Source organism: Astyanax mexicanus, unplaced genomic scaffold (assembly GCF_023375975.1).
Source record: "Astyanax mexicanus isolate ESR-SI-001 unplaced genomic scaffold, AstMex3_surface scaffold_41, whole genome shotgun sequence".
In the NCBI taxonomy this organism is placed as follows: domain Eukaryota; kingdom Metazoa; phylum Chordata; class Actinopteri; order Characiformes; family Acestrorhamphidae; genus Astyanax; species Astyanax mexicanus.
In genome coordinates, this window is record NW_026040051.1 from 927,181 (window position 1) to 1,049,076 (window position 121,896).

Consider the following 121,896-nt stretch of genomic DNA (forward strand, 5'->3'; position numbering starts at 1 on the left):
CATTTTTAGAGACATGATTGGCAAATATGTCACCCTTTTTATAGATGACATATTGATCTATTCATCAGATCTAGATTCCCACGTGCAGCATGTGCGCTCGGTTCTCCAGAGACTTTTGGAGAACAACCTCTATGCTAAAGCCGAGAAATGCGAGTTCCATCTTCAGAGAGTCGCATTTCTCGGCTATGTCATCAGCTCCCAGGGAGTTTTCATGGATGACTCTAAAGTAGATGCCGTTACTAGCAGGCCCGTTCCTCAGTCCATCAAAGACGTTAAACGTTTCTTAGGATTTGCGAATTTTTATAGACGTTTTATACGTAACTTCAGCAGTATAGCTGTCCCTCTCACTGCGCTCACTAAGAATGCCACCAAGGTTCTTAAGTGGTCTACTGAAGCTGACCAAGCGTTTCACAAGTTAAAAGCCGCTTTCGCCTTGGGCTCCCATTCTCATGCACCCTAAACCTGAACTACCGTTCGTAGTCGAGGTCGACACATCTGATACTGGCGTAGGAGCTGTTCTCTCCCAACGCAGCGGTTCACCACCGAAACTACATCCCATAGCCTTTTTCTCACGAAAAATGTCACCAGCAGAGCGTAACTATGGGATAGGTGATAGAGAGCTGTTGGCTGTAAAACTTGCTTTAGAGGAGTGGCGTCACTGGCTGGAGGGGGCTGCACACCCATTCACCGTACTTACTGATCACAAAAACTTGGAATATCTCTGTACTGCTAAACGTGTAAAACCCCGTCAAGCTCGTTGGTCCTTGTTTTTCTCACGTTTCAATTTCTCTATCTCATTTCGTCCAGGTAACCAGAATACTAAGGCTGATGCTTTATCCCGGGTTTTCAGTTCCCCAGACGACACATGCCGCGCTTCTGAACCCGAATACATTCTGCCACCCACAGTTCATGTAGCTGCCATTAGATGGGAGCTTGATGATCTCATTCAGCAAAGTTTAGTTCACACACCACCTCCGGAGGGCTGTCCTCCTCAAAAGATTTATGTACCCGAACAGTTTCACGACCGACTCATTGGCTGGGCACATGCTTCCCTTACTTCTGGTCATCCAGGTGTTACACGTACGCTACAGCTGATCTCAGCTCGTTATTGGTGGGAAACCATGCGAGCTGACATACAAGCTTTCGTAGTTTCATGTTCCGTCTGTGCACAATGCAAAACACCCAAAACCCTTCCAGCTGGTAAACTATGTCCTCTGCCTGTTCCTGAACGACCATGGTCACACATTGCTGTAGATTTTTTACAGATTTACCCGAATCTGAAGGTTACACTACAATTCTCACAGTCGTAGACAGATTTTCTAGGGGAGTTAAATATATCCCTTTTCCTGCACTACCTAATGCTCTTCAGACAGCTCAGGCTATTCATATACACATTTTCAGATATTTTGGTTTCCCTGAGGACATTCTTTCTGATAGAGGCCCACAATTTACCTCCAGAGTTTGGAAATCCTTCTTTGAACACTTAGGTGTCCACGTCAGGCTCACTTCTGGGTTTCATCCCACCAGTAATGGGCAATGTGAAAGGGTCAATCAGGAACTAGGCAAATTTCTGAGGTTGTATTGTTTTAAACATCCTACTGATTGGTCTCAGTGCCTCATTTGGGCTGAGATAGCTCAGAACTCTCTCATCAACTCCACATCTGGTCACCGTTTCAGTGCATTCTGGGTTATCAGCCTCCGTTGGCTCCGTGGACAGCGTCGTCCACTGAGATACCCGCTGTTGACGACTGGATGAAGCGGAGTAAGCAGGTGTGGGAGGAGACACATCAGCAGATTTCGGAGGTTTTGCGCAAGTATAAGGAGCAGTCCGACAGACACCGAGGTACCACCACCCAATACCAACCCGGAGACAGGGTGTGGTTGTCGACCCGGGACTTGAGGTTTGAGGGGTCCTGTAAGAAACTACTGCCCAGAAATATTGGCCCATTTAAAGCTTTGTCTCAAGTTAACGAGTTAACTTATAAAATTGAGTTGCCAGCTCAGTACAGAGTGCATAACTCATTCCATGTTTCTCTGCTTAAGCCTCTTGTCCCAGGTCCGCTTGCTGAGGGTGTTCCTGATGACGTTCCGCCATACATAGGTTCTCCTCATTACAAAGCGTTTCTATATCTCTTGTCTCAGTTTATCTTGTGTATGACCTTGCCTTTGTTTTCTCGACGCCGATTATTGCCTTTGCCTCTGATACTGGATTGCTTGTGTATTACCTGGACTGTGTATCTCTACTGCCTCTTGGATTACCTCTGATATTGGATCTCTCGTGTATGAACTCTGGACTGGCTCTCGTTTATGGTATGGTTTTTTCTACGTTGCTCCTGTTTATGGTGATTACCTGTTTTTCTGTATCGACCATGATTTACCTCTGTTTATTTTATAATAAACATTATTTTATCAGTATCTGTACGTGTCTGCATTCTGTACAAATCATGACAGTAGCTATCTGATGATAATCACGAAGCCCTGTAACAGATCAAGAGCAGAAAATGTTCCTTGCCCCCAGAGCTTCTTGTCTTAGTGTGCATAGAAATAGTGCGCTGAAATTAAAGAAAATGTTCAGTCAAATAAAAAAAAGTTTGCTCACATTGCAAATCGTTCGCTCAAATTTTTTGTTAGCTGGATTTTTTTTTTTTTCCCATCCACAGCCCCTCTCTTAGATTACAAACAGCTTTATTTTTAGTATTTAGCTTTAAGACTGTTTAGGAAAACCAATATTTTGTTTCTGTAAAGTTTTGTGACTTAACAATTAACAGCAACGTAACATTTCTGATTTATATCAAGAAATATTACCTTTTAATCACAGTGTTGGTTTCTGTGTTTTTATGATTGAACCGCCGACCATAATCAGCCCACATGGTGCCGATGTTATTGCAGTTTTTCAAGGAAATACTGGCACACAGATGGGTATTTCTTAAAAGTCTTGCAGAACTTAGCAGATGCCCTTTTGAAGTGCTTAACCTTCAGAAATAATTCGATATATGTTAACATATGAATTTACATTTGTTTCCCTCATCTCCATTTTCTTATCAAATTGCAATTGCAATTTTTAAACATTTATTTTAAATTTTTAGTTTGGAAAATACAGTATATACTTTATTCTTCCCCTTCTTCAGTCCACACTGTGTGTACGGGGGTCACAGATATAAATGATATGGTCATTGCATGACTGGCTAAAATACTGTTCACTGTTTAGTACGCATACAAATAAACACTATAGTCAGATATAATAGATATCAAATATTATTGAGGGCATGTCCATTTATTATAAAATAAGTTAATAATATAATTAGTGCGACAGGCCTGCATGGAACGCATTATTGCAGGTAACCTTTAGGAACCACTACAGCTCCATACTGACATGGTGTGTTAAACACTAACTCTGTGTGTGCAGCTTAATGAAATACTGGATTTTAGTCTAAATGTTGAATAATGTAAGGTTCCTGGTAATGTTTATCTTCCTTCTGAATATTATTGCTATCACACACTTCATTCTGGGTGCAATTCAGAATAAAAAATGGCTTTAAAGCACTTTTAGTTTAAAATGCGACTAAAACATAAAGCCAGAAGTGTGACCTTACTATACAAATCAGACAAAATCAGCATATTAATGTTAGTTAAAAAACGTGCACGATGCTCCTGGCTCAACAATAAAGCTTCATTTACACTAAATGGAAAACAATAAGCACAGTTGCTAATACTGTATGTAAAAAGACATAAAATAGATATAACATGTTTCATGCTAACCTTCAATAATTTCTTTTTTTTTTTAAATGTAACCTAAAGTGTAATTAAAGCCTTTTCAAAATAGAGCAATAGATATAATGTTATACAAAATAAAATTGTAAAGCATTCTACCTGGCTAACTAAATAACTAACAATGTAAGTAGCAAACTAAAAGTATGTATGTAATTAAATAAGTAGCTAGCTAACAAACAAATTAGCAATCTAATAAAGGAAGTAGTTAACTAAGTACATAGATAACTAACCTTACTAACAAAGTAGCTAGCTTACTAATAAATTAAGCAGTTAACTAAGTAAGTAGATTGCTAACTAACTAACCTTAATAACCTAATTAGCAAACAAAGTAGCTAGTTAAGTAAGTAAGTAGCAAACTAAGTAGGCAGCTAATTAACATTAATTAGCTAATTAACAGCTAACTAAGTAACTAGCTAAACAAATTACATAACTAACTAACAGAGTAGCTAGCTAACTAATAAAGTAATTATTAAGCACATAGCTAACTACCTAACCTAATGAAGTAAATAATTAACTAAGTAGATAGCTAACTACTTAACCTAACTACCTAACCTAACTAACTAACAAAGTAACTAACTTACTTAAGCAAGCTGCGTTGTAGATCTTCATGTAATTAAAACAAGTGTTTGATACTAAGCTCCATTAAATTCACCAGTCTTTAAAATGTAAAATAGTTAGCTAAGTATGTTAGCATGTAAGCTAACCTAGTTAATCTAACTAGTAAAGAGTAACGGTTTATTTTACCTTGAGTGTATTGACAAATATCTTTCAATAATGATTACTTATCTTAGTATCTATAATTACATAATTATTGTGTGAAACCTTGTATTTTATAGGCATTAACCAATACTCACATTATATTTGATCATTTTTACTCACAGTGTATTTTACACGCATTTATATAAAAGATTAACCAATAATCACAATATATTCTTTACACATATAGTAAAACATTGTTTGATATGGCATGTGACTAACACAGACTTTATTATATGACAGATTAACCCACATTAACATATAACATATGAGATGTAGCTCAGGCTTGAAGTATTTTGTTTTACTGCATGACCCTAACTAACGGTCATCAATTCGACTGGTACGGGGCTAAATTGCTACAAAAAGGCTATTAGATCAAAGCAGCCTTTTGGTGAGTGAGTGCCTCCCTAAAAACCTCGGCTTCAAAGCGGGGGGTGACGCACACACACAGATAGTGCCAGGATGTTTCATTCTGGAAGAACACAGTCAAGGTCAAACACTAGTGGTCCAGTCAGACACGTGCATGCTAACATGAGATGATTTTAACAACGCCTCATCAACAGGCTTACGTCATTTTGGGTATAAAACATGGAGTCAGATCAGAGGGGGTCAGAACTCTTACTGAGACGGCTGTAACACTGTCTTATATGTATTGGTTCTCCTGAATATTCAGTACTTTGTAATAAATACTTGGTTTGCTTTCAACTTCACTCCACCTGTCTGACTCTCTCTATCAAACGAACACGCAGGGGAGTTGTACCCCGGACGAGAGGTGGGAGTAGCCCACCTTTCATTTTCTTTTCTACAACAATTTGGTGACCCGACGACGAGTCTGACGAAGGACAGCATCCGGCACTGATCCACTCACGGCCGAACTTAACAAACCAGGTAAGCAGAGCCTGTTTAATCAAATTCTGCATATTGGCTATTTCAAATTTGAGTGGAGCGGCGCTCTGGCTGCTGTCCGGAGGAGAGCAGGAAGCATACCAAGCTATTTATAAAAAGAGTAGATGCTGTTCCTACTCAAGGGTTTATAAAAAGAGTAGATGCTGTTCCTACTCAAGGGTTTATAAAAAGAGTAGATGCTGTTCCTACTCAAGGGTTTATAAAAAAGAGTAGATGCTGTTCCTACTCAAGGGTTAAGGATTGGACGCTGGCGTGTCCCCCCGGCTTCTGACGAGATGTTCGGATAACGGCCAGGTGTAGGCTCACCTCGAGATTGATCCGCTCGTAAACAAGCGCAGATGCTGTACCTGCAAGAGTAGACGCTGTACCTACTAACCTCTATTTTTATTCGGTTAAAAAGAGCAGAAGTTGTGCCTGCTCGGGTAGACGTTGTCCCTACCTCTCTATTTTTAATTCAGAAGAGTAGACGCTGTACCTACTCTTATCTATTTTAATTCGGTTAAAAAGAGCAGAAGCTGTACCTGCTCGGGTCGACGCCGTACCGACCTCTCTATTTTTAATTCAGAAGAGTAGACGCTGTACCTACTCTTATCTATTTGTATTCGGTTAAAAAGAGCAGAAGCTGTACCTGCTCGGGTCGACGCCGTACCGACCTCTCTATTTTTAATTCGGAAGAGTAGACGCTGTTCCTACTCTTATCTATTTTAATTCGGTTAGAAAGAGCAGAAGCTGTACCTGCTCGGGTCGACGCCGTACCGACCTCTCTATTTTTAATTCGGAAGAGTAGACGCTGTTCCTACTCAAAGTCTCTTATGTTTGTGTTAAAAATAAGCAGATGTTGTTCCTGCTCAAGACATTTCGTAAATAATTAGTAGACGCTGTACCTACTACGAACTTTTACAAGTTATTAAATTAATAGTTATTGCATGATACTGTGGAGGTGCACCTGTGAGCGTGAAAGTGTGCGGCAGCGAATCAAAGAGTGTGTGCGAGAGAGTGAGCGCTGCTGAAATGTGTGTGCGTATGTGTTAGACTTGTGTGTGGAACTGTGAGACTGAAAAAAGTGTGTGCGTATGCGTTACAGTGTGTGCGAGACAGACTGAATGCAACATAAGTGTGTGCGTATGCGTTAGAGTGTGTGTAAGACAGAAGTGTGTGCGTATGTGTTAGAGTGTGTGTGAAACAGAGTGAGTGCTACTGAAATGTGTGTGCGCAGGGCTCCTGTGAGCGGTGTGATTGGTTGAGTGTACGAACTCTTGTGTGTAAACGAAATAGGAATGGATGAGTCCCACTGCAGGGGAGGAGTCCAAGGTGAAGTAGGTGGAGTTGGTCCAGCCTATTGGCTTTAGACTGAGAGGTTGGCTATTTGTGAATTAGCACTTGTGAGATGGGGGACAGAGGTGAACAGGGGGAAAAGGTTTTTGTATGGATAGAAATAGATATATATATATATATAAGAAAATATAAGGATATACAAAACCTAACTATACAAGGTAAAGATCTATTTGTAAACGGAGCAGTGCAGTAGATATTACTAATGGTCATAAATAATTAAATAATTAACAGAGTAAAGTGCAATGACATCTATTATGACAGTGACTAATGTGAAATAGAAATATAATATAATATACATATGCATACGTTATAAGACAGTTCCAAAAATAAATATGAAACTGTGAATACCCAATCATGAGTAAAGTGTACTTTAATGTAAGCAAGGTTGGGGAAGTGTTAATATAAATAATTAAGTTGTTGAATAATGTCAGAGAGGTGTGTGACTGGATAGATAATTAGAGAATTTAGAGAATTTAATAAAGGGATTATGGAGACAGAATTGAGGAAAATAATTAGCTTAATTTTGGGTAGTGGACTATATCTTGGGGGCCCTAACCTAACAGGGACATATGTCTAACTCTATATTCTATAAGCAAAGCTAATAATGAAAAAATGACTGTGTGTGGCTGTTTCGGAATCGTCTCCTATTGCAGAAATACTAAGCAGTTTGGATAGGCCATTTTTACAATGCTTTGTCGAAACTCAGCAGTATATTTTTCCCCATATAGTTTCACTATTAATTACATTATATTATAATAATATTGTACAGAAGATGTACGCTAGAAATTCCAAAATATACTATGCCATGCAGTACTGCTGTGTAAGATGTCCTCAGAGCAGGACAAATAAACATGGCTTCTTGTTTGATTGTTAAATAATCAGTTCAATAAATAGAAAAAAGCTACATAGTGAATAGTGAATAGTGAATGAGTGAGCCATTCCAAACACAGCTTTTTCTATCAGGTGATTTAGTTAATTATCTTAATATTCGTTTCTTATTCAGACTGATCTCAGTTCAGTCCTAGCATCACCTATCAGACAGATGTAATATCTAATTTCTCTATGATCTCATGTATATCCGTCTATGCTAATATTTTGATTATCTTAAGAGCGATAGTAGATTTCAGAAACCAGTGAGGAAAGACCTTATTTTTATTATTATTATTATTATTTTTTAAGGAAACGCAGTGTTGCATCTATTTCAAGCTACAGGGAATTTGGTATTTTTCTGATAAGGAGACATAATCACATGTATTGAAAAAATGAGCTTTATATTTTGCTTTCAATACGCTTTACTTTCTTTCTGTATAGTATTAAATTAGACTAAAACGAGATCTGGAAAACAGCATAAATTTAGTTTTCATGCTTATACAATGCCACCTATAAAACAAATGCATAATTTTCTGGCTGTAGCATGAACAATATCGGCTAAGCAATATAAAATTGTTTCATCTGCATAATGGTAAAGTTTGCAATCTGAGAAGCAGAGCCAGCACTATAATTTATGTATATATTAAATAAACCTGGACCAAAATTTAACCTTGTGGTACACCTTTAAGGTACAGATGCCAAATCTGAATAATTATTCATTGACATGCACTCTTTTGGGTCTATTCCAGAGCAGTGGCATAAAAGCAAATAATTTAAGCTAAATTAAGTGGGAGAGAAAAGGTGATAATGATGGTAATAAATAAAATATGTATACAATAATAACAAATGATAAACCATGGGTACTTGGGGCCTTGCACGGGCTTTTACGGTCGACATCAGAGTGTGAGTTTCTGACAATATGACATACCTGGGTTTGTGCTCCCTAGCTGTACCCTGCAGGAACACTACAGCACTGAATGTTGATAAAACAGTGCTGCTACGCTGTGTGGTTCAGTGGGCTAGGCTGGTTAGCCAAAGACGGGTAAGATCCCAACGTACTACAACGGGACAACCTAAGGCAGGCACAGTCTCGATCTGACCACCACATGCATTTTAACAGACCACGGAGAAAACATCGTGGAAGGGAAGCGCGGCCCAGGGGGAGAGTGAGTGGATGAATGGAGTGATGGGGTGTGTGTCCGTGGAGGCCTGTGCAGGGTAGACCAGCCCAGTGGACAGGGGAAAGACAACAGAGGGTGGAGCAATTTTGTGTTAAGTTCTCTGAAACAGAAATTCTGTTTCAGAAAAAGGGGGAGAGGTAAATAGATCACCATTATTACCACCATTATTCGCCCAGCCATTATTTTTTACCTTTTTTCTTGACTTTTTAAACCTATTACCTTTTTCATCCCTCACCACTATTACTAAAATTTTTTGACCAATCATTATTTTATAGACGTAGAGCATTTTTTTAAAACTTTTAGCTTGTTTATCTTTTTAAAGTATGGTTTTAAAACAACCACTATGCGGATGAGCAATTACTTTCAGCAATATTGTAAAAGTTTTAGCTTTTAAGACAAACTCAATCCTAACTTTAAAATATGAAATGTAGACACAAAATTAACTTTCACTATTCAACATGTAAGCCATTTTTTGAACAAGAAAAACAATGTGTGAGGTTTGATAAATTGTTTAAGGAAATAGAGGTATTGTTGATAATTGTGAAAAGCAATCTGCTGTGCATTGTATATGCATAAATACATATTTAACATATTGAAAAGTAAATGTAAAGCATTGTTCGGATTTACTTGCTAAAATAACGTGGACAAAGCAAAGCATAACATCTGTGTTTATTAATATTGATAATATTATTGTTTGTAATGGAACGATTGATACAGAGAAAAATAATCACATTCCACTTCTCCCAATTCTTAAAGCACTAAATAAAATCAACTAAATATAGAAATCAAGTCTTTATAAAATCTTGGGAATTGAAAAAGTCAGAAACATAATTTCTTAATAAATAGCACACCGCAGAAAATTAAAGTGGCAGGTAAAATAATATAGCCACAAGCGGTGAGGCTAAAGTCCAAGCAAAAGTAACCCAAGAAAGCCCAGTACATCAATATGGAACCATTCCTGAGACAGAAGCCACATTATGTGTAGTTTGTGCTGAGTTTAAAACTTTGGGCCCTGATATTCTATCAGTCAGTGTGGATATGGAGGGGAAAATAGAGCAGCTGATCATTACGATCTATGTAAAAAACATGATTTAGATGTATTTCCAGGTGTTTGTTTCTTATCTATTATCTATATAGTATTACCAATACAATATGAGAAGATCTACAGGAAGCTTTAAGTGGGAGGTTTAACAGCAGGTGCGTTTAAAGCAGCAGTTTTGGGCTGTGAAGCAGTAAAATATGGTCTGTACAATGATGCTGCAGAGTTGAGGTGTGTGATCTTTAGCTTGGTTAGTGTTTGTGAGAGTGGAAGTGTTTGAGTTTGTGAGTGTGTGCATGCATGAGAAATAGTGTGTGTCTAGTGGTAAACTGGGTGGTGAACATTAGAAGTGTTTGTAAGAGCTAATTTGGATATAAGAGATTGGTTGGTGTGACAGGGAAGCAGTTACACTAAAAGGGAAAGGGATGTGAACAAAAGGAAGGTAAAAGCCAGTAATTAATGGTGATGATAATTAAAGGTTGCAATTTAAAATTGAACATTCCTAAAAGTTAGGGATTTAAAGCACTTTTTACATTAAAGATCATGAGTGAATATAACTGAAAGACAACTGAAGAAGGTAAGAAAACAAAAATTGGGCTGAAATCTGTGCACAGACAAAATTTAAATATGAAATAATTAACTTCCAAGGGGAAATTAGAGCTCAAGTTAAGTGTGATAAATGTATTTTAACCATGTATTTTAACTTGCAGGAAGGAGACACGGAGGACGCCTTAAAAACTTCCAAAATGAATAGAGAACCTTAAACATGATTATAACGAATACAAAAGTTTCGTTTCAGATCTGTTTACACAGGGGGAGAAGGAGAACGTGGTGCAAAGGTGGACCAGTCCAGACACAGAGTGAGGGCTACTCCGCCATTGCGCACGAAAGGGGAACGAGTCTGGCTGGATTGGGCCTTTCCAGGTGACTGAGAGAACAACGTATGCAGATCAACTGATAGGCGAGGGTTCTACAGCTGTGCAACAACAGAGATCGCTTAGAGAGCCAGAGGGAGAGGTGAGCACAGCAGCTGAATCGTCTGACCCAGATGGAGGCCCGCAGCAGGAAGGAGGGGTAGCACACTCACCCCGCAGCAGCAGCAGCAGGAAGGAGGGGCAGCAGAGCCCCCGCAGCACGGGCCTGGCCTGGCCACAGCAGAGAAAAGATTTCTCAGAGCACAGCAGCAGACAGCACACAGCCTGGCTGTGACCGAGGAGCAGAAGTGAGGGAGTGACTCATTCAGCAACGTTTCGATTGCGTCAAAGTACACTACATACAGAAACTCTAAAACACATCTCATTAAAAAACACACATAGTCTTATCACACACCAACTCATACTTTTCATTCACTGATATTGCAGACATCAAGGTAGTATACCTTCAGAACCCTGAAACAAGAAGAAAGAAGAAACGAACAACACGAATTGCAACTTTAACATTTACACATATAGGGTTATAAACTGTGATTTGCTAAAGTAGGGGGGGAACACATTATTTTTTCTTTACAGGTTGTACTGAACATTGCTTTCCTTTACAGGTGGCCGAAAGACTCTTGAAAAAACGAAATTGTAAAAAAAAATATATACACTCTGTAACCTTAACACTTACACATATAGAGCTATAGATAATAAGTTTACTAAATAGTGGGAAACTTAGAGGGAAAACACATTTATGGTTTAATAATGGCTTGCTTGGTACGGAAAAAGGGAGTGGGACAGGTCAAAGTACGGACACTATAACGAACCAGCATTTCCTCTGGCTATTCCAATATGGCTCCAGATAATAATAACAGTTGCCCTAATGGGTATAATGATAATAACACTGACCATTGTCTCAAAACAAGAACAACTAACAACGGTAGAGGGAACAATTGTAAACACATCAGCAACCGTACACCCGACAAACACAACAGCTAAAGACCAGCCCACACAGCTTAATAGAACCAAACGATCAACCATCAATCAGCCTAACTCAAAATGCATCAGGCGCTGGGGAGGTATAGAATTAGACTAATATTGGGGTGAGATGACCATATGGACAGTGGACTTATGCGACGTGGTTACTTGTGGTAAGCAGGGGTCCAAGGGGGAAGCGGTGTACTTGTGTTGGTCCCGTGATGATAATCTTAAGTGTAACCATAAGGGGGATTCTGACGAAGACTTTCACATTAACATAAAAAGGTTTTTCACCTCATTGCAGCATTTTTTTCAAGTTGAGAAGCTAAAATAGAATGTGTATTTTACTATATTGTTTATTTTTTCATATATTTTTTAAAATAGAATTTTATTATCATTTGAATCTTATATGATCCAGAATAATTCTCATTACCGTTACAGTAAATGACGAAGCTAGATCAACGGTTCAAAACATTTTTTGATGATTAATTTTTGATTAATAGTTCCACAACAAAATCCCATCAACTTAACAGCACAGTCCTTGACACTTACTTTGATCTTTTTATTTATTTATTTATAGTTAAGCAACTCTCATTACCGATACAACATTTGTAAAATATCTTTTAATTTTTTAATTAATGAAAATTATTTTAGAATATGTTTGATCAAAAACTCATGGGGACAACAGGTGAGGGATATACTATAGTAAAATGAAGAAAAGTTATGATAAGATGTGAAACTTTTAAAAAATTAACATTTTAGATCCATAACGGTAATGAGAACACAATTAAATGGTAATGAGATGCTCTTAGCTAATTTCACATATAACTTAAAATGCTAATATGCTAACAACCTATAACTTTGCCAGCTGTCAAAGCCTTATATTGTGATAATATTCATGAAATAATTTATTTTTATATTTTTAAAAGTAATGAGTATTAAACCATAACGGTAATGATAATACACAGTGTAACTGAGGACAGTTTTAGCAATATTAACACAGATTTCTCAAAGGGAGAGAATAGTGACCAACTGACCTTATCTCCATTTTGAAGCTTGTCTCTGAAGTGATGCATCATGGGATAGCTGATCAATTTGAAGGCACAGTGTAATTTTTTAGGGGGGTAAAATCATGAAACGGTAATGAGAAAAATTGTTCGGACACAGTTATTTTGTTTAAAATCAAGTACATTTTTTGTTCAACACCAAAAATATTTATATTATGTATAAATGTTGATATTTTAAATGACTTTAATCTATTTTATTGATTCGATATGCTTAGTACTTTTAATATGGTTTAACTTAAAATTAGAAAGAAGGGGTACGGACACATAACGGTAATGTGAATTTCCATATATTTTTTATTTAATTTATATAAAAATAATTTTATATGAACAATTGATCCATACAGTACTACCTATTTGCTTTACACACAATATCAGAGTTTTTGTGAATTAAGTACTGATTTAAAAAAAAATTGTCATGGACATGTTCCCTGCAGCTTCATGAGAATCACCCATAACACCGACCAAACAGCTTACAAGGCCAGACCTTGTAACAAGTGGGAAACCGTAATTAGGTCAACGCATGTTAATTGGGATCCAAGCGAACGCTGGGCGACTCGTGAGCGGGAGAAATGGAACAAACTTAACATACAAAGGGATAATGGTGCGATGAATAATCTGATATCCATTGCATTACAGTGGCAATCCAATCCTAAGGGGGAAAAATCTTCGGCATTTTGTATAGGGGTCGGGGTAGATGTAAATGGTAACGACCCTGTCGGATGGATCAAAGTTAGAGTTACAGATAAACCGACCATCGACACCGACGAGGCCACAAACAAACACAATAGACCATAATGGGGGGGATCGGCCTATACTGGAGTGTGAGGAAGAGCAAGAGGAAATGCTGGAAACCAACCAGTCTTGGGGATGACTTTATTGCAATGTTGTCACTTCCTCCTTTGATAGAGTTCGAATTTTTGGTCGCCTGGTGGCAGAGGGACCGTGGGAGAATTTTTCCTGTCATAAATTGGTTGGAAGGCTGCCGGAACAGGTTTTCGCTCCCACCATTAGCTAAATGTTCACACATATGTTTATCAAGTGTTGAACATATGTAAATACATATTTGGAGGAATTACGATGTGTTGACGTATCTGGTTGATACGTCAAAAGGGAGAATTAAAGAGTAACGGTTTATTTTACCTTGAGTGTATTGACAAATATCTTTCAATAATGATTACTTATCTTAGTATCTATAATTACATAATTATTGTGTGAAACCTTGTATTTTATAGGCATTAACCAATACTCACATTATATTTGATCATTTTTACTCACAGTGTATTTTACACGCATTTATATAGAAGATTAACCAATAATCACAATATATTCTTTACATATATAGTAAAACATTGTTTGATATGGCATGTGACTAACACAGACTTTATTATATGACAGATTAACCCACATTAACATATAACATATGAGATGTAGCTCAGGCTTGAAGTATTTTGTTTTACTGCATGACCCTAACTAACGGTCATCAATTCGACTGGTACGGGGCTAATTTGCTACAAAAAGGCTATTAGATCAAAGCAGCCTTTTGGTGAGTGAGTGCCTCCCTAAAAACCTCTGCTTCAAAGCGGGGGGTGACGCACACACACAGATAGTGCCAGGATGTTTCATTCTGGAAGAACACAGTCAAGGTCAAACACTAGTGGTCCAGTCAGACACGTGCATGCTAACATGAGATGATTTTAACAACGCCTCATCAACAGGCTTACGTCATTTTGGGTATAAAACATGGAGTCAGATCAGAGGGGGTCAGAACTCTTACTGAGACGGCTGTAACACTGTCTTATATGTATTGGTTCTCCTGAATATTCAGTACTTTGTAATAAATACTTGGTTGCTTTCAGCTTCACTCCACCTGTCTGACTCTCTCTATCAAACGAACACGCAGGGGAGTTGTACCCCGGACGAGAGGTGGGAGTAGCCCACCTTTCATTTTCTTTTCTACAACACTAGCTAATGCTTAAAACATTTTCCCAGAAAGGGAACTTTCAAATATGAATCCATGCAACAGTGTAGAGCCTAAGAGCCAGACTTTAGTTCAATTAAAACAGTATTAACACTGATTATAGGAGATACGGGAGCTTTCTTACCTTCCTCCACACCGCACAGCTTGAATGCACAAGGGAGCACAGCAGTTACTGGTGTTTAGAGCTTAGATTCTCTGCCCGAACCCGACCTGACCCGAGGTTGGGCCGAGATTTCCCATCACATTCCTCGGGCCGGGTCGGGCTCCAGAAAATAGTCTGAGATGTAGGCATCTGTTTTTTAATTATATTTTTATTTTACATAAAGCTCTGGTGTGATAATCACAATGTTGCTAAGTAACCAATTATTATTGTTAACGAAAGCGAACCTAATAAGGAAAACTGAAAGTGAAAAAAATAATTTATGTATAAGCGCTGTTTTCACTCCCGCAGTTGTACAGCGGGGGGTGTTGTGCCGATTCTGGAGTCGGATTCAGCAGGGAGTCGGATTCGGCACAACAACTCGCGCTAGCCGCAAAATACGACAGAAAACACTGAGGGAGCTGCAGAATTATGTATGGGACTAGAATATGAGCGCGAGGAGATAAAAGAAAAACAGGAGATACAGTGTGTGAGAACCTTTACCTGTGAGTAGCTCATACACCAGAACACACAAATCTCTCTCTCTCCCTGTGTCTCTCTCTCTCTCTCGCACGTGAACTCCTCCGCGTTTGACTTGCAGAACTGTGTTTAGCTGTTCTTAAAAATCGTTTTAATTAAATAGAGTTCTATGCTTCTATGTTACAGTGTTAATAAACATAATTCTGATTATATTTCGCTCATTCAATCAGCCCGAAAACAGACAGTTTATGGGGCGGGGCGGGGCCGGTCGGGCAGAACATTCACGGGTTTGGGCTGGGTCGGATTTTTTGGGCCCGATCTAACCTCTACTGGCGTTTAAATCTCCCCGTGGCCTTTTTGGACAGTCGCGCTTGTAATGACGTCACTGAGCGATGCTAAATCTGATTGGATGTGAGTGTTGTCGGTCCTGGATCCACTTTATTCACGTTGTTCCAGAAACAACAGCAACCCGAGGAAATCAGGGGTAGTCAACGTAAACAGGGTCAGTACCAGTGAGAAAAGAGAAACCATACCATAAACGGGAGACAGTCCAGAGTTCATACACAGGCAGGCAGTATCACAGAGCAGGCAAAAGTCCAAAATGGGAAACAGTCCAGGTCATACACAGAAATCCAACAAAAGGGAACAGGCAGAAATAGAAGTCAGTAGAAAACAAAAACAAGATCATACATGGAAATAGACAAGGGCAAGAGAAACGCTGTGTATTGTAGGATTTACCAAACAGATACTCGGCGAGGTGTGAGCGTGAGCATGGTCCTTATATACTGAGGGAAATCAGTACTCGGGACTTCCTGGTGGTGTCATGTGATGTGTCATGTGATCGGGAGTGGGTGTGGTGCGTTCTGGGTAATGTAGTTGGAAGCGTGAGAATCGCAGATAGAGCTGGATGTGGGAGACTTGGGAATGCTTTCAGCACCAGACATGACACTTCCCTCTTGGGTTTATTATTATTAGTTATAATGATAGTATTATCTCGTGTTTGTTTTATTTTATTTCCTTGTTCCTCGTTTCTTTGGTATTTGTTATTTATTTAATAAATGATCTTTTACCTGCGTTTATGTCCGCCTCCACGTCTTCCTGCCTGGCATTCCTGACATCATCCAACATTTTTTTAACTGATGTGGAACATTTTAAAGCTGAGAAATTATTTACTGGTTAACAGTAACTTTTTCTACTTCACTTTTTAATAAATGTATCCTACAGCCACTTAAGAAAACAAGCTTAAGTTCTCCACCAGGGGCCACTTCTGCATGTGGTGTGGGTCATTAAAGTACCATGCTGGTTTAAAATGAACAAAAATCAAGAACATCAGCATTAGCAGCCTTATTTATAGTGCTCACTAATTTTATTCTTTTTAAACTGAAATGTAATGCACGTAATCCGCTTATTTCTAAATAGTAACTGTAATCCAATTACTATATATTGTACTGTAACAAATTAGTCACTGAATTAAGTATCCTAATTAAGTAACACTGTTGCTGTAATGATCAGATATACTCAGACAAGCGCAGATGCAGTATAAAGAGATATTTATTAAATAGAGCAGATATAAATACAATAGCAGGGTAGTCAGACTGAAGAATAAGGTCAGCGGGAGCAAACAACAACCAGAGAGGAAAAGCACAAACCAGATAGAGGGACAGTCCAGAGTTCACGGGGAGGCAAAAAACAGAAACGGTAACAATCCAAGTAATACACAGAGTTCCAACAATAGGGGGAAGGCAAAAATCAGAATCGAGGAAGAACAGTCCAGAGAGTCAAAACCAGAGATCAAAATAGAAATATCAAGAATACGCTTTGTAATGAGGGCTAACCAATGAATCACTCGACACAGAGTGATAGTGAAGGGGGTTTATATAGTGTGTGTAATTGTAACGGGTTTTATTTTGTTTATTTATTTTTCACACAAAATCTTCATATTTTACATGCTAGCATTTTTCTATATTTTATTTACAAAAGATTGGTTAAAAATATATTTATTTTCCAGGACTTTTATTATTTTATTTTATTGTATGTTATTTTTCTCCATTCCTCTGGGGGGCGCAGCGTCTTTTAGTGTTTAGCTAGTCTCTCCTCAGTTGGCTGAGAGCTCTGCTGGAGAGAGTGATTTGTGCAGGCAGACACGAGGCTGGATGCTATTTCTCACAGCTTTCTATCTTGTACATCCAGATAATAAAAGATTCCCGGATTGGTACCAACAACAGAGGTCTCGGGTATTTCTTCCTAACTCACAACACAACGCAGAGAAACGGTGGCGGGGCTCCTGACCGTTTGGACCCGCTACATAATCAATATTCATGGCAGGTGATCAGGTGAGTGCGTGATGTCAGAGTGTGGTGTGTTCTGGGAAATGTAGTTGGGAGACTGGAGATCGTCTGCAGCGCTGAATGTGGGAGTGACAGGAGTGCTTTCAGCACCAGACCTGACAGTTGCATGTAATCTGTTACCACCCAACCCTGTTCATTATCATAAAATATGCATCATGTATGTAAAAGTATGTAGATTATTGTATAATGTTTCAGTAAGATTATGGAATAGGTTACTGTACTGTTCATCAATGTGAAACAATTGGTTAATGGCCTTAAATTTCCTGTGATGCATTACTGGTATTTCATACCTTTCTGAGCACTGCATTCATTTGGGATAAGGTTATTAAACTCTGAGCAACACCATCCTTAAAGAAATCAGTTTGTCTGAGATGAAGACATAAGTATTATAGTTTTTTATGTCATATATTATGTGTTGTATGCTGTGTTACTGTATGTAGTTGTTTAGTCTAGAATGTTGATTGTCAGTGGGACCTGTAAATGTACTCCATCCACTTGCTCGGCGGTACCTTAGAGTTGCAGAAGAGAGATCCGTGATGAACTTTGCGGTGGGTTTTCCTTCGACACATCCTTAAAACAGAATGTTTTGATTAGGGAACATTAATACAAGCTTTGTAACATTGCAGCATTAGTTAATGAGTTCTACTATGGAAACACGTTTTTGTGTCCCTTGTCTTTACAGATTAGGGTTTCTCCCTATAGTGTTGTGTGAAGGATGAGTGTCTTTTTAGGTAAATATGTTTTTCTTCTATTTTAACTGCAATAATCTACACATGACTATGCAATATATGACTTACATTACATAAAAAATCAAAGCCAAATATTTTTATAACAAATATAAGAAAATATCTCATTTGAATTTAAAACTACAATGATGTTGTTACAAACGTATATTTTCTGAATATCTTTGCCGTAAAGTTAGTTATATAGAGCATTTTAGTAAAATGCATTTTTCATGAAAAAAGTGACTGGTGTTTCTTTGGTTCCCACAGTATTTAAATAAATGCATAAAATGGTAAAAATAATTAAGCTGTACTGTATAGGGTTTCATATAAAAATTTAACATTTTTAATATATATATATATATATATATATATATATATATATTAAATCTATAAATATATATAATTAAAAAAACAGTATTTTATGTAGAATGCTGTAATGTGTAATTGTAATAGTGTATTAATGATCTTACCATATAAACTCATCCGAGCCGCCATGTGATGAAAGCCTCATCTTCCTCCCGCAGCGGCGGCAGGCCGGATCTTTGCACAGCAGCCCTTTTTTACACAGCCATTTAATTAATTTCCTGTTTCCTTTACCGTTTTTACAGCGGTGAATTAAACTGAGCAGTTTATGCGGTCATTTATAATATCTCTGCATTATCAGCGCTAACTCTGTTTTCTGTTTTGTTTTTCCCGCGTGAATTAGTGGAGGACTTGGATTTTGAATTTCACAGTATTTTCCACTTCACTGATTGGTGAGCATGGACAGATTTGATTGGTTGTTGAAGACGTGCGATATTATCTGGTTTTGCACGCAGAGTGGCGCGTGCCCAGTGTGAGGGCTGTTGGTGGAGAAGTCACGGTATGTCTTTGAGTGAGTCTGGAGCCTGTTTGATTACATTAAGCCCTAGTTTAGCCCACTCTTTTTTTCCTGCACTGTTCCTTCATTTTTAGATTATTTTACTGCTGTTAATGCGCCATGCCCCCTCGAAAAAGATCAGCACGAAAAAAGAAGCCTGCCAGAGCAGCTGAGGAAAAAGATAAGTGTCACATCCCGGCCTTGTCTCATGTCTCTGTGTGTTTTCCCCACGTGACCTGTGCTCCTCTGTGTCCCCTGTCTCAGTAGTTTTCCACCACGTGTCTCATTTGTAGCTCCGCCCCTTCCCCAGGTGTTTCCACTTGTAGTGTGTTTCCTGTTTGTTTAAATAGGTCCCCTGTGCCACTTGTCCCTCGTCGGTCTTTGCACTAACCCCTGTTGTTTGTCTCTCTGTGTCTCTTTGTGATTACAGCCCTAGCCCCTTGTTTATATCTTCTTGTTTATTTCTAGTTCCCGGTTATTTTCCTTTGTTTTCTCCTTGCCCTGTTTAGTTTATTCATTCTTTTCTAGACCTCAGTGAAGCTGGCCCCTCATATCATTAGAAATGAAATAAAAATATTTCCATTGGTTAGTGCTACGTTTCTGTTGGTTTGTGCAGCAAAAATTAACGTTTGTGCTGTTATCGTTTTTGAGATATTTAACTATTTAATTTCTTACCAGTTATGTAACACAGCCCCTCATCTAAAGCCAGATTTCATCAAAGTGGTGTTGTGTTTCTACTGCTGTGTTTGTGCTGGTTTGTGCTATTAGAATAAATATTTGTGCAATTTAGTTATTAGAGTTATTGGATACAAAAATATTTAATGGGTGGCATTACCCAGCCCCCCAATAAAGCCCATAATTTAAGTGTTGTTAAGAATTAACAAAATTTTGGGATATGAACCACGCCTCAATTTCCTGAACTCCTCCCCCTGGTCCTATATATATATACCTTCCAGGTGCTCACCTACGTGATTTCGACCTCGCACCCTCCTCCACCCCATCACCACCCTCATCTTCACCCTCATCTTCATCACTCATCTTCATTACTCCTAGCCGCGGGGGGGACCTGGCTTGAGAACAGTCTCAAGCTGATCTGAACTGTACCCCAAGCAACATCATCACAGTTCCCCTCCCCGCATCGCGTAGGCGGGGTTCATTATAGCAAACTACTATCTTAATAAGGCAAATTCTGGAAAGAGTAACGTGAACATTAACCAAAAATAAGAACTTTTACATTTTACACTGTAAATTAAACATTGTTTTTGCCTGGTGACAGTCTGTTGTTGGGGTAATGTCAACAGTTATTTTTGCATTTTTATTAAATAAACCATTCTAAAGGGAATGTATATTATATGGTAGTAGGTCAAGTGGGTGAGGTCAGTATAATAGGTAAAGTGCACAGGCTTTATTGTGCATATATTTATTTATTGTGTGTGTGTAAAATATTTTAAAAATATTTTTATATATTTTTGCTGCACAAACGTAGCACTAACCAATGGAAATATTTCTGATTATATGAGGGGCCAGCTTCACACCTATTCAATATTTTTTTTCCTAATAAGTCAATAACAATAACAGCACAAACCAGCACAAACGTAGCACTAACCAATGAGACCACTTTGGTGCGATTTGGCCACAAATGAGGGGCTGGGTTACATAACAGGTGAGAAAATTAAATGTTTAATATCTCAAAAACGATAACAGCACAAACGTTAATTTTTGCTGCACAAACGTAGCACTAACCAATGGAAATATTTTTATTCCATTTCTAATGATATGAGGGGCCAGTTTCACTGAGGTCTTGTACCAGTTTAGGTTTTCCCTGTCTAGTTTAGATTCTTGTTGTTTTCCCGTGTATATATTCCTGCCCAGTTTAGTTTTATTCAGTCCCTCGTTTGTTCTTTGTTTATTTACTCCCTGTTTGTTTATATCATTAGTACTTCTTGTTTGTTTAGGTTTATGTTCTCTGGTTTTACTGGTTTGTTTTGGTTATTGGTTATTCGTTTATCTTTGTTACGTGTTTACTTGTTTCTTGTTTCTTTGTTTACTTGTTATTTATTTATTAAATTATCTCCCTACCTGCACTTGCGCCCGTCTCCTCGTCTCCCTGCCTGGGTCATTCCGTGACAATAAGTTAATCAGCTCACACACAAAGCTAGAAAATTAAAACACTGGATTAACATAGTTGGCTGGTGTAACTTTACCCCAATGGGTGTAAATGTATAATGTTTACATAAAACACCATATAATATCATATGTAACATAATATGTAATATGTCAGAATTAATCCAACAAATGAAGGATAAACCCCACGAATGAGTAGGTGTCCCAATACTTTTGCCTTATAGTGCTACATCATGTCACGATATTTTATTATATAAACAAAAATGTTCAGAAGTGGCCCATTAAAAAAAAGTACAAAAACTTCGGGTATCAATCATTCAGAGTTTCACAATACTAACTGATACATATAATAATTGGACGTATGATGCTATAAGCGGTAACACTTTACATTCAGTGTTGAATAAATAACATGAATTAATGCTGCATTAGCAGACATCCCAAATAGAAAACAAACGAAGAAAAATTTTCACACACACCAAAGGATAACAAAAGTTTACTTTTATATTAATTAATTTTACTTTTTTTTAATTAGATTAAGAGTATTCAGAGGTGAAATGAGTTTTATCTTTTTTCTTTTTGGAAGGCCCTGCCTCTGCTTTTTTTTGGGGGGGGGAGCCTTTATTTGACAAAAAATGACAGTTACAATATCACAAAAATGGCACAACATCAAAAACATTTCATATCATATTACAATAATTATTAATATTGCCTCCGCCATGATCTGCTCTCTCTCACTCACTGAACAAATCCCGTCCGGGAGGGGAAAACACTGCCCGCCCACACTAAAAACTGATTGGCTGTCTCACAGACTCTTTGCAGAGAACAGGCCAATCAGAACCCTCTCTGTTTTCTCTCTCTCCTTCCCACACGTGATTAGAGAATAAAAGTCTGTGGCCTGTGTGCGGGTTTGGGGCGCTCGTTCTGAATTCCGGGAGATTATATGTGACTCGCGGGCATCAGGGAGCCGCTACCCAAATGCAGGAGACTCCCGCAGCTTCAGGGAGACTTGATTTGTCTGCATTAGTTACCATGAATAAAACATGAGGTAATACATTAATAAAGCTTAGGTAATTAAACATAGAACTACAGCATTAATTAATGTTACATATACACAATAAATAAAATACTTTATTATCATATACTTTACTAATGTTAGGTAAACAAGTAACAACTGCATTAGTTCATCTTCTTGTTATTTGCTTGTGTACTGCAGTTATGCATACGGTAATCGTTAAAAATGTATTAAGAAAATATTTATTTGGATGGTGCTTATGCTTCATTTCATCATATATATATATATATATATTTGTTTGTATATTTGTTTGAGTGTTTGTAGGAATTCAACTTATATGTAGAAATTGTAAAAATAAACCATGATTAACCAATAATGCCTTTTAAAGCATTATTATCTGTTATCTGTTAAACATTACTAAGCACTTATACAGACAGCTCTGTTCAGTAAAATAAATATACCTGATGTAAAGTGAAATTAAATTTTTAATCCATGTAGAGATGTGCTGTATTTCCAATAGAAGTAAAAATGTAAAATATATAATATTATATTAGTTAACTGACATTAGTACATAAAAAGTAACTGGCTACCACTGAATAAGTGTTATCACAGCCAATTATATTTACTAATTAATAAATATTTATCAATGACTCTATACAGAGCTGCAGCATGTAAGCAAATGAAAAGAGCAGTTTTTACTTGTTTTCTGAACATTAGTTAACATTATTAATTAAGTGTTTTATGATTTATTGTTCATTTTAACAAATGCTTTACTTCTAACATTAGATACTGTGAAAATAACATTAATTAATGCTGTTCTAATGTGTTTAATTGACATTACATAAGCATTGTTAATGTATTACCTCATGTTATGGTAACTAATGCATTAATTCATGTTAGTTATTCAACACTTAATTTAAAGTGTTACCCAATAATGCAATGAATAACAGACAAAGCTTAAAGCTGAAGGCCTTATTAAAGCATTACTGAATGAAAATAATTAGAATTTTAATCTCGGGTTACACAAGGTACAATGCCAATGACATTAAACTGAATTATTAACATTTTTATTCAAATCAAGCTGAACCCTGAATATTCTGTATGCTGAATAATTTTTCAATGTAACACACGACCTCACAATATTAGCAGGTCACTTAAAATAACAGTGAACTCAACGCCTATCAATCACAAGCAAAAATGTTATGACATTAAAAAACATTGCCTCCAACACACACAAACACACATTCATTTAGGGTTGGTGGGGATAGTTGTTGTACTGTCATTCCTAACAACACTGAACCAGACGGGTCGGTCTCTAGAGCTTCGAGAGTCTGAGAACCCAATCAAATGAGATGCATGAAGCCTAGGAAATAGATTATCTATTAGACGATGGATGCTGAACATTTCTGGCCAATGGAAAAAGTCAGGGAGTCAGTCAGGGGTATAACATTGAATTGCTTTAATAAAATGTGTGCTCAATGTTTTCTAATAACTATCAGAGATATGCTGTGACTTAAAGTAGCAGTAGCAGAGGTTTTATAATGTTTCAGTAAAAAATTTAAAAAATACATTTATAGCAAGAGCTCTGACTGAGCCATCTGTGTCTTTGATCATATGCACACTTGTGTTTTTGAACTCATTTATGTTTTATAGCGTATACATATATGATCAGAAAAGAGAATCTGCAAGTGCCTGTGTTATGTTCAGAGTTTAAAAAGTTGAAATAATGTAAATGTTACTTTAATCTAAAGTAAAATATTAAAATATGTCTGTTCTTAATAATAAAAAGTTAGTTTCACTGTAAAATGGTGTAAAAGTATTATTAGTAGTATTTATTTTAATTAAGTATATTATTAGTGTGGCACATTGTCTTAAAGCTCCTTTGGGAGCCCAGAAGCAGGAAAAAAGCTTTTTCTATAGTGGAGCTTTTAAAATGACAATATTATCGTTTATCGCAATAATTTCTGGGACAATGTATCCTCCTGAAAATGTTATTGTGACAGACCTATCAGCTGGCAGTGCAGAATTCTCCATCTGCAGGGTCATGAAAATGTACAGAATTAAGCCCCGTTACCTCTACCCCGACTGAGGGCAGGCCCTCGGCCCCGTTCTCGCCCCCTCGGCCTAGCGAGGACACACCCCCTGGTCCTGCTTCCTTAAAGACATCAGCGGCAACCAAGAGTGGAAGGGAGCAGGACCACACAACAGTGGACAAAAAGGTGAGGAAGGGACACACACCCCTATGGTGGCACCCAGGGGGCTTCTCCAGGTAAGTTGCAGATAGTGGACGAGGACACTTCCAATTCGGAGGGGGAGGAGTCCTCCGGAGGTGCATAAGAGGACAGGAGAGGAGCTACTTTTAAGAAGTAGATATACGCTGCTGTAAAACCCTCACACGCTCTCAGTACCAGCAACAGCAGGAGGTCAGCCGGGGGGAGCAGCAGCGAGATCTGAAACGCTGCCACCTCGAGATCCAGCAGCAGCACAACCACAAGAATTGCTTCTTACGCCCTTAAAGATAACGACCCCGAAGTCCAACAACAAACAAAGCCTCCAAGGTGTTGATCCTTAAACCCGCCAAGGAGAGCATCTGGAACCTGGAGACAGAAGAGCAGAGACTCGCTCACAAGAGGACAAACTGAGACAGAGGCAGGAGCCGCTCTGGAGACTCTGAGGAGCTGCAGGACTTTCCTGACTGGATTAATCTTCAGCTCTGACTGAGGAGTTCGGTTTCAGACTGACCCGGCGACTGTCATGCTGCACGTTAACAATGCACCACTACAACTGACTTGATCACGAAAGAGAAGTGGACTACAGACCCACACAAATGATCTTATTCTGTTGGGCTGGATCCAAAGCTAATATCCGGGGATGAAGCTCTGATTCTCTGATGGAAAATAACATGTTGCCACTTGTTTACTGTTTGATTTAAACTGGAAAGACCCTGTTGGTTGAAAATGGATGTGTGCATAGCTAATCATGTTGAGTTTTGGAGTGTCTTCATAGAAAAGGAGTGTTCATGCTTAAAATTCACTTTTTCTTACTGCTAACGTTTTGTTATTGTGTTTGTTTGTATGTTTACTTTCTTTTTTATCTACCTCTGCCAAGAAGCCTGGGAAACATTATTGCCTTCATAATGGCAACCTGTATAGAATCTCTTCCTCTTTATTTCTGTGAATGTCAGTTTCTTAATTATATATTATAAATTATTGAGCTGTTTTTTCTTGGTTTTAAATAAAGCGATAAGGAGCACCTTGTGGGGACACTTTCTTTTTGAGCTTCCCACTGGAACTGATATTTTGCGATTAATGAAGCTTCTTAAGCCTACAATTATCTGAAATACACGAAGTGAAGTGCTTATGCCAAATTTGATATTTTGAGAGAAACACAACAGTGTAAGACACACAGAAAGAGCCTGGAAAATGTCGGAGACACGTGCTGACTCCAAAGCTAACCTAGATGCTAATGCTACACCTGATATATGTCTGATCAAAAACTCATGTGGACAACAGGTGAGGGATATACTATAGTAAAATGAACAAAAGTTATGATAAGATGTGAAACATTTAAAAAAAGTTAACATTTTAGATCCATAACGGTAATGAGAACACAATGTAACGGTAATGAAACTTAGTTAAGGCAATTGTGTAACAAAACATGAAACCAGAAAAACAAGCACATTTCAAGAAACTGTAGCCTTGGCTGCTGCCTTCTTGCGTTCAATCTCTGTCAGTGTTCAAAAAATGAATATAACCATTAGACTAATCAAAAGAGTAAAAACATCAATGACAGTGTTATAAATATATGTATATATATATATATGTTTCATATGTTTTAGAGAGTAGGATGCTCTCATGTACGCTCCGTTGGAAGACTACTACAGGTGGATTTTAAGCGGCTTCTTTCGTCTCCTACGGTTTTCGAACAGGCGGCAAGACGGCGTCACAAAATCAGTTTCCGGGTCACGGAGGAGAGGAGGAGGATCGGTAGGAAAAAGGAGACACTTTTGGGGTTTCTGGACGCAGCCCCTGTGTTTTGTTCCCTTTTTCTTTCGCGCTCTCTCTCTGCCCTTTCTACAGGAGATTAATCCGGGAGCCGAAGCTACACCAGGTTGCCTAAGAAGCCACAAGCCTCTACTGAAGCCCAGCTCCGAGGCTACAAACCCTGCACCTTGCTCCCTTTCTCTCCCTCAGCTACTTCTCTCCTTTGTTTTCTTTTATTATTTGTTATTATTATTTTTTTTTTCTCTCTCTCTTTTTGTTTTCCTTTGAGCCATTAAACTCCTACTTTTATTGGTCTAGCGCCCCCTACCTGCCACAATGTATAATATATATATATAATTTATTTGATCATTTATGGTAAATTATATAAATTATATAATATATGCTAACATGCTAACAACCTATAACTTTGCCAGATGTCAAAGCCGTATATTGTGATAATATTCATGAAATAATTTATTTTTATATAGTAATGAGTATTAACGGTAACGGTAATGATAATACACAGTGTCACTGAGGACAGTTTTAGCAATATTAACACAGATTTCTCAAAGGGAGAGAATAGTGACCAACTGACCTTATCTCCATTTTGAAGCTTGTCTCTGAAGTGATGCATCATGGGATAGCTGATCAATTTAAAGGCACAGTGTAATTTTATAGGGGGGTGAAATCATGAAACGGTAATGAGAAAAAAAATTGTTCGGACACAGTTATTTTGTTTAAAATCAAGTAAATTTTTTTGTTCAACACAAAAAATATTTATATAATGTGTAAATATAGATATTTACACATTAAATATAAATGACTTTACCCTATTTTATTTATTTTATATGCTTAGTAATTTTTATAGAGTTTAACTTAAAATTAGAAAGAAGGGATACGGACACATAACGGTAATGAGAATTTACATATACTTTTTATTTAATTTATATAAAAATCATTTTATATGATGATTAAAACAATTGATCCATACAGTACTCCCTATTCGCTTTACACACAATATCAGAGTTCTTATGATTTAAGTATTGATTTAAAAAAGAATCCTGGACATGTTCCCTGCAGCTTCATGAGAATCACCCATATATATACACACACACACACACACACACACACACACTGCAATTATATTCACAAATTAAAACATTAAAGGACTAAACCCCCCAGTTAAAAGGAACAAGGTGTTCTCAGTTTGTTAAAACTACAAACTGACAGATCATTTCTGACCCAAACTAACTTGCTTAATATAGACCACTTTCAACTTAAAACAGGGAGAGAGAGAGAGAGAGAGAGAGAGAGAGAGAGAGAGAGAGAGGGAGAGAGAGACTGAGAGAGAGAGAGAGAGAGAGAGAGAGGGTTTATTTCTGATAAAGATGGTCGTTATTATTGTCCGAGGACGTCTTTTTAATTTGCCGCTGGTACTTGCGTGTGTCTACGGTCCGAGTAGGAATAATGTAACATTTTTAAATCACCCTTTTTCCTTTTTTTTCCTAATTTGAATACTCATCAACTGATTCTTGGAGATCATAAATTTAATTTCTTCAGGCATATGGAGTGGTGGATGAATAGAGATATATAAAATTCCAAAATCTAAACAATAGTCATACCAGTCATACTCTAGAATAGACTAGAAAACTAGCCCTGAGGACATCACGATCTCTGATCATAGCCCTTAAAAAACAGCTGATGCATTTCCGCGTGTTCCCGGTTCCCTGAACTAAGAGCTAACTAGCTGCCTTTTATTTGTAATGATGTGATCGTGTCCAGCTCTGTGGTAATGCGGTGTTTATTGAGGTTATCATAATAAGAGCTATATTTTGTATTGTTGAGTTCATTGTAGAAACCGATACTAAAAGCTGAGTCCCGGCTCATTAAGGCTTTTGTTATCTCCGTTTGGTGAGGAGATAATGGTTTAATTTTGTTTACTTATATTTTCTCCTGGTTTATTATATTTAGGGAGTTAGGTTAGACTTTGTATTTGTTTTTCTTTTTGTTATTGGTAAGTTTTCTTTAAAACCTTAGTTAGGAGATACTCATACGTCTATTTGATGACTACAAAGAGATAATTACAAGGAAAGGGAATACTGCTTGTATTAACGAAGCCAGAGAAGCTGCTTGGCAGAACATTGCAGACCGATTAAATGCGTGAGCATATTATATAATTCATTCATTGGCATTCCAAAATGCTATAGTAAATTAAGAATATTGATAATTATATCCTGATTTAGAAGCAACATGGGGGGAGTAAAAAGAACATGGCAGCAGGTGAAGGTTAAATATAAAAATATACTCCAGAATGGTAAGTGCAATTCCAATTGGTCAGTCTAATGTGCAGGAAAAGTTTAAACTACATATTTTAGTGTGTATTATGATTCAAATGAACTGCATGAAATATTTCAGCAACCAGAAAGAAAACAGCTATTGCTGCTACTGGTGTTGGGCCTCCTCTAGCAGCCCTCACTCCTGCAGAAGACCTAGCTCTAGAACAGAACCTCAGATGTCCCATCATTGCAGGAATTGACCCCCTCTTTCCCCATGCAACAGAGCCTTGTGTTCAGGGTAGGTTTTTTCTCAGATATTACATTTTAATATTATAGAATTCATTAGTATCTTTATTATATATTTGATGGTTTCATATTTCACAGTGGTGGGGGATGTCTTGACACTTTTGGACTCTCCCGACAATGATGTGAATACCATAAACCAGCCAATTTCTTATGATCGTACCCAAAGAACCTTTAACATTTAGGTGTCTAATACACTGTTTGCAGGGGGAGATTGCAGGACCATCCAGGATGGTACATGAGAATGAGGACACTGTGTCTGCCTGTTCTGAAAGGCCAGCTGTAAGGAGTGTGTCCGTCTTAGTTTGTATGTTTGATGTGCTGTGATTTGTGATTTGTGCTGTTTTTAAAGGACATGGAAGAATCCATAGAAGGCCCTCAGGCCTCCACATCCAGAGCTCACACCTCTGCAAGGGAACAAGTGAGTAGTTATGCAGTTCACCATGAATGAAAACTTTGCAGTATTTACCATAACTCTGTCTTGCAGGAATCTGAGATCTGTGAGATATATAAAAGGTACTTGCTCCAAGAAATCGAATGTAAAAAAACAGATCTACAGTACAAAAAACTAAAACTAAGAAAGCTGGAAATAAAGAAAATGGAGAAAGGTGTGAGTAGTGGGGGGAAAATAGTCTTAATTTAATGCTTGTTTTAGTAAGTTTTGTAAGTCCAAGTTTTTTCTTTTTACAGGCACAGCAAGACCAACAATAAACTTTTCTTACAAAAAAGGTCTCTTGTCCTGTGTTGACAATATAACGTGGTGTAATGAACAATAGAGGGGAAAAAAGAAAAATTAACCAAAGTAAGTATTTGCATTCATGTCCCTCAGTGCTCTACCATCCATGTGGTCTTCAATTAAAATGTTGTCTTCCCATTGTTTCAACCGTAGTATTGCCACAATGTGTAAAACTGCACAGGCTAGCACAATGTCACAGGCTCTTTCAGGGGCGCAAGCAGTTGAACCGGCTTTTCAACTGTGCAAATGCCATTTCAATGCAAGCCCTTGTTTTTGCATGTCTAGATTGAATCTCCTCTCTGCATCAGTTGTAGGATCTGCATAAGGTGTTAGGAGAAAGGGTTGGCATGGGTAACCTCTATCCCCAAGCAGTAAGCCAGTAAATGCGCCTACAATTATAAAGAGTAGAGTCAAACGCTGAGGACAAATATGCACTACTTTGTGTGGTTGGAGCATTCTTACCTTGGGTGAACCTCTGTGCCAGTGAGGAGGCCCGAAATGTTCTCGAGTCATGTACTGAACCTGGCCATTTTGCCTCAATGTTAGAAAACAGATAATCTGCAGTGCAGATCATCTAGAACAATAGCAAAAGTGACAAAGGTTAAAAGGTTGGACTGACATTTACATGCTCATAACTTGAAATGTATCTGTTGGGTAGGCAATACTTATGTACCAGTACATTGATGCTGTGAAATGATTTTCGATTGACAATCTGCGTCAGAGGGTCCAGATGGAGCCTTTATACGGATGTGCGTGGATCATCTTCAAATGGGCATGCCATAGCAGGGCTATGGCGTCATACGGCTCATCCAATAGAAGCGCTGCAGCTAAGCTAGGCGTTAACTGTAGCCTGGTACAGAGCAGGTTTGGACAAACGTATATGTTGCTATAGTAACAGGACGAAGCTTAAGTCTAGCCTCTTTCGTGGAACTGAAATTTGAGCCTGACTCATTTTGCTCAATTTATGTTATGACCTGGGGGCTGTTCCATGCCCCCAGGTCATAACATAAATTGAGGGCTCGTTCCTTTTTTTTCTCTCCGCATATGCTCTTTATTGGCGGTTTTCTTTCATGTGGAGGGGTGCAGTTATGGCTTTTGAGCTTGATAAGTTTGTTTTGGCTCCTTCTACGCACGTTTTTGAGCAATGTCGTAAGGATGAGTTACTTCAGTTGGCAGGGTTTTATAATCCTAATGTATTCCGAGTGTGATAAGGGAAGCGGTATATCAGAAGCTGGTTGATGAGGGGCTTTTACCTGCTATACCAGAGTCAGTTGAACCAGGTGTTGCAGTTGTGGAAGAGGTGGGGGATTTAGTGGAGGTGATGGCAACATCTCCAGTTTCTCCTCCCACCTCCAGCATAGATCCTGGTGACGCTGCTCAGCTGGATTTGTCTGCGTCTGCTGTTGCTACTCCTGCTCCCGACTCTTGTCCTAAATCTGGCCGAAAGGCTTCGGCTTAATATTCGTCTGGAGGAGCTGAAGGAGACCGAGTTGCTGCGTTTACATGCTGCTGAACCGCGTGGTGTAGCCCCTGCGACGCATGAACGTGCTGGCAGTGAGACGCCTGTTTCTGGACCTGCCTCCCTGGTGCGAGGTACACCGGCTCCCGCCCCTGCTGCCGCACCTGGGCTCGATGTAAGTAAATACATTGGCCTTGTTCCTCCCTTTAGAGAAACTGAAGTCGACTCATTTTTCGCAGCTTTTGAACGCACAGCTACAGCTCTTAAGTGGCCGCAAGAGGTCTGGGCTGTACTTTTACAATGCAATGAAAATTAGTTGGTAAAGCTCAAGAAGTTTGCGCTGCCTTGCCTATTGACGACAGTTTAGATTTTAATAAAGTAAAAGTTGCAGTGTTGCGCGCATATGAATTAGTCCCTGAAGCACAGACAAGCGCCAATCAAACCTTTGTGGAGTTTGCACAAGAAAAGTCTTCTCTGTTTGATAAATGGTGTGTAGCAAGTAAAACGGAGAAACTGAAAGAGTTGATTCTTTTAGAAGAATTTAAGGTTGGTTTGCCTGAACGACTTGTGGTGTATTTAAATGAACAAAAGGTGTCTTCCCTTTCACAAGCAGCAGCACTTGCTGATGAGTTTGTGCTGATGCACAAAAATGTTTTTTCATCGCCCCCTCGTCAACATTTTAGCCCACCATGGGTATTTCGTTCTAGAGGTCATCAGAATTTTAATAAAAATTCAAACTCGACTCGTACTATGTCTAGCAGTCCTCAGTTAGAGTCTTTTGGAAAAGCACCTAAATCTGTGGGTTTTATCCGTGCTACAAATACAAATGTGGTGTTAGACGAGAGCGTACCTGATTCGGTGTATGGACCTTATATTTTTGATGGTTTAGTTTCACTTTCTGATGATGAAAATGACCCGGTTCCAGTTAAAACATTGCGAGACTGCGCAGTCTTTTATCCTGGAATCTGTTTTGCCATTTTCTGCTGTAACTTCATGTGGGTCTGATGTGCTTATCCAAGGCATTGAGTTGGGTACATGTAGAGTTCCGTTACACAAAATCCACCTCCAGTCTCATTTGGTGTCGGGCATTGTGAGGGTTGGAATTCACTTTATCTTAGGGAATGATTTAGCTGGTGGAAAAGTTAACCCCCCACCTGAAGTTGTAGATGAGCCTGACTGCACTCCTGTATTGAGGAGGCTAATGTTTTTCCTGTGTGCGCCGGGACCTGGAGCACAGTCACGTACATTTGCAGATCAAATTGACTTGTCTGAGACGTTTATAGATCTTTTTAATTCTGTCTGTGAAATGCCGACTGTATGTGAGATTTCAGTAAGGTTGCTTTCATTAAAGAGCGAAATAATGATTAAACCGTAGAGACACTGCTGTCACTGAATCTGACATTTCTAAGCATGAAGTGACTTATTTTTATCAGGATGCTGTCCTAATGAGTGTTACATATCAACTTGTCCTTCCCAGCAGCTATAGGGAACAGGGTCTTAGCCTAGCTCATGATCACGCACTTTCGGGTCATCTCGGGGTGAGGAAGACCTATAGCAGGATTGTGCGCTACTTTTTTTGGCCAGGTTTAAAAGCTGATGAGGTTAAAGACTGTCGTTCCTGTAATGTTTGTCAGATCTCTGGAAAGCTAAATCAGGTTATTTCATCTGCCCCACTACACCCAATTCCTGTGTTAGGAGCTCCGTTTGAACGTTTAATTATTGATTGTGTAGGGCCTTTACCCAAGACTAAATCTGGAAACACGTACCTGCTAACTTTAATGTGTTCAGCTACACGGTATCCTGAAGCCATCCCGTTGCGTAACATAAAAGCTAAAGGCATCGTGAAAGCATTGATTAAGTTCTTCTCAACTTCTGGATTACCCAAACACATTCAGACAGACCAGGGGTCAAAGTTTACTTCACAATAGCTATCATCCAGAGTCTCAGGGTGCTTTAGAGAGATTCCACCAAACGTTTAAAACAGTGCTCCGTACCTACTGCCAGGATTCTGGAAAGGAATGTGACGAGGGAATTCTGTTTCTGTTATTTGCTATCCGAGAGACAGTGCAGGAATCTCTTGGATTCAGTCCGTCACAGTTAGTTTTTGGTCACACGGTGCGTGATCCGTTAAAGCTGCTGAGAGAGGAATTGGTTTCAGATAACTGAGAGTACAAATTTGCTCCGACAAACTTTGCCATCTTTTAAGCTCTGGGCAAATAAGAGCTTGACGCAGATAAGGGACCTTTTTAAAGATGGTCTGTTTGTGTTTTGAGCAACGTACGCTAATGTTGGTATGTTAACTAGCTCTCCACTAATCTAGTAGTAATAGTAATAGTTCTCTTTCCGGTAATGTTAACCTAGCTAATTTCTTGCAAAAGTTGCTTTCCCACCGGCATTAAATGCACATTCTGAAAATTTAAGACTGTACCCTACTGGGAAAAACAGCTCATACAGCTGGTCAGAACATCTAATTTAATACAATGTTAAGAATAAAGAAATGGTAAAATTCAAAATATAAAATGTGGTTTATGTAAATATGAAACTTGCAAATCATTGTATGTGTGTGTAAGTACACAATGCTGCGAAAAAGTATTTTCCCCCTTACATTTTTCAGATTATCAAACACACTTTAATATCTGTTACGCAAGTGAAGAGGGATGGACGAAAGTGCAGAATAATAATTTTATCAAATAAACAAACTAAAACAAACTAACAAACAAAATAAACCAAAGTTACACTGAGTATTAGGGATGGGCGGTTTGACACCGAGGCTTCGAAGCTTGTGTCACTTTTCCGACACGTGCTGATTCGGCACAGTGTACCGGAGCTTGTATTGAAGTCGCTACAATCACGTGACTATGGCATTTGAAGCTTCGAACGCGTCAATGAACCACCGGAAATGGGCGGGACTGGTTCAAAGGTGTGGCGCTATCCCATGTCTCACTGACTAATTAAGAAGCAGTGAAGGTCGAGATGGCCCCTTTGTGTTGTACAGTGTCATTACTGATCTTGCAAACAGTATGGAATCTTCCACCACCTCTACCTCAACCAAGCGTTCCACTGCTTGGGAACATTTTGAGAAAATAGCAAGAAACAGGGTAAGCACTAAATATATAGAAAAATATTATGTTTATTTACATTCACCATATACTGTGTTATTCTAATGAAATTATTTATATTTTAAAGGTGCGGTGCCAGCTCTGTTCCCAGGAGTTGGCATATAATAATAACACCTCCTCAATGCTGAGACAGCACCTCGGCACCGCATTCCTCCAGTGACAATCTTGAGACTCCACCATTTGGTATTCTTCATATTTTATAATTGTTAAAATTTTCATGTTTTATTAACATAAATTCAATGTAAACACACTTGCAACATTTTAATAAACATTTGTGAATCATTGAATAAATATGTTACCTTTATGAATTATTTTTTTTTTTATAAAATATTTGCCTAATGTACATCTGCATGACAGTCAATTGTTTTAGAATTTTTAATCTACATTCAAAGGTTTTTTTATGAACATTATGTCCAAATGTATGTGTTATGTGTAAATCATTCACTTCTAATATACCCATTGCTAAAAGAAAGTGCAAATATGCTTACACAGCCCATAGTCTTTGTTGAGAATTATTTCCAATAAAATAAGACTCTAAATGAACATAAAGCTGCTAGCACCAGCTCTGATCTGTGAAGCAGTGGAATTGTGTCATCCAGAATGATAGAGCTACTTCCAATACTTTTGGTTAAGAAAAGTTGGGGATGAGTTTGGATGATGAATTTCCTGCATCATGACCACAATAACACTCTTATTACGAAATTTCTTATTACAAAAAAATGTTGGATATTTTAAATCAAGCACAACAGCCAAAGAAAAACTGTCTGAGGTTCAGGAGCAAATGGGCAAACCTAAGCATAAGCTTCTACAGGAGGTGGACACTCGCTGGAACAGTACATTTAATACAAAGACTTTATGAACAACGGGAACCACTGGCAGCATCTCTCACCAGCCTGAACACTGATCTTGTGGTGTTCTCATCGGAGGAATTTGAAACAATTAATCAGTGTGTTCAAGTACTGTGGCCAATCCAGCAAGCAACGGTGGAGTTGTCTGAGGAGAAAAGAGTATCAGGCTCTAAAGTCATTCCAATGGTCAAGATGTTAAAACACCACAGTGCCAGACAACGTGCTCTGAACACACATCACCTCGGTGCAAAACTGGCCAACAACATTAACACCAATTTAAAGGAGAAGTTCGCTGTGATAGATGACTGCACTTTCACTATCAACGTTGCTTGACCCAAGATACAAACAACTGGGATTCTGTAATTTAAGCAATGCCCAGGCAGCTGTGGACCAGTTAACCAGAGAATGTGCCGGCTTCATTGTGCCTGCAGTGCCCCAGGAATCTGTCCCATCAGTGGCACCACCAGAAGTGCAGGACAGGAATCTCTGGGGCCTTCTGGACAGCCATGTGGAGGCAGAGCAGCAGGCACCCAATGCAACCGCCAGTGCTATAGCCGAGGTGCAGGGGTAAAGTATATTTATTACTGATTATCTGTGGAAGGCTGGATGAATGGATGAAATACTATATTGTATTTATTATATTTTCCTTCTAATTTAGGTACCTAAGAGATGCACACCTGTCAAGAGTGGAGGACCCCCTAAAGTACTGGACTGAACACAAAGCTGTGTATCCTCACCTTTTTCAGGTTGCTGTTCGGTACCTCTGCACACCAGCCTCATCTGTGCCATGTGAGAGTTTTTTCAAAGGCAGGAGAAATTGTAAACGAAAGAAGAAACAGACTTAAACCCAACACCGTGGAGAAACTTTTATTCCTAAATAAACATTTATCTTCGTAACACTGTTTATCTGGCCTGTTTAAATACAATCTAAATCTCTCCTTTACATGGCTGTGTTCGTGTTTCACCACACACACTCGTTTAAATGGTCACTATACACTGGCAAAATATTTAAAAAAAGAACCATTATATTAATTTTGATTTTCAATAATGACAACAACCAAGTATTTATTGCATTACTTTAATAATTAAAGATGGTTATCAGCAGATCAGAACAGATATTGATTGAGCAGCAAATCTCACAGGGTTCATTTGTTTCGTTGTAAAGTGCAGGCTGTAATAATTTATTTCAGCCAACAGATGTCACTCTTCTCTGAGGCTTCAAAGCCTCAAATCTTTTTCGGCACAATCAGGAAGAAGCTTCAAAAGCTTCAGTGAAGCTTCATCCGCCCATCACTACTGAGTATAAAACTAAAGAAGACTAAACTTGAAAACAGGAATCTAACAAACAACATGAGACATACCTGACCACAGACAGCAAACAAACCAACAAAACACTAGACCAAGAAGGCTTAAAACAAATGGGCTTATATACAGGAGGAGGGAACAGGAAACACCTGAGGATCAATCAAGAGGGGGCGGGGTTACAAATCACTGATGATAGGGTGGGGCTAGGGTGGAGACAAGACCAAAACACAACAGGAGCACATGGCTGGGAAACATGACAGGTAAACAGAGGGGAGGAGTACAAGAGACCAAAAGAGGGAGAAACACAAGACAGACATGGGCTAAGCTTTGACAATATCAGACAATGATAACCTGAGTAAATAGAAAAAGCTTTTTCTTAATTAATTAAATCATTTAAATTATTAAAGGAAAAAATACCTACAATGGTGTTTTAGGGCCAATCTTAAAAAAATACAATTGACTTAGAGAAAAAAAGTCTTAATATTATGAGATTAAAACATTTTCTGCTCATGATCTGTTACAGACCTGCTGTGATTACCATCAGTTATCTACATTTCTAACCCGCTGCTTATTAATGCTCTAGTGTTACAGTGTGCAGATTTTGTGGAAAATGCTCCTTTCCTTCCAAGCGCCGTTCCTATACTGCAGCCCAAGTAGTTAGAACTACATTTACTTAATGTTACGACTTTATTCTCAAAGTCAATTACGTACGTTTTATGTAAGTATCATAAAAAAGCAAAAACAAAAAAATAAGGGACAAATACTGGAAACACTGTATATTCATTAAAGGCATACAGCAGTATATTTCAGTTCTTTCCTTTCTGAGTTTCTGTCGCTCTCCAGAGCTTTTCTCTCCAACAGCTTTGGAACGTGAATCCTTTTTCCTGTAGCCAGTACCTCTTCTATTTCTTCAGAGGTGTCTATGAACACAATCAAAACACTTAGTTAAAGAATTTAAGAATTTAAGTACAGTTTGAACTCTTGTAACATTTACAACACAAATCTACAATTAAATAAATAATAATCAACTACAATTCATAGTATTTATTGAATTAAAAGTGGGGCTGGACCAGGGTTAAGAATTATAACATTGTGGATTATATGTTATATATATATATGTGTGTGTGTGTGTGTGTGTGTGTATGACAAGACATTTCTTCTGTGTCTAGAACTGATAAAACAGAGTAGCACTGTTAGCCCTCACCACCAAACAAGCACAGCATAAAATAATATTAAAACAAAACACAGTATCAGTAAAATCAGCTTTTACAAGCCCTAGACTCAAATTCTCCGGTACAGCACAGACGGACAGCACAAAAGAACGAATCTTTTTAGTGAACGGATTCTAATGATTCAGTTGATCTAAAAGAGCTGCTGTGCCCATCACTACAAGTTAGCTTCTGTAAAGAATGAACCAACTCCATATAACTACATACAGGTCGGAAAGCAGTTCTCAAACGAGACCTGAAAACTGCCTGATATTTCTAGTGACCGCTCTACTCCACTGTTGCTTGGCAACAAGGAGACGTGTCCAGAAACAATTTAGGTTAGTAAACTAGCCAAAGTGAAAAAATGCTGTCTAAATAAAAATAACCACTACGTACACAAACATTTTCTTAACAGCAAGAATAAATGTAGCGAGCGTTAACTAACCTCCGACCCTCACCCGAGTCTCACCCGAGTCTCACCCGAGTCTCACCCGCTGCTGCTGTAACAGAAACGGAACACCAACACGGTTTGATATAAGCGCGAGGCTCGCGGAGCTGCACAGCTGCTGCAGCACAGCTACAGGAGACAGCCAAAAGTGTTATTGTTTGAATAATAATTATTTATGTTAATAGTACTATTAGTGATAATAACAGTTCCTTAAAAAGCCCTAATATATATTTTTTTCTGATTTTACTATTTATAGCTAAATGTATACATGTTTGAGTAAAATAAACATTGTTATTTTATTCTATAAACTACTGACAACATTTATCCCAAATTCCAAATAAAAATATTCTCATTTAGAGCATTTATTTACAGAACAATGTTGTTTAAAAATGCATGAAAACTGTTAGTAAATATCAGGTTTATTCCACCAAATACTGATTTCTTAACTTGTTGAGTTAAAACTTTAGTGTTGTTGTTTCTAAATAAATATGAATCTGATTCTTCTGATCTGAAAGCTCTGCATGTTTTTTGGTATTTTGGTAATTTCTCTCTTTTTTTTTTATAAATGCTGTACATGACAATATTTTTATTTGTAATTTGGGAGAAATGTTATCAGTAGTTTATAGAATAAAATAGCAATGTTCATTTTACTCAAACATATTCAAACATATAGCTATAAATAGTAAAATCAGAAAAACTGGTAATTTTGACGTAGCCTCTATTTCTAGAGCTGTATATATATATTAGGGTTAGTAATTATAACTGTTTCTTAAAAAACCCTAATACATATGTGTATAAGGGTTTTTAAGGAACAGTTATTATTACGTATAGTATTAAAATAAATAATTATTTTTATGAGTAAGTATATGTAGGTTTTTGTGTGTCACTCACAGAAAAACATTAGAGATATTAAACATCTTCCATCCACTGACCAGCTGCTCTAACTGGTGATGGACAACCAGCTAAACCATCTACATACCAGCATGACCATCTTAGAATCCAAGCTGGTTTTTTCCAGCAGGATAATTACCTGGATTTTAATTTAAGACCTTTTAAGACTTTTTAGGGACTCTTGGGAACCCTGGCTGGGACGTTTTAGAGATTGTTTATGAAAATTCTTTAAAAATAAATTAGAAGAATTTTGTTGGTCACAGTCCTAATGAGTGCTTTCATCAGTGCTGTATGTAAAGTTTTGTAGACTACTCTTATTTTATTTCATATATTTAGTCTGTAATTAGAAGACTATATTTGAAATCGCCATCATAGTTTTTTCTGTGTTTGCTGGATAATATAGAGTATCTGGTGTAATAATACAGATATTGACCAAAGTGCATTTATAAAATTGTGCTGTACACTGCATTACAAAAAACATAACATGATCATGACTTTCTCACTTTTAATACTGTGACCGGCCCCTGGGGTTACCTTTATTTACCTTTATACCTTTATTTGGCTTTAAACACCCTCCACCACACCCAAAATAAACTTAAAGAAACATAACGCGGCCCAATGGGGCTCTAGTCGCGTTCTTTGGTGTCTTTTCAGGTCTGTGCTCAACGCCACCAAAGTAAACGAGGTTTTGGAGCTTGTCCTCTTTCTCTGGGAAGACGCAGCACAAGTCTGGGCCGGTGTGAGGGCAGTCTGCCTCCCGGTGTCTGGGTTGAGGGCACCACTCACACCAGCCGAGTTCTGGATGGGGCGTCCACTGCTGCTGCAGCCGCCTCTCGCTGTCGTCCTCCCAGAGCCGCTGGGGTTCAGGCTCTAGGAGTAAGGAGGTGAAGGGGTAGTCCAGAGGGTCCCAGCCGGAGAGATGAGGTGAGTCGCTGAGAGCGAAATTCCTTTTGTTTTTCCCACATTGTGGGCGTTTAATAAAAACAATGGCAAAAGAAAACTAAGAGGTGACTTCGGCCACAGTGCTCCCCCGAGTGAGGGCTGAGGCTGAGTTTTCATACCTGTCCCAGCTGACAGTTTAATCAGTCCAGATGCAGACCAGCTGGGACAGATAGAGCTGTGTGTTCCGGCGTGGAGCGGACCCACGGTTCAAATACATATACCTCCTCACACCACAAATACATATTAATCTTTCTCAGTCCGGAGACTGACTGCGTTAACTAAGGTTTTGTGTTGTAGCTCGTACACTGCTCCACAGTTTAATATTGGGGGCAGGTCACTGGCAGGAGCAGGACGTAAAAGCGGGTAAGAAACTATATTTATTAAATAACAAATAAACAACTAAACAAACAAGGAACAAATTAGAAAATAAGCAAACAAACAAACAGGGAGAAAACGAGAAACTAAACTAGACAGAAAATAATCTAAACATAAGTTTAAACAGAACGCAATAAACTGGGGCTATAAACAAGATAAACGTGGAAAGACAAAACAACGGAGGAAGGTGCAAAGACCAATGAATAAACACAGATATAAGGGGACTATTTATATACACAGGAAGCACACACCGGGGGAAACAGGTAACGAGGGGCGGAGCTACAAATTACACATACCTGTCGGAAAATTACTGGGGGAAACACTGGGAAACGGGAAACAGAGCAAGGGCGTGACAGATTTCGGTTCATTAATAAATAACTTATGGTTTTAGAAGTAATACATGATAAACTCTGTATAACATCATCAAATCCACTTATTATTAATTTTCTTTGCATCAATTAACATGTAAATAGATATATAGATGACTGCAGAGGTGCGTGTGCTGCTGAGATCCCGAGACAAGGCCTTTAAGTTGACTTGGACTGGGAGGGGTACGGTCCGGAGGAGCGGTCCTGGGTGCCCGCTAGACACATCCTGGACCCGGAACTGGTTAGGGCTTTTCGGCGAGACCGTGCGGCGGGTTTAGGGCCGTCGGGTGCCGCCCCTGGGGGGGGGGGGGGGGGGGGGTTTGGGGGGGTCCTGTAAGGGCTGGTGGCCGGCTGGGGCGTCCTCCAGGGCATCGGAGGGCGCGCCAGGCCAGCGCCGAGGGTTAGTTGGCTAATTATCAACACCTGCTTTCAACACCTTATAAGCAACGCCAACCAGCCACTCGGCGCTGGATCTTTAAAGCTCGTGAGAGCGAATCTATGCCCGTTTTTCGAGCGAGCCTCGGCTCTTTTTCTCTTTTCTTCCCAGCTATCCCTTTGGAGAGAGTATTGTTCAGCACACGCTGGCATACTCCTCCCGCATAAGTATCTTCCTCTATCCCTTTCCTCTCCCTCTCGAGTCTGGTGGAGCTGTGTGCTCTGTCCTGTGTGTGTGTGTGTGTGTGTGTGTAGCAGCCGCGAGGCGCGGATTGCTCACCTCTCTTTTCCCCCCGCTGTTCCTCCCCTCTCTGGTGGAACAACATATAATCCACAAACTCCTTAGTTAAGTTTCGTTTCTTTTGGAAGCTCTTTTGTTCTTCACCTCGTCTTATAAGAGGTAGCCGTTAGCTTCCGCGGCGAGTCTTGTTTACATTCTCCCCCTCTCTCTCTTTCACTCACGCTAGGCGTGAGGTTTTGTTTTCCACCCGTTTTCACTCTCCGCCCTTTAAAAGGCGATTAAAGCGGCCGCATCCCAATCCGCTCGCTGGTCCAGCGGTTAGAGCACTGGGCTGTGACCGCGACAGCCTGAGTTCGATCCCCGCGTGGAGCGGGGTTTAATAATAATAATAATTGTGTGTATGTATATATATATATATATATAAAAAATATTATTATATAATATTAATATATATATTTACGATTATATATTAATTCTTCTTCTTATTATTATTATTATTATTATTACTTTCCTTTTTCTTGGGTTTACCTGCTTTGAGATCCACTGCTCAGCACTTGGGTTCTAAAACCTTCTGGGCTGGAGAGCTACTGCTCCCAACCCATTACAGAAAGATCCAGCCTTAACATGGACCCAGCAGAGCAGCAAGATCTCAAGCAGGTAAAGCTCACCCTAGGGAACCAGGGGGTTTCCATCGGGAGACATGAGCAGACCCTGCAGCAGATCTTGGCCCAGCTACAGGGTCTGACGGCCAGGCTGGCCCAGAACCCACCCCCAACCATTCAACCAGTTCCCCAGGGGCCGGACCCTCTTCCGGCAGAGCAGCCTGTGGCAGCTGCACCCCCCTCTGCACATTTGGTTGAGCCACCGTTACCGGCTCCCATGCGCTACGGGGGTGAGCCAGGGGGCTGTAGGGGTTTCCTTTTACAGTGCTCGCTGGCTTTCGAGCTACAACCCTCCCGCTTTCGGTCGGAGCGGGCCAAGGTGGCATACATCGTCTCCCTCCTCACCGGAAAAGCATTAGCGTGGGCAACCCCAGTATGGGTACACCAGCCGGGCGTTTGCACCACAGCTACGCTGTTCGCGAACATTTGACCTTCCGGTTCGAGGAGAGGAGGCGGGGGCCCGCCTCCTGAACCTGCGTCAGGGTAGGAGGTCGGTGTCTGAGTATGCCATCGAGTTCCGAACGCTCGCGGCTGAAAGCGGGTGGAACGCTAGTGCGCTCGCTAGCGCATTCCATCACGGGCTCAATGAGGATCTCAAGGATGAGCTCGCCCATCGCGACTCGCCAACCACACTTGATGACCTCATTGAGCTCACCCAGAGGCTGGATAACCGCCTGAGAGAGCGGTGTAGGGCATGCACTGGGGATGGACCCCCCAGACCTCCAGGTAATGGGGGGCGGCCCATGCAGTTGAGGCACATGCGCCTCTCGCAAGAGGAGCGAGACACCCGTATGCGGGAAGGCAAGTGCCTCTATTGCGGAACATCAGGGCACCCACGCACCGCCTGTCCAGAGTTGGCGTTGAAACGCCAGCATCCGTTAGGGGGTGAAGGACCCCTAACGGACCGACCCGGGTTCCCTCGGACTACAGGGGTTTTCCTCAATGCCACACTGGCATGTGGGGGCTCTGAGGTCCGCCTGCCCGCCTTCCTGGATTCAGGAGCGGCGGGTAACTTCCTGGACGCAGCCACAGCCAGGAAGCTAGCCTTGCCGCTGGTCCGTCTGAGGGAACCCCTGCCTATAGAGGCGATCGACGGGCGGTCCCTGGAGCCAGGGGTGGTGTCACATCAAACACGTCCCCTCACGCTGCGAGTCGGGTCGCACTCTGAACAGATCACGCTGTTCATCATCAGCGCCCCCGACTTGCAGCTGGTTCTGGGATTCCCCTGGCTCCAGAGGCATAACCCCCATGTTGACTGGCTGTCCCGGTCAGTGTTGGCATGGGGGCCCGCCTGTCGGTCCTCCTGCCTCCAGCCTTTTCGAGCACCCAGAGGCACAAACCTCGATCCCGGGGCTGCTGACCTTTCCCGAGTGCCCACCGACTACCATGACCTCGGGGAGGTGTTCAGCAAAAGGAAGTCCCAGATACTGCCCGCCCACCGCCCCTGTGACATGGCCATCTACCTTCTCCCTGGAACACCATCTTCACTAAGTTGGACCTGCGCAGTGCCTATAATCTAGTCAGGATTAAGGCGGGCGACGAATGGAAGACGGCGTTCATCACCCCCTCTGGGCACTATGAATACCTGGTAATGCCCTTCGGGTTGATGAATGCCCCCGCTGTCTTCCAGGGGTATATTAATGAGGTACTCCGGGAGGCGTTGGACAGGCACGTGTTCGTTTACCTGGACGACATACTCGTGTACAGTCGTTCGGTGAACGAACACGTCACCCATGTCCGACGTGTACTCCAGCTACTGCTAGAGAACCACCTCTACGTCAAACTGGAGAAGTCCGAGTTCCATGTGCAGACAGTGTCCTTCTTGGGATTCGTGGTGTCCCATAACACCCTGCACATGGACCCCACCAAGGTCAAGGCAGTCGAGAGCTGGCCCCAACCCACCTCGGTACGCCTGGTCCAGCGCTTCCTGGGCTTTGCTAATTTTTTCCGGCGGTTTGTCCGGAACTTTAGCACTGTGGCCGCTCCACTGACTGCCCTGACCAGGAAGACCTCAGGGCGGTTCACCTGGACCACAGAAGCCCAGGAGGTGTTTGATGCTATAAAGAACCTGCTGACCAGGCCGCCTGTTCTCCGACTGCCTGACCCCGGACTCCCATTTGTCGTGGAGGTGGACGCCTCGGAAGTAGGCGTGGGTGCGGTCTTGTCCCAGCGGGCGGGGCTGGATGGCAGACTACACCCATGTGCCTACTATTCCCACCGTCTGACCCCTGCCGAGCAGAGGTATGACGTGGGAGATAAGGAGCTCCTGGCGGTGAAGCTTGCCCTAGAAGAGTGGAGGCACTGGCTTGAGGGGGCCGAACACCCCTTTCTGGTCTGACCACAAAAACCTGGCCTACATCCAACAGGCCAGGCGCCTAAATCCACGCCAGGCCAGATGGGGGTTGTTTTTCACCCGGTTTGATTTCGTCTTGTCATACCGCCCTGGGTCCAAGAACATCAAACCAGACGCCCTCTCTCGCCAGTGGGAACCCCTCCCTCTCCTAAGCGAGCCCTCCACCATTTTACCTCTGGCCAGGATCTTGGCGCCCCTTCGGTGGGGACTCTTGGACGCCGTCAGACGGGCCCAAGAGACAGATCCCGGTCCGGGGAACGGCCCACCAGGCCGGGAGTATGTACCCCATTCCCTCAGGAAAAGGGTGCTCACCTGGGGACACTCCTCACCTCAGGTCGCACATCCAGGGGTCACACGCACGCTCGAGTTCCTGCGGCGCCAGTTTTGGTGGCCCCGCATGGAGAAAGGGTCCTGTAAGGGCTGGTGGCCGGCTGGGGCGTCCTCCAGGGCATCGGAGGGCGCGCCAGGCCAGCGCCGAGGGTTAGTTGGCTAATTATCAACACCTGCTTTCAACACCTTATAAGCAACGCCAACCAGCCACTCGGCGCTGGATCTTTAAAGCTCGTGAGAGCGAATCTATGCCCGTTTTTCGAGCGAGCCTCGGCTCTTTTTCTCTTTTCTTCCCAGCTATCCCTTTGGAGAGAGTATTGTTCAGCACACGCTGGCATACTCCTCCCGCATAAGTATCTTCCTCTATCCCTTTCCTCTCCCTCTCGAGTCTGGTGGAGCTGTGTGCTCTGTCCTGTGTGTGTGTGTGTGTGTGTGTGTAGCAGCCGCGAGGCGCGGATTGCTCACCTCTCTTTTCCCCCCGCTGTTCCTCCCCTCTCTGGTGGAACAACATATAATCCACAAACTCCTTAGTTAAGTTTCGTTTCTTTTGGAAGCTCTTTTGTTCTTCACCTCGTCTTATAAGAGGTAGCCGTTAGCTTCCGCGGCGAGTCTTGTTTACATTCTCCCCCTCTCTCTCTTTCACTCACGCTAGGCGTGAGGTTTTGTTTTCCACCCGTTTTCACTCTCCGCCCTTTAAAAGGCGATTAAAGCGGCCGCATCCCAATCCGCTCGCTGGTCCAGCGGTTAGAGCACTGGGCTGTGACCGCGACAGCCTGAGTTCGATCCCCGCGTGGAGCGGGGTTTAATAATAATAATAATTGTGTGTATGTATATATATATATATATATAAAAAATATTATTATATAATATTAATATATATATTTACGATTATATATTAATTCTTCTTCTTATTATTATTATTATTATTATTACTTTCCTTTTTCTTGGGTTTACCTGCTTTGAGATCCACTGCTCAGCACTTGGGTTCTAAAACCTTCTGGGCTGGAGAGCTACTGCTCCCAACCCATTACAGAAAGATCCAGCCTTAACATGGACCCAGCAGAGCAGCAAGATCTCAAGCAGGTAAAGCTCACCCTAGGGAACCAGGGGGTTTCCATCGGGAGACATGAGCAGACCCTGCAGCAGATCTTGGCCCAGCTACAGGGTCTGACGGCCAGGCTGGCCCAGAACCCACCCCCAACCATTCAACCAGTTCCCCAGGGGCCGGACCCTCTTCCGGCAGAGCAGCCTGTGGCAGCTGCACCCCCCTCTGCACATTTGGTTGAGCCACCGTTACCGGCTCCCATGCGCTACGGGGGTGAGCCAGGGGGCTGTAGGGGTTTCCTTTTACAGTGCTCGCTGGCTTTCGAGCTACAACCCTCCCGCTTTCGGTCGGAGCGGGCCAAGGTGGCATACATCGTCTCCCTCCTCACCGGAAAAGCATTAGCGTGGGCAACCCCAGTATGGGTACACCAGCCGGGCGTTTGCACCACAGCTACGCTGTTCGCGAACATTTGACCTTCCGGTTCGAGGAGAGGAGGCGGGGGCCCGCCTCCTGAACCTGCGTCAGGGTAGGAGGTCGGTGTCTGAGTATGCCATCGAGTTCCGAACGCTCGCGGCTGAAAGCGGGTGGAACGCTAGTGCGCTCGCTAGCGCATTCCATCACGGGCTCAATGAGGATCTCAAGGATGAGCTCGCCCATCGCGACTCGCCAACCACACTTGATGACCTCATTGAGCTCACCCAGAGGCTGGATAACCGCCTGAGAGAGCGGTGTAGGGCATGCACTGGGGATGGACCCCCCAGACCTCCAGGTAATGGGGGGCGGCCCATGCAGTTGAGGCACATGCGCCTCTCGCAAGAGGAGCGAGACACCCGTATGCGGGAAGGCAAGTGCCTCTATTGCGGAACATCAGGGCACCCACGCACCGCCTGTCCAGAGTTGGCGTTGAAACGCCAGCATCCGTTAGGGGGTGAAGGACCCCTAACGGACCGACCCGGGTTCCCTCGGACTACAGGGGTTTTCCTCAATGCCACACTGGCATGTGGGGGCTCTGAGGTCCGCCTGCCCGCCTTCCTGGATTCAGGAGCGGCGGGTAACTTCCTGGACGCAGCCACAGCCAGGAAGCTAGCCTTGCCGCTGGTCCGTCTGAGGGAACCCCTGCCTATAGAGGCGATCGACGGGCGGTCCCTGGAGCCAGGGGTGGTGTCACATCAAACACGTCCCCTCACGCTGCGAGTCGGGTCGCACTCTGAACAGATCACGCTGTTCATCATCAGCGCCCCCGACTTGCAGCTGGTTCTGGGATTCCCCTGGCTCCAGAGGCATAACCCCCATGTTGACTGGCTGTCCCGGTCAGTGTTGGCATGGGGGCCCGCCTGTCGGTCCTCCTGCCTCCAGCCTTTTCGAGCACCCAGAGGCACAAACCTCGATCCCGGGGCTGCTGACCTTTCCCGAGTGCCCACCGACTACCATGACCTCGGGGAGGTGTTCAGCAAAAGGAAGTCCCAGATACTGCCCCCCCACCGCCCCTGTGACATGGCCATCGACCTTCTCCCTGGAACACCATCTTCACTAAGTTGGACCTGCGCAGTGCCTATAATCTAGTCAGGATTAAGGCGGGCGACGAATGGAAGACGGCGTTCATCACCCCCTCTGGGCACTATGAATACCTGGTAATGCCCTTCGGGTTGATGAATGCCCCCGCTGTCTTCCAGGGGTATATTAATGAGGTACTCCGGGAGGCGTTGGACAGGCACGTGTTCGTTTACCTGGACGACATACTCGTGTACAGTCGTTCGGTGAACGAACACGTCACCCATGTCCGACGTGTACTCCAGCTACTGCTAGAGAACCACCTCTACGTCAAACTGGAGAAGTCCGAGTTCCATGTGCAGACAGTGTCCTTCTTGGGATTCGTGGTGTCCCATAACACCCTGCACATGGACCCCACCAAGGTCAAGGCAGTCGAGAGCTGGCCCCAACCCACCTCGGTACGCCTGGTCCAGCGCTTCCTGGGCTTTGCTAATTTTTTCCGGCGGTTTGTCCGGAACTTTAGCACTGTGGCCGCTCCACTGACTGCCCTGACCAGGAAGACCTCAGGGCGGTTCACCTGGACCACAGAAGCCCAGGAGGTGTTTGATGCTATAAAGAACCTGCTGACCAGGCCGCCTGTTCTCCGACTGCCTGACCCCGGACTCCCATTTGTCGTGGAGGTGGACGCCTCGGAAGTAGGCGTGGGTGCGGTCTTGTCCCAGCGGGCGGGGCTGGATGGCAGACTACACCCATGTGCCTACTATTCCCACCGTCTGACCCCTGCCGAGCAGAGGTATGACGTGGGAGATAAGGAGCTCCTGGCGGTGAAGCTTGCCCTAGAAGAGTGGAGGCACTGGCTTGAGGGGGCCGAACACCCCTTTCTGGTCTGACCACAAAAACCTGGCCTACATCCAACAGGCCAGGCGCCTAAATCCACGCCAGGCCAGATGGGGGTTGTTTTTCACCCGGTTTGATTTCGTCTTGTCATACCGCCCTGGGTCCAAGAACATCAAACCAGACGCCCTCTCTCGCCAGTGGGAACCCCTCCCTCTCCTAAGCGAGCCCTCCACCATTTTACCTCTGGCCAGGATCTTGGCGCCCCTTCGGTGGGGACTCTTGGACGCCGTCAGACGGGCCCAAGAGACAGATCCCGGTCCGGGGAACGGCCCACCAGGCCGGGAGTATGTACCCCATTCCCTCAGGAAAAGGGTGCTCACCTGGGGACACTCCTCACCTCAGGTCGCACATCCAGGGGTCACACGCACGCTCGAGTTCCTGCGGCGCCAGTTTTGGTGGCCCCGCATGGAGAAAGACGTGCGTGCCCACGTGGCCGCCTGTGTAGTCTGCGCGCAGGGTAAGGACCCCAGAACCAGGCCCACGGGTCTGCTGCACCCTCTAGCGGTCCCCTCGCGTCCCTGGTCACACCTGTCCTTGGACTTTATCACGGGGTTGCCCCCGTCTCGTCTTCCTCTGCCCCGTCTACCTGGTCCGACCAACTGAAGTGGGCGGAGTATGCCCACAACACCCTCTGGCACTCATCGTTGGGAATGTCGCCTTTTGAGTGCCAGTTTGGGTATGCTCCGCCTGCTTTCCCCGGACAGGAGACCACTACGGGGGTGTCTTCGGCCGACCAGACGGTCAGACGTTGCCACAGAGCCTGGAGGAAGGCGCGGGCTGCACTCTTGTCTGCCAGGGCGACCCAGAAACGCCATGCAGACAGGAGGCGGCGGCCCGCCCCCTCATATAGGGTTGGTCAACGGGTCTGGCTCTCGGCCAAGGACCTCCCGTTGCGGGGTACCCCACCTAAACTGGCCCCACGGTACGTGGGGCCATTCAAAGTCCTTCGCCGGATCAATCCGGTATCATACCGGCTCGCCCTGCCACCCGCCCTTAGAAGAGTCCACCCGACCTTCCACGTGTCCCGCCTTAGGCCCTACCTCTGTTCTTTGGGTCCGGCTGCTCCCCCGGGTCCCCGCACCATAGGTGGTGTCCCCGCCTACACCGTCCGTCAGCTCCTGGACTCCCGAAGGGTACGCGGGGGCCTCCAGTACCTGGTGGACTGGGAGGGGTACGGTCCGGAGGAGCGGTCCTGGGTGCCCGCTAGACACATCCTGGACCCGGAACTGGTTAGGGCTTTTCGGCGAGACCGTGCGGCGGGTGCCGCCCCTCGGGGGGGGGGGTCCTGTAAGGGCTGGTGGCCGGCTGGGGCGTCCTCCAGGGCATCGGAGGGCGCGCCAGGCCAGCGCCGAGGGTTAGTTGGCTAATTATCAACACCTGCTTTCAACACCTTATAAGCAACGCCAACCAGCCACTCGGCGCTGGATCTTTGAAGCTCGTGAGAGCGAATCTATGCCCGTTTTTCGAGCGAGCCTCGGCTCTTTTTCTCTTTTCTTCCCTGCTATCCCTTTGGAGAGAGTATTGTTCAGCACACGCTGGCATACTCCTCCCGCATAAATATCTTCCTCTATCCCTTTCCTCTCCCTCTCGAGTCTGGTGGAGCTGTGTGCTCTGTCCTGTGTGTGTGTGTGTGTGTGTGTAGCAGCCGCGAGGCGCGGATTGCTCACCTCTCTTTTCCCCCCGCTGTTCCTCCCCTCTCTGGTGGAACAACATATAATCCACAAACTCCTTAGTTAAGTTTCGTTTCTTTTGGAAGCTCTTTTGTTCTTCACCTCGTCTTATAAGAGGTAGCCGTTAGCTTTCGCGGCGAGTCTTGTTTACATTCTCCCCCTCTCTCTCTTTCACTCACGCTAGGCGTGAGGTTTTGTTTTCCACCCGTTTTCGTGGCTCCGCCCCTTTCGGCGGAGGCTCTTTAAAAGGCGATTAAAGCGGCCGCATCCCAATCCGCTCGCTGGTCCAGCGGTTAGAGCACTGGGCTGTGACCGCGACAGCCTGAGTTCGATCCCCGCGTGGAGCGGGGTTTAATAATAATAATTGTGTGTATATATATATATATATATATACACACAATTATTATATTATATGTATATATATATATATATATAAAATATTATTATATAATATTAATATATATATTTACAATTATATATTAATTCTTCTTCTTATTATTATTATTATTATTATTATTACTTTCCTTTTTCTTGGGTTTACCTGCTTTGAGATCCACTGCTCAGCACTTGGGTTCTAAAACCTTCTGGGCTGGAGAGCTACTGCTCCCAACCCATTACAGTTCTTTGGTGGCCCAAAGTCTTTCAGGCAAAGTCCTTTCCAAGACTGTTCCTGAATACGGCGGATAATGTCTGGACTCTTGATGTGGTCCTTTACGGGGACCCAAGACTTGACCACATCCATGGCGCTTGGACAGTTGGCCGACCAGTTCTCAGCATGGAGCAGATGGTATACCCTGGCCTCTGAGGGGCGGTTCCTGAACTTGCACTTATCTGTGAAAAAGAGGAGGACATTTTATTTGGTTAGAACGTGAGCATGTGACAGAAATACAGTTATGGATTATTTTATTACTTGTGTAACAGAGTAGTAATAATTGAGTTTATTTGTTATCACTTTTTATTTGTTTTAATTAGCTTGGAGTCCCAGTTCCTCTGCCCAGAGGGTGGGTGTGTGGCCATTGTTGACAGCCTTCAGCGTCATTATGGCCAGCACCAATATATATTTTATTGTTATTTAAATGTGTTATGTACATATATTTATGTAAAACAAATGGTTCTAAATTTATACTATTTTTTTCTTCTTCTTCTTCTTGCATCTGATATGTAGATAAGACTTGTTGCCCAGAGACTGCGTGTTGATAAAAGAGAGAGGAAGTCATTACCCAAGATATATTGGATGCGCTGTTCCCGCTGGACTGTCCTCCATTTGTTGTGAAAGTAACGGAGGGATTCCCGATCAAACCCACCGCCGACAATTTCCTCAGATGTGGGTGTCGTGGCATGAACAGTCACCGGAAACAGGTCAAGAAAACTAAGCCAGGTGGACTTAGCCCTCCGCTTCCTTTCAATCGCAGAGCTGAAATAGACATTCACACATTATAAGAACACATATTGACAGCACTGTCTGAAACAACAAGCTTTCAATCATGCTCATATAAACATGCCCTTTATTCATTTATGAAATGACACAAAGCTTACCGACTACCACTAGGCTCTTCTGTGTCTTCATCCGATGAAGAGGATGAAGGGGAGTGGTCCCTCTTCGGAGCCTGTGGCTGTCCAGTTGCCTGTCCCACAGCATGTGAGCAGGAAGGCTGCTCATCATCCCCCTCTTCAGAACCTGCAGCAGAGCTAAAAGATGGGGCGAGTGTTATAAAGATCAATCCATAAGTAAAAACAACAACAGTGAAAAAACAACAGCGTTTGTTATATAAGATGCCTTGCTTAAAATTACCTCGGCTGGCAACTGCTGGCAGGGGCAACTGCTGGCAGGTCGGTCCCTGAAGCCTGTGGATACCTGTGTTAAAAAAAGACACACAATGTTATTATAAAGCTAAATGTTGAGCAGTGCTTTTGAATGAGCCTTTAATCTGATGGACTTACAGTTCCCATAGCCGCTTCATATCATTAGGTAGATTCACCACAGGAACTCCTTTCTGGCTGAGAAAGAAGATGCCTCCATCATGAACATCGGGACTGGACTTTTTCACACTCCATGACCTGATGTGAGCGAAGTACATCTCCAGCCACTGTATTGAAACAAAAAATAAAAAAGGAACATTGTTTGTCTTTGACAAACTACCTTCAAAACTGAATTTAAAATTGTACATCTATTTTATATATATATATATTATACATTTTGTACCTCTTCCTGTTGGGGAGTGTGGGGCCCTAATTAAGATATTAGGGATCAATATATGTTATAATACCCATATATTAGTACATTTGGCCATATATGAGCGAGTTCATTGAGTTCAGTTAAAACTCTGTCTGCTCTTCCTCAGTAAGGCCCAGTCTGTACCAGGCTGCTGTGAACTGAGGGGGAGACAGATAAGAAATATGCTTATCATACCAGGTGTCTCAAGAGGCCCAAGCTCCCACGGGAAAAGCTGGGCAGGAGAAGGAAAGGTGGAACCAAAAGCCCCCACCTTTGTTCACCCAAATACTGTATAAAAGTGTGTGCATTCCTCTGTATTATCAGAAGACTGAATCCTTCTGACTGAACCTGGCTGATTTCAAGACAATAAAAGATTAACTTAGAACTTCGAAGAACTCCGTCTTCTCCTTTCTTTAACTCAAGGCACTCGTCTGTTTTTATCTTCTTTCTTTTAAATTTAAAGCTTTGTAGTGATGCATGACTAGATAATCTTTAAGAGTCCATTTTAAGCTAGCCCAAGGCTTCCCTTTAAGGGAGGCCAAGAGTCGTCAAATTACGAACGACATTTTGACGCCCATAACGTGGGGCACGAAAAAGAACCCATACGCAGTAACGCTTAGAGACAAACAGCTGTGACATCCTGTGGCGGAAGAACAGACAATCCACTTCATTGCTGAAGGAAAGGTGAGCATAAAAACCTTTTTCAATTTAACTATTGAAAGAGAAATTTTGTGTTTTCTTGGTCACAAAGATGTCATTGCCTTAGAGGGTAAAAAGAAAATTAAAACTTTCATAAAAGACAATATAACCACTAAGTGTATTTGTAATTTAATTGTATTTGTAATTGTAATTGTAATTGTAATTGTAAAACAAGCAGACGAGCGCTATGATTTAAAGAAAGATATATACATGTTTAGAAATATGTATGTAACATTTCGAATTGAAACCAATTGATCAAATTTAATAAAATAATTGATGAGCATTTTTAGCGTCTAGACGCCTAAATTCAAGTAAATTAGCCTAAATTCAAGTAAATTACAATAAAATAATTGTATGTTAAAGTCTGTCTAGTATATGTTGTGTGTTTCATCTCCCGGGCGTTAAAGACGGGACACGTCATAAGGTGCGATCTTGAAAGCACGACGTTAGACTTTATAACAGAATATGAGAAACAGAGAAATATAATAAGAGCGACGCCAGAGAGTGAAGCGTGCGCCAAAGAGATATAAATAAGAGCGACGCCAGAGAGAGAGCGTGCGCCAAAAAAAGGCCTAAGAAAAGAGTAATAAGAGATAAAGGGGAAAAGATTTGGACACCTGTCTGTCCGTCTCTTTGTTCCATGAGCGTAAGTTGAGACACTCTATCCTTGACTGTTTTTACAGCGGAGATTGATTCTCACTCGTAGAAAAACGCTTAGTGCAGAACGCCACTGTAACTGACGGAGAGACGAGGGAACTATCCTAAAAACAGGACTAGTGGGGTATATGTTTTGTGTTGTCTGTTTACAGTCTGTCTTTAATAATGTCTGAGATCTCCATATTTGTTAAAATATTAAAATGACGGCTGTGCAACATAGAAGTACCTATGATCATTTTGTGTAAATTATTATTGTCACATGTATGAGTGTGTCAGTGTTGACAGGGTTTGTGATGATTGATTCCCAGGAGAAAGGTGATTGCATGTATGTAAATGTTATTAGAAATGGTTGAATTTGATATATGTACATTATTGCTGTGCAATATTGCTGCATAGAATGAACTACACTAATTAGCACAGACGTGTGCTGAGAAGATCGCTGGCTAATAAGGTGGATGAGCTAACAGCGTTAGCCATGAGTCAGAGGGAGTACCGGGAGTGTAGTTTAATGTGCTTTTCGGAGACTTGGCTACACCAGGACATTCCCGATGACAATGTTTCCATCACTGGTTTTCAGACGGTTCGAGGAGACCGGGACTGCAGCGAGAGCGGTAAGCGTAAAGGGGGAGGGCTAGCTGTGTTAGTTAACACCCGCTGGTGCTTCCCTGGTCACATTACTATTAAGGAACGTTTTTGTTGTCCGGACATTGAGCTGTTGGCTGTCGGGCTCAGACCATATTACTTGCCGCGGGAGTTCTCCCATGTTATTATTGTGGCTGTTTACATTCCCCCCTCTGCGAACCCGACGTCGGTATCCGACGTCATTCACTCCGTCATAGCACGTCTCCAAACCCAGCATCCGACTGCTTTCATTGCCATATCAGGTGACTTTAATCATGTCACTTTGGCCAGGACATTACCAAATTTTACACAGTATGTGGACTGTCCCACTAGGGAGGAGAAAACATTGGACCTGCTGTATGCCAATGTTAAGGATGCATACAGCTGCTCCCCCCTCCCCCCTCTTGGTGGATCTGATCATAACTTGGTCAACATCAGCTCCAAATATGTGCCTCAAGTGAAGAGTCAGCCTGTGACCACAAGGTTAGTGAGGAAATGGTCAGAGGAGACTTCTGATGTGTTGCAGGACTGCTTTGAGACTACGGACTGGCAGGCACTCTGTGAGCCTCATGGAGAGGACATTGATGGGCTCACAGAGTGTATTACTGATTACATTAATTTTTGTGTGGACTCCACTGTCCCAACAAGGACGGTTAGATGTTACCCTAATAACAAGCCATGGGTAACAACGGATATTAAAACCCTCCTTAATAATAAGAAGAAGGCTTTCAGAGCGGGAGGTGAGGGTGATCCAGAGGGAACTAAAGAGAACCATCAGGGAGGCAAAAAACAAATATAGGAGGAAACTAGAGAGGAGATTCCAACAGAGCAACATGAGGGAGGTCTGGAGTGGTATGAGGACCATCACTGGCTATAGGTCCAGCAACAACAGGGGAGTATATGGAAGTGTGGAAAAGGCCAACGAGTTAAATATGTTTTTTAACAGATTTGACACTGCGAACTCTGACCTCCCCCTGTCTGGCTCCTCTGCTGCTGGGCCTCAACAGCCTACTCCACCCCCCCTCCCTCCCCTTCCTGATAGCCTTTCCTCATTCTGTGATAGTCAACTTCACATATTCTCCACCCCCGCCCCCCACCATTTACCTTTACCTCTACAGTGAGTCTCACTGCTGACCAGGTGAGAAGACAACTGATGAGACTCCACACGAACAAGGCTGCAGGCCCGGACGGGGTTCTTCCCAAGGTGCTTAAAGCCTGTGCCTCTCAACTTTGTGGATTATGTCTTTAACATGAGCCTGAGTCTTCAAAGGGTCCCAGTCATGTGGAAAACGTCCTGCATTGTTCCTGTGCCGAAGGTGCCGCGGCCCAGTGACATCAAGGACTACAGGCCTGTAGCACTGACATCCCACATCATGAAGACTATGGAGAGACTGGATCAGCTTCGGCCCATGGTCCAGCCACTTCTTGACCCACTCCAGTTCGCCTATCAACCTCGTCTAGGAGCGGAGGATGCCATCATCTACCTGCTTAACCGAGTCTATGCTCACCTGGATAAGCCAGCTAGCACTGTGAGGGTCATGTTTTTTGACTTCTCAAGTGCATTTAATACCATCCAGCCTGCTCTTCTGGGTGACAAGTTGAAAATGATGCAGGTAGATGCCCCCCTCGTGTCCTGGATTGTTGACTACCTGACTGGCAGACCTCAGTATGTACGCCTGCATCACTGTGTGTCAGACAGAGTGGTCAGCAATACTGGAGCTCCGCAGGGACCCGTCCTCTCTCCCTTCCTCTTCACCCTCTACACCACGGACTTCAACTATTGCACTGATACTTGTCACCTTCAGAAGTTTTCTGACGACTGAGGGGTGATGAGGAGGAGTATAGGGCAACAGTGGATGACTTTGTTAAGTGGTGTGAGCTAAACCATCTGCAGCTCAATGTTATGAAGACAAAGGAACTGGTGGTGGACCTGAGGAGAGACAAAGCCCAGTTGGTCCCGGTTTCCATCAGGGGGGTCAACGTGGACACTGTAGAGGACTATAAATACCTGGGTGTGCACATTGATAAAAAATTGGACTGGGCTAAGAATACTGACACCCTCTACAAAAAAGGCCAAAGTCGTCTCTATTTTCTGAGGCGTCTGAGGTCCTTCAACATCTGCAGGACTATGCTGAAGATTTTCTATGAGTCGGTGGTGGCAAGTGCTATCCTTTATGCTGCTGTATGCTGGGGCAGCAGGCTGAGGGTGGCAGACGCCAACAGAATCAATAAACTGATCCGTAAAGCCAGTGATGTTGTGGGTGTAGACCTGGACTCTCTGATGGCAGTGTCTGAGAGAAGGATACTATCTAAGCTGCAGGCCATCATGGATAATGGCTCCCATCCACTTAATGCCACTGTGATGAGACACAGAAGCACATTCAGTGCAAGACTTATTCATCCTAAATGCACGACAGAACGCCACAGGAGGTCATTCCTACCAGTGGCCATCAAACTCTATAACTCCTCTCTCACGGTTATCACTAAGCGATAGTAATTAACAAGACTTAATACAATATTAATGTCTGGAATAAATAGGTTGTGCAATCATTTTAATTATTATTATTATTGTTTATTTTATTTTATCATTATTTCATTATTAGTATTTTTTTTTTTTTTGCTAAATCACAGTATGTGTTCTTGTACTTATTTTTATATGTGTACATATTGTAATTTTCGAGTGATTGAGTGATTATTATTCAACATAAAGGGTTGTTACTGTAATAACTGTAATTTCCCCCTGGGATCAATAAAGTATTTCTAATCTAATTTCTAATTCTAATCTAATGTACATTATTGCTGTGCAATATTGCTGCATAGAATGAACTACACTAATTAGCACAGACGTGTGCTGAGAAGAGTTGTTAGAATAGTATCTGTTAACGTAAAGCTTAACAGGAAGTTTTGATAGAGTGTTGAGTGTTGACAGAGAGAGAGAGAGAGATAAATAAATGACAGAGATCTCTAGAGACCTGGGAAAGGTAAATGTTATGTGTTTGTTTGTCACTGTCTTTGTTTAAAAGCATATGCTGTGGTTACCATCTTGAATGTTTTTAGTATATACAGAGCTCTTAATATATGTAAATTTATAAGCACAAAGCAAGGAAATACACAATAATTAAATAGATATATGACACAAGAGAAAAAGCGCTATAAACATAAATGTTTGTTTGTTTGTTTGTCTGTAAACTATATGTTTGTTTATAAACCATTATGAGCTTCTTTGAGCCCGAGCAGTGCAGCTAATATAACGGGACAAAGACAGTTATTATAAGTATAAAATATTATTGATTCCATAGACCCCAATACACTGTATTTAATGGTAATATAACTTTTATGAGCTCCTGAGCCGAGTCATAACGGTTGAGGAGACATAGACTGAGATATTCCCGATAATGAGCCTTTTGGAGAGACAGAGATGTTTGCGGTTAAACGCTGATCAACGAAGAGTGTTGAAAATTAAGCTCTGATCTACCTCTAAAGGGACAGAACAGTGAGTGTCACTGATAATTATACTAGTGAAGTGTTCAGTATTACTTATCAATAAAAATGTGTTAAAAATGGATGCTAATAATTATGGAAACATGCTTATGAGCTTCAAATTTATATTGTTAGGGTGATTATATAAGAATTATGACTATACTGAGATTGAATATGATTTAATGTTTCGGCCCTTGCTCAATATGTTTTACAAGTGAAAGTGTTATTTTCCTTGAAAAGTCGTTGGGAACTTAAGTACGCTACAATTAATAGTACGTAAATTAATAATGAATGTTTATATTAGTCTATGTTTGCAAACAGAGCCATTACTGCCTAATAATATGTGCGTCTCTTAGTCTATTCATTTTTACAGGCATTCAGTTAACCTGAGTTTGCAGAGGGAAGGAGAGACCGGGGGCGAGAGAGGGGCAGACAGGCCCTCACCCACACACACACACTCTCACATACTCTCTTGCAAACACACACTGAAAACCACTCTTACACACTGCGCACCTACACGCAGGCGGACAATACCTTTAACAATCACACCTATAGTTATATACGTTAGTAAACACCTATAACATGAAAGAGACCATGGAAGAATTTTAAATGATAAATGATAAATTACAAAATCCTTATTTTTTCATTCTGAAACTCACACCATAAGACCTGGTGTCACACCATCTGTCAGATCACATCACACAACAATCTGAATGCAGAAATCTGTATTGTCTGCATTCAGCTAACAAATGAACTTGGTTTGGCAAATGACTGAAACCATTTTCGGTTACAGCTGACTCACAAAATTGTTGAATAACATGTGAATCATGCTCAACATGGAATACATTAGCTACTCCACTTACTGTATTCATTATACTTTAGATACAGGAATTCTATTTTTTTTTTTTTCCTTTCTAGTAAATCATTGCATTTTTTTGTTGAATGAATATTATTGACATGAAAACAAGCCAAACGATGGTGGATCTGAAAGCTGTTGATGTATAATTATAAACAGTGGGCTAGTAAATATTGTGACACATTTTGGTTTCTACTTAAAACACAAACTGAAGACTCATGTGTTTATGATATATGACTCTACTATTGGACTATTTTGTGCTGAAACTGAATGTTCCGGTGTACTATAGTGAACTGTAACTGTGTTAGATGAGCGAATGCTATACAAGTATTACATTTGTGAATAATATGCTATGAACATGAGTTAAAAGGACAACTGCTGATTTAAAAATAATAACAATTATAATAATTAATTAATTAATACAAATGTGATTTGGCATGGCACCATATAACGCTAGTTACGTATGTAACTGTGGTTATGTGAATAGTGGATGACCGCCAGGGCGGTGCTTAATGTGAATGTATTCCCTGCCGTGCCCACGGCGAACCGAGAGTTGTATACCAACGAAGTCACTACACGTGACACAGCGTGTGACGCAAGCGGGGTATAAATGCCCCCTGGCACTCGCTGCTCCTCCTCAAAACTTGGTTCTTCTCGCAATCCGAGTGACCAAGAACCCTGGCGGTCATCCACTATTCACATAACCACAGTTACATACGTAACTAGCGTTATGTTTCATAGTTACTGACCGCCAGGGCGGTGCTTAATGTGGATGATGCATACCAGCGATGTCACGAGGAGATTCCAGACAGAACCGCCGTAGATAAGCCCTCGGCGGCTGCCACGTTCACACTGTAGTAACGAGAGAAGGTGCATGGTGACGACCATGTGGCCGCTGCACAAATCTCTAGTAGAGACACTCCTTGAAGCGCAGCCAAAGATGTGGCGATGCCTCTGACAGAATGTCCTGTAGTCGGGGCAGGCAAAGGGCGATCTGCAGCCCTGTAGGCCCCCTGAATAACCTCCACAAGCCAGTGGGATAGCCGTTGCTTCGAAAGTGGTTTCCCCAACTTCGCAGCAGAAAAACATACAAACAGCTGGTCCGTTTGACGAACAGCCGTCGTAGCAGAAACATATGCCCGTAGAGCTCTTACAGGGCATAACTTTAGCCTCCTGGTATCAGAATCGTCCTTATAGGCTGGAAGATCAATGGTTTGGTTCACAAAAGCAGGATTCAACACCTTAGGCAGAAACGCAGCGTTCGGCCTCAGTTTCACACTGCAATCATCCAAGCCCCACTGTAAACACAGGGGGCTGATAGACAGCGCATGCAGCTCACAGCTCCGCTTTGCTGTGCAAACAGCCAACAGGAAAGTAGCCTTTAGAGAGATCCATTTCAGCTCTGCTCGCTCTAGCGGTTCAAAAGGAGCCTTGCAGAGAGCGTTCAAGACTAGCGGAAGATCCCAGGGGGGATACCGCGGCTTACGAGGGGGAGCCAGTCTCTTAGCTCCCTTCAAAAAAGCAGTCACAAGCTTATGAGAGCCCAAGGAAGTACCGTCCGCCGGCATCACGTGACAGGCTAAGGCCGCCACGTATACCCTGAGCGTCGAAGCGGCCCTGCCTTCCTCCAGTAGCGTCTGGAGAAAGGACAAGACAGTCTGTAGTGTGCAGAGGTGTGGTACCACACCTTGGTTAATACACCAAGCTTCAAAAGCCTTCCACCTGCCCTCGTATAGAGCCCGCGTAGAAGGAGCTCTAGCATTATAGATCGTGCGTCTGACCTGGGCCGTGCACGAGTCTAATGTGCTGGTGGGCCTAAGGGCCACAGCCATAGCCGGAGTTGCTCCGGACGTGGGTGCCACACCTGTCCATTCAGCTGTGAAAGCAGGTCTGCTCGACACGGAAGTTCCCATGGAACCCCATGGAGCAAAGACAGCAGCGTTGGAAACCATGTTTGATACGGCCACTTCGGGGCCACCAAGAGGACCCGATGCTGTTCCAGGCGTACTCTGTCCAATACAGCCGGAATCAGAGGCAAAGGGGGAAAGGCATAGAGCAGAGTTCTCGGCCAGCTGTGAGCCAGGGCATCCTGGCCCAATGGGCTGTATAGTGCCATCTCCGAAAACCAGAGAGGGCAGTGTGTCGTGTCTGGAGAGGCAAAGAGGTCTACTCGAGCCTCCCCGAACCGTTCCCACACCAGCTGTACCACACGCGGGTGTAGCTTCCATCGTCCTGGGTGAAGAGAACGGCGAGAGAGCGCATCCGCCGTGACATTGGTGGCGCCTGTCACATGAGATGCTCTCAGAGATAACACTCTGGGGTGAGCCCACGTCCAGAGTTCTTGTGCCAGCATTAATAGCCTGCGGGACCGTGTTCCGCCGAAGTGGTTTACATGATAGACTGCTGACACATTGTCCGATCTCACCAAGACATGTCTGCCGCGGAGCACCGGGAGAAAATGTCTCAGGGCGAGCACTATGGCACGTAACTCCAGGATGTTGATGTGGTCTCGCGCCTGCCGCATGGACCAAACACCCTGCACTGCGCTGTGGTTCCAGACAGCCCCCCAACCTGTGGCTGACGCGTCTGTAGTGATCACTTCTCTGCGAGAAGGAATCTGTCCCATCGTTACCCCTGACAGCAGGAAGGGTGCAGAGTTCCAGACATCGAGGGCAGCCAAGCACTCGCTGGTAATGAGAACGCGTGTGTGCCTGTGCCGTGCCGCATCCAGTTTCAGACTGATGAGCCACATCTGAAATGGTCGGATGTGGAGCTTCCCCAGTGCCACCACCTGCGCAGCGGCGGTGAGAAGACCTTGTAGTCGCAAAAGCCTCACATACTGCACCTCGGCGCCCCACCTGAGGCTGTGAATGGCCGATAGTATAGCCGCAGCGCGAGCTGAAGGCAGGGTGGCCAACATGCGACGTGAATCCAAGACCATGCCTAAAAAGGTTATGGACTGAGCAGGAATTAAAACACTCTTGTTCCAGTTCACCGAGAGCCCCAGCGCTTGCGTGTGCTGCAGTAATCTGAGTGTGTCTGTGTGAGCCCTCTGCTCCGAGGGGGCACACAGCAGCCAGTCGTCTAGATAGGGCAAGATTTTCAGCCCCTGAGCCATAAGGGGGGACAGGGCCGCCCGCATACATCTCGTGAACACCCTTGGTGCCAGTGAAAGGCCGAACGGTAGCACTCTGAACTGGAATACCCTGTCTCGGAAGGCGAACCTGAGAAACCGTCTGTGTTCTGGAACGATTGGAACGTGAAAGTAGGCGTCTTTGAGATCCACTAGGGTGAACCACTCCGCTTCGGAAACCGCGTGGAGAACAGTCGCGGTGTGTAACATCCGGAACGGAAGAACTTTCAAAAATTTGTTCAGGCGACGGAGATCTAAGATCGGTCTCAAACCGCCGTCTTTCTTCGGAACCCCTCGGGGTGAACTTGAGGGTCTACTAACTCTATGGCTCCTCTGGCCAGCAGGGAGCCTATCTCCTGGGAGAGGCTTGCAGCCCGAACGGGATCCCGAACTTTGGTCACCGTAGGGCGAGGACATACTGGTGGCCGGCGGCGAAACTGCAGTCTGTAACCCACTGTCATGGTGCTCAGAGCCCACGGGTCTGAGATCATCTCTGTCCAGTAGGCCAAATGTGATGGTGAGAGCAACAGCGTCACCGGCCGTAGCATGTCAGTGGCGGTCAGCAGCGGTCAGCAGCGGCAGCTGCGCGCGGCTTGGAAGGGTGGGTCGCCTAGGCGCTCTCGGCGGGACCGTGGGGCCTGCGGGGCACGGCGGCGGAGCTGCGGCTCCGAAGCACCTCTCTCTATCGTGTCCTCGAGCCCGCTGTAGTGGGCGACGAAAACTCTGTGGTTGCCCGGTATTATGCAGCTTTCGAGCCTCCGTCAGGGAGGATCGTCGTTCCAGGGCTTCCTTGGCTGCTGGTCCGAAGAGAGACCCGGGTTTGAGAGGCACGGACCGCAGCGTAGCTCGGCAAGGTTCGGGCAGAGAGGATTGGGCCAGCCACACCTGGCGCCGAGCATGCAGGCTCGTAGCGACGAGCCGACCAGTATCGTGGGTCATGTAACCCGCGGTCAAGAGGGCTAGATTCAGAAGCTCCTCCGAGCTATTTGAGTCCTCCGTGGATGCGGGGGAATTCTGCAGCGCAATGAGCAGGATGCAGAGGGAATTCAGCAGTCTCCCCATCCGCGTCGCTGAGTTGTGCATTTTAACAACCAGCTCGTCCGTGCGCCTACACTCCGCGCTCGGGCAGCGAGGTTCCGGCCGTAGCGCTTCGTCTGGCGAAACCACCGTGGAAGCCACACAGGGGTCGATCGCAGGCATGGAGGCCAGTCCATAGTCAGCCGCTCCGGCCATGGATGCTAGCAAGCGCGCCGTCTCCGTCGGCCGACCTGCTTTTTTGCTCTGAAAGGCAGCCGAGAATTCAGACACGAAGTCCTGACAAGGCGGCACCGCGAAAGCACCCGCTTCCAGGCGTTTAAACAGCGCGTTAGAGCGTACGCTCCCTGCTGCTGGTGTATCCAGGCCTAGCCTAGCTAAGGCTAACTTAAGCGTCTCTTCCACTGAAGCCCTGCGAGAGGCTGCGGGGTGTGTGTCCTCACTTCCCTTGGCTCCATCTGAAGACAGGGAGTGTGGAGGTGCAGGAGAGCTATCGGTCGGAAAAGATCCGAACCCCATCTCGTGCTCGAGAGCCGACCCTTGCGTAAAGTTCGCGTTGGAGGCAGCCGTTGAGAGAACGTCAAACTCAGCCTCCCGCCTTGGCGAAACAGACTCCTTAAACTCGACCGAGGGGCTCTCACCTGCTCGGTCCTGTGTCTGGCTGTTCATAGCTAAGATCAGGTTCTTTAGCTGGTGTAACTCCGATACAACCGAGTCCACACAGTTAGAGAGAGCTCCATAGCCTTTCTTTTTTCGCGGTGGCTCTAACGAGCTATCCGCGCTCCGTTTTCCCCGAGCCTTGGGCGTTGTCGCGGGGAGGGATGCCTCGCTTCGTGCTTCCAGGCCCGCTAGCCGCTCGTGGCGGATAGCCATGGGAATCATCGCGCAGTCGATGCATGGGTCTGTGAGTGCTTCGCGCAGATGGTCCAAGCCCAGGCACGACGGGCACAGTCGGTGTCCGTCGTCGGGCTCCAGGACGGCCTGGCAGTGCATGCAGCTAATCGAGGATAGCATAGCAGCGCTAGGTAGGCCGCGGCTCCGGGGGGGGGGTCTGACAGCCGCTCGCGGTGGCCGCTGGCTCGCTTCGGGCGTCGAGCGCCTCGCTGCCCGCTAAGTCACTCGGTGTACCGAGCACCAGCTAGCTGAAGCAGATAGCTCACGAGGAGTTTGCGCTAGTTAGAGCTACGGTTGAGAGACACAGCAGTGCTGACAGCCGCTCGGCTGATAGCTACTCGTGGGGCCGCTAGCCTCTGGTTAACCCCGGCGTCGAGCGATTCGTAGCCGGCTAAATGAACTCGGTGTACCGAGCACTAGCTAGCTAGGGCAGATAACTCGTTAGGCGTACGCTAGTAGAGCTAAGGAGAGAGTACTCACCGTGTCGGCTCCGGCGAAGACACCACAGTGTAGATAGCCGCTCGTGGGGGCGTTAGCTGAGGCTAATCCCGGCGCCGAGCGCTTCGCTGCGGTCAAAGTGAACTCGGTGTACCGAGCGCACGATAACTGAGGCAGCGGACAGGTACTGAAGCTAGGTTAGAACTACGGTGGGAGTCCTCACTGGTTTCGAGCTTCGACGGGAAATGCAGCCCCAAGCTTCGTGTGGGTACTGGCGACGAGTAATCCAAAATAGGAGAAGAAAAAAGGAGAAGAAAAAGATGATGAAAAAAACAGCTCTAGAGGTCGGAATCCGAGCTCTGAAGCGAGCTGCACTCAATCGGTTCTGGGCGAGAAGAAAAAGAGGAGGAGCAGCGAGTGCCAGGGGGCATTTATACCCCGCTTGCGTCACACGCTGTGTCACGTGTAGTGACTTCGTTGGTATACAACTCTCGGTTCGCCGTGGGCACGGCAGGGAATACATTCACATTAAGCACCGCCCTGGCGGTCAGTAACTATGAAACATAACATTCATTTTTGGGACAAAATGTTTTTGTTAGGGGTGGATTATCAATACATGATTGATAAATAAATTACTTAATTTGTTTCTTTGTATTACAGATCTAACTTTGTGAAATGTGATTGGGACAGTCACTTCATATAAGCTTTTTCTGGTTTTGATTGTAAATTATAAGAAATTAAATGTTAACCCCCATTAATGCTCTGTAAGTTCATATAAAACAGCACTTTGTACACAATCTCATCAAAGTTTTTACATATTCTTCTGTAATTCATCTATAGATATTTTACACGCCCATGTACAAAACTCACAGGCTGCTCAATTTCTTTCTTTTTCCTGGTTATTTTCTGGTCAATAGAACGCTATGTTAATGACATTGGATATGATTCTTTCGTATTTTATTTTATTTTGATGTTTGTTTTGTTGTTCCTTGTGTTAAAAAATTTTGGTTAAGCAAAATATTTCTGGTCTTATTGTCCAATGCGCTGTGATTCACGTTTCCTTATTATTCTAATGTCGGACTGACTTGTCATTTTATGTCCTTCGACCCTTTCCCTGGAGACTACGGGTCAGGGTGAAGTGCTAGTAACCTCTCCCTTGACCTGCACCGTGCCTTTCTACGTGGCGTAAAGTCACAAAAGGCGGAAGACCATCGTTTTACCTTTTTTTTGCTACTTCCTGTTTTCTGGATTTGAACTTTGTACTCGTTTTTTGATCTTTGCATTTCTTCTCCAACTCTGTGGACTACTTAATCGAGCACCCTTTGCATTTTCGTCCCATTGCTCCATTATTTCACATTATTATTTGACTTATTGTATTCTACGAGTGCCTTTCACTGTTTGGTGAAATGTTTGACGTTGGATATGTATATTGTGCGAAAGGGGGGACAGGCTTATTTTGGATCACTTGTCTACTTTGACAGGCTTAATTGGCTTGAATTGACTACTTTTTCCTACGCCCACATTCCCAATACAAGTGAAGAGGAGCCCCTTACATCGGTGGGGCCTACGGTGTGTGCATTGTTTTGGTTAGCTTACACGACTCTCATAGGGGAACTATGAGATAATCTGTTTCAGGTACGACCTATTGACCTGTGACTGCCTGATCAGTTATTGCATCTGGTTCTCAGGGGGGGCTTCCTGACCTTGACTTAGTTCGGGGCTGGCTTGCCTATACCTTGGCTCCTGGTGTACCCTGCTGTATCATAGGCTCCGGTTGGGTTGCTATTGCCTGATGCCATGTTTGACGTGCCACACTATGCTAGAGGCTCGTTTGGGTTTTTTGCCCTCAGCAGCACCCCGGGGGCGGGTCTACCCCGCGGGTATCCGCCCCTATTTCACACATTCCTAAATGCCATTGGTTTGCGCCCAGTCAGCCAAGCTTGGATCTGATTGGTTGTGAGAGTGTACCTGATTGGTTGTGAGAGTTTACTTTTAAGTAAAAACACAAGGAAAGCAGACAAAAACGAGGCTGGGTGGAAACAAGGTATGTGTTACGTTAAAAACAGCGGTTTTAGTATAGTTAGGCTGGCTAGGTGCTAACTAAACATAACTAGCAAACTATCTTTGGCTAATTCAGAAAACTTTGCTTGCTAACCAGTTAGCATGCCAGCCAGCCAGCTAGCTACCCATTGGAATTATGTCAGATTGCTAGTAGCTAAATTAACCAACACTGTCCTGTTTTAAGTGTGGCTTTATTTGTTATGTTTTTGTCTTTGCAGATGCGTCGTAGAAAGAATGTAAAGAGACGTAGAGTAGAGGTACAGGTGTTGTAGGGCTACAAAATGCAGATTAATGCTCACAAAGAAGAATGTGTGCTGGTTACCTAACAAAAACATTTATCTCAGAGTAAAATTATTGGTTACTGTTTTAGAGGAAGACAGAGAGAGAGAGAGAGAGAAAAGAGAGAAAAATAAAGAGAGAGAGAGAGATAATGTGTATGTGTGAATTAATTAATGTATTGTGAAAATAGGATATATACAGGTAAAATACAGTTCACTGTTTATATTGTTCATTTATTAACATAATGCTCCTTCTCAGGTCCCAACCACTACAAACGTGGAGAAAGGTTCTGAGCGAGCACAAGAACCACAAGCTCAGGTATATCCTTCACATGCAATAAAGTTTGATTTATTAGATACAGTAGTGTGGTCACTACCCTCATAGCAGCATTAGATACAGTAGTGTGGTCACTACCCTCAGAGCAGCATTAGATACAGTAGTGTGGTCGCTACCCTCAGAGCAGCATTAGATACAGTAGTGTGGTCACTACCCTCAGAGCAGCATTAGATACAGTAGTGTGGTCACTACCCTCAGAGCAGCATTAGATACAGTAGTGTGGTCACTACCCTCAGAGCAGCATTAGATACAGTAGTGTGGTCACTACTCTCAGAGCAGCATTAGATACAGTAGTGTGGTCACTACTCTCAGAGCAGCATTAGATACAGTAGTGTGGTCGCTACCCTCAGAGCAGCATTAGATACAGTTGTGTGGTCGCTACTCTCAGAGCAGCATTAGATACAGTAGTGTGGTCACTACTCTCAGAGCAGCATTAGATACAGTAGTGTGGTCGCTACCCTCAGAGCAGCATTAGATACATTAATGTGGTCGCTACCCTCAGAGCAGCATTAGATACAGTAATGTGGTCGCTACCCTCAGAGCAGCATTAGATACAGTAATGTGGTCGCTACTCTCAGAGCAGCATTAGATACAGTAGTGTGGTCACTACCCTCAGAGCAGCATTAGATACAGTAGTGTGGTCGCTACTCTCAGAGCAGCATTAGATACAGTAGTGTGGTCGCTACTCTCAGAGCAGCATTAGATACAGTAGTGTGGTCGCTACTCTCAGAGCATCATTAGATACAGTAGTGTGGTCACTACCCTCAGAGCAGCATTAGATACAGTAGTGTGGTCACTACCCTCAGAGCAGCATTAGATACAGTAGTGTGGTCACTACTCTCAGAGCAGCATTAGATACAGTAGTGTGGTCACTACTTTTAGAGCAGCATTAGATACAGTAGTGTGGTCACTACTTTTAGAGCAGCATTAGATACAGTAGTGTGGTCGCTACTCTCAGAGCAGCATTAGATACAGTAGTGTGGTCGCTACTCTCAGAGCAGCATTAGATACAGTAGTGTGGTCGCTACTCTCAGAGCAGCATTAGATACAGTAGTGTGGTCGCTACTCTCAGAGCAGCATTAGATACAGTAGTGTGGTCGCTACTCTCAGAGCAGCATTAGATACAGTAGTGTGGTCGCTACTCTCAGAGCAGCATTAGATACAGTAGTGTGGTCGCTACTCTCAGAGCAGCATTAGATACAGTAGTGTGGTCGCTACTCTCAGAGCAGCATTAGATACAGTAGTGTGGTCGCTACCCTCATAGGAGCATTAGATACAGTAGTGTGGTCGCTACCCTCATAGGAGCATTAGATACAGTAGTGTGGTCGCTACTCTCAGAGCAGCATTAGATACAGTAGTGTGGTCGCTACCCTCATAGGAGCATTAGATACAGTAGTGTGGTCGCTACTCTCAGAGCAGCATTAGATACAGTAGTGTGGTCGCTACTCTCAGAGCAGCATTAGATACAGTAGTGTGGTCGCTACTCTCAGAGCAGCATTAGATACAGTAGTGTGGTCACTACTCTCAGAGCAGCATTAGATACAGTAGTGTGGTCGCTACTCTCAGAGCAGCATTAGATACAGTAGTGTGGTTTCTAATCCTATTTTGATAATGATATTTTTTCCCCAGGTCCAATCCAGTCCAAATCTCGGGAAAGGTATCGAACAAGAGCCTGTACAAGAACCACAAGCTCAGGTATGTCCTTCACATGCAATAAAGTTTGATTTATTAGATACAGTAATGTGGTCGCTACCCTCATAGGAGCATTAGATACAGTAGTGTGGTCGCTACTCTCAGAGCAGCATTAGATACAGTAGTGTGGTCGCTACTCTCAGAGCAGCATTAGATACAGTAGTGTGGTCGCTACTCTCAGAGCAGCATTAGATACAGTAGTGTGGTCGCTACTCTCAGAGCAGCATTAGATACAGTAGTGTGGTCGCTACCCTCATAGGAGCATTAGATACAGTAGTGTGGTCGCTACTCTCAGAGCAGCATTAGATACAGTAGTGTGGTCGCTACTCTCAGAGCAGCATTAGATACAGTAGTGTGGTCGCTACTCTCAGAGCAGCATTAGATACAGTAGTGTGGTCGCTACTCTCAGAGCAGCATTAGATACAGTAGTGTGGTTTCTAATCCTATTTTGATAATGATATTTTTTCCCCAGGTCCAATCCAGTCCAAATCTCGGGAAAGGTATCGAACAAGAGCCTGTGCAAGAACCACAAGCTCAGGTATGTCCTTCACATGCAATAAAGTTTGATTTATTAGATACAGTAATGTGGTCGCTACCCTCATAGGAGCATTAGATACAGTAGTGTGGTCGCTACTCTCAGAGCAGCATTAGATACAGTAGTGTGGTCGCTACTCTCAGAGCAGCATTAGATACAGTAGTGTGGTCGCTACTCTCAGAGCAGCATTAGATACAGTAGTGTGGTCGCTACTCTCAGAGCAGCATTAGATACAGTAGTGTGGTCGCTACCCTCATAGGAGCATTAGATACAGTAGTGTGGTCGCTACTCTCAGAGCAGCATTAGATACAGTAGTGTGGTCGCTACTCTCAGAGCAGCATTAGATACAGTAGTGTGGTCGCTACTCTCAGAGCAGCATTAGATACAGTAGTGTGGTTTCTAATCCTATTTTGATAATGATATTTTTTCCCCAGGTCCAATCCAGTCCAAATCTCGGGAAAGGTATCGAACAAGAGCCTGTACAAGAACCACAAGCTCAGGTATGTCCTTCACATGCAATAAAGTTTGATTTATTAGATACAGTAATGTGGTCGCTACCCTCATAGGAGCATTAGATACAGTAGTGTGGTCGCTACTCTCAGAGCAGCATTAGATACAGTAGTGTGGTCGCTACTCTCAGAGCAGCATTAGATACAGTAGTGTGGTCGCTACTCTCAGAGCAGCATTAGATACAGTAGTGTGGTCACTACTCTCAGAGCAGCATTAGATACAGTAGTGTGGTCACTACTCTCAGAGCAGCATTAGATACAGTAGTGTGGTCGCTACTCTCAGAGCAGCATTAGATACAGTAGTGTGGTCGCTACTCTCAGAGCAGCATTAGATACAGTAGTGTGGTCGCTACTCTCAGAGCAGCATTAGATACAGTAGTGTGGTCGCTACTCTCAGAGCAGCATTAGATACAGTAGTGTGGTCGCTACTCTCAGAGCAGCATTAGATACAGTAGTGTGGTCGCTACTCTCAGAGCAGCATTAGATACAGTAGTGTGGTCGCTACTCTCAGAGCAGCATTAGATGCAGTAGTGTGGTCGCTACTCTCAGAGCAGCATTAGATACAGTAGTGTGGTCGCTACTCTCAGAGCAGCATTAGATACAGTAGTGTGGTCACTACTCTCAGAGCAGCATTAGATACAGTAGTGTGGTCACTACTCTCAGAGCAGCATTAGATACAGTAGTGTGGTCGCTACTCTCAGAGCAGCATTAGATACAGTAGTGTGGTCGCTACTCTCAGAGCAGCATTAGATACAGTAGTGTGGTCGCTACTCTCAGAGCAGCATTAGATACAGTAGTGTGGTCGCTACCCTCAGAGCAGCATTAGATACAGTAGTGTGGTCGCTACTCTCAGAGCAGCATTAGATACAGTAGTGTGGTCACTACCCTCAGAGCAGCATTAGATACAGTAGTGTGGTCGCTACTCTCAGAGCAGCATTAGATACAGTAGTGTGGTCACTACCCTCAGAGCAGCATTAGATACAGTAGTGTGGTCGCTACCCTCAGAGCAGCATTAGATACAGTAGTGTGGTCACTACTCTCAGAGCAGCATTAGATACAGTAGTGTGGTCACTACTCTCAGAGCAGCATTAGATACAGTAGTGTGGTCGCTACTCTCAGAGCAGCATTAGATACAGTAGTGTGGTCGCTACTCTCAGAGCAGCATTAGATGCAGTAGTGTGGTCGCTACTCTCAGAGCAGCATTAGATACAGTAGTGTGGTCTCTACTCTCAGAGCAGCATTAGATGCAGTAGTGTGGTCGCTACTCTCAGAGCAGCATTAGATACAGTAGTGTGGTCGCTACTCTCAGAGCAGCATTAGATACAGTAGTGTGGTCGCTACTCTCAGAGCAGCATTAGATACAGTAGTGTGGTCGCTACCCTCAGAGCAGCATTAGATACAGTAGTGTGGTTTCTAATCCTATTTTGATAATGATATTTTTTCCCCAGGTCCAATCCAGTCCAAATCTCAGGAAAGGTATCGAACAAGAGCCTGTGCAAGAACCACAAGCTCAGGTATGTCCTTCACATGCAATAAAGTTTGATTCTTTAACTCTGCAAACACCAATTAACCTAAGTAAAAGCACACTTCCAAATCAATTTTCTAGATATTTAATATAGATTTTAACTTGTATACATACTGCACGTTCCCTGAACACTGCAGTTTTTTTGTCTACTTCTGATTTAGCTAAATGTTAATATAATTCTTCAATTAGTCCTGTATAGGTGGAGACAGGCCAGTTAATTTCTTACCCACTGAAAAAGTCTTCATGGTGGAATCCCTCCTGAAATCAAGCAATTTCAGAGAAAAAAGAAGGTATAAAACAGTTTATTCTCTCTTTTTTTGACATTTTTTAATATGCCAAATAAATTTTTTCATGTAACTTACAGGTATCGCGTCAGCCTGGATGAAATTCAGCGTCGCATTGGTCCCCCAGAGTTTCTGTCTTTAAATGGGCTTGTGTCATATCTGCGGACAGCAAAATCCAATAAAGACTCCCTGAAAGGGGAACTGGAAGCTGCTGGTATAATCCCTCCCCCAGTGACCCGTCTCACATCCATGTGTTCAAAATTAACAGAAGGTAACCTCAGCATCCATACTATATATATACACATTATATATATATATATATATATATATATATATATATATATATATATATATATATATATATATATAGTTAAATGTACAGATATCCTGACAAAAGCGCTAATAGGAGAGGTCACAGTATATACAGTGCGAATACATCAAATATATTTATCCTACCATTGAAACAGATTTATGTGGAATGTTGATACTACTTTGCCTTAAAACATCTGCATGTACAAAAAAAAGAACATCCATTTTTCATAGAATATTATTACTTTTAGTGCAGTGGCAGTTGGTATTGTAGTAGTCTTCTTATTGCATTTATGTATCCCCATTTAAAGGCTAAAATCCTTTTATAACTATTGTAAAAGTGTATAATCATAACCTTGTCATTTCGAGCTCTTAGATGTGTATGTCTGATTCCTATGACTGGACCTGTGTTTTCTAGAACAGAGATTGCTGCACCAAACCCACTCTTAATGACTTGGTTTCCATCTTGACACTTTAATCATATAGAGAGATTGTAAAATCAGTTGTATTTCCCCTTAAAAATCTCTTACAGATGAAGCTGATGACCTAGCTGTGGACCTGGGAAAGCTTGCCAGTAGGCATATAGATTTCCAGTCAGCTGCTGAAACGCAGCAATCTTCACAGGACAAGGCAACAGATCTCCTGAAAGCAAAGTCTGTTCAGTAAGTAAAATATTTTTTGTATAAAACCGTGTACAGTAAATTGTAAAATTAATAGAATTGAGATTAAATGTACAAAGTTTGCTTCTTACCCCAAAGGTAGTTAATCTGCCAAGACCCTGTCACTGGTTTTATGCTAATACAATCAAGACTGTCACCTTGAAATACTTAAACTGACTTGGTTTTAACATATTGCTTTGCCTTTTCCAAACAGGGAGTTCTTAGGACAAACCAAAAATGTCTTGGCTCCGTTCATGAGTCGGTACAACACAGTGACTCATGGACTGGGGCCAAAGACATTTGAGGTCTCTGTTCAAATTCTGGAGGCGTACCTACGTCAAGTCATACGGCAGCTTACAGAAGAAAGTTAAAGCAATTGTGCTGTGCATGCAGCAGTGTTTTGTTTGTTTAGTTGCAGTTAAAAAAAGTGCTAGTCTTTAACAAAAGCTTTTCCACTTGATAGTTCTTTATTGTATTTTGTGTACTTTTTTTCAAATGTTAACTTTTGTACTACTTTACAAACACATAAAAAAAATAATAAAACAAAACTTTGTCAGTGCTAATGCTTAACTTTGGAAATTAAAACCTTTACAAGAGCAGCATACTTGAAGTTATTTCTCCCTCTCTTCTCAAACAATTACATAACACACTTCTTGTAATTGCATACTGAGGTTTTAAACTACAAAGACAGTTCATTTTAAAAGTTACATACAGATTACATCGAAATTTGCTATAAGCAATTGGAGCTAGTAGCACTAATAGTAGGATTCTCAGTCTTTTGTGTAGACATCCCTCATTGACTTTGCGCGGTTGCTGGAAGGCTTTCCCCGTTTCTTTTGGAAGGTCGAATCTGGACGGGAAGTATAAAGAAGTCTCTTACCAGGTTTTGCAAGCTGATAGTTGTGCACATTCAAAGCTCTCTTTCTAGACAACTCGATAGATTTTCTGTAAGGATGGAGTCTCTCAATCTTTCTTTTTCTGCAAATCCTAGTGTATTTCCCAAACATTATGTGGTGAGCATGCTTCACTGCTGAAAACATATCAAGGGATGGCTTGTAGTCTGTGCTATTACACCATTCATTTAAATCAGTCACTAATTTCTTTATACACCACTTTGATGAATTTGGTTGCAGTGTCTGTGCCTGATTTGCCATTGAATACGTGTGATCATTTGGTTTTGATATTTCAGGTGGATTTGATTCCTCCGTATGAGCCTTTTGCGTTAAGTTCCACAACACCTTCAAGCACACACATGCCTCTCCTAAGCTACTTGTCAAGCAAGAGCATTTTTCTGTCTCCATGTTTACAATGCCTAGCTGTGTACCACTGTCCACTATAACAGAGTTCATATGCACAGTGTAATCTTGGGCTGTCCAGAGTGCATTTGCCACCCGTTGGCGTATGTCCTCAACCTCTGTTCCATTTTCAGCAGAAATCATCTTTGCAAACTCTAAATGTTTACACAAATTGCCTTTTAAAGCATATTTACAATCACAAGTCATATAAACCAAGTTCACAGAATACACATGACCAGGAATGGTCTCTGAGGGAATGCTAAACTGGCCTTCTGAGTTGTAGGTCACACTTTGGCCAAGTCCATTAGATTTCATCCTTTGTGCAGCTTCAGACACATCCTGGGGAGATTTTGAATTTGTTCTGCCAGCAGCCTGCAGATCTCCCAAATGCCTGTTTAATTAAACAACATTGTTTGTTTTTTTCCCCAGTTCATGTTAAACTTGAGCAATTCACTCTGTATAATTACCTAAAATAAAAGTGTAGAATTGTTTTAATAGTTGTTCTTTACAATTTCAATGAGAAACAGACTACGCAGGGCTATCTAAAAAAAAAGAATATATTTGAAAAGTTACCTTAATTCTATAATTCAGTTCAAAATGTGAAACTTATGTTATATAAATGTATTACACACAGAGTGATCTATTGTAAGTGCAGTAAAAAGGTTTTTCTCATAGAAATGCTTACTTGTAGTACGGCACAACGTCATCATTCAGCAAACGGAGAAGATCGTCAACTCTTTTGTTTGAATAGCCGCAGAAGAAACCGTACTTGAGGCCTAGGAAAAATCTTATATCCCCACACACAAAGTAAAAAAAGAAAAAAAAAATTAAAATAGAAACCAAACAATCTGCTTACATAACCTCAGTTAAGTCACAATATTGTTACCACCTTCTTACAAAGTATGCAGAGAAGGACTATTTTTTTTTTCATTATAGAACAACAAATGTGCTTCTATATGCTCAGTGAAGCTGAAAAAAACTGAGCGTAAAAAATGAGAAGGTAGTCATAATACTGTAACTTGACTGCATATTAATTACATTTATAAAATGTGAATCAAGCATGTAAAGCTTATACAGATTTTACCTCTCAACGACATTGTTTGTTTCACTTTGGTGGTGATAAAACAAACGTCCAAAATTTGACCACATTTCTGCATTTGTCAGCCAATTCTTGCGAAGGTAATCACAGACTTGAGTGCTCTGTGTTTCTGTTTCTATTCTTGCAAGCAGGTCCTCTGACATTTTCTGGAACTCTTCTGCCTGTGTAATCAAAATATCAAAAAAAACATAAAGGAATTGATTAGCTTCATCAGGGCCAAACAGATTTATTTTTCACACATTCTTCATTAACTATAGATCACTTACACTCGTGCATTGTTTTAAGGACACCATGCCTTTAATCACCATATTTCTAGCTGAAGTGTTCAAGTGACCTCCATCACGCCTAATAAGCCACCGGTGTACAGCCTGCAACAACATAAAATTGTGAAAATGTATTTGACACATAACCACCTGAAGATTAACATTCTTGCCCATTATAAGCTACAAAAATATAATTTGACCATAATATGTTGACCTAATATACAGAAGTATTCAGCCCTGTTGAACTTTTCAATCTTTTGGCACAACTTTTTTTAGAATAAAAAAAACTGAAAAGTGGGGTGTTCAATATTATTTGGTCCCTTGTGTTAATATTTTGTAGTGCCACCTGTGATTACAGAAGCAAGTCGCTTGGGGTTTGTCTCTATCAGTTTTGCACATTGAGAGACTGACATTTTTCCCATTCTTTCCTTGCAAAACAGCTCAAGTTCAGTGAGGTTGGAAAAATATTGTTTGTGAACCGCAGATTCAGCTCTTTCCACAAATTCTTGATTGGATTCCGAAGGCTGAAAATTTCAAGGCCCAAATACATTTGCAAGGCACTGTAACATGAACCACACTTTAAAATGTTTTGTTACTAAATATTAGTTTCCCGTGTTCTACCCTTTAATGAAATGACTTTGGTAAATAAAATGTTTGACATGGTTTCCACCAACTTTTACTATACATTACAATTAATAGTAAATTTTTAATTTAACTACAAATGGAGGTGATTTTTTAAAAACATTTACTATTCCTCTAAATTAATAAAAAATATTTACCTGAAGCACATGAAACCAGCATAATAGTACTGCTGAATGAGGAAACACAGCTTTGATTGCGTTGATTTCTTTGATATCCTTGTCCACCATTACACACCTACATGACATTACAAATAAAATTCTATGTAAAACACTTTATGGCAGCTTTCATAAGACTATACACAAACATTAACATTTCAAAACAGACATACAAAGCCTTTTGACAATTGAAGAATGGTGAAATAATACTTTTTACATGCTTATGTTAGCATCTTAGTCATAGGGTTAGGTAGTCTTATGAATACTGCTAACATTTTAATTCATTCTTGAACAATTATGTACCAATGATTGAACCAATAATAAAAAAAACTCAGATTTAATAAACAATGACAATGAACAAAATGTTACTTAATGCTGGTGTAATATTTTAGTGGTTATGCAGAAATTAAATTTACCTTGGGCTGAAAAGGTTAGCTGCCTCCTGGAGTTTCCTCAGACAGATTTCAATGTTGCTTGTGGATTCTTCACTCATTACAAAAAAGGCAACAGGGACTCCTTTCCCCTCCGAGGTTTTCACAAGCACTGCATAGAATGCGAATCCATACTGAGTAACACCTTTGTAAGTTGCATCAACAAAAATCATTGAAGATCCAAACTGTTTGCACTGTTCCTGCTGCCACTGAGAACTAAACACAATAATTAGTGGCTGATGTTCCTTGTGGGATAAAGGCTGGTAATAGAGTATGCTGTCCTGCAGATCTGCTTTTATTAATCTGTCCACTGATATACTGTCGTTTCTGTCAAATCTCTGTCTGGCATTGAAACCAGCACGGATTCCAGTGATATCCTTTTGAGTGAGAAAATATCTTCTGTCTCTGAGGTCATTTTTGCCATATGTGCGAAACCACCTCACAGTTCTTAACAGTATCTCTGAATTTGAAAGTCCCTGTGAGAGACACTCATGTATGTAATTCAGTAAATCTTCATCCACACGATTTACTCCATCTTCCTGGGAATTTGAAATGTCATGTCCACTGTGCTCAGCCAATACCCTAACTATGCATCCAGAAATATTGTTATCTGTGACAAACTGAAATGAAACATAAGCTGGACAAGAATTGGCTCTTGTTTTCTCAGGATTGCCGCTTGAAGCACCAGATGCTTTGTTTCCACGCTCACATTTCCACTGAATTAGATTTGGTGATCTGGACTTCCGGGAAATGAAGTAACCTCTGCCCTGGAGATGCAGAACATCAACATAGGTTCTCATGAAATCTTCATGAGTTTCGCCTTTCAAGACATGAATCTGACGTTCAACTCGCCCATCCCTTTCTTTCCTTAATGACTGTTCAATGGATTTCACCCAAAAGTCTTCCATCTGTAAAAATAGGTTTGAGAGAAAAAAAAAAGATTTAAATCAAAAGTATTTTATGTTGAACAAGGATTAATGCTTTCTTTAACTTTTGCTTATAATCGACTGTTATAGTAATAATTTGAGAACCCAATTACTTTAAAGACTGCTAAACTACACTATATTTCCAAAGTATAAGGCATAGATAGATGAGTCTCTCTATGCTCTACTGTTCTTGAGCTAATCAGAAGCTACATGAAGTTTGGAGGTGTGTAGTGATTGGTGTAGTGACTGCAGAAAGTTGGTGAACTCTGTGCACTGTGCTCCTCAGCATCCGCTGACCCCACTGTTATTTTGCACTGACAGAGCACAAAGTCGCTGTCGTTCCCAGTCTCTTCCACTGTGTTATAATATCACTGACAGTAGGCTCTGAAATATTTAGTAGTGAGTAGTAAAATTTCACGACTGGACTTGTTGCACAGGTGCAGCATCCTATCACTGTACCACGCTGGAATTCACTGAGCTCCTGAGAGAGACCCATTGTTGTTTGTAGAAGCAGTCTGCTGCTTGCCTAGGTGCTTGGTTTAATACAACCGTGGAAATTGAAATGACTGGAGCACCTGAAATTAATCATTTGGATGGGTGACCAAATACTTTTGCCAATATAGTGTATGTAAATTATTCTTTCCCCACTAAGATTCAAATATTTGTGAGGTTATTTTTGAAAGCAAGATTTATTTAAACACTACTGTATCTAATGCTGCTCTGAGAGTAGCGACCACACTACTGTATCTAATGCTGCTCTGAGAGTAGCGACCACACTACTGTATCTAATGCTGCTCTGAGGGTAGCGACCACACTACTGTATCTAATGCTGCTCTGAGGGTAGCGACCACACTACTGTATCTAATGCTGCTCTGAGAGTAGCGACCACACTACTGTATCTAATGCTGCTCTGAGAGTAGCGACCACACTACTGTATCTAATGCTCCTATGAGGGTAGTGACCACACTACTGTATCTAATGCTGCTCTGAGGGTAGCGACCACACTACTGTATCTAATGCTGCTCTGAGGGTAGTGACCACACTACTGTATCTAATGCTGCTCTGAGAGTAGCGACCACACTACTGTATCTAATGCTGCTCTGAGAGTAGTGACCACACTACTGTATCTAATGCTGCTCTGAGGGTAGTGACCACACTACTGTATCTAATGCTGCTCTGAGGGTAGCGACCACACTACTGTATCTAATGCTGCTCTGAGGGTAGCGACCACACTACTGTATCTAATGCTGCTCTGAGGGTAGTGACCACACTACTGTATCTAATGCTGCTCTGAGGGTAGCGACCACACTACTGTATCTAATGCTGCTCTGAGGGTAGCGACCACACTACTGTATCTAATGCTGCTCTGAGAGCAGAGACCACACTACTGTATCTAATGCTGCTATGAGGGTAGTGACCACACTACTGTATCTAATGCTGCTCTGAGAGTAGTGACCACACTACTGTATCTAATGCTGCTCTGAGAGTAGCGACCACACTACTGTATCTAATGCTGCTCTGAGAGTAGTGACCACACTACTGTATCTAATGCTGCTCTGAGAGTAGCGACCACACTACTGTATCTAATGCTGCTCTGAGGGTAGCGACCACACTACTGTATCTAATGCTGCTCTGAGAGTAGCGACCACACTACTGTATCTAATGCTGCTCTGAGAGTAGTGACCACACTACTGTATCTAATGCTGCTCTGAGAGTAGCGACCACACTACTGTATCTAATGCTGCTCTGAGAGTAGCGACCACACTACTGTATCTAATGCTGCTCTGAAGGTAGTGACCACACTACTGTATCTAATGCTGCTCTGAGGGTAGTGACCACACTACTGTATCTAATGCTGCTCTGAAGGTAGCGACCACACTACTGTATCTAATGCTGCTCTGAGGGTAGTGACCACACTACTGTATCTAATGCTGCTCTGAGGGTAGCGACCACACTACTGTATCTAATGCTGCTCTGAGAGTAGCGACCACACTACTGTATCTAATGCTGCTCTGAGAGTAGCGACCACACTACTGTATCTAATGCTGCTCTGAGAGTAGTGACCACACTACTGTATCTAATGCTGCTCTGAGGGTAGTGACCACACTACTGTATCTAATGCTGCTCTGAGAGTAGTGACCACACTACTGTATCTAATGCTGCTCTGAGGGTAGCGACCACACTACTGCATCTAATGCTGCTCTGAGAGTAGCGACCACACTACTGTATCTAATGCTCCTATGAGGGTAGCGACCACACTACTGTATCTAATGCTGCTCTGAGGGTAGCGACCACACTACTGTATCTAATGCTGCTCTGAGAGTAGCGACCACACTACTGTATCTAATGCTGCTCTGAGAGTAGCGACCACACTACTGCATCTAATGCTGCTCTGAGGGTAGCGACCACACTACTGTATCTAATGCTGCTCTGAGAGTAGCGACCACACTACTGTATCTAATGCTCCTATGAGGGTAGCGACCACACTACTGTATCTAATGCTGCTCTGAGAGTAGTGACCACACTACTGTATCTAATGCTGCTATGAGGGTAGCGACCACACTACTGTATCTAATGCTGCTCTGAGAGTAGTGACCACACTACTGTATCTAATGCTGCTCTGAGAGTAGTGACCACACTACTGTATCTAATGCTGCTCTGAGAGTAGCGACCACACTACTGTATCTAATGCTGCTCTGAGAGTAGCGACCACACTACTGTATCTAATGCTGCTCTGAGGGTAGCGACCACACTACTGTATCTAATGCTGCTCTGAGGGTAGCGACCACACTACTGTATCTAATGCTGCTCTGAGAGTAGCGACCACACTACTGTATCTAATGCTGCTCTGAGGGTAGTGACCACACTACTGTATCTAATGCTGCTCTGAGGGTAGCGACCACACTACTGTATCTAATGCTGCTCTGAGAGTAGCGACCACACTACTGTATCTAATGCTGCTCTGAGAGTAGCGACCACACTACTGCATCTAATGCTGCTCTGAGGGTAGCGACCACACTACTGTATCTTATAATTGTAACTACATAACTGTGTTTCTATAAATAAAGCAAAGAATAGCTCTGAAAATGTATATACATAAACAATAGCTTACTAATGCTGCTGCTCTGAGAGTATTAGCTACAAAATCGGTTCAATAGCTAACCTCTCTTAAACCTCAAAGAGAGTAGAACAAGTTATGCAGACAGTACTTAGTAATATTCAGAAATACTGTTAGCTACTAAAGCTAAAAAACAACCCAAACCTATTGTTAGTTAACGTTAGCCATTAAGACACAACCACCAGCACAGGTAACCCTGTAATGTGATAAAAAATAATGACGAAACCAATATTTTTACCGTTTTTAAATAACAGAGGGTGAGCATTTTTTAGCTACTGAATGTGCTTAAAATGTAAAAAAAAAAAATGAAGCTTACCTTTTCTTTCTCAGCAATGCAGCTAAATCCCACTTTAAAAATCCTGCAACATCCCGTCTTCAGTCCTCAAATAATTTAGCGCCAGATTTCAAAAGCGTTGCTTCCGGTAATAAGCTCTCACTACCAATCAGATCCAAGCTTGGCTGACTGGGCGCAAACCAATGGCATTCGGGAATGTGTGGAAATAGGGGCGGATACCCGCGGGGTAGACCCGCCCCCGGGGTGCTGCTGAGGGCAAAAAACCCAAACGAGCATGCTAGAGCAGTCGCCATTTTTCCGACTGAGGTGGGGAATGTGGGGTAACAATAATTTATAAAAACCTGTAACAAATGGCCATCTTAATACTCAAGATGTGTACACTCTTTCAGGACCTGTCTGACCCTCCTGATGGACAATATATTATTATTTGACTTACATATATAATCATTTATTAACATACCAATCATATATACTCATCAATTTATATATCCTATGTATGTAATCCATTTTGTTGATCCATATCATGTGTGAGTCTTCATACCTTTTGTAGTTACACCATCATTTATTCATCTGTTTTGGTGTTATAGATGCTATGTATAATCATGTATTTCCTACTACTCTGTCATATTTGCTCGCATTTATGTATGCAAATCATGTCGGATCAGCATGGCTTGATATGGGCTTGGGACTTATAAATAGCACGGAACCTGCACCTTAAAAATGTTAAAACTTAGTTCAAAACTTGATCTTTATTTACTAGATAACAGCAAATAACTTAATCATACCATCGTTGATCCGTGGGATTAAATCCCACGGAAGGGGGGAGTGTGGGGCCCTAATTAAGATATTAGGGATCAATATATGTTATAATACCCATATATTAGTACATTTGGCCATATATGAGCGAGTTCATTGAGTTCAGTTAAAACTCTGTCTGCTCTTCCTCAGTAAGGCCCAGTCTGTACCAGGCTGCTGTGAACTGAGGGGGAGACAGATAAGAAATATGCTTATCATACCAGGTGTCTCAAGAGGCCCAAGCTCCCACGGGAAAAGCTGGGCAGGAGAAGGAAAGGTGGAACCAAAAGCCCCCACCTTTGTTCACCCAAATACTGTATAAAAGTGTGTGCATTCCTCTGTATTATCAGAAGACTGAATCCTTCTGACTGAACCTGGCTGATTTCAAGACAATAAAAGATTAACTTAGAACTTCGAAGAACTCCGTCTTCTCCTTTCTTTGACTCAAGGCACTCGTCTGTTTTTATCTTCTTTCTTTTGAATTTAAAGCTTTGTAGTGATGCATGACTAGATAACTTTTAAAGAGTCTATTTTAAGCTAGCCCAAGGCTTCCCTTTAAGGGAGGACTTAAGAGTCGTCAGATTACGAACGACAGGAGTCAGGCTGATGTCAAAGTGTTCAAGGAAAATGCCACTGGTTGATGGGGTTCGAGAAACCCAATGCTCTACCTGTATGGGTGAAAAATTATATCTTCATTAGCCAGTTTGTCTTTATAAAACATTTGAGAGAAATGCAAGGCATTAAGGACAGCAAGAAAAGCTACCTTGAAGTTCAGCACAGCACTCTCTGCCAGTTGATGCTCCTTCAGCAGTATCGCCTCACAGACGTACCGGAACAGTGTCTGCAGACTCTCTTCCACCTGTTGTCCCATTCTCAGTCTACGACTGATATCGAGGACGCCAGGTTTCGCTGACTCGAGTACTCGGTCGTAGTCGTGCGTTGAAGATCTATCAGAGAGATAAACATGAAAGACAGGAAAAAAAAACACATTAGAATAGAGACATGAAAATAAATATGAACTTTTAACTAACAGTGCTATTTAGAAAGTGCCACTCACTCGTCAGCAGCAGCCAAGTCCAAGCGAGTGGCCATGGGCACGTTCGGACTGCTGGCCCTCAACTCTCTCAGGAGAGTAATGGCTTTGATCCTCTGTGCCGTCTGTATGTATCTATCCCTGGCCTGGTCGGACAGGTCCCGATGGCAGCTGGTCAGATGGCGGTCAAGACGAGACTTCTGATACCCACATCCCGGAACAGGACACGGAGATGTCAGGATCGACACTTTCTGATTCGCCAGCTGAATCAGGATCTTCTTCTCCTCTACGTTTTCCACATGATGTACTGTGGAAAGGTGCGCAGAGATGGAGGACAGCACCTTCTGGCAAACTGGACAGGGAGCCATCTGAAATAAATGAGCACATTTTTAAACATAGGACAAATAAATTGTGCTATCCAGCGCTTTGGAGTAGGTGGAGTAAGTGTATTTTACGCACGTACCAATCAAAAAATAAATATATAAGTTAACCGAAACTCATGACAACAACATCTTTTGAAACACACATTAGGTTACTTAATGTCAATCCATACCTTGAGTCAACCTGCTTTCTATGGTGTACACTTAAAAAAACTTGCTTGTTTTAACTAGCTTTAATCATAGTTACACAAGGTAACTTGCATTTTGACGTTTCAACTTGCCTGGTCAATTCAGCTTCATTTATTCTGCATTTTCTGTTTAGGTAGCATCATAATCTATATTAGTGCTATAGGTAAATTTTACTCACCGGAGATTCTTGATCCTTGATCAGCAACGGAGAACAAGTAGTCGGCAGTGTAGCTTCAGCGGTGTGTTCCTGGATCAGCAGCGGAGATTCAGCAGTCTGTTCCTCCAGTCTGTAGGGAAAGAAGTGAACTAGTGAAGAAGTGTGCTTCTACTTATACCTGTATAACGGGGGGCGTGTTCACACCTCAAGTGCTTAACATGTGAATAGCTGATGGGTCCCTAAAGTGTCCTTACGAGGCTGCTGATGGAGGAGGGAGGTACTCTAAAATTTGTAAGATTGGGTTTTAAGATTTTTAAAAGACAAAATTTCTTTAAAATTACAAGTTTTCGTTAATGACTACTACTTATATAATATACAAATAATTCTACAGCAGGTTGTTATACATCTATAAACATACAAATGAATGCAACTGTTGAAATTAAGAGGTAACTAATAAGGTAACTTGCATTTTGACGTTTTAACTTGCCCCGGTCAATTCAGCTACATTTATTCTGCATTTTCTGCTTAGATACACACCAGTTTAAGGATAGCATCATAATCTATCAGTGCTATCTATCAGCAGGTAAATTTTACTCACCAGAGCTTCTTGGTTAACACACCTCCTAACTCCCCAACCAAAGGTTTTAGAAATGCCAAAATGTGTCAATCTGTCCGTCTAGTCGCCCTTATAAACCTTATAAACATACCGAGAAATACATATTATTTACCATTATTCAAAAACTTAAAATATACTCTTTTGTGAACAGAGACCATTTGGTGAATGAATACCCTAACTCCCCAACCACAGGTTTTAGAAAGCCCAAAATGTGTCAATCTGTCTGTCTAGTCGCCCTAATAAACCTACTTATACCGAGAAATACCTAGGTGAATAGCTGATGGGTCCCTAAAGTGTCCTTACGAGGTTGATGATGGAGGAGGGAGGTACTCTAAAATTTGTAAGATTGGGTTTTAATCTTTTTAAAAGACAAAATTAGTTTTAATTCAAAAACATGAAATATACACTTTTGTTAACACACCTCCTAACTCTCTAACCAAACGCTGGCCCTTATAAACGCACTGACGCAAATAAAGCTAAATATCTCGGCCACAGTAAGTCCTAAAATCACCAAAATTGTATGGCTATATCGGACAAATTTTACGATGTTAGCTAGTAAAACCCTTCATCCATATAAATAGTTCATTTTATATGTCTGAAAAAAAATAAAAATAGAAAATCTGAAAAGCGCCTAAAATGTTCCTGTTTTGTTTTTTTACCATATTTTGGCCATTACATGTTCAATTGAATAATTAAAGTGTCTTAAATGAATTGTGTAAAGGCTTTTAAGTAATATTAATTCATAGATTTGACTCTGAATTATTTAATATTAGAGCGATAAGCCTTCAAATGTGAGTATGTAATTTCAGGCGGAAAATGGTCAAAATAGGCTTGGAGCTTAAGAGGTTAACCTCTTAACACGCCCTGGCCCGCCGGCGGGCCAGAAATGAAAAATAATATATGGATGTGTTTATGAATAGTTATGAACACTTATAGGCTCATTATAGACAAACAATATATAATTTTAAAGCTTAGAATATCTGCTTTTTCAGTTATTTAGCCTATTTAGCAGTATCTCCTTTCAGAAAATAAACATTTAGGGCGAAATATGCCTTGGTTATGAATATAAGAATACATAACTCTCATATTTGCGTTTATAGTTCGTTCATATTTGATCGAATGCGGTCATGTTATACACCATTCTAATCGGTTGGCTCTCCTGATTCCGAAACTGTGCTCTGTTTTACTGAATTAGAGCTGAAAAAGCGCGTCGAAGCGCATGTTTACAGTTAAAAACTGTTTGTTTACCGCGGCGGGAAACCCCACATCCCCCTCAACACCCCTCAGCGCTAGCCCAAGCTCTTACCTTCAAAACGCGTCCAAACTTAAGAGTCAATCCAGTCTCCTATAATCCACAGTTTTATCCCACTAGTGCTTGAAAAAATTTGAGGAGGAAAGAATATATTCTAAATATATTCTCGGTTTTCAGCCAACAGTATGGAAGCCCATTCCCGCCACCTAAAAAAAATAAATAATCCAGCAAAATGTTTTTTTATTATTATTAAGTAAACTGCTATCTCAATATTTTGAGATACTAAGTCAATATTTTGAGATACTAAGTCAATATTTTGAGATACTAAGTCAATATTTTGAGATACTATCTCAATATTTTGAGATACTAAGTCAATATTTTGAGATACTAAGTCAATATTTTGAGATACTAAGTCAATATTTTGAGATACTATCTCAATATTTTGAGATACTATCTCAATATTTTGAGATACTAAGTCAATATTTTGAGATACTAAGTCAATATTTTGAGATACTAAGTCAATATTTTGAGATACTATCTCAATATTTTGAGATACTAAGTCAATATTTTGAGATAGTATCTCAATATTTTGAGATACTAAGTCAATATTTTGAGATAGTATCTCAATATTTTGAGATACTAAGTCAATATTTTGAGATACTAAGTCAATATTTTGAGATACTAAGTCAATATTTTGAGATAGTATCTCAATATTTTGAGATACTATCTCAATATTTTGAGATACTAAGTCAATATTTTGAGATAGTATCTCAATATTTTGAGATACTATCTCAATATTTTGAGATACTATCTCAATATTTTGAGATACTAAGTCAATATTTTGAGATAGTTTCTCAATATTTTGAGATACTAAGTCAATATTTTGAGATACTAAGTCAATATTTTGAGATACTATCTCAATATTTTGAGATACTAAGTCAATATTTTGAGATACTAGTAGACTGTACAGAGACAGTGGCAGGTGAGACAAAGACGCAAAATGGATACTATTATTGGGGACTACTTCAGACGTGGATTCACAAATCATGAAATATTGCTGCTTTTAGAGGAATCACACAATATCAAAATAAGCCTCCGGACATTGGAGAGAAAGCTACAGAAGAAAAAGCTTTGGCGGAGGAAATACAAAACAGATATAGCTGAAGTGGCATCCTTCATTGACCAACAGCTGCAAACGTCCGGAAAACAACACGGCTACAGATGGATGCACCAAAAATGCTGGATGGCTGGGATAATAACAGACAGAGAAACTGTTCGACAGCTGATGCGACTGATGGACGGAACTGGGGTAGATCTTCGGGCGCGCAACCGTTTGAGGCGACGTGTGTATAGCAGTCGTGGGCCAAACTACGTATGGCATATAGATGGGTATGACAAACTAAAACCTTATGGTATTTGTATCAATGGTTGCATAGACGGCTTTTCAAGAAAAATCATGTGGTTAGAAGCATACAAGACCAACAGCGACCCTCGTGTTATCGCTGGTTATTATATTAATGCGGTGGCTGAAAATAATGGATTTCCCCAAAAAGTCAGATTGGACCACGGGACAGAGAATACACATGTTGCAACGATGCAGGTGTTTCTGCACAGTGTGGAGGAAAACGCGTCAGAGTGCGTCACTTTAGGTCCAAGCACTGGCAATCAAAGAATTGAACGTTGGTGGTGTACTTTGCGGAGTGAATGCACTCAGTTCTGGATGGATCACTTTGATCAGCTGAAAGCAGATGGCTATTTTGACGACGGCTTCATTGACAAATCCCTGATCCAGTTTTGCTTCCTAAGTATAATACAGGTACGGTCTAAATATTTCCTATCAGCAGAGATTTTTTTTCTAAACTGTGTAATCTATTTTTTAATCCCTGCTAAAAATAAATGCAGTTGATTTTTAGCAGAGATTATATTTCATTATTTAATGATTTAATGTACCAGAAAATAGAATTAAATAAATAGCAGCTTAATTTAGCAAATTATAAAATACTGTTTTACACCCAACAAATTGCGCACATTACACAACTAAACCCATAACAATCAGTGTTTTTTTTTATTATTGGATAGTTTTTTCCCTCTATGTCATCCATTTTATTATTAAAAGGACTGTGAATTTCTGATGTGTATAATATCTGTTATTAAATAAACCTTGCCTTGAAATTACAACATCATATAAAAGGTACTTTTTATATTTACTCAGGTTATATTTGTCTGATTAAAAAATTTGTTTGCTAATCTGAAAAATGTAAATTTGACAGCAGAGCAAAAACAAAATAAATCTGTAAGGGAGAATTTTTTTTCACAGCAGTGAATGGTGACAGGTCTCCTTGCCACTAGATAAATAAATACACTTGCAGATTCGTTGTATACAGTATACAGCTGCATTTTGCATCTATGCTTTCACTTGTGAAAAATAAATGTAACTTCCCTAGAAATAATTTGGCTTTAGAACTGATGTTCCACTAAGAACACTTCAAAAATACAGACTGCATCTGGAAGACATGGAATTAGACAAACGACACACACACACACTAAAAAATGATGTCAATGTTCAACAAATTTGATAAGAAAAACATTGTTGCCATATTGGTAAGAGTTAACCAACATTTTCTCTTGTCTATTGTTTAGGAGGAGCTTACTGCTGATCCATGTTTTTGCTCATTTTCATGCGATTTGCACTACTATGCTATCACACTGGATATCTTAAGTTTTACATATAGCACAATGACCAGTCAGGGCTTAAACTGAAGTAGACACTTGGGACAAAACAGTAATTCACTTTCAAGAGGTAATTTTCATTATTTAGGATCTATTTGAGAACATTAAATGCAGAGGAAAATGTAAAAAAAACAAAAAGCGCCTATTATATTTTGAGTTTATAGTGTGTGTATGGATGTTGGTGATTATTAGCTAATCATTCTCTACATTTCCTGGTTTATTAGGGTCTTGTCAAACAAAGTACAAAATTTGAAAACATTATTTTGACAGCATGGAATTTTATACTGCATTATATATAAGGTGTCCACCAGGCGTCACCAAAGGCTTAAAAACCTCTCCAGAGCGCCCCAGTCTGATACAGAGGTGAATCTGTCTCTATAAAACAACATTTTAATATTTTTTTGTTTCTTTGTGATAAAATAAATTAATGTGAGTCCATCTCAGGGTAATATTAATATTTTTTTGATGAAATGACACATAAAATCACATGTTTGCGCGCTGTGTGCGCTAAGGAGTTTTAGCGTTTGGAGAGGGGTGTTTTTTTTGTGACTTGGTGACGGTTTGGCATGCCCCTCCCCCAGCCATTCGGAGACCAATCAGGGCAAATTACGTATCAGTGTTTTCGTCTAAGGGTGGACTATTGGTTGAAATAGGTGTCAATCACTTTTGTGACGCTGGAAAAAGCCTATGATCTGATTTGATTGGACAGCCCTGAACACCAGCGCGATCCAGCGCTCACGCCATTGGTTCAAAAGACGATCACTCAAGAAAAGTAGTGGATTGTAGACCAATAAAAACCACTGAATCTAGAAGAGGACACCCTTAGCTTTGTATTCACGTACAACTTTACGGAAAATATTCCATTGTGTAGTCGCTGGGAGCTTGAGAATATGACGTTGCGGCTGCGCTGAAACTAAACGCATGTTTTTGAGGAGCCGTGAGCAGGCAAATAAAGGACTTTATGGATATTTTACCTGCGGTTCAGTGCTGTATTGTGGATGCTGTGATAGTAAGTGAATTTTCAATAATATAATATGATGTTATTTTATACACTAATATTATTTTATAAGGCTATTTTGTTGGGGAGGCGTGTTTCTCGTGTAAACAATGTGAAAAAACAGGCTGTTTTCAGTTGGCGATTTCTGGCGACTGGTTTCATGTAGATGGCTGTAAATTTGCATGCAGGTAGTTAAAGTAGTACTAATGAATATGAGTTGGTTAGTTGGTCGGTATGTTTAGAATATTTGACGCTTTTAAGCGTTCTAATTTACATAGTCAGAACGGGCCCGCCGGCGGGCTAGAGGGCGCTTCTGCAGTAAGAGGTTAATGAAATCGCATTCGCCTGGAATGACCATCGCATCAGAACAACCAACAATCCCCGGGCTCCCAATGGCCGGCCTTCTATAATGTATGCGGTTCCTAACCTGTATGGGGCACAGACTTATCTTCAGCCAAGTGACCAAACCAAGGTAGAGATTTGCAGGGCGGACTGTTGCTTTAAGGACTATCCCTGTGATGAAGACGTGTTTGACATTTGTGTAGAACTTATGGCTGAGCACAACCTGTCAATGTCTGATGATGTTTTTGAAATTACTGACCTTTATTTGAGACTTCGTCAGATGCTTCATGATGGATTGGAGGAATAAACAGTACTGTTCCTAGCATATGATGCTGTTTGTAGAAGCAGTCTGCATGTGTAGGTGCTTGGTTTTATACACCTGTCACCATGTAAGTGATTGTAACCTGAGTTCAATGATTTGGATGGGTAAGCAAATACTTTTGACAATATAGTGTATTGCCATTGATGATGATTAACCTTTGGTACATTTAATGCATTTACCTATACTGTTTATTTGTGCATTTTCTAATAAAACGGCTACATTCTGAGTTGCCAGTTTATTACAATTTTTTCTCAAACGTACCACATAGGGTGTACTCCATTACTTGCTTGTATTTACTGCATAGCTTGCATTAGTAATACCCTAGTGGCCAATGGTCAGTGTGAAAATGGAGGCCCCCTTGTAAGGTTTTAATTTTTTTTTACTGTCAGCACTGATAATAACATCATCTATACCTGAGCATTTGTAATATTACCCAAACTTATCTCTGTGCCTCTGTAATCATGCAAAATTACCTATAATCTCTGCTTATTCCTGCTTTTTGCCTAAAACACTGGACCAAGCAACCACATCTCCACAATTACCCCTAGGAAATAATACCTTTATCAGAAGTGTTTTTATATAGAAATAATTATATAAGAAATATATGTCTGGAAGCCTGTACTAATTGTCAACAATATACTGATTTCACAAACAATACATTATAAATGGAAATACAATTTTACAGATGGGAATAAAATTTGTTAAGACCTTCAAGTAAAACTTTGAAAAGGCGACCAAAACACAATGTTAAAAAAGGTAACGTTTATTAGGAAAATGCGTGCACCATAGAATTCATGGTAACAGGCGAACACTTTTTTTTCTTGAAATACACAAATAAGAAAACATGGAAGCAGATTCAATGGAAACAGGCAATATGACAAGTAACATTTAAGCCATGCATGTCACACAATTGCCATTTGATGAATATCTCAACATAGTCAGAAAACATGTACCCAAAGGGCCATTTTTTTTTTATGAACAAACATTCAGTGTAAAAGGAATGTTAAAACCTGACATAACCTAAAGGAGTGTAACAGAATATTCACAATGAGCATAAACAGAACATTTTCAATACTTCAAAATATGGTAATGAGATTGTCATCTGTACAAAATGACAGCATATTAGCTCATAGAACAAATTGACCTCCCCACATTTAGTAGGCAAATGTGTGCACCAAAGAATTCATGGTAACAAACGAACACTTTTTTCTTAAAACACTCAATAAAAAATGCAGAAGCAGATTCAATGGGAACAGATATTAAGACAAGTGACATGTAAGGCATGTCAAACCATTGGCATTTGGTGAATTTCTCAACATTTTCAGAAAACATGTACCCCGAGGGCCAAATATTTTGTTATGAACAAACATTCAGTGTAAGAGGAATGTTGAAACCTGACATAACCTAAAGGAGTGTAACAGAGTTTTCACAACAATCATAACCAGAAAATTTTCAATACTTCAATATCTGGTAATGATATTTTCATTTTTCATTTATACAAAATGACAGCACATGAGCTTAAAGGACAAACTGCCCTCCCCACAAAAACACTGATGGCAGTATTATAGAAAACACTGTAATTTTGTGGACTATTTTATACAATGTCCATCACCCATACATTAGATTCCAAGACTTTATTCATCTCAGAGCTGAAGTCTGGGTAGCTGTCGTAATGTTCTGACAGTTCCAGTACACAACCACATGTGTGTGCCACAGGTCTCCTCTGGAATCCTTGAATTTGTGTGAAATCAATGGTGATCGTCTTCCCCAGAAACAGATCAGAACCTGTGCAGAATCGGAGGAACAAGCACAGATGATGGGGATCAGCATTCCTCAAGTAGATGGTAAGGTGCCTCTGAATCTCTTTCTGGCGGTCATCCATTGTGTCTGGGAAGGCAAGTGACTTCAAAATCTTTCTCCCAGTTGGCTGCAAGGTGCCATATACTGTTAGGAGGTCTTCAAAGTTATGCCGAACTGGACTGAGAATTTTTGCCCACTGTTTTATTACGTAGGCAGGTTCCTGGATTAGTGTTTTGTGTGCAAGTTCTTGGAGGATTTCGTTTACATTGCTCGCTGTTGGTGCTCTCCTGCAGCTGTGGTTATCCAAGATCTCAATCAATTCTTCTTGGTCAGTGCTGTTAAAATCTGATCGCCATGTTTCCAACACTGCACGCTCTGATTCAGACATGTATTTGAGGAAATTATCCACTACATCGCTCTTCACACATCCAAAGGCAGCCTGTTCTAACACAACTGGTGCAATCTTCACAGGAAGATACTTCTCCCTTGCCCATCCATATTCAATTATTCGCCCTACACTCTCCCAGTGCTGCTGTCCATAATCATGACGAAGGAAAGGAACTCTAAATATATTTCCCATAGTACATTGGTCATAGAACTCATTCCAGAATTCTGAGAGACAATCTCTCACAACTCCCCCATCATCATATGCCTTCTCAAGTGCTCCATTTGGAAGTACAAGCTGGATTCTGACATCAACATCTTGAATTCCATCTTCACAGAAATGTTGTATGAGCTCTGGCAGAACCTGTCCTCTGTGGACAACCAATATTCTCTTTGTTCTCTCACTGGATGGCATATTTTGTAGTGAAACAGGCAGTGTCTCATCCAGATTCTGATGCTCATGTTCAGAGAGGTCTCCCATAAAAACAATGTTGCTCTCCTCTGAAACATCTTCAATGACACTGCACACATCCTCAGTCGAATACAGTGAAAAACCCCCATCATTGACAGTGCTTGCAAAAAATATCACTTCTGAGCTGACTGTTTCAACACTTGCTGATGAGGCTGAAGCAACATAAAAAGAAGAAGCAGAAGAGGAATTCTGAGAGCTTTCTGGTTTCTCCAAAGCAGGAGCCAAATCTGTGCTCTGACTGTTTGGAGTGTCACTTCTTTTTTGCTTTGTGGTCAGGTAAAACCGCAGAAGAGAGAGTTTTGTGTCACTGTACAGTTGTCCAACTGTGGTTATGCCATCAAATGTCAACTCTTGGTAATCCTTGAGATCAAGCTCAAAATCTGTTATGGGCCCCAGAAGACTTTTCCCATCTGGAAAGAAGAGATTGACCGCTTGCTCTATCAAATCTTTCTTCTGTGCATCCTTTGAAACTTCAACTTTTCTTGTTCCACCTCCACGCTTTGTCCTCACCTGCCTGAAATTTTGATTTTCGTTATCATAGGTCATCCATCCTATTTCTACTTTTCTCATGGTCTTCAGAGCATTCCTTTTTTGAGAGGGTTGACCACTGTGCTCTGTATTCTGATCTCCATCATTGGAAAGTTTTCTTCTGGATAATCTGTTTCTCAGCCGATCAAAAAGTCTTGATTTCCGAGTTTCATTGTGGTTACCTTCACTTCGCCTACAAAATCCCATTACTGCTAGACGATCACCATATGATGGTAAATAAGTCTTCAGCTGCTCATCGGTCATCAACACTATAGTGCTTCTATCAATCTAAATAAGAGAGAAATTGTTATGGGAGTGTTATTTTAGTTAAACAACCTATTCACTGCTGATGACATTTTGAGATACTAACATTTATTTAGAATTTCCTGATGGCACAATAAACCATTGAGTTAATTTCTTTAATAGATCAACAAATGTTCTTGTGTTAAATTTAAGTACCTTTTCCTGCTCCATTGTCCATATTGTTTCCTCAGGAACCTTTCTTTCTCTCAGGAACTGACTGAGGTCATCCATTCTGTGATTACAAATTATAAAGTAAATACACTAGTAATATACATGCATTATAAACACATATAAACCTTGGGTAGCAGATTAGCTATGATGATGGGAAGTGAGCACTCTTCCATAAATTATTTATTTAGTTAATCGTCAATATTATCCAGTGCTATATGACACGCTACAATAATAACACATCAGAGACCCAACATGTAACAGGGTGTCCTGCAACGCATGGTGCTATTGCCATATAAATATATAATATACATATAATAATACATACACCTATAACATCAATAATATCTAATAATATCTCAATATTTCACTGTATTTTTGCAATAATGATATTGTTGGTGATATGAAAATTTATATTAATTTTAAGAATGTACTACTACAACAAAATAAATATTAAAGTTTTGTTAAATATAAATATGAGTTTCATGCTGTCAGGTGACTAAAAAAAATGAGATTAATTAATATAACTGTATCTAGTCGATCACTTCTTGCTAGGTAAGCTTTTTAGAAATGTGCACTGCAATTGAATTTTAGCAGAGCAGTAATTCAAAGAATGAATAACAGACATAAAAATAAATTTCAGATGGGACATATTATGCACTAGACATATTTAGGTCATTCTAATACCAAATACCCTGAATAAAACAATTGATTAACAGTCCCTTCGAATTGCAGAAAAAATATATTTTCACTTATTTCCGATTTGAACTGGAAGATGAACATTAAGTCTGAAAACCTTGTCTAAATGCTCAGCGTTTAATGCCACCTCTTTTTTTGTATTGTGCAGTTAGAAATTGCCCCATTAAGGGTTCTGAATAGTGCTGTTGTGGTGTGCCTCATTCACTCAATTTGAACCAGAACTGTTAATGACACCTTAGCCAAAGCGCATCAAGAAAGGTGATTAATCAGAGTAAAAAAAAGTAGTGAACTAATTTGACTGTGATAAATCAAAAATAATTCACACACACGTTCACACACATTCTGCCACCTAGTGGTGTGAGAACAAAAACAAAACGCATATGGCTGAGGTGCAATGAGGTTAAATATTCCTTAAAAGTTTATTGTACTTTTTAATTGTATTTTACTATAATTTATACAGACTATATTATTATAGAGTTAATACAGGTTTATTCTAATTTTGCAAAAGTTCTATTGGAGAAAAGCAGTAAATAAACAGGCACTTACGGACAAAATATAAACACTTTTCTAGGACACCCAGTACAGTGACATACATTAATCTTATCAGCTTCATTGATCATATAAGATACTTTGTAGTTCTATAATTGCAGACTGTAATCCTTCTGATTCTCTGTATACTTTATTATCCATCTCTCACTCTGCCCTTAAATGCACAGGACCATTACATTCACAGCCCTGCAGTGACCCTGGCATAGTGTTAGTGTGTTGTGCTGGTAAGAGTGGATAAGACGCGGCAGTGCTGCTTGCGTTTTGAAACACCAACGTGTCACTGCTGGATGGAAAATAGTCAATCTACAGAATCCTGTGAGCAGTGTCCTGGGTAAGAATCTTGTGACCACAGATAAAAGACTGGTTGGTTGGTCAGTCTTCAAACAACTGACCATGTGTGCTTCAGCTAGGCTGTAATAAAACATGAGGTCACACTTACTCTTTATGACCAACCAAACTACACATCAAACCTTAAGATCTGACTCTACCTACTCTGTGGTGCACCTGACCATGAATTAATAAAGAAAAGGAAGGGTAACAAAAATACAAATAAACAGTTGGACTACAGTCTGTAAAATCAGAGGACTGCAAACACACCTTTATGTTAGGTAAAGTTGGTTAGTGAAAGTAATGTAATGAAGATACAAATCACACAATCTTAGTGATTTGGGCTCTGCATGCCACAACACTGGATTTGAAACGAAACAAGTGAGATGTTATTAAAGTGTAGACTAACAGGTTTCATTCAATGGGTTGTACAAAAAAAATCCAAATTTAGTGAGGACAAGATGTTGGGTGATGCTCAAAAATATTGGACGGGGCTCACTCATTCCAGAAAAAAAACCTCAATACTGGGGTGTTACCTGTACCTGTGCATGTTCATTTATCTGCTCCAGAAAGTCCTATTTCTTGGCAGTGCTTCTCTACAGGGGCAAGCTGTTTGTGCATGAAGTAACTAAAGGCATTCATTACAAGAACACAACATTTGGACAAACTGCATCTGTAGGTTTATGTTTATGCTAAGCTTATGTTTGCATGTGTGTTGCTGACTAACCTGCAGGCTCCTTTAGTCTCTGTCAGAAGCGTAATAAGCTTTATGTTTCAGGGCGACATTTGGCAAACTGGAAAACCACCATTAGTAAGCACACAACGTTGAGCCAATATAATTCAGAACTGTAAGGCAATAATAGTAACAAAAGCACAGGATTATACTTCAGGATAGCAATACCAGCTGTTTATACCAGCTTGTTATAAAGTGATAATGTAAAAAAAGACTGACAATGGCAGGAAGCAGTAAATAAAGAGGCTTCTAGCGCATTGTAAGGTAACGTAGTTAACTATAGCTAGTTAGCTATTGCTAGTCAGCTAGTTAACACAACAATAACTTTGCTCTCTATGCATGCCAATCGTGCTTTTTAATGCCCATGACCCAGCACAAATACTGTGCTAAAATTGCCACCAAACTCACATGTATGCAGACGGAGATCCGATTCAGATGTGACTGGTTGCTGAGATTCATTTAATAACACACTGGACTATTTTAGCGTGTTAAAGAGTGTGGCTGTGGCTCCGACTATGCTGTATGTTATATATGGTAGTAGGCTTCACTGGAGGAAAAAAAACGTTTTTTTTTTTTCTTTACAAAAGCAAACACACTTGCTATCTCAAAATATTGACTTAGTATCTCAAAATATTGACTTAGTATCTCAAAATATTGACTTAGTATCTCAAAATATTGAGATAGTATCTCAAAATATTGACTTAGTATCTCAAAATATTGACTTAGTATCTCAAAATATTGACTTAGTATCTCAAAATATTGAGATACTATCTCAAAATATTGAGATAGTATCTCAAAATATTGACTTAGTATCTCAAAATATTGACTTAGTATCTCAAAATATTGAGATAGTATCTCAAAATATTGAGATACTATCTCAAAATATTGACTTAGTATCTCAAAATATTGACTTAGTATCTCAAAATATTGACTTAGTATCTCAAAATATTGAGATACTATCTCAAAATATTGACTTAGTATCTCAAAATATTGAGATAATATCTCAAAATATTGACTTAGTATCTCAAAATATTGACTTAGTATCTCAAAATATTGAGATAGTATCTCAAAATATTGAGATACTATCTCAAAATATTGACTTAGTGTCTCAAAATATTGAGATAGTATCTCAAAATATTGACTTAGTATCTCAAAATATTGACTTAGTATCTCAAAATATTGACTTAGTATCTCAAAATATTGAGATAGTATCTCAAAATATTGACTTAGTATCTCAAAATATTGAGATAGTATCTCAAAATATTGACTTAGTATCTCAAAATATTGAGATAGCAGTTTACTTAATAATAATAAAAAAAACATTTTGCTGGATTATTTTTTTTTTTAGGTGGCGGGAATGGGCTTCCATACAACAGCGTCAGGCCGCAGATATCATTTGTCAGTCGACCTCTTCTACGACACCTAGCTCGTCCCTGAGTCCCGGAAACGACGTCACCACAGTTTTTTTTCACATGCTTCAAAATAAAAGTCAACTTGGCCGACTGCTCATTGTACGAAACCACGGTTATAACAAGCAACAATAGTTTAATGAACTTTATACTTTACAAATATATTTTATACTTTTTGGGTTTGGGGTGCCTAGGAGATTCTAGGTTTGACTGAGATGTAACGTTTTTGTGGAATTTGAATATTAATATATCTGGTTAGCGAACTAAATACCTAGGAGATTCTAGGTTTGACTGAGATGTAGGCAATAGGTTTGTGTTGTAATATAAAACATTCATTGACAAAATCGGCTAACTTAGCTAGTTGTTTTGATTGCTAGTAACCTGTTACATTTTCTAATAGCATGCTTGTCTGTGTTTTAATAACACTATAAAATTGCTTATTTTCAGAAAGATGCAATAAAGTATGCACAATAAACAAGCGGAAAAATAATTCAAGCAGCGACTTTATTAAAAAACAACAACAATAAATGAACAGAGGACAATTAAATGTAATAAAAGCAAGCATTCTTTTTTTTAAGAAACTACAGAAGGAAAACCAAATATAAATAGGAAAACAATGTTAAAAAATAAATAAATAAAATACAGAAATAAAAAATAAATAGAAAAAGAAGCAAAAAAAAAGACTAAACAAAATAAAATTAAATATAATAATAATAATAAACAATGGGGAAAACAAATAAAAGCAAGCATTAAGTTTTCATTCTTTAAAAATACTACACAATATAAAAGGTTTCTATTCAAAAACAATGAAAACTATGTAAAAGCAACAAAAAAAAATTAAAGCAATGTACTGCACAAAAAAGAAAATTCCCATCCCTTAATATTTTAAAATGTCTTTTGCTGTATGTTTTATAGCGTGGAGAACTGAGAATGGCCTCTCCGGAGTGGCGGTCGGCCTCTTCTTTTTCTTCTGGTTCTTCTGGGCCTTCTTCTTCCTCTTCTTCCTCTTCTTCACTGTCCTCTTCCTCCTGTACCTACTCTTCCTCCTGTACATCCTCTTCCTCCTCTTCATCCGGGCCTCCTCGGTGCTAAGTGGCACATAAAACTTGGAGGCTACTGCCTCCGAGTGGCACATGTACCTGCGCACCGCCGCCTTTTTGGTTGGTGAGAGGCTTTTAGTCTGAAAAATAAGAAAACAAAAGCAACTAATTAAAATTAACGTTCAGCCCCTTCAAATTTATCTCTCACGTCCAATCACTTCCAGGATAAAATGCTCCACTCCACTGCACCTTGCCGGGAACATGCAGTCCTGTTCTCGGTAGAGCTTGTGCCCGATAACCTGGTAATGTGTTCCCACACCTCGCTGCACCGTGTTCAGCATCAGCTCCTTTGATATACCATTTCTGAAAGGCTGCAGGTCGTCTTTCAGGACACTTTTTCTTCTCTCCTTTCTTTAGGTGGTAGGGACAAGTGCTTCGGATATGTGAAGCACACGACCGCCCCCTTGTGGCCTGCAGTGGTCCTGCGGCCCTAGCCCCTCCCCCTCCCTCGCAGGCCCCTCCCACGTCCAAAGCCCTATGTCACATTTACTCCAATGAATTAATAACCCTTCGCTTTCCGTAAAAAAACAACTGGGCCCTATCTCCTTACGGTAAATACTTTTGGTCAAAAAATTTGTGGCATATGGTGCGGCTTGCCGTCCCCAACACATAGGTATAGGTTTGGTGAAAATAGGACTTAAGGTTTAGCCAAAAATGACAAAAAAGCAATTTGGAGATCCGCCACGCTTTCGTGATCCTTAGTCCTAAACATATAAATAAATAAAAATTGCCAAAACAAACTCACCAAATTTGGATATGTTTTTCAGAATGATGAATACAATATGCAAACCAAATTTCGTGACCTTCCTAGCCCTCATGGGAGCAAAAAAGGGATTTTCGGGCCTACACTCAGGCTTCAAAAAAATTAGAAAAAAAAAATCTTGTTCCACACATTTCACTTTTTTGCAATTAAAAAGCTTTTTTAAGTGTAAAATCATCTGGTTAGGGCTTTTATCACCAAAGCGTGTCGGATCTCCAAAGCGCTTTTTTGCATTTTTTGGCTAAGCCGTAAGTCTGACCGCTACCAAACTTGTTGGGGTGGGTCGGCACGCCGAGCCGGACCAAGTGACCAACGAATTAGTGGATTAACCCTTCGCTTTCTGTAAAAAAACAACTGGGCCTTATCTCCTTACAGTAAATACTTTTGGTCAAAAAATGTGTCATCTGGTGCGGCTTGCCGTTCCCAACACATAGGTATAGGTTTGGTGAAAATAGGACTTAAGGTTTAGCCAAAAATGACAAAAAAGCACTTTGGAGATCCGCCACGCTTTCGTGATCCTTAGTCCTAAACACACACATATATATATATATATATATATATATATATATATATATATATATATATATATATATATATATATATATATAACAAAGTGTTGCCAGAGCCCTAGAAATGAAAAATCATGACACTTTGGGACATGTAAGGTAATGGATCACCAAAGTGTGGAGGGAGTCCCACAGTGTTGCCAGAACCCTAGCAATGAAAAATCATGACACTTTGGGACATGTAACGTGCTAGACCACCAAAGTGTGGAGGGAGTCCCAAAGTGTTGCCAGAAACCTAGAAATGAAAAATCATGACACATTGGGACATGTAAGGTAATGGATCACCAAAGTGTGGAGGGAGTCCCAAAGTGTTGCCAGAGCCCTAGAAATGAAAAATCATGACACATTGGGACATGTAACGTGATAGAGCCCCAAAGTGTGGAGGGAGTCCCAAAGTGTTGCCAGAACCCTAGAAATGAAAAATCATGACACATTGGGACATGTAACGTGATAGAGCCCCAAAGTGTGGAGGGAGTCCCAAAGTGTTGCTAGAGCCCTAGAAATGAAAAATCATGACACATTGGGACATGTAATGTGATAGAGCCCCAAAGTGTGGAGGGAGTCCCAAAGTGTTGCCAGAGCCCTAGAAATGAAAAATCATGACACATTGGGACATGTAACGTGATAGAGCCCCAAAGTGTGGAGGGAGTCCCAAAGTGTAGCCAGAGCCCTAGAAATGAAAAATCATGACACATTGGGACATGTAAGGTACTGGATCACCAAAGTGTGGAGGGAGTCCCAAAGTGTTGCCAGAACCCTAAAAATGAAAAATCATGACACATTGGGACATGTAAGGTAATGGATCACCAAAGTGTGGAGGGAGTCCCAAAGTGTTGCCAGAACCCTACAATGGCCAACCCATGACATGCCTGGCACTCTTAAGTGAAAAAGACTCAAAGCATACTTTGACCTAGGGGCTGCCATAGAAGCCCCATTTATTTTGGACTTAGGTTTTGGAGAACTCGGGGTATTTTTTGTTACATTTTGAATGGGGAGCTATGAGGAGAATGACACTCGACTTTTCACGGGGTTCCCTATGTCAAATTGACTCCAGATTTTGGCTACCCCCCCATTCTAAGGGATGCTGATCACAATTATGTAGGTCCCATGTAGGTCACACCTACGGAACTACGTCAGACAGAGAGATGCAGGGAGTTAATTGCTTGTTTCTCCACCAGGGGGCATCCTACGAAACAAATTTGTGTCTCACTGGACTCCACTGCCCAAGACGCATCCAACGGTACCTCATTGGTCTGTCTAGGTTGACCGGAAATTGTGGCTGCCATAGAAGCCCCATTCATTTTGGACTACGTCAGACAGAGAGATGCATAATGCATAATCGACATTTTTCTCTATTCTACCAACTTCAGAAGAGAAGCCCTAATCGTTAGGGTACGTATCGCCAAAGTGTCTTGGATCGCCAAAGTGTTTTTTTTTTACTTTTGGCGAAACCAAAAGTCTCACCGGCACCAAACTTGTCCTGGTGGGTCAGCGTGCCGTGCCGCACCAAATGACCGACTGATTTGGTGATTAAAACACACCTTGCCCTATCTTCTTACAGCAATATTTTGGGTTAAAACTTTTGGTGTCATATGGTGCGGCTCGTCACCATGAACACATAGGTATGTATTTGGTGAAGATTGGGCTTATAGTTTGGCTAAAAATGGCAAAAAAACACTTTGGCGATCCCAGACACTTTGGTGATATTAGTCTTAAACATGAAAAAAACTTAAGAAACACGCTTTAAGGACCTAAAATGCAAACACATGACATTTCCGGACCTTTTAGGATTGGATCACCAAAGTGTCATGTGACGTCACCGTGGGGCAGGGCCATGACACATTAGGACAGGAGTATACACGACCTCTCATTGGCAGAACACTAAAGTGCAAACCCATGACATGTCTGGTACTCTGTAGGTGTGGGGGTCCCAAAGTGTATTCGAAGTCCCAAAGTGTATTTTTGGAGTCCCAAAGTGTTTCCAGAACCCTAGAAATGAAAAATCATGACACATTGGGACATGTAACGTGATAGAGCCCCAAAGTGTGGAGGGAGTCCCAAAGTGTTGCCAGAGCCCTAGAAATGAAAAATCATGACACATTGGGACATGTAACGTGATAGAGCCCCAAAGTGTGGAGGGAGTCCCAAAGTGTTGCCAGAGCCCTAGAAATGAAAAATCATGACACATTGGGACATGTAACGTGATAGAGCCCCAAAGTGTGGAGGGAGTCCCAAAGTGTTGCCAGAGCCCTAGAAATGAAAAATCATGACACATTGGGACATGTAACGTGATAGAGCCCCAAAGTGTGGAGGGAGTCCCAAAGTGTTTCCAGAGCCCTAGAAATGAAAAATCATGACACATTGGGACATGTAACGTGATAGAGCCCCAAAGTGTGGAGGGAGTCCCAAAGTGTTGCCAGAGCCCTAGAAATGAAAAATCATGACACATTGGGACATGTAAGGTACTGGATCACCAAAGTGTGGAGGGAGTCCCAAAGTGTTGCCAGAACCCTAAAAATGAAAAATCATGACACATTGGGACATGTAAGGTAATGGATCAACAAAGTGTGGAGGGAGTCCCAAAGTGTTGCCAGAACCCTACAATGGCCAACCCATGACATGCCTGGCACTCTTAAGTGAAAAAGACTCAAAGCATACTTTGACCTAGGGGCTGCCATAGAAGCCCCATTTATTTTGGACTTAGGTTTTGGAGAACTCGGGGTATTTTTTCGTTACATTTTGAATGGGGAGCTATGAGGAGAATGACACTCGACTTTTCACGGGGTTCCCTATGTCAAATTGACTCCAGATTTTGGCTACCCCCCCATTCTAAGGGATGCTGATCACAATTATGTAGGTCCCATGTAGGTCACACCTACAGAACTACGTCAGACAGAGAGATGCAGGGAGTTAATTGCTTGTTTCTCCACCAGGGGGCATCCTACGAAGCAGATTTGTGTCTCACTGGACTCCACTGCCCAAGACGCATCCAACGGTACCTCATTGGTCTGTCTAGGTTGACCGGAAATTGTGGCTGCCATAGAAGCCCCATTCATTTTGGACTTAGGTTTTCGAGAACTCGGGTTATTTTTTCGTTACATTTTGAATGGGGAGCTATGAGGAGAATGACACTCGACTTTTCACGGGGTTCCCTAGGTCAAATTGACTCCAGATTTTGGCTACCCCCCCCATTCTAAGGGATGCCGATCACAACTATGTAGGTCCCATGTAGGTCACACCTACAGAACTACGTCAGACAGAGAGATGCAGGGAGTTAATTGCTTGTTTCTCCACCAGGGGGCATCCTACGAAACAAATTTGTGTCTCACTGGACTCCACTGCCCGAGACGCATCCAACGATACCTCATTGGTCTGTCTAAGTTTACCAGAAATTGTGGCTGCCATAGAAGCCCCATTCATTTTGGACTTAGGTTTTCGAGAACTCGGGGTATTTTTTCGTTACATTTTGAATGGGGAGCTATGAGGAGAATGACACTCGACTTTTCACGGGGTTCCCTAGGTCAAATTGACTCCAGATTTTGGCTACCCCCCCATTCTAAGGGATGCCGATCACAACTACGTAGGTCCCATGTAGGTCACACCTACAGAACTACGTCAGACAGAGAGATGCAGGGAGTTAATTGCTTGTTTCTCCACCAGGGGGCATCCTACGAAACAGATTTGTGTCTCACTGGACTCCACTGCCCAAGACGCATCCAACGGTACCTCATTGGTCTGTCTAAGTTGACCGGAAATTGTGGCTGCCATAGAAGCCCCATTCATTTTGGACTTAGGTTTTCGAGAACTCGGGGTATTTTTTCGTTACATTTTGAATGGGGAGCTATCAGGAGAATGACACTCGACTTTTCACGGGGTTCCCTAGGTCAAATTGACTCCAGATTTTGGCTACCCCCCCATTCTAAGGGATGCTGATTACAATTATGTAGGTCCCATGTAGGTCACACCTACGGAACTACGTCAGACAGAGAGATGCAGGGAGTAAATTGCTTGTTGTTCCACCAGGGGGCATCCTACGAAACAAATTTGTGTCTCACTGGACTCCACTGCCCAAGACGCATCCAACGGTACCTCAGTGGTCTGTCTAGGTTGACCGGAAATTGTGGCTGCCATAGAAGCCCCATTCATTTTGGACTTAAGTTTTCGAGAACTCTGGGTATTTTTTCGTTACATTTTGAATGGGGAGCTATGAGGAGAATGACACTCGACTTTTCACGGGGTTCCCTAGGTCAAATTGACTCCAGATTTTGGCTACCCCCCATTCTAAGGGATGCCGATCACAACTACGTAGGTCCCATGTAGGTCACACCTACAGAACTACGTCAGACAGAGAGATGCAGGGAGTTAATTGCTTGTTTCTCCACCAGGGGGCATCCTACGAAACAGATTTGTGTCTCACTGGACTCCACTGCCCAAGACGCATCCAACGGTACCTCAGTGGTCTGTCTAGGTTGACCGGAAATTGTGGCTGCCATAGAAGACCCATTCATTTTGGACTTAGGTTTTCGAGAACTCGGGGTATTTTTTCGTTACATTTTGAATGGGGAGCTATGAGGAGAATGACACTCGACTTTTCACTGGGTTCCCTAGGTCAAATTGACTCCAGATTTTGGCTACCCCCCCCATTCTAAGGGATGCCGATCACAACTACGTAGATCCCATGTAGGTCACACCTACAGAACTACGTCAGACAGAGAGATGCAGGGAGTAAATTGCTTGTTTCTCCACCAGGGGGCATCCTACGAAACAGATTTGTGTCTCACTGGACTCCACTGCTCAAGACGCATCCAACGGTACCTCAGTGGTCTGTCTAGGTTGACCGGAAATTGTGGCTGCCATAGAAGCCCCATTCATTTTGGACTTAGGTTTTGGAGAACTCGGGGTATTTTTTCGTTACATTTTGAATGGGGAGCTATGAGGAGAATGACACTCGACTTTTCACGGGGTTCCCTAGGTCAAATTGACTCCAGATTTTGGCTACCCCCCATTCTAAGGGATGCTGATTACAATTATGTAGGTCCCATGTAGGTCACACCTACAGAACTACGTCAGACAGAGAGATGCAGGGAGTTAATTGCTTGTTTCTCCACAAGGGGGCATCCTACGAAACAAATTTGTGTCTCACTGGACTCCACTGCCCGAGACGCATCCAACGATACCTCATTGGTCTGTCTAAGGGGAGCCCCTCTAACGCATATCTGGAGTTTGGGCGCGCAGCGCCCCCCGCTGGAAAGAAAGCTTTATTTCAATATGAAACCAAACAACGGTCTTGCTGGGTCTAAGTCTGAGAGCCTCCTGCATTTACAAGTGGATTACAGAGGATGAAATTTCCGGGGGTTCTATGGAAATCTCGGTAGTAGTAGTTGGCTAAAAATGGCAAAAAACCACTTTGGCGATCCCACACACTTTGGTGATACTTAGTCCTAAACATAAAAAAAAACTTTAGAAACACGTTTTAAGGACCTAAAATGCAAACCCATGACATGTCTGGTACTCTGTAGGTGTGGGGGTCCCAAAGTGTATTCGCAGTCCCAAAGTGTCAAAAACAGGAAAAAGCTTCAAAAACTGCTCAGCAGGCATCAGAAGTGCACCCTCTATCATAATCGACATTTTTCTCTATTCGACCAGCTTCAGAAGAGAAGCCCTAATCGTTAGGGTATGTATCGCCAAAGGGTCTTGGATCGCCAAAGTGTTTTTTTTTTTACTTTTGGCGAAACCAAAAGTCTCACCGGCACCAAACTTGTCCTGGTGGGTCAGCGTGCCGAGCTGCACCAAATGACCGACTGATTTGGTTATTAACCCTTTGCTTCTGGAGGAAAAAAACACCTTGCCCTATCTTCTTACAGCAATATTTTGGGTCAAAACTTTTGGTGTCATTTGGTGCGGCTCATCACCCTGAACACATAGGTATGTATTTGGTGAAGAATGGGCTTATAGTTTGGCTAAAAATGGCAAAAAAACACTTTGGCGATCCCACACACTTTGGTGATACTTAGTCCTAAACATAAAAAAAAACTTTAGAAACACGTTTTAAGGACCTAAAATGCAAACCCATGACATGTCTGGTACTCTGTAGGTGTGGGGGTCCCAAAACTGTATTTTTGCAGTCCCAAAGTGTCAAAAACAGGAAAAAGCTTCAAAAACTGCTCAGCAGGTATCAGGGGTGCACCCTCTATCATAATCAACATTTTTCTCTATTCTACCAGCTTCAGAAGAGAAGCCCTAATCGTTAGGGTATGTATCGCCAAAGTGTCTTGGATCACCAAAGTGTTTTTTTTTTTTTTTTGGCGAAACCAAAAGTCTCACCGGCACCAAACTTGTCCTGGTGGGTCAGCGTGCCGTGCCGCACCAAATGACCGACTAAATTGGTTATTAACCCTTTGCTTCTGGGGGAAAAAACACCTTGCCCTATCTATTTACAGCAATATTTTGGGTCAAAACTTTTGGTGTCATTTGGTGTGGCTCATCACCCTGAACACATAGGTATGTATTTGGTGAAGATTGGGCTTATAGTTTGGCTAAAAATGGCAAAAAAAAAACACTTTGGCGATCCCAGACACCATGTCTATTAAATGTTAGTTGAATGTCAGTTGAGCATCAACAGGGCCATAAAGTGGACCATCCAAGTAAAGTGTTACCATAAATTGTGCTATCCAGCGCTTTGGAGTAGGTGGAGTAAGTGTATTTTACGCACGTGCCAATCAAAAAATAAATATATAAGTTAACCGAAACTCATGACAACAACATCTTTTGAAACACACATTAGGTTACTTAATGTCAATCTATACCTTGAGTCAACCTGCTTTCTATGGTGTACACTTAAAAAAACTTGCTTGTTTTAACTAGCTTTAATCATAGTTACACAAGGTAAGTTGCATTTTGACGTTTCAACTTGCCTGGTCAATTCAGCTTCATTTATTCTGCATTTTCTGTTTAGGTAGCATCATAATCTATATTAGTGCTATAGGTAAACTTTACTCACCGGAGATTCTTGATCCTTGATCGGCAACGGAGAACAAGCAGTCGGCAGTGTAGAGCTTCAGCGGTGTGTTCCTGGATCAGCAGCGGAGATTCAGCAGTCTGTAGGGAAAGAAGTGAACTAGTTAAGAAGTGTGCTTCTACTTATACCAGAGCTTCTTGGTAAACACACCTCCTAACTCCCTAACCAAAGGTCTTACAAAGTGCAAAATGTGTCCATCTGACCGTCTAGTAGCCCTTATAAACCTACGTATACAGAGAAATACCTATTATTTACCCTTATTCAAAAACTTAAAATATACAATTTGGTAAACATAGACGCTTTGGTAAACAAATCCCCTAACTCAGTAAAACAAATTTATTAGAAAGCACAAAATGTGTCCATCTGCCCGTCTAGTCGCCCTTATAACCTACTTATACCGAGAAATACATATTAGTTAACCCTAGTTAACTTTCTGTTTAGCTAGACACCAGTTTAAGGATAGCATCATAATCTATATTAGTGCTATAGGTAAACTTTACTCACCGGAGTTTCTTGATCCTTGATCAGCAACGGAGAACAAGCAGTCGGCAGTGTACACTGTAAGCCCGGATTTTATTTCTAATTAAAAATGTATATTCAATGTACATAAATTATTAAGTTTTAGTCCATTACTGTCAAATGTAAGTATATTGTACTCATTTCAGCACATATTTAAACGTGTTAATAGTTTTTAGTTTAATAAACTAAACATTTTAAGTTTTTGAACTGATTGACTTAACTTTTTAAGTTATTTAACAGAAAAAAAACTTTTTTTTGCATTTAAGCCCGCCCTTTTCCCAGCTTGCTGTTGGTGAGGCAGACTTATTTTTTAGCCATTTTTTTGACCACATTTTCACCTGCTGCTTTTCCTCTGATACTGCTCTTCTATCAACCCTGCCATTTGGTAAGTGTTTACTTTACATCACAATAATACAATTCTAGTTTTACTTATTTGTTGCCTATAGGCTAAATCACATGAGCCAAGTTACCATGGAGGATACATATTAATTGCATTTAGACTGTCCGACACGCAGGCTCAGCGACACGGACAGCGGCAGCTGTGACTGGTCCGCTGAGCTGCCCACATTTTCCCGCCTTGCAGTTTAGACTGCAGAGGCACGGAGGACGCAAAGTATAAACCCGCCTCGCAGCTCAGGCCACTCGCGCAGGGTACTCTGTGGGCAACGAGTTGCCTCGACGCAAAAGTAAACAGCCTTCAGCACATTTTTTACAACGCGGTCAACTCTCGTACTTCGGGACAGATACCAGCCCCGGGGGGTTCTATTCGAAGGTAAAACAGTCTAATAAGTCCAGTTTGCTCACACGGACGCCAAAGGTTTTAGAACAGAGTAATATAATTTAAAGAAACGCATTTTCAACTGCCCTGTTAAACCCAGAGGGAGCATCTGGTTAGCATTAGCCAAGCTAGCACACTGCTAGCTCTGCTCACCACGCCTCCGTTACATTCGTCCGACCACCTCCTTTAGCTCCGCGAGCTTTTCCCGCCGGCTCCGCGATCCCGTCGGCTCCGCGAGCTTCGCCCGTCGGCTCCGCGAGCTTCGCCCGTCGTTAAACCCAGAGGGAGCATCTGGTTAGCATTAGCCAAGCTAGCACACTGCTAGCTCTGCTCACCACGCCTCCGTTACATTCGTCCGACCACCTCCTTTAGCTCCACGAGCTTCTCCTGCCGGCTCCGCGATCCCGTCGGCTCCGCGAGCTTCGCCCGTCGGCTCCGCGAGCTTCGCCCGTCGTTAAACCCAGAGGGAGCATCTGGTTAGCATTAGCCAAGCTAGCACACTGCTAGCTCTGCTCACCACGCCTCCGTTACATTCGTCCGACCACCTCCTTTAGCTCCGCGAGCTTCTCCCGCCGGCTCCGCGAGCTTCTCCCGCCGGCTCCGCGAGCCCATCGGCTCCGCGAGCTTCGCCCGTCGGCTCCGCGAGCTCCGCCCGTCGGCTCCTCGAGCTTCTCCCGCCGGCTCCGCGCGCTAATGCTACCACTGCTACACCCAGTCCTCGAAAACTTCACTGAAACTCACCCTTATAACACTGTACTTCAGCGGAGTGGCTTTACTGCTCCTTATAACCTGACTGGTAGAATTCATATTCATATGTCTAAGAAACCTTTGTTTGACTAACTTCTGTCGCAAGTTTATACAATTCTAGAAGGAAGCTTGTTTAGCTAAATGTAGTTATGATTTTATGTTCAGTGTAATAATCTCAAAATGCTGAGTAATATAATTATAGTGTTGTTAAACTAGCTTTTTCTTGGTTCTTTGTTACAGTGTGTTGCCAGCCAAAAGGAGAGATGCTCTGGAAGTGTAAGTATTGTCATTTTACGTGTGAAAAGAGAGCACAGCTATTTAAGCATTACAGGATAAAACATGCAAGTTTTGCAAGGACAGAACCATTTCCTTGTTTATATCAGGAATGTGTCTGTACATTTAAATCACTCAATGCACTTAAAGTTCACCTGTCCCGCCTTCACACAAAAAGTCTGGATCCCCAACCATGTGTAGATGTACCAGTTAAGTTTAGCTGTTTATCATGTGGGTTTGCTGAGTCTTGTTTTGAGACTGACTTCTTTACTCACCTGCATACTGTACACTTTAAAGTAAACCATAAGGTGAGGTGTCCTTTTAAAGATTGTAACTTTGAGAGCAGTGTCTACTCTACCTACAAAGCACACAAAAGTAAAGTACACAACCACCAGAATTGGAAGAGCTTTAAGCCAGACATTATTGGTTGCGATTATGCAGACCATAGCACTGATGCTGTACAAGAAAACATGCCGCATGTTGACGATGCACAGGAATTTGAAGAGTTAAGTGAAGAAGCCAGTGAGAGTGATCTTTGTGATTTAGGAAGACAGCTGGAGCACAACTTTGCATCACTTCTGTTAAAGATGCAAACGATTTTGCACATACCCGAGAGTGCTGTGCAAGAAGTGATTCAACAGCTTTGTCAATTAAATGAGCTGTCACAGCCACTTCTACAAAGCAGAGTGAGGGTGGTGTTACAGAAATATTATACAGATGTAAGTGAGACAGTACTGAAAGAAATGATGAGTGCTGTGTCAGAAAGTAACACATTGACATTTTGTGCCACAAATGGACCCTTAGGAACATCTAAAAGGAGAGCAGCCTATGTACGCAAGGAGTTTCCACTGGTAAGCCCCATAGAATATGTTGTGGAAAAAGGCCAGAAACCTCTTGCTTATGTTCCCATTATTCACATGCTCCAGAAGTTGCTTAACAAAAATGACATTCTGGACAAAGCCATGTCAGAAGGACTCAATTTCCCGCAAGAATACAGATCATATGGAGATGGGCTATGTTTTAAGGAAAATGCTCTTTTGACAAAAGGTGAATTCACAATTGCCCTTGGCCTCTATATTGATGACTTTGAAGTAGCCAATCCTCTTGGAACGTCAAAGTTGAAGCATAAAATGTGTGCTGTATATTGGGTCATTGCCAACATGCCTGCAAAATACAGGTCAACCCTCAGCTCAATTCAGCTTGCCTTGCTATGCAATACCTCCACTGTTAAACAGTGTGGTTATGCAAAAGTGCTTCAGCCACTTATTTATGATCTAAAGTTGCTGGAACAAGATGGCATTTATCTGGAGCAACTAGGTGCAAGTGTGAAAGGCACAGTCCTATATGTTGCCGCTGATAATCTTGGTGCCCACTCTCTTGCAGGATTTTTGGAGAGCTTCACGACTGACAAATTCTGCAGATTCTGTCTGGCAAGTCGGAGAGACATTCAACAATTAGAGGTACGTTCTGGTCTCTTTCAACTTAGAGACAGAGACTCTCATGATAGACAAGTACAGGAGGTAAACATGGACCCAGAACTGTGTCAGACGTATGGTCTGAAAAGAGCATGTCCGTTAACTGAAAATCTTGAGCACTTCCATGTTGTTAGTGGTTACCCTCCTGATATCCTGCACGATATCTTGGAAGGTATTGTTCCAACTGAGTTGTCCCTGTGTCTGACAGACCTGATAGCGAAGAAGTACTTTACACTAGATACGCTAAATCAGGCCATCAGGTACTTCAGTTATACATTTACTGACAAAACAAACAGACCCCAGATTATTGGAAAGGGATTTTCCAGTAAAAAGACCATTGGTGGAAATGCCCATGAGAACTGGTGTCTCATAAGGCTCCTTCCACTTCTTATCGGACACTGTATCCCTGAGGGTGACAACACATGGGAAATTCTCATGCTTCTTAAAGACATTCTTGAGCTTGCTGTGGCACCCAGGCATACTGAAGAGACCCTGCATTTCCTGGACTGTAAGATAGCAGAACACCGAGAGGTGCTGCAGTCAACATTTCCAGATTTTCGTTTAAAACCAAAGCATCACTACTTGGAACACTACCCACAGCAAATAAGGAAATTTGGTCCACTGTGTGAGGTGTGGACAATGCGCTTTGAGGGAAAGCACAAGTTTTTCAAGAAGGCAATTCGAGATGCTCAAAACTTCAAAAATGTTGCAATGACTCTTGCTACCAAACACCAAAAAGCGCTCAGCTACCACCTTGACTGTAGCTCATTTTTCAGACCATCAGTTGAGGTAACAAAGGCTGTTCCAGCTTTGCTCACTTCTTTCCCTTTGAATATTCAGAGGGAAATCACTGAAAACTTTCCAAAGCCAGGGTCAGTTCTTGTTGCATCATCTGTCTGTTTAGATGGTGTAAAGTATAATCCAGGCATGATACTTTCTACTGGCTCCTCCTCATGTCTTCCAGGATTCGCCCAGATAGAAAAGATTCTTGCAGCAAACGCAGAAATTCAGTTTGTTTGCCACAAAATGACATCATGGTACAGTGAACACTTGAGATCTTACCAACTTCAGTACCATGACACGCCCTCAATGTGTGTGGTGAAGCTCACAGAGCTGAACGATGTCCTCCCTTTGTCTGTATACAGGGTACAAGGGGAACTTATGGTAACTCTGAAACGATATGTTATTTGCTAAATACCTTTTTATTATCTTTTATTTTTTTCCAGATGGCTGTACAACATACCTTAACCATGAGGGTTATTGTCTCTGATGGAGATATAAGAAAGATGACAATGCCAACACGACCTCACACACTGGACGATTTGATTGGCTGGCTCCAAGGCACTCTACAAACAAACTACAACTTCTCCTTACAGTACCAAGACCCTGAATTTAACAATGAACTCTGTAACCTTACAGATATCTCTGAACTTCCAGAGAAACCAAGCATCAAAATCATCCCCATAATTGAGTTTGTTCCAATAACAACTGAATCAGTTAGTGATGCAAGCAGCCATGCAGACACTGACATCCTGTCCAGTACCTCTCTGGATAGAAGTCATTGTTGGCCAGATATTTTTGACATCCCTACATTTTCGGTGGATGTGGAGTACAGACTTCGTCAAGGTAACCTATTGTACTTGAAGGATGGTACCTTTCTTAAAGTGACAAAAGAACTAAAACATGACATCTTGGAGAAACTGGCTGAGACAATGTATGCATTTAAAGCATACCCAACAAAACAAGATTTTGAGACTGTTGCAAAAGCCTTGGTACAAGCACACCCATGTCTTGCAGAATCGGGCTCACCTTCTGGCTGTGATGGATGGAAGAACAGCCTTAAGTTCAAGATGGGTAATTACAGGACCAAAATGCGGCAGCTGGGTCGACTTGATGTCTCCGTCAATGCTGGCAAGCGTGGAAGACAAACTACAAATGGTGACCCCCCCAACAAAGACATCAAGAAACCAAGGAAGGGGGAAATAAATTACCTACCTGACTATCCAGAGGGGATGGATGACCATAACCTGGAAGGAGCTCGTCAGATTCTGGTTCATGAAATGATGAAGTCCAAGCCAAATATTTCCCTTGTTAAGAAAGAAATGGATGTGACATTTGCTCTTCGGAGAAAAGAAGTGGTCAGAGACAAGCCTGCCATCAGCGAGGTGGTACATCGCTGGCCAGCACTTTTCACAGAAAGTCAGGTTTGTATGATTTAAGTATTAAGAAAAACAAAAGATTATAGTTTTGAATTTAATTGTATGTTTGAATTGTCTGAATGTATGCATTTTCTGTTGTAGATATTTACTTCTCCTAATGCCTTTCCTGGCTTTCTTCTTAATGCTGTGACACAAATCCCTTGATGTTTTAGGGTACATTTAACAACAGGTATTTACATGATGTGCTTTGCTTTGTATTTTAGATATATTGTGAGTTTACCAGAGTGGTTGGAAAAAATCTCAAAGAAGTGTTCTTTGACGCACTCGATGAGTTCGCTCCAAGGCTGATGGATCTCTTTTCAAAGAAGAAAGGACTTGCTGGCCAGCTGTTGGCTGACCTTTTGCGACAGACAAAGGTAAGTTGTATTGCTTTTTATTTTTTGATTACTTTATTATTTTTTCTCTCGTATCTTTTATTTTTCCTGTTTCCTTTTTGTCCATTTTTTTTATTTAATCCTTTTTCTTCTTCTCATGTTGCCTTTTCCTCTGTCTATTTTGTTTAATCTCTCCTTGTGTCATTTCCTCTTGCTTATTGCTTTCATGCGCTCTGATTGTTGGTTAGATCAATAGAAAAAAGTATCATTAACAAACATCCACTTTTTTGCAGACCACTGAACCAACATGCCTCAGGTGCCTCTGTCTTCGGGGGCTACCAGTCGTCTTGGGGGATGATCCTTCTGCCTTCTTTAAAACATCCTCTGTAAGTAACAGTCACAAATGTTTTTTCCCCAGTTGGAACTTATTAATGAAAACTCTCTTTTTGTTTTGGATGTGGCAATACTATAAATGGAAACTCATTAATTTGCTTTTTTCGGTCAGTTCAATCCAATACTTTAGAATCCAGAATACTTTAGCATGTGTTTGTAACAATACATTTAGAGAGTTTTTAGGAATGTTGGCCTTGCACTTTCAGTTAATCATGATTAGGCTAATTGATTTATGTATGGCCAAATTGGAAAAAAAAACATTAGTTTGCTAATTTACATTACCCAAAATCTGTTATTGGACATAATTGTGTTGTTTTCAGATATTAGCAATTCAGGAACAGGCAGTTTGGAAAAACTTGTCAAATCTGGTATTTGGTGGATTGCATCAATAAGCTTGTTTTTTTTTTCTTCTTTTTCATTTTTTTTCTTTATGTATTATGATGCAACTGACAAGGACTCGTACAGCGGGACTCCAGTAGGACTCCTCTGTGTTGATCAGGAACAGCCTCAGCTCAACCCATCCAAAGTGGGGATCATCTTGGAAGGCAATGTGGTGATGGAGGACCTAGCCAACTTACCACAGGCCTTCTGTCTTCTTTTTGGCTTGATCTATGCTCTGCACCTGGACTACCCTAAGGTCATGAAAAACAGTTTCTGCTTCATTCAACAGGTAATGCTCAAGCTGGGTAGTCGTGAGCTGCCACCCAAAATTCAGACTTTAAAAAATAAGCTTGCTGTGTAAAAAGAGATTCAGGATGATTCTGGTTCCATGTAAACTTCTTGGTTTGTTTGGCTCTTTTGCACTGTTTGCAGCACCCTAAAATTTGTGGGCTTTAGTTTTAGTGGAAGGAAGTTTTGTCTATGCATCCAGTAAGTACCTTTTTCTTGTGTTTATAAATGGAAGCTAAGTGGACATGTCACTGCATGCAAACTTGACATACAAATAATGTTTTAAAGTCTAAATGTTTTATTTGACTTGTAAGAACTTTTGTTTAGAAAACATATTTTAGAAAATATTCGAATTTTACGCACTTTGCTACATGGAAGAATTTCACATGTTACTGCTTGAGAACATAAGCAATGTACTAATGTACTGTCAAGTTAGTTGGTTACATTTTAAGAGGTGTTTTTGAGGTAAATATGTCCATTCTGTTCATAAATGTATATTCCAGTTTTTAAATGAACACTTTCGCAAGAACATTAATTTTCCAGTTTTGTAGTTACAAGAGATATGCCTGTTGTATTTCATGTTAATATAATGAAATTGAAATAAAACACAAATAATGTAATTGTTGGTCTGTTTTTTCCATGAATATTTATACAAATATTTAAGTAAAGTTTAATAAAAAAGAAAAGTAAGAAGAAATCAAATTTTTTGTTTACTTGTAACTCAAGATACTAAGTAGAATTGTTGGGCAAATGAATTGGTGTAACAAAAACAAAAGAGTTAAATCAACTTACCATTTAGTTGTATTAACTTGATGTTTTAAGTTATGTTAACTTAAGTTTTCATTGCCCATTACTTAACTTTTTTAAGGCAACCGGTTTCCTCAAATTTTTTAAGTAAACTCAACTTATCCGGGCTTACAGTGTAGAGCTTCAGCGGTGTGTTCCTGGATCAGCAGTCTGTAGGGAAAGAAGTGAACTAGTGAAGAAGTGTGCTTCCACTTATACCTGTATAATGGGGGGCAACCAATCAGGCTGCTGCTTCTTGCCGACATCAAGTTAGCACATGCGCAACCTTATGTATATATAAAACAATTTCATTGATGTTTTTACTCTTTTGATTAATCTTTTGATTCACTGAAATTTGCTTGTTTTTCTGGTTCCATGTTTTACCGTTTTATTGTGTTCTCATTACCGTTATGGCTCTAAAATGTAAAAAAAAAAAAAAAAAAAGTTTATATCCCTCACTTGTTGTCACTTTTTTGATCAAACATATTCTAAAATCATGTCCATCAATTAAAAAATTAAAATATATTTTACAAATGTTGTTTCGGTAATGAGTTTCTTAGCTATAAATAAATAAAAAAACAAGATCAAAGTAATTGTCAGGTACTGTGCTGTTAAGTTGATGGGATATGTTGTGGAAATATGAAATTAATCATCAAAAAATGTTTTGAACCGTTGATCTAGCTTCTTCATTTACTGTAACGGTGATGAGAATTATTCTGGATCCTATAAGCTTCAAATGATAAAATTCTATTTAAAAAAATATATATATTGAAAAATATTCAAAATAGTAAAATACACATTCTATTTTACGTTCTCAACTTGAAAAAACGCTGCAATGAGGTGAAAAACTTTTTTATGTTAATGTGAAGGTCTTCGTGAGAATCACCCTTTAGTGTCGCGCTAGAGATAGGATGGTTCAATAGACAACAAAAAGTATTAGTATTGTATATTTTAAGTTTTTGAATAATAATAATAATAATAATAATAATAATAATAAACCTTATACACCCACATAAAGGGCATTACCTTGACTTACCAATTCTCCGCATTAAAACCTATTACCTATTTGAATATAATTAAACTCATTTTACAAAGTTATTACTATGCAATTACTTTATTAATAGAAGGACAAAGAGACATTTCTTCAACATTAAAAGGTTTATTGCAACAGATTTTATACATATATCAATTGTATTTTATATATATTTTATATATATAAAATATATATTTTATAATATATATATATATATATAATATATATTTATATATATGTATTTTGTATGACGCGCACGCACACACCCACACGCACACACATCCACGCACACACAGACACACCCACGCACACAAACACACGCACACACACATCCACGCACACACAAACACACGCACTCACACACCCACGCACACAAACACACGCACACACACATCCACGCACACACAGACACACACCCACGCACCACACACACCCACGCACACAAACACACGCACACACACATCCACGCACACACAGACACACACCCACGCACACACACGCACCACACACACCCACGCACACAAACACACGCACACACACATCCACGCACACACAGACACACACACACACGCACACACCCACACACACGCACCACACACACGCACGCACAAACATCAACGCACACACACACACATCCACGCACACACAGACACACACACACGCACACACACGCACCACACACACGCACGCACAAACATCAACGCACACACACACACACACACGTTATTGGGGCACAGCTTCTCTCCTCTTCACAGCTTTGTTATTTTCTGAAAATAGACACAAAAAAAAAATGTAGGTAAGTATATAACAACTAGAAAAGGCAAAGTTCATTCACAAACTTTAAGTTGGCTTGTCAAATAGTTACTAAGTTGTGTAGTGTGTCCGGTGTGTGTAGTATGGAGAATGTGGTGTGGAGTGTGTGTAGGGTGGGGGCTGTGGAGTGTGGAGTGTGTGGGGTGTGGAGTGTGTGTGGTATGGAATTCGTGGGGTGTGTGGAGTGTGTGGAGTGTCCCCATCCTCCTCCACCTCCTCCACCTTCACCACCTGCAGCTGCTGCTGGCCCCCATCCTCCTCCACCTCCTCCACCTTCTTCACCACCTGCAGCTGCTGCTGGCCCCCATCCACCTCCTCCTTCTTCACCACCTCCTCCTCCTGGCCCCTTGGCCTTGTAACTGTAGCCCAGGAGTCCTCGCCAAATAATTCCAATGCAAGAGTGTGAGTCTACAAAGAAGAAGGAGAAGAAGAAGAAGAAAAAAATAGTATTAATTTAGAACCATTTGTTTAACCCTTGTGTGGTGTTCATATTTTTGTCACTCGTTTACTTTTGTAACTTGTATTTAATTCAGCTAAATTAAGCAATTCTACATTAAAATGCTTTACACATGCTCGCTTCACCTAAATTGCAAGAAATATAAACAGCTTACATTGTTAATATTTGCCCTTTACCTTTTTTATGTTACATTTCTTTTAAAAAGTGCTACTCTTTTTTTATTAGTTTTTTAATAAAATGTAAAAGAAAATGAATTAAACTCAAGATTTGAGTAGAAAATTTGTTTAGTTTCAAATTTACAAATGAAGCAATGTTTATTAGCCCTTGGCTAAACATACTGTATGTAATATAAATGCGCAGGGACAGAACACCAGAACACCACACAAGGGTTAACATAAATAAATGTACATAACACATTTAAATAACAAAATATATATATATATATATTTACCCAAAAAGGCGATAGCTGGCCAGAGTATAGGTGACGTGTTGCATGTGTCCTCAGTATACTACACAAATATAACAATTAAGGGTTAGAATTAAAGGTAAGTATATAACAATTCAAGTAATAAAATAATACTTACTTTCGAACTCGCTGCACTATTGTGGTTACGCCATGCATCATGGCCAAATGGATTTCCACATTGGCACATGATGCATTGCAAAACCTGCACCTTGTTGTTAGATTTTGCATTTCTGAAAAAAGAAAAAAGAAAAAAATGAATAGATAACCTGTTAAAAGCTAGCAATGGACCTAGTCCCATATCACACTACATTACATCGCATTACCATTGTTCCTAACTAAAACAAGCGTCAAACGTAACGTTACAGTGTCATTTCTAAAATAATAATAATAATAAAAAGTAATAATAATAAAAATAGACCCTTTTTAAACATTGTTCCTAACTAAAACAAGCTTCAAACATAACGTTACAGTGTCTAACAGTACTCCGTTAACCAAATTTACTGTAAATTAGACATTTTTCTCCTGAAATTGACTTACAATAGTCAAATTTGCACCGCAAAGCGCTGTACTTACTTTCTGTCTATCCAACACACCGCCTGCGCCAAAATAGTGATGTCCCACCAGGTAGATGGTGCGTCACGTCACGTGGCAACCAATCATGCTGCTGCTTCTTGCCGACGTCAAGTTCGCACATGCGCAGTAGCGCAACCTTAAAAAAATTTAGCTTTATGTGCGTCAATGCGTTTATATTGCGCATAAATAGCGTTTTAGTTTCGCGCTAGACATAGGATGGTTCAATTGACACCAAAATCAGTAGCTAACATCGTAACATTTGTCCGATATAGCCATACAATTTTAGTGATTTTAGGACTTACTGCGGCCGAAATATTTAGGTTTATTTGCGTCAATGCGTTTATAATACGCATAAATAGTTTCGCGCTAGAGATAGGATGGTTCAATAGACAACAAAAAGTATTAGTATTGTATATTTTAAGTTTTTGAATAATAATAATAATAATAATAATAATAATAATAATAATAATAATAAACCTTATACACCCACATTATCTCTGGATTCATCAAAGGTGATACTGGATATGTACAAACTGAATAATACATCGCGGATACTAAGTAATTTATATAAAAACGTAATAATTTAATGAATAGTAGATACTAAATAATTTGTAGTAGATACTAAATATTTCTGAGTGGATACTGAATAATTAATAAGAGATACTGAATAATTAATAGTAGATACTAATTAATTCATAGTAGATACTAAATATTTCAGAGTAGATACTGAATAATTCATAGTGGATTCTGAGTATTGCAGAGTAGATACTGAATAATTCATAGTGGATTCTGAGTATTGCAGAGTGGATACTAAATAATAAATAAGAGATAATGAATAATAAATAGTAGATACTAAATCATTTATATTGGATCCTGAATAATTAATAGTAGATACTAAATAATTCATTGTGGACACTAAATAGTTCATAAAAGATACTGAATAATTCATAGTGAATACTGAAAAGTTCATGGCAGATACAGAAGAATTAATAGTAGATACTGAATAATTAATAGGAGATAATGAAAAATTTATAGCAGATAATCAATCATTTAAAGTGGATACTAAATTATTAATAATAGATACTGAATAATTCATAGTAGATACTGAACAATTTTTAGCGGATGCTGAATAATTTATAGTAGATGCTGAATAATTCATAATAGATACTGAATCATCTATTGTTACAGGGGAGACGGAGGGATGGAGGAGGACGTAAGTGCAAAGATATTTATTTTTTAACAAACAAGATAAATCAAAACAAATAAAACACGGGTAACGCAAAACAACAAGACTTGGGATAACAAACTAAGAAACACAGACTAAGAAACTAGGAAACATACGGGCAGCAAGGATACATACAGACTAAGGATCTCGGATACAGGATACAAAATATACAGGATACAAAATACAAAAGACTCGACACTGAACATTCAAACAGAGGGGCTTAAATACAGGAGGGGAGTGAGAAACACCTGGGCTGGGATGACGAGGGGGCGGGGTTACAAACAGGACACAGGTGAGAACACTAATAGCTAGGGCAGGGCTGGGGCGGAGCTATGGTGGAGACAAAAACAACAACACAAGCACATGGCTGGGAACACTTGACAGGAAAACAGAGGGGCAGGAGCACAAGAGACCAAACGAGGGAGAAACAGAAGACAGACACGGGCTAAACTGTAACATAACCCCCCTTCAACGGCGCCACTGCCAGGGGCGCCGAGAGAGAGGGAACAGAGGAAGGGAACATAGACGGGACTAACGACCGAACAGGGGCTGAGACTGGACATGAGACTGGACACGAAACGGGGACAGGACCTGGAATGGAGACGGGACAGGGGACGGAGACTGGGACTGGACAGGGGACAGGACACAGGGCTGGACAGTAGACGGAGACTGGACAGGGGGCTGAGACTGAACAAACGACCGAGCAGAGGGCTGAGACTGAACAAACGACCGAGCAGAGGGCTGAGACTGGACAGGGGACACAGACTGGACATGGGGCAAGGACTGGACAAACGACTGGACAGGGGACCGAACAGGAGACGGAGACTGGGCAGCAGACCGAACAGAAGACGGGGACTGGACAAAACTGGACAGGGGAACTGGGACAAATACATGGACAGGGACGGACAAGAACATGGTGATGGGGACAGGAACAGAAACAGAGACTGAGATGGGTACAGGGACACAAACTGAGACAGGGACCAAAACAGGGAGAGACACGGGAACAAACAAAACTTGGGGATGCCCAGGACTGGCTAAAGTCTGTGGGGTAGTTAGAGGGGCCAGCCTGGGCACAGTTCTTGGGCAGAGGTCCGGGGGCCTTGGGGCGGGCCTAGGAGCCCGTGACCTGGGAGCAGGCCTGGGGATAGGCCTGGGGGCATACAAAGTTCTGGGAGTGGGCACAGGGTCAGAGGCGGCCGGAGCCGCGGGCACAGGGTCAGAGGCGGCCGGAGCCGCGGGCACAGGGTCAGAGGCGGCCGGAGCCGCGGGCACAGGGTCAGAGGCGGCCGGAGCCGCGGGCACAGGATCAGAGGCGGCCGGAGCCGCGGGAGCTGCTGGAGCTGGAGCTGAAGCAGCGGGAGCTGCTGGCGCTGGAGCTGGAGCAGCAGGTGCTGGAGCTGGGGCAGCAGGAGCTGGAGCTGGGGCAGCAGGTGCTGGAGCTGGAGCTGGGGCAGCAGGTGCTGGAGCTGGAGCTGGGGCAGCAGGTGCTGGAGCTGGGGCAGCAGGAGCTGGAGCTGGGGCAGCAGGTGCTGGAGCTGGAGCTGGGGCAGCAGGAGCTGGAGCTGGGGCAGCAGGTGCTGGAGCTGGGGCAGCAGGTGCTGGAGCTGAGGCAGCAGGTGCTGGAGCTGGAGCTGAGGCAGCAGGTGCTGGAGCTGAGGCAGCAGGTGCTGGAGCTGGAGCTGAGGCAGCAGGTGCTGGAGCTGAGGCTGAGGCAGCAGGTGCTGGAGCTGAGGCTGAGGCAGCAGGTGCTGGAGCTGAGGCAGCAGGTGCTGGAGCTGAGGCAGCAGGTGCTGGAGCTGAGGCTGAGGCTGGAGCAGCAGAAGCTGCTGGTGCTTGAGCTGGAGCTGAGGCTGGAGCGGCGGGTGCTGCTGGTGCTTGAGCTGGAGCTGAGGCTGGAGCGGCGGGTGCTGCTGGTGCTTGAGCTGGAGCTGAGGCTGGAGCGGCGGGTGCTGCTGGTGCTTGAGCTGGAGCTGAGGCTGGAGCGGCGGGTGCTGCTGGTGCTTGAGCTGGAGCTGAGGCTGTAGCGGCGGGTGCAGCTTGAGCAGGCGCGGCGGGTGCAGCTTGAGCAGGCGCGGCGGGTGCAGCTTGAGCAGGCGCGGCGGGTGCAGCTTGAGCAGGCGCGGCGGGTCTAGGAGCTCGTGACCTGGGAGTAGGCACAGGAGCAGAGGCTGGACCCCCAGGCACAAGAACTGGGGTAACAGCGGGCACAGAGTCAGAGGCGGCCGGAGCCGCGGGAACTGGGTCAGAGGCGGCCGGGGCCGCGGGAACTGGGTCAGAGACGGCCGGGGCCGCGGGAACTGGGTCAGAGACGGCCGGGGCCACGGGAACTGGGTCAGAGGCGGCCGGAGCCGCGGGCACAGAGTCAGAGGCGGCCGGAGCCGCGGGCAGCGCTGAAGCAGAGGCGGCCGGAGCCGCGGGCAGCGCTGAAGCAAAGGCGGTGGGTCCTGCTGGCGTGGGCGCGGCAGGCACCGCTGACGTGGAGGCGGCTGCCACCGCGGGCTTGGAGGCGGCTGGCACCGCTGGCGAAGAAGCCGCTTCAGCGGGAGCTGAGAGTGCGGCTGCCGCCAAGATCCGGACAGGAGCTGCAGATTCAGCAGTGGGCGTGGTTGTCAACACCGGACCGGAGCTTGCTTCCGGAGCCGGAGTCGAAGATCTGGAAGCCAGCCGGGCTGGTGAGCTGGAAGCCGGTCGGGCTAGAGTGCTGGAAGTCGGCCGCGCTGAAGAGCTGGAAGCCGGCCGCGCTGGAGTGCTGGAAGTCGGCCGCGCTGGAGAGCTGGAAGCCGGCCGCGCTGGAGTGCTGGAAGTCGGCCGCGCTGGAGAGCTGGAAGCCGGCCGCGCTGGAGAGCTGGAAGTCGGCCGGGCTGGAGAGTGCGGTGGAGCTAACATGCTAGTTAGCTTAGCTGGAGCTGGGCCGACACTCTCCACCCCGCGGAGAGGCGCCGGGAGCGGTTCATCCCCCCGAATTAGCTCCGCGAGGAACCGGAGATACTCCAGGTCTGCCTTCCTCGTGGCATTCCACTTTGCTACGTCCATATCGGTCGAGTCTTATGTTACAGGGGAGACTGAGGGATGGAGGAGGACGTAAGTGCAAAGATATTTATTTTTTAACAAACAAGATCAATCAAAACAAATAAAACACGGGTAACGCAAAACAACAAGACTTGGGATAACAAACTAAGAAACACAGACTAAGAAACTAGGAAACATACGGGCAGC

General features: G+C 42.0%; 3 protein-coding genes and 3 long non-coding RNA genes across 20 annotated transcripts; 2 read left to right on the forward strand and 4 right to left on the reverse strand.

Moving 5' to 3' along the window:
• Window positions 1–50,307: 50,307 nt before the first annotated feature.
• On the reverse strand, window positions 50,308–51,725 carry LOC125794547 (uncharacterized). Its single transcript, XR_007433648.1, has 3 exons — window positions 51,663–51,725; window positions 51,091–51,559; window positions 50,308–50,701 (listed from the first exon to the last, which is right to left on the reverse strand). It is a non-coding gene; the product is annotated as an uncharacterized LOC125794547 (long non-coding RNA).
• Window positions 51,726–65,127: 13,402 nt separating this feature from the next.
• Window positions 65,128–72,686, forward strand: LOC111193562 (transcription factor AP-2-alpha). 14 transcript variants are annotated; one of them, XM_049473621.1, is made up of 11 exons: window positions 65,128–65,942; window positions 66,178–66,216; window positions 66,497–66,556; window positions 68,204–68,269; window positions 68,739–68,804; window positions 69,236–69,301; window positions 70,759–70,824; window positions 71,025–71,125; window positions 71,200–71,390; window positions 71,961–72,090; window positions 72,302–72,686. In XM_049473621.1, exons 2-11 carry the CDS (start codon window positions 66,178–66,180, stop codon window positions 72,456–72,458), a joined length of 942 nt encoding a protein of 313 aa, XP_049329578.1. In that variant the 5' UTR covers window positions 65,128–65,942; the 3' UTR covers window positions 72,459–72,686. The 14 variants fall into 14 exon arrangements, with proteins under 14 accessions (XP_049329578.1, XP_049329577.1, XP_049329582.1 ...); XM_049473620.1 differs by lacking the exon at window positions 65,128–65,942 and having other exon boundaries at window positions 65,960–66,216; window positions 71,961–72,081; XM_049473619.1 differs by lacking the exon at window positions 65,128–65,942 and having other exon boundaries at window positions 65,961–66,216.
• LOC125794545 (uncharacterized) lies at window positions 72,536–74,140 on the reverse strand. The gene is made up of 2 exons (XR_007433646.1): window positions 74,068–74,140; window positions 72,536–73,773 (listed from the first exon to the last, which is right to left on the reverse strand). It is a non-coding gene; the product is annotated as an uncharacterized LOC125794545 (long non-coding RNA).
• Window positions 74,141–81,233: 7,093 nt separating this feature from the next.
• LOC125794537 (uncharacterized) lies at window positions 81,234–106,007 on the reverse strand. The gene is made up of 5 exons (XM_049473608.1): window positions 105,923–106,007; window positions 82,164–82,507; window positions 81,870–82,053; window positions 81,697–81,774; window positions 81,234–81,290 (listed from the first exon to the last, which is right to left on the reverse strand). Exons 2-5 carry the CDS (start codon window positions 82,505–82,507, stop codon window positions 81,234–81,236), a joined length of 663 nt encoding a protein of 220 aa, XP_049329565.1. The 5' UTR covers window positions 105,923–106,007.
• A 1,863-nt stretch (window positions 106,008–107,870) lies between these two features.
• Window positions 107,871–113,831, forward strand: LOC111189885 (sterile alpha motif domain-containing protein 3-like). Of its 2 annotated transcripts, XM_049473617.1 has the most exons (6): window positions 107,871–108,260; window positions 109,641–109,717; window positions 110,959–111,936; window positions 112,155–112,307; window positions 112,559–112,651; window positions 113,113–113,831. In XM_049473617.1, exons 3-6 carry the CDS (start codon window positions 110,959–110,961, stop codon window positions 113,398–113,400), a joined length of 1,512 nt encoding a protein of 503 aa, XP_049329574.1. In that variant the 5' UTR covers window positions 107,871–108,260; window positions 109,641–109,717; the 3' UTR covers window positions 113,401–113,831. The 2 variants fall into 2 exon arrangements, with proteins under 2 accessions (XP_049329574.1, XP_049329573.1); XM_049473616.1 differs by lacking the exon at window positions 107,871–108,260 and having other exon boundaries at window positions 108,335–109,717.
• Window positions 113,832–116,279: 2,448 nt separating this feature from the next.
• LOC125794544 (uncharacterized) lies at window positions 116,280–117,423 on the reverse strand. The gene is made up of 3 exons (XR_007433645.1): window positions 117,001–117,423; window positions 116,868–116,925; window positions 116,280–116,367 (listed from the first exon to the last, which is right to left on the reverse strand). It is a non-coding gene; the product is annotated as an uncharacterized LOC125794544 (long non-coding RNA).
• Window positions 117,424–121,896: the final 4,473 nt, after the last annotated feature.

Bases quoted from the DNA above. Each gene is read 5' to 3' on its own strand.
- LOC111193562 (XM_049473619.1), top strand. From the start codon at position 66,160: ATGTTTTTGTCTTTGCAGATGCGTCGTAGAAAGAATGTAAAGAGACGT. The intron at 66,217-66,496 runs GTACAGGTGTTG...GCTCCTTCTCAG, and splicing joins TAAAGAGACGTAGAGTAGAG to GTCCCAACCACTACAAACGT. The intron at 68,805-69,235 runs GTATGTCCTTCA...TTTTTTCCCCAG, and splicing joins TGCAAGAACCACAAGCTCAG to GTCCAATCCAGTCCAAATCT.
- LOC125794537 (XM_049473608.1), bottom strand. From the start codon at position 82,507: ATGGCTCCCTGTCCAGTTTGCCAGAAGGTGCTGTCCTCCATCTCTGCG. The intron at 81,775-81,869 runs GTAGCTTTTCTT...TCACCCATACAG, and splicing joins GTGCTGTGCTGAACTTCAAG to GTAGAGCATTGGGTTTCTCG. The intron at 81,291-81,696 runs GTTCGTAATCTG...TCTCCCCCTCAG, and splicing joins ACATCAGCCTGACTCCTGTC to TTCACAGCAGCCTGGTACAG.
- LOC111189885 (XM_049473616.1), top strand. From the start codon at position 108,728: ATGCCGCATGTTGACGATGCACAGGAATTTGAAGAGTTAAGTGAAGAA. The intron at 109,718-110,958 runs GTACGTTCTGGT...ATTTTTTTCCAG, and splicing joins GAGACATTCAACAATTAGAG to ATGGCTGTACAACATACCTT. The intron at 111,937-112,154 runs GTTTGTATGATT...TTTGTATTTTAG, and splicing joins CACTTTTCACAGAAAGTCAG to ATATATTGTGAGTTTACCAG.